Raw genomic sequence first — 144,179 nt, 5'->3', positions numbered from 1 at the left:
CGTAAGAGCACTGAAAACCCAACACTCACACAAATGCATACGTTGATGAATACAGGGTTCAATGTCTTACTCAAGGATTCTTGGACATATAGAGTAGAGAAGCCGGAGATCAAAGCACGGACAATATACATACTAATATTTAACACCTAGCAGAATTAGAGTGCACTGGAGTGTCGCAACGACGACCTGTTCTTTGCGGTTTGAGGCTACATCAAGCGATAGGGCAGTGATGCCGAGTGACCGACTGACATCACTCAATCTTCAATCATTGTTCAATCTTTGATAAGCCGTATGGAAACAAACACAGCAAGTGTAGTGGACCTGGCTCTCTGGAGATGCCTAACCTTAGCTCAGTTGGAACAACATTGGGCATAGCCAGCCTCAATCAATACATCTATAAATGGGTATGTAAATGAAGCACAGATACTTTATAACATTATGGATCACTGTGCCAGTTTAAAAATGGGTTTCATCTCTCTGCCATCTGCATTTCACCTCAGAATCAATGTACCCTGTGTGGTGGAAGCATTAGTTCTGCCAAACCACAGCTTCCATATTTTGAGGCAGACTTTAGGTCACCACGGTAAGTAAAGAGGCCAGAGGCAGGCCACAACTAATTTGCCCCCTGTTGCTTGCTCCATGTCTGCACTGAGGCTACCACACAGCACAGTGGGTGAGTTCTATTAAGATCAATCCACTGATAATGTCTAAAGAGATGCTGATGTAGCAGCAACTGATAGATGGGAGTCTTTTGGAGTGGCGAGTCAGCTTAGTGCACTAAATATACAGTATGCATTCATTCTGGAAACACATGCAGTAGAAAACTTCAGTTGTTTTCTCTCCCCCTTAGTGCAAAAGACATAGCATAGTCAGGGTTTTCCACAATGCACTGAGCATTTTTTTTTTCACTTCTCACTATCTTTATGTTATTACACCTTTCTGCACTTAATCATTGAGCAGCTGACCTCTCCCATCAGTCAAAACACTGTGGTTAAAGTAGCACTAATTCCTGCAGGGCTGCTTATTATTAAGCTGTGGGCTGAGTCCCAGGGGGCCATCCAGCATATGGCTGGAGACCAACAGCCATCTTTATCCCCGCCCCCATTATAATTAAATCTACATCACCGCACTGATGGAAACTGTGGCTGATTACTGACAGGCCACACTGGATAGCATCATATTAAATTGGTCTTTTCTTAGTGTTTGACAACCACTAACCACTCGACGACCCAAAGCCACTAAACTGTTAAATAACCAATAATGAGAAAGCTAAGGAGGACCTCGGGAAGCTGTAAGGAATGATGTCCCATTTCATGTGCTACATGTCGATAACTGAACCTCTGCAAAGTGATCTCCACACCCCTGGAGACTGAGAGGTTTCTGCCACAGAAGTTTCCTTTGTTGGATCAATGCTCGTCTTGCCTGGGTGGGTTAAGATTAGGCTATTTTGCAAACCAGAAATGTTTCCAGCCCCGCCAGTGTAAGGTTTCCAGCCCTGCCATGGACGACTGAAAGACTCTATTGTTGGCCTCCGTGAAGACAGGTCCATAATAAGCCCTTCGAAGTGTGAGGGAAGGAAGCCCTGTTAAATCCAGAGCGTCCCACAGTTTCAGCGACAATATACCTGTCACTGCTCTCAGTGGGCTGGGCAATAAGTCTAAAGCTTGTCAGCAAAGAGCTACAGCTGCTGTTGTTTAGGATGTGTGATTGCCCCACCCTGCTTATTTTTAAACTAGCCCTTAAAAAAAAAAATCAGTGTTCATCTTCTGGCCATATGGTGGCCTAGTCACTTAATCTGCATGCCTACAGACAAGGAGCTCTCCCAGTTCTCTTATTTCTGTGCTTATCCGCCACTACATGCAGTTGAGATTAACAAGAAAGAAAAAAGGGCGTGCTGACTACGTCATCACAAAAAATACCCGTCTAATTTCACAAGGAGATGCGGGAAATAGGTGCGAGACATAAATTATTTAACAGATCCAGGGCAAGTCATTAGCATGCTGCAGCAGATGTGCTTTTGGTGGGCTCTTTAGCAAATTGGCCAGTCAGTAAAGCAGGATGAGGTTATGCTGCTATACCATCTGCACAGTAGGCGCAGCAACACACTGCTGCCAACATGCATACAAGCTTTAAACTTTTCCAGTCAAACAAACACGACTCATCAGTTTAAGGAGACGCACTACAAATTTCAGCCTTCTGCTTGTGGCCCCCGCCCACATGCCTAACCTCGATCACAAGCTTGGCTATGGATAGATGAGGGGTTAAGTGATATCACTGAAATGTGTTTCCAACCGACACTGAGTTCCACTCAAGTGAATGAGGGGGTGAAGCATCAAAAGAACTTTCTGAGGAGGTCGAGATAAAAACCACTCAGAGCAGGTGGTCAATCATTCCACCTCTTCTATGGTTGTTTGATTTTCCACCTCCTCCTGCTTTGTTTGAAAAAAGAACAAAAAAGAAGAAACATTTCAGGGTAGGCAGATGAAGAATGGACCAGAATGCATAAAATTCTGTGCAGGCAGTTACTGGAAAGCAAACCTGTATTTTTGGTCTGTTTCACTGTTTGGGTGTACATCTCTCTCTCTCTCTCTCTATATATATATATATATTTATAACTCTTGATATTCCTGTTACATAGTTCTGTAACCGTACCGGGCAATGCTGCAGTAGCAATAAAATGCACCAGTTTTTCCACAGACCAGAATAAAACACATCATCCTTCCCCGACACGTAGTAAAAGCACCATGTGATCTCTGGGAAACGTAGGAAAGAGTCTTGAACAACAGAACAAATTATTTTCATAAGTAAGAAATGCAGTAAGTAAGAAACACACAGACTTTACTTGGCCAGTCCAACCAGGTATATCAATAAACAACAACACATATAGGGAGAGTCACATTATCTTTTTAATACATCTGGAATTGATTTACTGGGCTGGAGAAGTTCAATTCAGTGCCTGAAATTAGCCGACACCTGAAAGCCTAAGGTTGACAGTTTCGAGATGACTGCCAATCCACAGGGAACACACCTAACTCCAGGTGGATGAGTTGTAAAATAAGAAAAAAAAATACATTCATGTACAGCAGTTCTGAATTGGAAACTATCCATAGAGGCCCAAGCTAGCGAGACAGAAGCTAAGCTCGTTGCAACGTGGCAAATTGAACTTCCCCCACCCTCATTCAGATCTGGCGTTTGGAACTATTTTGGTCTTCATGTGACGTATGACCCTGAAGGTAAGCGCGTCATGGACAAAAGTAAAACAGTATGTTGGATGTGCCACGCAATGCTCAATTACATGGGTGGGAACTAGTGCGTTAGCGCAGTTTGCTCGTTAACGTGTTGACGTCGTCCAGCCCGACGCACGGGGCGATCCGCGGTAGCTCGTTAACAGAGATTTGCCATGTTGTGGCGTTAACGTCATTTCAGATTAACGCTGACAGCACTAGTGGGAACACAACGAATATGACTGCACATTTACACCGACATCATCCTAGTGCAAAGATAAGTGGAAGCAGACAAAAACAACAAGCACGCATGCTACAAACTTTAGCCGAGTCATTTAGACAGCCGTTAGCACATGATTCTCCTTATGGGGACCTGATATGTTTAACATGCTGCTGATAGTATAGCCCAGAAGAAGCTTATAGTATAGCTTTTATTTTGGAAAGAGACATTTCTCTGTAATAAACTCTCTCTGAGTGATTCCTCAATCAGATAGATGTATTATTTTATCCCTTTATTGTTACATTAAATTTAAAAACACACACACACACACACACACACACACACACACACACACACACACACACACACACACACACACACGTGTATTAAAAACAGGTCCAACGCAGTGAGACAACAGGTTTAAAGTTTGTGACATCAGGGCTACAGGCTGGAGTTTAGTCCAAAGGCATCAGATAATGTGGCTGCAGTAATGAGCTGTGTTTAGCTGAGTTTGACATCCACATCTTCACTTCTTACCCTTTTATTGAACAGTCTTGTATATGTAGGTTCCTTAGGCTTTCTTTAAAAAGTAACAAAATTACATCTCCCATTTAAATCAAATGAGTACAGTTATATTTGTTCATCGTCAGTCGTATGTTTACATTTTAAAAACAACAAAAAAATTCCCCACATCTTTTTAAAGAAAGAGTATTTAATCTAAATCATAAAAGTACATTTCCCCAATGCTAGAAATTTGGATAACATAGTAGCCAGGTTTTCAAATGTGGTCTAGTGACGGAATCCATGATTTGGCTATGCCGTATTTTGCCTGTAACAAGCATTAAATTGTGGTTTTTTGGTGAACTTTGCTCAATTGGCTTGCAGCTGTTTAAACTTGTGCCACACGGTCCTACATACATATTCCACCAACAGAATCTAAGTATGTGGCTAAATCTGGTCAGTCAAGAATGATACTGATACAAGCTGCTGATGTAATGTGAGAAATAAGAGTTACATTTCCATTAAAGCCCTAAGGTCTTCCTCAGATTGCTCATTTAGTTTGATCAAAACTGGAAAACCAGCAAACAGTCCTATTCTAAAACCAAAAAAGTGTTCTACATATCTGGAGAGTCCATAACAAGTTTGAAAAGGCAGCCACATTCCCCTGATGATAATTACATTAACTGATAAACACATGAGCAGAATTCTGCCAGCACGGTTTCTACAAAGCAGAAGCTAAGGCAGATCTCACTACCTGACTGGTACTGACTGATGAAGGGTCCGGCGCACTGAGCTGACGCCTCAGTGTGGTCGAACACTACTGCTGCTGCTGCTAATTCACTGACATCTCTTCAGACACAGCACCTGAGGAAAGTTCTTTCTGTATAATGGATAATTGACAGCCATTGAGTGGGCAAAAGAAGTCTGAGGCTGAATCTGCTACTGACGTATTATACTGAGGTTTCACAAAGTCACTTCAAGGCTGGTTAACAATCTCAGAGAGCTACTGTAGCGTGCTTCCTGTGTGTTCTACAGTGGGTATGCTTTACTTTGCAGCCCAGATCACTTAATTAGGCTGAAGACGGAAAGCAAGCGGATGAAAAATGCCACCAGATGTGTCAATATAATAGAGTGGAGCTTAATGCTGTTCATTAGCGGCACTACTTCCACCCCCAACTACATCTCCTTACCATCAGAAAAACTGGAAACCACAATGGAACCACAGACTGAGGGCAACACTGACATTTCAGTGAATAGCTGCCCAGCCCACACTGGCATGGCCATTATCGTGGAGGTAACAAGCTGGGAGGAGGAGCGGTTTAACAGTTAGCTCTTGAGATTTAAAGGCTCAAGGCACAAGTGTACATTTGTTCCATGGCTGCAAGTGATTGCTGAAATGCATATCAATGTCTGGGACGGGGACGACGTGACGATAATATGCTGTTGTAGCTCGCTTCTCTGTACAGTGCAGAAACTCTCTGAGAGACAGAGCAGAAGCTTGAAAACACGATTGGAATTGGTGACTCATTTGCTGTTTCTCACCAGCCTACAATCACACCCACTCAGCAAGAACGCTGAAGCACAGACACAGTCGCGAGCTCCATGCTCCCACTACGAGGATGCTCTTGATGTGCTACAGTTGCAGCTCTGCACAGCTTCTTCTGACGCTCGCTGCATCGCTCTTTCTCACATTTCAACCACCGCCTCACATCTATAGTAGAGGTTCTAAACAGAAAATGAAAAAAACAGAGACTGAGAAACATGCCAAACTGTGACTCCGCTCTCCGACAAGCCCAGGCTGTACTCTCCATCGAAACATGCCGAAGCGTCACAGGAAACTGGGGCACACATAATAAAGGAGCTATCAGAGTAAATATGACTGAACCTTGCATAATGAATACACTTGCTCAGCTGACTCCAGTTTCCTGGAAGAATGCCCTTGTTAAGCGTTTTTCCACTCAACCATTGATGAAATTTACCCCTAAAACCCTGCTCTCCATTTATAGCTACTCTTCTGCTGTTCTTCTGTTTTGTTTTGTTTTTTTGTTTTTGCCTTTTTATTACAATGTGTCTCCTTTGTGAAAGGCTGACTCTGGATTGGAAACTCCAACGAGGAAGAAATCACAAAGTCAAATGTTCTGGACGAGTCCAGGCATTGACATCTTTTCGGTACTAATAGTAGGTCAAGAACATCCTGTGACTTCACAGAAACTGCCCTGGAATATAATTTTTAGCATTTAGCACAGATAGGCCTTTGACACATTATCTCAACCTCCACAGAGGATGAAAAAATACCAGTGCAATCTGATTTTCCACTCATCCCATAACTAGCATCATCTATTTGGTACAAGCTTTTACACAAAAGCTAGAAACATCAACTAAATTCATTCACCATATCAGCCTACTGTTCTCATTTCTCATCTTTACACATTTGAAACAGCTTTTAATATAATAAAGTTATATAATAAAGTATTTCTGTAGTTCTGATTTGACACCAGAGCTTAATGTAACTGTGAGTTTGCGAAAAGACAATGATATCTCCCGTCCTCGACTTCTTTTTCCACCCGTTAAAAACTGGGTGTGAAACACTTGGCTTGTAAGTAGGGGACACAGTGAAATATTGAGACATTTTATATTAGCAAGTAAAGCTACAAGAAAAAGAAGAATACGTAAAAAAGTTCTCTGTGCATATATGAATAAAACTTCTGCAGGGTCAAACATCCACCAACGATGTCATTTAAATTAAACCAAGACACGGCGACTGGCAAAGTGAAGATCAAGCAGTGCAGCTGGCTAGCTGGGGAAATGCTGAAGTTCAAGAGTAATTCTAGTATTTCAGTCTGTGATTTCGTCATGTAAAGTTAAAGTTTGCATTAATTTAGCCTTAATTTTCGACTTGCTTTGTGGTTCATTTAGCTTTGCGAGGCTGCAGGTAAGTTTTCATTAAGATAAAATGACTTTCCGTTGTCTTCATAATGATCTACAGGGTCATCCACTGTTTTTACATACTGAATTTCTACAAAGCCAGTCACAAACAAATTTGTATGAGTATATGAATAGGACATGTTAAGGTCAACAGTGAAAAAAATCCTGTATGGAGATCCTCAATTAAGTTAAAACAGCTAAATATATAAACATATATTTCAATTCAATTCAATTCAATTCAATTTTATTTATATAGTGCCAATTCACAACAAAAGTCGCCTCAAGGCGCTTCATATATTCATATATGAAAAATTTCCAAGTCTATCTTAAGTGGACAGTGAAAAGTTAAAGGATAAAGCATTCATAAGAACCATTAATGGGAAATGCAGCAACCTGAATAATCATGTAAGGCACATCCATCTGAATGCTACAGAAATCCTTTGTTATACGCCAGTCCTTCCGTCTTTATGTTTTTATCCTATTTTCATGCTCCTCTCTGGTGGTGCTAACCACTACAAAGTTCTTATAAATACTAATAAAAAGGGTTTTTTAACCTCCGGACCTTCAGAACTACAGAGAGCTATTCAACTTCAAGACATAAACATGTGACATTCAACTTGACTTAAACTTTTGTGATCACAGTAGGAATCCCGATGAAGTACATGCTTTAAAAGTTAACTCCTTCTTTTGTCTCTGCAGATCCTGGACTCCTGAACATCAAGGTAGACATAGACGTATGTTTCTACGCAGTACAATGGTCTTTGCAATGTTTCTTCTAGATTTCAAGAACCAATATCAGGTTTACTGTTTACAAAGTTTTACTGTTTATTTAAAAGCATTAAATAAATGAAACAAGTTGAATTCTGTATCAGTCCAGTGCGGCCAGTTCGGTCCAAGTGTATGAACAAATAACGACAATGGTAACGATACTAGAGTACAACTTTTATTGCGCCATGCATCTCAGCTCAGTTACAGTAGTTGCTAGTCTCAGGCGACCACAGTACAACATCAAACAATGATCAAAGGCAGAGTCTAATGTCAGTTATGCTCTCTGTCATACATGATGGGGGCTCTCTTATCAGCACTTTCTACCATTCCTACATTGTTATTTATCAGATCCCTCCTTCACAAAACCCACACAAAAGAACAAAGTGCATTTTTTATGCAACATCGTGCTCACTTAAAAAACAAAAAAACAAAACGTATCACGTGCTTGTGCACTGTGGACTACAAGAAGGAGACAAAGAACACAGTGCTGCTGCTGGCTGTCGAAAACCAATCTAATATAAGTGCTGTCATGTTCCAGTCTAACCTAGCAGCCACACTCGGATTAGGAAATAATGGGAACATGTTTTTTTCCGCTGCAGTTTTATCCCCGGATATATGCAGCATGGGACTAAGAGAACAGACACACACACAGGACTGATGTGTCAGAGCTGAGGAGAGGTTGCAGTGGGCACCGGCTGACCTTACCTTTACTCCCGCAGGAATTTTTCAGGTTGACCTTAGTGCTGTACTGCGGATTAAAGATGGCAGCAGCAGAAATGGAGGTCAAGAAGGAATCCAACACTTTAGCTTTTAGCTGGTGGCATCTGTTGACCTGCAGGTCAGACTTGTAACAACATCAGTGGCGCACCACTATTATGCTGCACGCCCGAAGCTAACGCACCACAGGTATGAGCACCTACTTGGAACAGCAGGTTAGCTTGTGGCAACTATCTCCGCTTCATGTGTACGCATGTGCTTTAATTCATGTGTGTGCGCTTGCTCTAGTATCCTTATGACCCACATCCATTGAAGGAAAATCCTCCAGAATGAGCAGGTTTTGTGGGCCATCTGCTATGAGGTGTGTGTGTGTGTGAGCAAGAGAGTAAACACGGCCGAGTTCATCCACAAGTGTGTTTGTGTCAGCTTACAAATGTCCAGTGGAGTGTGAAGACTCATACCTCTGGTTTTCAGCGTATCAGGATCTTTATTTCCTCCACATTGCGTTGTGCTTCGCCAAAACAGAGGCCCTGCGGAGACACACAGAGGCTCAATTATTCATTGTTGCGATTCAATAAAACATGAACATGAACTGCGTATGTTCAGCCCTCGTCATTCACGGTAGTCTGCGAAAAATGGGTCTTATACACATACACACACAAAAGACACAAAACAAAACAAAGCAGCAGATGTGTCCAGCTGGAATGAATGACCTCGATCCAATTAGCAGAACAGAAACCACAATCCCCCCTTACACAGCAGCATGGCGGCACTGTATTTGTGACATTCAACTAGTCAACAACAGGTTAGTGCGAAGGGTGCAGGAACTGCTGGCTTTAATCACAGGCCTGTGTGGTGGCCCCATTTCTGACAGCCTTTCCAGCAGGTGCATTCTGGAAATCTATTCATTCACTCGTCCAGGTGCAAATGAGACGATGCTGCTAAATGTAGGACATCATCCCTCACTGCCATCTGCCACTGAACGAGGCTTGACTGCATTCTAAGCATGAATGATGCTGGAATAAGAAAATGTTGCTTATAATAATATAGTCTAATGCAACTTTACTAGTGTTTGTAGCTCTCACTGCATTTTTCAAGTTACAACTTGATTTCCACTTTTGTTCTGTGCTTCAAACTGCCTCAGAGGAGGAGGGATTTTTTTAATGGGGTAGCACAGGGTGGGGAGCACAGGAAATGAGGAAATAAATGCTATGTAGAAAACATAACATTTATAGTTTTCTACATGCCTATTTACGTCCACAGACTAATAAACCTTCACTCTTCATGGGAATCCAGCAAGATAGGAGGAGGATCTGACTTTTTGGGCATCGCCGTCCTGGGATTGGCTACGATTTTTCAGGCTCCTGTGCCCTGTTATTATGTAAAGAGTGCCACTGCTTAAGCTACTGAAATTATTTTCTATTGAACAGAAGCTTTTGCAACAAAACCAACTTAAAGTGCCTAAAGTAAAACACACATACAGTACTGCGCAGCCACCTCTCAATTTGGTAAATTTTATGCAGTTATTTTATATAGGTGCATTCCATGTTTTTGCATGTTTATTAAATCTAGCATGTATAATATAGGGCAAAATAAAGGTTGTACAGAAAAGAAAAAAAAAGTTGTACAGATCTAAAGAGCTTGAAAGTCCATATTTGATATATTTAAAGTCTGTATTATAACGGAATACTTCTCCTGGCTTCCCTAGTAGGAAATTCTGCTCCTTGTCATTTACAGATGGCTTTAGACTGAACATATGTACAATTTTCCCCTCTTAATAGCTATCAGGGAATCACTTTGTTGGTTCAAAAAATACAATTTCAGTGTCAAATTGCATTACTGTTTGCATTTTTCATAGATTCAACTTGCTAGATTTTCTGTTATGTGTTGACCAGACGCTGGTTCATTTATTGAGTTAGGTTCTGAAGCCTGGATAACTATTATTCATGACCACTTCTAAAAATTATAGGAAAATCTGGCGCATGGAAGCAAAATATAAGGGTGGTTGCTGGTAGGTAGAATAACAACAGCAGTGGCTGCTGTGACCGCAGACATGCTCGCAAAAGTATGGTTTGACCACTGTATGGACATATACTGTGCCTCTGGAGGATATATATATATATGTGTGTGTGTGTGTGTGTGTATTGTACTAAAGAGAGAGCTAAGTGTAAAATGGAAGCTCTTGGCTCTTGATTTACCGGTCGATCTACGTCCCTACCCTTAGCTATGGTCACGAGCTGTGGGTAGTGACAAAAAGAATGAGATCGCGGATACAAGCGGTGGAAAGAGGTGGCTAGCCTCTCCCTTAGAGATAGGGTGAGGATTTCAGCCATGCGCGAGGTGGTTCAGAGTAGAGCCGCTGCTCCTCCACATCAAAAGGAGCCAGTTGAGGTGGTTCGGGCATTTGACAAGGATGCCTCTTGGGTGCCTCCTGGGTGAGGGGCAGACCTGGGACACGCTGGAGAGATTAAATCTTTCGGCTGGCCTAGGTATGCCTTGGTGTTCCTCTGGACAAGCAGGAGGAGGTGGCTGGGGAGAGGGAGGTCTGGGCTTCTCTGCTTAGGCTGCTGCCCCCACAACCCAGCCCCGGATAAGTGAAAGAAGATGGATGGGTATAAAGGTTTTATCTACCACAGAATTAACACAGAATAATACAACGGATTCATTCATTGGAGTTGGGTACCGCATTTCAACTCTAGTACAATGTCATTGTTCAAAGAGGACCAGGAGGTTCAGTCCAAAATCCATTCTACAGCAGTTCGTGTTTTTAGTTTCTGTGCTGCATGTGGATCTGAACCTCATTCAACTGCACTCCAAAGACACTGAACTATCCCTAAGTGAGTGACTACAGTTTACTCAGTGATGATTATCCATCCAACCCTTTTCTTCCATTTATCCAATCCAGCGTCACAGAGGGGCTAAGTCAATCCCAGCCGGCACAAAGCAAGAGCCAGGGTACACCTTGGACAGGCCAAAACACAGAGACAGAAAACCGTTCACATTCATAGCTACAGCCAACTTTGCATCTTCAGTTAACCCAAGCTCAGGCATGTCTTTGGACTGTGTGAAGAAGCCAGAGCAGCCAGAGAGAGCACATGCAGCCAGGGAGAACACACAAACTACACATTAAGGGCCTGGCCAGATGGTGGATTCAAAACCCAGACCTTCTCTGCAGTGCCACTCGGTAATAAGTATTATAATATGGGTTTTGGTAAGTTTTGTGAAAACTCAACCTAAAAATATTTAAAATGAGTTTTTATCTTTTAAGTCAAATTTAAATGAAACACCCATCCATGGAAGCCATAAGTGGAAAGGTTTAACACGTGAAAAATGTAATACAACAGCTTTAGACTTTCTTGTCACCTCCAATCATTCAAATTCCCTTTATTCTGTTCTTCTGTCTGTTTGCAGCTCATTTTCTTTTTTCTTTGGTCTTAGCTACATATTGTCCCCAGGTATGATAAGGAGAGGAGCGTGACCATGTATGCCCACTCACACAGACTGGTCCGTATCCAATACTCAGATCTACCTTTGACTAGTCTTAATACATTAGATACTTTTGAGGTTGCTGAAGTTTATTTTAGTTCCACACAGCGTACTTTCCTACCACATGTAGTTAAAGAAAAACCCATGTATTTTGCTCACACACACTGGTTATAAAAGAAAACAGAGGCTCTCTTTTGTATCTACAATGCTAGCACCAAGCTCTTCTTGCATTCATTTGTTAACTCAAAAGTGCAGGGAGCAAAAGTGCGAGAAATAAAGCACACACAGACCATTTCTGCCCCCCTCATTTTTGTTTTTTTTCCCACAAGTTAATCTCCACGCGGGCGTGAATAAACTTCGCAGTGGTTGCCAGATCTCTGACTGACAGCGGAATTACACAGTGAAGTGATTGTGTGGAAGCACGGCCGGGGTTAACTGCATGGCGCTCCTCCTAACTGCCCTTTATTTACAAAAGACGCACTGTCGCTGCTGCCAAAATATGTTAGAAGCCATTAGCTGCTGATCTGACTTTAAAGCTCAGTCCTGCTAATCTAATTTAATCTGCCTCTGTGGTTTTGCTGATTGCTGGAGCGGATCAACGGTGACACTACAAGTGCAGGCGGCCTTTGCTGATGTGATGCAACTGTTTGTTCTGCAACAGCAGACACCCACGCTGAACGGTGCTGCTGCTGTTGTTGGTTTTTTGGGGGGTCTCTTACATGAACACTTCCTGTCGTCGGTTGAATTAGGCCTTCACGGAATGTCTGAGTGGTTTCTCTGGTGATAGTCAGCTGCTCAAGATCAATAAGCACGAAGCAAGGTATGATGGGAAATGACCTGAAAAAGATGCATTCCTTAATGCGCAGCTTTTGACTTTGTCTAGATAAAGTGCAAAAATGTATAAGGGTAGATATTTATTGAGGACAGCCTGGTGTCACATCTAAATGGTGTAGGTGTGGGTGAAGGTGGGTGCTTTGGCTACTCTGTTTCTCAGCCGATAAAAAAAGAGAAAAAGAAGTAGCTGAAGAGACAGGAAATGAGAGAAAACAAAGATACGAGGACAACAGGATGATGGTTTGACACTTTCTTTCCTGTGAAGTCTCAGGTTTTCACAGTCAACAGCAGCACGGTACACCTACGGACTACAAACCAGCAGGTCACAAACCTAACAGTAAATTCAACTTGTCCTAGAAACACAACTGTCTGCACTAATGTGTTTCCAATTACGGTGATCTCTACATGTGAGGGAGTCTCAAAATACTCATGATGACCTTAGCGTGTAATTGAAACCTGTGATTTAAGTCTTCTTTACCAGCACAAAATTGCAGTGTTCCCATGAGCGATATGCTTCACCATGTCGGGCCCCAGAGAAAGCGAGCTGATTCTCTCCCTTCAGCTGCAGCCCACCCGGCTGAGGGAGGGGGGTGGGGGGGTGTTAGTTATTCAGCCACACGAAAGCTGTCACATGACTGGCCGGGGCACAACAGCAGTCATTCTGCTCCTTCGCTGCCACTTGGCTAGTGGGACACATGAGTGGGCCGCTAAAGTGGCCGGACACGCAGCAGGATCCGGATTCAGTGTGCTGAGCTGCCACTCAGGGACAGGGGGCTGAAATACATGCGCTGCATGTACTGAGCACGAGAACAAAAATCAGGGTTTGTGCTGCTTTTGTTTTTGTACTTCATCCAAGTGAGCACAGTCAACAGCGGCTCCATATGCACATCTATTAATGGTCACAAGTCTTCTATTGTCCTTTAAAAACTTTTCAAATTCTTCCAGTCCTCGTCACCCGAACTCAGCAACCACACACAGCTACACACCCAAACACAACAGCTGCCTGTTTAGAAAGCATCCGAATACTGAAAGTGTTCTTATTCTGCTCATTTCCTGCTCCATGGTATATTCTGGAGTGGCGTTACGTGATTCACAGTTCAGCTGGACCTCAGTGCACCCCTTCACCTCTGACACACGCTGGTTTCACTTCCTTACCAAACTAACCCGACCCAACACGCGCCATGGTCGTTGCTTTCTGTTGTTAGCCCTTAGCATCTAGGTTTAGCAATGATACAAATAAGATAATAACCTAATTACAACCATGAACTCATGTTTATGCACTGTGCCACCTAGGGAATAAGCAGTGTAGTAACTGTACTATACTTAATTTAGTATACTTCTATTTTAGACAGATTTTTAAACAGATAGTAAGAATTGTAAAGAGGTGTAGCTAAACCTGACCCTTTAATCTTCATCTTCTTATTCTCTGATAACAGCACAATAACATTAATAATAGCTTCATAACTAATATAGTTGGTTCTACTATTTGTCAAATATTACCAAGCAATAAATGTTTCAGTCTTATTAAGAGCATGCCAACTATTCCTTAACTACCAACATTTCCTCTGAATTTATAACTAAGATATGAGCCACAGGCAGTGTTGGGGAGTAACGGAATACATGTACCGCCGTTACGTATTTAAAATACAAAATATGAGTAACTGTATTCCGTTACAGTTACCGTTTAAAAAGGTGGTATTTAGAATACAGTTACTTTGTTGAAATAAATGGATTACACAGCGGTACTTCCCTGTTTCATATTCTGGCGGGTCAGGGCTGTTTGGGTTTTGTTTGACAGCTACGTTCTGTTGTTCCAGGTGGCAGCGTTACGGTTGCCATGGTTACAGGGTGACGCTCTCTCTCTGCCTGTTTCCTGGGTGAGAGAGGCCTTTTTGTTGTTGTTGTGCTAAGCTAACAGGCAGAATGCTACAGGTATAGCTCTAAAGAATGTAGCATCATAGGCAGCGTAGTCCGTGCTGCAGGGAGACGTGCCATACACGTTATGTGTCTGTGAGCGAGGGAGGGAGAAGAAGGAAAAGTATGAGCTGTCATCGAGCAAAAACGGGAGCTGGAAGCATGTAAATTCCGTTTGGAATTTCCGTTTGGGCAGCCTTTCAATGCCTCTCTCTGTCTCTCGCAAGCAAAGTTGACCCAGATAACAAAGTAAAGCTAGTTTTCGGCTACGAGCCCGACACAGAACCCACCGTATTAGCCAGAGGTCCCTTTACTACGGTTCGGAGCCGCGGACCTTCAGTAACAGTAATAAATCACAGCAATAGTACATTCATGTAGTTGTAAACAGCATGATAATATATTAAGTAATCCAAAGTATTCAGAATACGTTACTCTCATTGAGTAACGTAACGGAATACGTTACAGATTACATTTTGGGGCATGTAATCTGTAATCTGTAATGGAATACATTTTAAAAGTAACCTTCCCAACACTGGCCACAGGGTTATTGTTCTGTATTGTTTCACACTGTCCGACTGTCTTCTCAGCAGAAGAACATCCACCATATAGCAGGAATTTCTTTCAATTATATAGTAACCTTTATATGCTACTATACAGAGTCTGGAATTGGTAAATGTATACGTTACAGTCGAGAAGTGAAGAGTTACAGCCCAGATGTCCAAGTTTTCTATCTAGCACTTGAATATAGCACACATTTGTGGATTTGTCTCACAACCTCCTTTACATGTGATATGATCTATGCACACGACTCATGCAATCAGTGAGTGAAAAGACATTTGTGCTGAAGTGAGGTTTTCAGATTCAGACATATGCATTTGTAAAATAGAGCAGATGCTCTTTACATCTGTATTTGTACACAAGTGATAGGCTTGAGGATCATACCATACATGTTTGTAACCTTTTGGAGACTCATTTCCTTCCATATTTCCTTGATTCCTCCAGCAAATTATAGCAGGAGACAAGTGCAAGGGGAGAGGGAGAGGAAACATAGAGGAAGCCACAATTCTTTGGGGACCCTCGCCAAGCTGGAGGGACCCCTGCTGGTAAGTGAACCCAAGAAGTTTCTGTGGTGGTGGGCGACTTTGTCTTTCTGACTTGTATAGTTGAACATAAAGCTCGCTGTCAGCCACCCACTTGTGGTTCATTCTAGGGCTAGTCTCTAAAGGGTAAGTAGGGCACTTTGCCATTTCAATAATAGCTGCATTGGCAAAGCTTAGAGCTGCAGGCTGTAGCCTTTACATGGATGTGGAGCAATCTTGCAGACAGTGTGGTAGTTCAACAGTGATTTTATATTCAGCTGTGTGTGTTTTGTCCTCCAACATTCTGATACAACTCATGGTAAAGACGTACCACGTTACAACATCCCGAATGTTTCCCTCAGAGATTTAATTTGATTGACTCACCAGCACCACCAGTGAGAGTCTGACTGGCATACGCTGTTGAAGAGTGGATTAAAATGAACCATTATCCTAACAGCACATTAGGCCTCCTCCACTGGGTTTCCGCATCCTTACATCAGAGAAGGATTTGCCAGGTGATTAAAGTGAGAAAAAAACTGAGGGTGTTCATAAGAAGAGAGAATTAACAACTGATCTTACTCCCACAGACCGCACTGACTACAGGGTGAGGGAAACTCCAGAATGACTGGTAGACAGAGAGTGGGTGATATGGAGGATGTTGTATTTTGTGTTATCATGACATACGCTATATGGCTAAAAGTCCTAAGGTGCCTAAACAGTATACCTAGAGGCGCTGCTCGGCCAGCTGTGTGCCATGACGCTTCATGTTGATGTTAATGCCAGGGGAGGTTTGGAATGCTGCAGTTCTAATTCCACTAAGTAAGAGAATGGCCTGAAAAGGCAAAACAAGAGCCAGTGTAAGATTATATTAAACTGAAAAGCTACTCTAGTACAGTATAGATAAAGTTGATATGGCATCTAAAACAAGCCAAAATGATCTCCTGTGACCTGGAGGATCGCTCTGACCGGAACTTATTCTCTTGCCGTGCTGAGCTCAACAAGGACCAACAGACTGCTGCTTGCTAACTGCAGTGCAAAAAGGCATCAACATATTATTATTTATTTATTTGAAATAGTTAGAGAGGAGATTTTTAATGGTTTTATTAAATATGTGAATGAAGCTGCGCAGACACACAGCAGCAGTGAAAGAGAAGTTTTACAAGAAGGTAGTGAGACCTGCTATGATGTATGGTTTGGAGAAAGAGGCACAGATAAAAAGACAGGAGGATAAGCTGGAGGTGACAGAGTCAAAGATGTTAAGTTTTTCAGTGCAAGTGAGCAGAATGGACTGAGAGGAACAAGTCAGGTTGATTAGAAAGGTAAAGCTGCGATGGTTTGGACATGTGCAGAGGAGAGAGAGTGGATATACAAAACATCCATGGATGTCTGATGTGTGATTGGAGGACGCAAATGGGACCTTATGTTTGGGTGACAAAACTGAATGTGAATTGAACATTTCATGTTTCAGCTCGAGTGCTGCTCAGTTTCACATCTCTTTCAGTCGGGGTCTTAGAGGAGCATCAGTGTATGGCAGCTTAGGGAAGATTCAGCTTTAGATTGAACTTTTCAACCCTGGCCGCAGCCTCTATAGACAAATCACTCATTTCTTAAGCTATGTGACTCATTACCATGCAAATCTCATTGCAAACGATTCAGATCCTTTCGATTGCAATATATTGCATTATTCCTACGGGAATCTGAGAAATGATAAAAATCCTATCAGATTCTGGACAACTGTATGGCATATGCTGATTCAAAGCTGTGGAACTCATTTAACATGTGCCAGGGTGTCCTAAAGATAAAGCTCTGTTGCTCTGCCAGCAGCTCTATCCCTTGGCAACATCACAGCCCTTTAATGGGGGCCTGGTGTAGGCCTTGGCCTGGTGTGCCAGTGCACTGCTGCTGCCAGGGTGAGCAATCATCTCCTTTGTCAGCATCTTGCAGCTGCATCAGCAATGCAGGGAAATGACGCTGCACAGTGAAACGTAGACCACAGCGTAATACGAACAGCACACGGATCAGGGGGCTCTATATAGTGGTGGAAACTGGCTATAATAAAAACCTCCATCCATGGAGGAGTTTGTCACAGTTGCTAAGACAAAGGTAAAGGCTCAGAAACAAAAGCTTCCACACAGAAACACTCATTTGTCCACCACAATCTGACAGAAAATCTGTGGGCACAAAGCAAAACCATAAAGTCTGCATTTAAAATTCATAGAAACCATAAAACATAATTGGCTATGCAGATTTCAACATGTGGCATAGTAAGGCTTTGTTCAGACAGAATCCAGCCTTTGTCCCACACGTGACATTAGACGTAGCAGGGAAAATTAACAGCAACTTAATAATGCATGAAAACTCTCAGTGCCGTTAGCATGTATACAGAAAGCACTTTTGTTTTAGTCAAAACACAAACACTCGTTATCAGTCTCACGCCACCACCATAAACATATCATTAATAAATAATAAAGCACAGCGAGATGTATCACGCGCCTCAATCGTCGCTTCGGCGGGGAAGATCAACGCCCACATGATTGCTACTTGTGTCTGGCGGAGAAAGAGCTCGGAGATGCTCATGCTAACGCTCTCTGGAGAAGCACCGTCCTTTTGAATTTACAGCAAGCCATTCCTTGACCCAATCACTACACATAATCGGCCTGACACATTGGATCATTTAGGCAGCCCCTGTGACGAAATATCTGCATACATGATGCTGACTACATCAAGAGTCTTTGCTTTACTTAATGTCTAACACATTTCATGCAAGAAAGATGCCCCTGTGCCCCTGAACCAGTAAAAACATATGCTGGGAAAGTTGATGGGCAGCTGATGGTTTTTCCACCAATCACAGCTCACCTGTCAGGCGCACTGGCTGAACAGAGCTCTAACATCTAGCTTTTTTCTTTCAGTCAGTATTATAGCAGTAAAAAACAGTATAAGAGGAAAGAGAGAAAAAAGATTCTGTGACGTGGAAAATACTGTACAAAAGTGACAGCGGTGTTGCAGCGCTCGGTTGTGTAGAACGTATGTTTATGACTAAAAATAGATACGTGCAGACTATAAAACATATTGAGAAGCACATATACAAATAAAAACAGAAGATTCAAATCAAATAACCTCACACACCCAACAACAGTGTGTAGTTTATGCTAGCTCTGCAGCCCTTTCTTCGCTGTCTGTCTTATTGTAGAGCTGACAGCAGCAGCACTAGTTGCTGTAATCAAATCCAATCCTTAGTAGGTGAAAAGCCAACAAGAGTCATATGAAACATCGTATTCAACAAGCTTAAGCATGAAGCAAAGCGATCCTCTCACAATCAGCACAGCTGACTTAAGAACAAGCTGTCTGCATGCAGACAACTCCTAGCTTAGTGTGATGTGTGTTTACAAAAAACTCTGCATTTAATCATGAGTTGTTATTAATCTGGCTCTCTTCCATCACCACCAAGTGGTGCAGCAGATAGCTGTCCCTCCCTGAGCCTGCTGCTGCTGGAGGTTTCTTCCTGTTAAAAAGTTTCACCAAGTGCTTTCTCATAGGGGGTCGTTGGATTGTTGGGGTTTTCTCTGTATTATTGTAGGGTCTTTACCTTACAATATCATGCACCTCAAGATGGCTTTTGTTGTCATTTGGTGCTGTACAAATAAATTCAATAAAAAAAATGCTCAAACTTTTGTGCAGGATGACAGCAACCATCCCAACTGACGGGTGGCAAAGCATTTACTCCACTAAATCTAATAACTACTGATGCTACATTATTACAGATTGAGTTTCTCTGCAGTATATGGTCTGCAATAATGAGCTTTATTTTGTCTGATTCTTTGCTTGTTTCTCGACACGCCTGTTAAAATATGTGTGGGGCCTGTAAAACTCTGCAGACTAGTGGTAGTAAAATGATGAACACCGCACAACCTGTTAAGAGTTTGAGCAAATCTGGAATTTTATTACATAAGAAATATGCTGAATATATGCAGTTTTCCCGTGTATGTAACTGTCTCTTGGTTACTGCAAAACTACACACACAGAAAAACGAATAGGTGTGATATTTTATAAAACATACAATTAATAGATTGTATGTTTTTGTATTTTTTTGGCTTGGAAAGGTTGATACGTGGGTTGGTGCTGGCTAATTAGCTAATATTAGACAAATTCTGTTTAATGACAGAAACAGCCCGCACTGCTTATAATTAAGTTTCTCCACTGATGTCAGAGGAAATGATGACATGTCTTGAATACAACTTTGGCTCTCTGACAAATAATTTCCGAGAAAATGAGCAAACAAGCAAACAAATTCCAATACAAATGTTAAGATCCCAAAATATAAACATATCTAATAATACGTTAAACCCAATATTATAGCTTCACTTGGTTACTTGAGTTCTCTCTAAGTTCTTTTTGTGCACAAACCTGCTTCGGCACTTCTTTTTACTGGCCTAAAACTGACTTTTATGTAACGACTGATCTGCTAATGCTGATACTAATATCCTTAATTGTTTTTTTGTTATTTCTTGAAACCAAGAGCTCTTTATAAACATAACTTATATGTCAGATATGAGATTAGCTACCATAAAATTGGCATGACAAACAGATAAATCTTGACTGCTGACATCTATAATAATTTTATACATAGTCAGCATCGACTGGCTTTTTAAAACAAAATATTTGAAAATAGTTACACAGTTACAAAGTCTGAGGAGAACTCATTCAGTCAATTGTATCTCTGTGTAACTGCCGAGAGGCTAGCGTATGGCTGAAGCCTGGTAAAGGAACCTATCTCTGTCTTTCCTCTGCTCCAGCTCCACTGTAAAAACTCTGGAGTGGGGAGATGGCTGGCAGAATTAAAAGATTTCTGCTCGATTTATTCAGAGGTGAGGTTTTTAAATATAGACCGAGGAGCTCCAGTGCACTGCTGAACTCATGAATAAAGGCTAAATGGACTTGAGAGCTAAATGGAATTGGAGAGATTAAAAGAAAAAAAGGGGGGGGGGGGATTAAAAATGGAAAATGTTGAGCAGGATATGAGAGGCAGCCATGCTTGCTCAAATTCTCTTGCTTTGCCTGCACTCCAGATGTAAACGAGCGAGTGTGAGGGGTTTTTTCAGAGGAAATGAAGCCACATTCAAGCACCGCCGACCGACTTTGTGCATTTTAAGTACGCTGTGAGCAAACACAAAGAGTGTGGCAGGTTGAAGTGGACTGTCATGATGCGATCGGCATGATAGGATCCCTGTATTCTCCGGGTCCTTGAAGCAAGACAAATAACTCCCACTAATTGAATTCCTTTGAAGAAACACCCCAAAGATGGACATCTCCACGGGCCCTGTTTTGACAAGCTTTTTCATGCCAGTGTATCACTTTCACACATCGTTTCCTCCCTTGACATGGCTACAACGATGACCCAGTGGCAATACGTTTGGCTCATAAACATGCCTAATTCATTAATGAAGCTGATGGATTGGGGAGACAACAAAAGCAGAATAGCCTCTGTTTTTAATTAGCTGAGAAAGAAATGTAGCTGTTGTGATGGATCATGGGGGACATCCTAGAGGGAGCGAAGGCATTCAGAGGCCATCGTGTGATCTACAGCTCGTCACCGTCACCGTATGTCCCCACTGGCTCAGTCAGAGCCTGCATTCATACACGGATCAACATTTACTCATGCGTGACAATAATTTCAGCCTGCAAGCACGTTTTTTTTATCCTAATCTTGTTTCATCCATGAATAAATTCGATTGTTGCATCCCAAATTCAAAACTCTACCGTCTTGAACAGCAGCAGTGGAAGTGGGCCTGGAGGATCACTATAACCAGAATCTCCAGCAGGTGGAAAACTGGTTCATGTGTCACTTGACTGAACTCACCAGAACAAGTATTAGCACTGCCAGCTGAACTTTAAGTCCATCTGTGGGATGAAAGACACTCATTGAAGAAGCAACTTTTTTTCTTTTTTTACTAAATAAATATTATCTGCAGGTCCATCCTGCAGAATTTAGCTACTAAGGGTAAAAGTCTTCCAGAATGTCTATTTTCTGTCAGAAAAGTGTATAATTGTGCGGTAAGAGATTAAAGATTACATAAGATTGCACAAAGATGAGGATTAGCATTAGCCTTGATGCTGTCAGCTCCCCAAATCTACTCAAAATGGATCTAGCCAAATACACTGTGCACAGACAGGAACCAAAAGGATAAGAGGGAATGACAACACCCGAACACCCTCCTCAAACAGGAACACTAAGCACAATGAGAGCGCATCTGGTCCTATGTGGGTCAAATCCCAGGCTAATTTCATACTATCAGCTTCATCTGCAATGACAGAGCAACTTACCATACAATACTCTCATGATACATTCACCAGAATTACTATGGTATCATGATTCAGTGATTCTGCTGTCCTTAGATATAACGAGCAGAGGCCAGTTCTGACTGACCAGCCTCATACCAATCTAGTCCTTATTCCAAGACCAATCCTAGGATAATCCCCTTTATAACTCTGATAACTATCATAACGCATAAAATAAACGTCATCTTTTATACAGTATGATATGAAAACAGTGACTGAGCCCATTAAATCTTTGAGAAAGTGTTTACTTATGTCTATTGAACTCCTCACAAGTGGAACAGAAAGGAGTCTCCCCCCACATGTTGTAAAAAATATGGGTTTAAGAACTTTTACTTTGGCTTCACTTTTTAGACCCTGAAGAAAATGAACAAAACTGATCAATAAATATTTGTGTTTTGTCTCCTGGTGTGTCTGTGGATATGCTTCAAGTGTGAAATGAGATCTTAAATTCATAGGTGTGTTTGATTCAGATCACCACAGGAGCAGTCCAATTAGGCTCTCGAGCTGTCTCACAGTTAATTAACCCTCCAGCAATTAAGTTAAATCAAGAGCTTAAAATTACCAACTGGGATCAGCTGTGTATATAGGAGTCCCTACAGTACGCGGGTCCTACAGTACGTTGTTTCCTTCAGAACAGATATTCTTAAATGTATAATGTAGTTCATTATGAATTTCAATCATATTTACGCCAAAAAGGCCAAGCCTACATTATACTCTGCTGTGGATACGGACAGCTGGAGACCCCATGGCCGGGTAGTCATTCTAGTTATACTTCTTTACTCAGCCCCACCCTGGGCTGCATTGTAATCTAAGTTCGCCACGGAATTCCACTTCCGAGCGGTCACATTTACTGTCTGTTGATGAAATTTACGTCACGCAGATCCCAGCACACTTACAGATGGAGAGAGTATAATGTGCACATTAGGGTTAGTCTAGAGACTGCTACAGCAGTGAATGCTTCTTGCGTCTCTCAGGCTGTTCAGTTCAGCCGTAGTTCAGTGCAAACTTTACAATGAAGAGCTGCAAAAATCAAAGCCTGTATTTTCACTCAGTTTCTGTAAGCACGCAAAATCAGTGTCCAAAATATTTCCTAAAATTGAAAAACTTCTAGATTATCATGAAATTTTCTATGAATTGTTGACTGGAAGATGTCAGACTGTGACCATTCTGCGCATTACTGTAGGTTAGTGACAACCATTAAAGAGACAAATAGTCACTTGCAGCACGTTCATCAAACATTAAACTTCTGATAAAAACTCCACCAGCTTTTCAAGACACTGTCATCTGATCACAATCATGCAGCATTATCACCACAGCATAAATACAGAAACATCAACACTATTGGGCCATGTTGCACCCCTAAGTGTGTGTGCCTTCACTGAGCCAGGTTTTTACCCAAACAGCCTCTGAGAAGTTTGCTGGACAGGAATTTGGTGCATGCATAAACAACTGTTTAATAAACTGCATTTTTCAGACATAGTTTGGAGAGTTGCTCAGTCTTTTTGCACAACCCACTGTCATTGTTGCATGTTTTTTGGCAATTTTTGCACACTTTGCGCTTTATGTAGTCCCGTGCTGACTGTATGTTACATGTAGCATCATGGTCTTGGAGAAATGCTGTCTTCTTTCACTGTGTACTGTACCACTGCACACAGCTGATATTAAAACATACTGATATTATAGATTATTTAATGTAGGCTGATGGGACAAACAATATGAATTGCTTGAATTGCCAAAGAAGCAGCCAAATACAGTGCAAAGACAACAACAGGGCTTTACCCTTTTTTTCATTTAACAAAATGCGGGTGTGTCTCCTTTTGCGCACATCCCTGTTCGCCGCAGACAGAATCGACTTGTGTGAAATTCTGCACTAGTTTGGATTTAATCTTCAATCTTTGGAAGCTTGAGGTGAAAGCACTAGTCTATGACTGCAGTTATCCACAGTTTATTATTGGTAAAATTCACTGCAAACACTCATCTTCTCCTGTTTTCCTGACCTGATCACCTCTGTGTGATAACCTGCCTGATCAGATCTCATGGCAAAACAAGCTGTTTAAAGCTGCCTCACTAAACATGAGTGACTTCCATCAGGGACGCCGTGCATGTCTCATCTGATTCGGTTAAGACAGAGTATTAAAAAAAGGAGCCCTGAACTCAGCAACGAGTCGGACGGCGACATGTGCAATCTAGAACTTTATTGCAAAGACTGGCATGTTAAACAATTTTTTAATTTAAAATTGGTAAAACTAATATTTATGCTGATTTACAGTAATGCTTTAGATCAGCAGAAAAAAACCTGAAAGCACTCTGGTTCCAACGCTCTGTTTCCAAGACTATTAGCTGTGAGCAGATATCTGATATCATCCTAGAAACACATCCGTCCTCAGATGCATATACTGTGCCTTTACACAGTATACCTGCAGAACCTAAACTCAGCAGACCACATCCCAGCTTGTTCCTCCTACTGCAGAAATCTTGCACTCAGTGCAGGCGGAGGAGCTGCACACCAGCTGCTGGCATGCTCAAAACCAGAGGAAGCTGCCTTTTTTGCAAACAGGCCATAATAGTACTTCTAAAAAAACGAAATAAAATCACACATTACAAGGCCCTCTAGTTTCTGCACTTTCCCTATAAGTGCCACCAAAAACACATTGATTACAACTCTGCAAATAGAGGGTCATTCATTAAGGATTGCTAATGACACATATATATACTACAACCATTTTGCTATGAAAACACAGGGAACGTATGGCTGCCGGTCAGAGGTATGCAGTTTTATGATCTGAAGTCAAAAGATGGAGGGATGCCCATCATTGTTTTAAACGGAAATAGAGGTGATGAGTGTTTAACCCCAATTACTGAAGTAAAGGAGGGAGAAATCAGCCTGAAATGCAAACAACATCATCGTCACAGAGCTTAAAAATCCACAGGTACAGTGAAAGTAGTCACCGATGGAAAGTAGGAAAAAAAAGACTTTCCAACCAACCGCTGAAAGAGACAGAGATTGCTTGGATCGGCATTAACAAGAAGCGAATACACTCGAACAGCTGCATGGCACTGCGTGTACGAATGCAGCCCGCTCCTCAAAGTAAACAGAGCAGCCAGGCTTCTCCCTGAAGCACACACAGGAAAGCATGGCAGAAAACAGAGCCACTGAATCATGTGAGGTTATGTCCTTCATCTGACTTCACTGAGCATCAATGGAGAGGAGAGGCTGCTGCTGCTGAGGATGGGAGAAAAAGGGGAGGGGGGAATGGTAAACAAGCGAGCTGGAGTGGATCAAAAACGAATGCGTCAAGATCCTTTGAAGCCCCCTGCATGTCAGAGGCTCGGTTTCCATCGGTGACTGTGGATAACCTACTTGTTTAATTAGCTTTGGGTGCTGTTTCTTCATCCCACTTGTACATACTGGATGTGTGTATATTTATTCTACCATATATAAACCGGTTATCACATTCAAACAGCCTCAGCCTTTCCATACAAACTGAGCGGTGGAGCTAGCGAACGGACTAAGCACGTTTACGTTCAAAAACGTCAATAATAATATCACCTGGGGAAAAGCAAAAAAAAAAAAAAGCAAAAAAATCAAAGTAATTCAATCGGTTTGAAAAGCAAGAGCGAGAATGATGATGCGAAACGAAAAAAAGGTGTCACTTACCAGTTCAGAGACGTCTAATAGTCCGCAGCGCTATATTCCATGGTCGTTATAATAAAATAATGTGACAGTAATAAAAGACTGCACTGCTATGGTGGCCCTGCTGTCGCCGTCCTGCTCGCCGTAGCTGCTCAGTGTGATGGCGTTGGCTCTGCAGGGCCACAATGAAACGGCTGATGCCTTCACGAGCCGTCGGATATTGTCGGCACAGACCAACTAGGGGAAAGAAGACTACATGGATCATTTGTATGGTAGAACGTGGGAAAAAGAAAGAAAGAAACTCCGTGACATTCTAAATATCTTCTGTTTAGTGCTACACTCACAGGACGTAAGACATAAAAAGTTACGGTGATGAATGTGTTTGCAAATTCATTTAATGTTGTTTCTGGAGTGGTAGATGATCGTTGGTTATTTTTCAAAGAAAAAAAAACACTGACTAAACGCTGGTCTTATTTGTGAAGCTTGTCACGTTTGTTTCGTACTTGTTTAATACCTTGGTGTTCTTATTGTGGCGTTTGAATAATCGATAGTTAAAAATCCGTATTTTTTCAGAAGCTTCGAAGGGCACATTCGGAACCCGGCGGTTTGACTGACAGGACGTCCTTCCAATCCGACGAGAGGAAAGGTTTTGGAGGCGGAACAGGGAACTGTCCGATTTCTTCGACGAACATTTCATCGTGACACACTTTTGACAAAATTTTGTTTACACCAAAGTTATTGAATTACAGTCTTTTATTAGCCTGTTAAAACTCAATAAGGCAAAAATAAAATACATCTGGGAATAGTTAGAGACAGTGAAATAATGTGGGGCTTTTGTTGTTAAAATTTAAAATAAAAATCGATTTTTATATCATAAAGTGCTAGGTGAATGACCTGCCATGAAGTGTTTGACTTTACAAAAGAAGAGACACACAGCTGTTTGGGATGCTGTGGAGGTTTGTTTGTTTTGTTATATTGTTGAGGCGCCATCTTTTGTCTGCACATGGAGCAGCACTTTGATGTAACAGCAGCAGCCACATGGCTAATTTAACATTTTTTCCCCTTTAGTTGCTTCTTCTTTTAAAAACAAAATAATATAAATATTTGCTAAAATGTAACAGTAGAAATATCTTCCATGGGTATAGCGACATTAAAAACAGTTATTCAGTTGTATTTACTTATATTTTGACTAAATTAGCATGAAAAGCTAATGAGATTAGTTCTTTATTCTGTGTAATATCCTTATCTTTATTTAACCTATATGCTATAATATCTGCTGATATTGTAGCTCACTGGGCTGACTTACTGGAACAACAAATAAAACGGACCCACTGCCATCCATGCTTCTTTGAAAATGTTGAAAGAGTAGCTCAGATACTCATAGATCCCATGAGTCAGTGATGTTATACATAGCCAGTTCTTAAAAACGCCTAATTTTTTGTCAGGTGGTAGAATCCTTCCAATTTTTACTACTTATTCTATGCCAAACCTCCTCTAGTGCTTATCAGCAGAGAAAGGAGTCTCCTCAAAGAGGCCATTTCATTTTTTTCCCTGCTGAGCACCGTGGCCTCACACATAGAGGTGCTAATGCTTGTCCCTGCTGCTTTGCACCTAGGTACAAACAGCCCCAGTCGCAGTTTCAGATGGAGGTCAGCGCTAAACAAAGCCAGCAGGGACCCGTCATCTGCAAAAAGCAAAGATGAGACCAATAGGCCACCAAACCAGAAATCTTCCACTTGCTTTGCACAGGTAATATGTTAATAGATTAATAATAGATAATTATTAATAGATAATTAATAGAACTGTGACAAAGAGCAAGCTCTGGCATAGTATAGTGCCGGTTAGGAACGTGTGTGGTTTATTGCCAGAAATTTAGATTATGCTCTTGATATGAATATATAGGGACCAAATTGCCTACAACAACAACCCTGATAATGCACAATCTCAGAGCACCCTTCTCCCAAACTGCACCAAGGGATACATAGCATATCTAGACTAGTCACAAACCTTTAGATGTCCTCAAGAGGATGAAAACTGCACTAAAAAAATACATTCTGTAGACCTTTCTACAAACAGGGTGGATAAAAATGGGAATGCAGTGACACAGGCTAACTGTGGAATCAGGACAGTGGTCTAGTCTTGCTCTATACCCTTTGCTTATTTAGGTTTCTTTTTTTTTTTTTTCGCCTGTCCCATTTGGTTCTTTAGCCGTCAGAATTGTTGTCTGAAGACCAACAAGGATACCCAATGGATTTATTTTGCCAAATGGATCATCATGGCATTGCCGTATTGGTCCATTTGATCGACCTTTGTTTTTATTATTTATTTTATTTTCAGTTGTTACAGACGGGACAGACATGAGTGAGGGATAGGAAAGGGAGAAAGAAAGAGGAAGGAAAAGAAAAACAGAAGGGGAGAGGGACAGTGAGAAAGGGGGGAAGAAAAAATATCTCCGGGATCACCTGTTGAGAGAAAAAGAATAGAAAACAAGCAAAAAAAACAAAACAAAGCAACATACTATACACAACACCATCGCATTAATCTAGCTAAGTGTAAACAGCAGTAAATACTAAATATTGAATGTTGTTGTGCAGCACGCAGGACAGACAGCGCACAATGTGCTTTGAAGTAGCAGCCAAGAAAGGTGTGATTTAAGTCTACGAATAGTGAACACCCATGTGCACACCTGTGTGGATCGGCGCGCTTGTATTCAAATGGTTTCCCCATGTAATGGTCTGCTAGAGGATGTAGAGAGCCATAGCCCCGTCCCCCAGGGCATGAAGCAGGCATGGAGGAGATCCAGGCCCCAGACATCCAGAGGCCCCAGAGTGCAAGAGCCCAAGGAGGACCACCGGAGGGGCATCCGTGCCACCTTCATGGGAAGGGCTGAGGATCCCCAGACGAGGGGTCACCCAGTAGCCACCGGGCAGAAGCTAGAGGGGGCTGCACCGGCGTGCCCGCCGGCTCCGCCGGCAGCCAGCTGTGCCAGAGTGAACCGAGCCGCAGGCACAGAGGCCGGAGGCCCGAGGGCCCCCCGCGCCCCGGAAGAGGCCTGACCGAGCAGCAGGCGCCAGGCCCCGCCAAGTAGCCACCGGGAGTGAGCTGGCACATGACCTGAGCGCCCAGCCCCGGACACCAAGAACCAACAATGCACCGACCCCTGAGGGCATCAGTCACCGGCAGGGAGTGTGGTGAGGGGAGATAGGCCTCCACACTTTGGAGGGCCTGGGAGTTCCCAGAGAGGTGGAGTCTAAGACCCGACCTGACATATAGACACAGACAAACAGGCACACACAGACACAGACATGCATTCCCACCCTCATGCACACATATACAAACACTCAGCACTCACCCAACGTAGGAATAAACGTAAATGGACATGTACACACAATCACACTCCCCAAACATACTCTATACCCCGGGTCCAGGTATCCTCACCCCCAGAGGTGGAAACAGTACCCAGACCCAAGAGATGTTACCCTTCCCTCCGGGGTGGAGGCAAGCAGACCGCCCCAGGCTCCGCAGCAGCAGGGAGGCCAATCGGACAGCCAGCATCTCTTCCCAGCCCCCCCGCCCCGATGGCTAGCAGAGAACGGGGGTGTGTTAAGACCCCATACCTCCCTCCTCCCGCTCAAGTGTAGTGTTGCTGCGTGTTGCTCTAAAGTGTATTTAAAACAAGGGAGAGCATGGTGCTGCTGCCAGAGAGCAGCAGGTGTTAGCACGGCCCCTCCCGAGAACCCTCAATGTCTACATGGATTCAAAATTGAGAGGTGGGCACCGGCGCCAGAGGTAGGTTTGAATACACAGACCGTCTACTGGACGCCGTTAACGTGCCCACCCTCAAGGCCCTATATATATATATATATATATATATATATATATATATATATATATATATATATATGTGTGTGTGTGTTATGAGAGTGTAAGTAATGTGGATGTCTAAGTTGTGAAATAAAATTGAGGCACAGGTGGCCAGAAGAGGACAGAGGGGGGGGGAATGTCTCCCCTGCACCCTGGTGACACACCCGCACCCCAAAGCCCTACCTGTGTGGGTGGGTGTGGTGGAGCGGGAAGAGGGAGGCAGCCGGGGATGGGGAGGAAAAGAAGGGAGGGGAGGGTGTCCCTCCCTAGGGCCAGCTCCCCCGCTGACCCCAATATGCACTCCCGTCCTCTGGTATCCACCAAGGCAAGGGAGCCCAGGCCCATCCAGACCGGGGCCTACGGCAGCAGCACCGCCAAGCCCCACAGGACCCGGGGCAGCCCACCCCACCCCACCGCAGAGGAAACTGTACCCACCCCAACATTCAATCATCTCCCAGACTACACAAGACACAGACACCCAGGTTAAGTTTATTCTCCACCTCTCCTATGTCTCTCCCCCACCTGCAGAGTGGACTCCTGCAAAGATGGAACAACCTCCCTGCCAGTTCAAGAGCCCCCCGGTTAGGCCGATGCACAAGAGGCCCCCTGCGCCAGGGCTGAGCCCCCGTGCACCCACCCGCCCACAACCTCGGCGACACACCGGCGAGGACCGAAGCCCCCAAGGCCCAGCCAGAGCCCCAGCACGGAGGCGAAGCACCCCCGAACCCCAAACCCCCACGCCCGCCCCGGATCCACTCAGGGGCAGCCAGGCCACCAGGCCAGTAACCTACGTCCGCCAGCACAGACCATCCTCCAGCCCCGCTGCACGCGGCCACGAGGAGAACAACCTCTGAGAGCGACCAGAGCCACTAACCAGGTTATGAACACAACCCCCGGGTTAAGCCCTCCAGGGATAACGTCTCTAGGGGTCCTCCAGGTGCCCTAAGCCCATCCCAACCTCCACGTCAACCACAATAGCCAAGGCGGGACCAAACCACGACCCCCCAACCCCGCTAGGTGATGGAGCCGATCAAAGGAGCCCAGAGGGATTGATCTAATGTGGTGGCAGAGGCTATATCGAGACTAATGTGATCTATTAGATAGTTTCTGTATTGGCTAGAATTAAGATTATTTTTATTTTTCCAGTTCATGAGGACCGTTTTCTTGGCGATGCATAGGGCAATAAAAACCATGTGGACTGTATTAATTTCTGTAGTGACATCATCCAAATTTCCCAACAAGCATACTAAAGGGGAGGTTGGAATTTTACATTTCAGACCCTTTGATAAGTCCTCACATATCTCGTGCCAAAACTTCTGCACTGGTGGACAGAACCAAAGAGCGTGGATGTAACTGTCTGGTGTATTGCCTTGACAGTGTGAGCAGTTGTTGGCGGATGTAAAGCCCATCTTAAACATTCGATGACCTGTATAGTGCACTCTATGCAGTATTTTGTATTGTATTAATTGCAGATTGGGATTTTTAATCAATTTAAAGGTTTTTAAGCAAATCTGAGACCAGACGTTTTGGTCTAAGCTGACTGATAAATCTGCTTCCCACTTTGCCATAGGAAGGGATATTGATTCATCTATTTTAGAAAGTGTTCTGTATATTTTAGATAATAGTTTGGGGGATTTAAGAGTAAGAAATTGAACCACACTTGGTGGTGTTTGTAATTCAACTTGACTGAGGATTGTCTTTTTTACTATGGATTTAATTTGTTGATATTCTAAAAATCTTTTCTTGTTGATCCCATATTGTGTAACTAGTCTGTCAAATGGAATAAATTCTGTTCCCTCTAATATATGTTCTAAGTATTTAATTCCTTTACAACTCCATTCTGGGAAATTAATCATATTTTTGTTTTGTAATATGTCAGGGTTATTCCAGATAGGTGTACGTTTGCATGGGATTAATGAAGACTCCGTTATTTTTAGAAACTCCCACCATGCTGTCAGAGAAAAGCTGATGTTGATGCTTTTAAAGCATTCATGTCTTTTGATGTTTGAGCTAATAAATGGTAGGTCTGAAATCTCTAGATCATTGCATAGTGCCTGTTCAACATCTAGCCAGGGCTCATCTAAGAGGGTACATTTTTCTTATTCATCTTATTTAGGTTTCTGCTTTCCAGTTGATGTCTGATGTCTTAAGGCTGATGTGTCAGTGATGACAGCCACTCTACCCTCTGCCAGCTCCTTTTAACTTATATCCTACAGCTGTTCATGTTTGGCAGGATGGAGTAACACACTGAGCATTACTTACATGCTTCTATGTAAGCAGCCCTGACATCGCATACACCAAGGAACCTTTGTCTGTCTGCTCGTCACCTATCTTAGCAAGGGGACTAGAGTAAATGGCATGTTGAGTTCAGTGTCTCATTTTTGGGGTCTTGGTAACATCATAAAAGTATGTCATGTCACAATTGTTTATGACTGCATTACAATGTCACTAGTTCAGATAATAAACCACACCTAACATGTTTGCGACACTACATTGACTATACATGATGTACAGTCACCAAAATCCAGTATGGTCGGGTCATACTACAACAACTTTATCTGTCAATACCCTTGCATTATAATGCTCCAGCTGCATCAGTTCATGCTAATATACACAAGTGTAGTATTGTAGACATTAGTACATACTAATCACCCCTAGTTCACCCTTCCCAGCATCATTGCAGATTAACCATGGCTAGATTCAGGCATCATAAATAAGTTACAGCTAGCTGGTTAGGCTTGGCCTGCTTGTTTGTTGATATTATTAATTGGGTGTTGTCCTGACCCAAACACTCCTAGAACCCTCATCTGCTCTGTCCTTATCTTTCACAAAGGCTCAGAAACATGAATGCTTTACTTATGGAATAGAGCACTTATGTGTCTAATAGAAACTGAGTAGTTATGGAATACTACTGGGGAAAAGAGGAGTTCTGCTACACTGGCACAGCTGCAGGCCTCACTATCTCAGCACTGGCACGGGATCCTGGTATAGACAATGGAGTGCTTCACGAGCTATAGCATGGAGGATGCTTTTGTGTTTTCTCTCTTACTGAATAGATGTCTTCTAGCCTTTAAATACAGTAGGAAACAACTTTTTTCACAACTTCTGCAACATCACTCATTGTGGATATGAAGCTCACCAAACACATGTAGTGACTGCAAGTCTCCCACAGAAAGAACATTTAATAATTTCAGATCAATTCAATTTCAATTCAATTTTATTCATATAGTGCCAAATCAATACAACAGTTGCCTAAAGATGCTTTATAGTGAAAGGTAAAGACCCCACAATAGTACAGAGAAAACTCTAGCAATCAGATGACCCCCTATGAGCAAGTTTTGTTTTCGATTTGAAGGAAAATCACCCTTTTAACAGGAAGAAACCTGCTGAACTGGGCTCAGTGAGAGGCAGCCATCTGCCTAACTGGCTGAGGGTGAGGGGCGAAAGACAGGACAAAGACATGTTGAGGACAAGTGAGAGAGGGAGATTAATAATAACTAATGTTTAAATGCAGAGTGATGTATGAACACATAGTAAAAAAAAAGGTGAGCGGACAATAAACAGCTAACATACTAAGGGTTGTGCACACGCTAAACTTGTTCATAATTCTATCATTCTATCAGTTAGTTCTGCACAGACTAAAGACAGCTGATGTATAACACAGTTTGAGCTTTATTCTTAAATAATTTGTTACATATGAGGCTGCTTTATCAGAGTGGTCAGAATATATTTTAATTATGAAAGTGTTTTCTGTACTAAAAACAAAAATAGATTTATTTTTCTGTATACTATGTACGAATCTGCAGTAGTGACTATGGTATTCTAATTATTGTACACATGTGTTTAGGCCAGGGATAATGTAACTATAACATCACTTACTGAGCCGTTAGTGGAACACTTTATGTAACAGACTCATGTAATTCTGCTCCTATAAGGATTGATACAGTTAATCCTTCACACCTCATACAATGATGCTGTACACTGCAACACATAACAATATGTGTTTTCTTTCATGTTAACAGGTTAATTAAACCTGTAGCTGTATCTTAGAAGGTAGAGCAGGTAAACTGCTAATCAGAGGGTTGGTCCAGGACACGCTGGAGAGATTATATCTCTTGGCTAGAATGGGAACGCCTTGGAGTTCCCCCAGACAAGCTGGAGGAGGTGGCTGGGGAGAGGGAGGTCTGGGCTTCTCACACACACAAAAAGCCTTAAGTAATTATTTAAAAAAATATTTATTGGTTTCAATCAATATTCTCCTTTAATATTGATGTATGTAATGTAAAAGAAACACCAGCTTAATTGACTGCATCACTGCGCCCTCTGGTGGTAGGTAATCTACAAGGCTTCTACTGTCAACTAGTTTTATTTTACTTCTTAATTACTTATTTGACTTCACAGCTCGTTATGGCCATGGTCTAAACCCCAGCTATTAGGTTTTGATTTGGATTTAGTTGATTATTTTTCTTATTTCTAGATTTTCACTTATTTCTTTAAAAAAAATAAATAAATAAAAAAAAAAAAAAAAAAAAAAAATATATATATATATATATATATATATATATATATAATATTAATACAATAATATATTTTTTAATTAGTTGCCAGGGGTAGAGTGTGTGCTACAATACAAATACAACTATTTCAGAAGGAACATGTTTCACAGTCTCAATACTGGTTGTGTTAAAAATACTTTTTTGTGTTTCTGGACTGAGTCTTTATTTGTTGTAGTAAGCATTCTCTGTTGTTGGGAGCTCATAGTTAAGTTATTAAAGGTGTGTTTAGCTCTTGTTACTTATGTTATCTGGCCTCTTAATGACTCTAGCCTATCCTACCAGCCACACAGCTGCACCTTTATTTTAGTTTGATCTAGTTTTTATTTTTATTTTAGTCATTTTTCCATTTTTTCTAATTTCCAATGGAAAAGCAGGCCTCTTTAAACAAGAAGTCAAATCTTTCTCCCAGTGATAAGAAAAAGGCCTAAAAACACTCTTATTTTCTGGACGTTCTTTATAGATCTCTATTTATGACTACTTCATAGATGGTTTTCACAGCAGATATTTGAAATTGTATAAAATACACATGTTGCATGAATGAACCCCATGTTCCTCCAAGTAATAGCATGAAAGAAGCAGAAGAAAATATTGATAGATTTTAAAGTCTTAGTCTCCCTTATTATCCCTTACCTTCAAAATAAATGCAGTGCAATGCAATTAACTAGAGTCATTAGTACATTAGTGCTAGTAATTAACTAGGATATTAACCTCTTAAGCCCCATGCCTACCTGATCTCCTGCCTTTTGCCCCCGTATCAGGGGGCGTTGGGGCTTAAGAGGTTAAGTGTCTGCGGCTCTTCTTATGTTCCTGCCACCATGCTCACTCAAAACTTAACCTTAAGAAGAATAAGTAGACTTTGGCAATGAATGAAAATGTATATTATGTAAATATTGATTACTGGTTTATTGTTTCTCATTCAAGAGTAGTCACTGAACCTGTTTGACAGGTTTCTATGTAGCATATTTTTTTGGCAAAAATTGTTGTTGTTGCTGTTGTTTTCAATCTTAATCATTCTTTGATGGCAGCTTCCAGCAACACTCTGAAAGTCTTATGTGTCAAACCATTAGCCAAGGGTTCATTTCTAACCTTTTCTGCTAGTTCTCCTACATGATTTGTTCCACTTCTTACTAATGACTGATGAGTTTTCACAGAATAAATTCCCCAAACAAACGTTTATTGTACAAACAAAGACAGTAAAAAACATAACAGCTTCATTCAGACTTCTCTTCTGCAAAGTCAAAACAATACAAAAATACACAAAAACAATGTAGCTGTATATAAATGCATGTAAGAGCCTTACAAAACATTTCAATGTTTGAATATTGTGTTTCAAGTATTTGTCACTAAGCTGTCAGAACCGATGTGACACTCACTGTTCACCAGTAAGTGTCAGCGTTTCCTCAAACACAGCTGCTGCTGCTGTTGCTTCTTACTGTAAACATGAGTGCAGTTTAACATCACCCATTCCCACATTTCCCACACCATTATTCTATGAAGACACTGACCATAGACTAGCACTACTTCTTCCTTAGCAAACTAGGATTTTTGTTTTTAAATGAAACTGGCTTTGTGCAAACTGCTTATAAAGGACTGTTAGAACACTGTTCAAAAAATTCACTGCATACTGTAGCATTCACTTCACCAAGACAAAACAATGTTAAAGTAAGCTTACGTACGTGCCTGTGTATGTACGCAGCAATAATTAAAACTGCAGACCAAACACCAGACCAGAAACAGACCACTTATAGAGATAAACCCATGAATTCATTGTATTTCATAGCCCATCCATGCTCTACAGTGTCTTTAAGTCTCTTTTTGGATATTGGGCATTCATCAAGCAGATGTAATTAATTGCTTATGTTAATGTGCTAACAATGCCAATATTACATTATATCAGCATAAACTAGCAACTGTTTGCTAACAGTTTTGGAGGTAATGCCATGTTAGCGTTGCATCCACACCTTGCTGAGCTGCCACAACGTAACCAAACAAAAAACCATAATACATTAATGCAGTTTTACTGTGCAGCCTGTGCATCCTGTTCTCCTGTGCTCCTCTTGTTCCACATTTGTAATTTTAAAGTTTTATTCCAAAATGGATCAAACTCGTTTTTCACCTCAGAATTCTACACACAATACCCTGTAATGACAAAATGAAACCTATGGAGACCTGAAAGACCTGTGCCACTCCAAATGACAGCCTACTTTGAGTCTGCTAAATCAGACCACCAGAAACAAAATTCTCTGGTCTGCTGAAACAAGGATTGAACTAAAAGCCAAACATTATGTCCGGAGGAAACCACCGTGCAGAGAAACTCTTCAGTTGACTAGATGGAGGTTCTGCATAGAAGAATTGGAGAAACTGCTCAAAAAAGCTGCGCCAAGCTTGTAGCATCATACTCAAAAAGACTTGAGGATGTAACTGCTGCCAAAGGTGCTTCAATAAAGTACCGAGCTGGATACCTATTGACATGTTTTATTTATTTATTTTTTACTTTTAATAAATTTGCAAGAATTTGAAGCAAACTTCAATTTGTCCCTTTGCTTTTGTGTGATTCTGAGGTGAAAAATTAATTTAATCCATTTTGGAATAAGGATGTGACATGACAAAATGTGGAACAAGTGAAGCAGTGTAAATAGTTTCTAGACTGTAAGTCCAAAGCCATATATCTCTCAATAGCATGTTCCAAGCAGTATGTGCTCACAGTCACACTCATGTAATATGAAAGTATGTTCAAAAAACTTTAGCAGAAATATTCAGGTATGCTTTAATGTAGCAAACAGGTGCTGTGACTGTTCAAATCTTTCATTGAGTGCATCTGCCATGGCACCAGTGTCTTGTTAAGGACTCCAAATGGATTTCAGAATAAACCTTTACAATGTATAACACTTGGTGAGACCAAATCAAAACAACAAAAAAATCTAATATAACACACTGACCTAGAAATGTATTTGAAAACAAATGAAATAAAAATTGTGATATAAATCTTCAGAGTTAGGGTGACTTACAGGACCTAAGTCTCATCATGACTTCCACTGGAAGCATAGACTAGACCAGTCATAGAAAACACACAGAATATCTGTGGTCTGTGGTTGTGTTTCAGTCCATACTGGTGTTGCAGATGTTGATGTTCTTCATAGAAGTATTGAACATGGATGGCTTAAGACAGCTGTCTTCCTCACTAATAAAGGAAAAAGAGGGCACTTTTTAGAAGGTCATAAAAAATCGCTGGTTTTCATGGAATTGTGGAGAAGATGCACTCAGATCTACAGGCACATATAGACCCTGCAAGAGGAAGAAAGTAATGAACTCCTTGATAGTGCTGGTGGTATTGATGCTTTAAAATTTTTATTTTTTTTTAACAGAATTACCTGACATTTCAGAATTAAACAAAAAGGGTGTTTTCAGGTAAAACAACATGGGTTAATAATTTAAAACTGTTCTGAAGCAATGGAGGTTGATTCTACTAATTCCTACAGGCGTTCCAACTTTCCTACAGAGAAATCGCAAAGAAAGTCAATGTGTCATTGAGTACAGTTTCCTTCAACATCTAAAGGCAAAAGCTCCCATGGCTCTGGTAGAAGACCTGAGCTTGGATAGGATAAAGAGACCGTCCACGGGGGCGAGAGGGAATATATATATAAAGCCACTTTTCTTTTCTAGTTTCCTGGAAGTAAAAGTTCTGGTGGCCGAGCAAATGTACGTACTGGTATGTACATTTACGCACAATTATTGATCAAAGAAAGATCTATACCGTCATATTTAGTTCTTTTTTTCTTCCCCATGATTTCATACCTGTTCCTTGACACTGCAGATAATAATTCTGATAAAACATGGAATTGCTCACAAAAAAGATGCAAGTGCTGCTTCTTGATTTGGCTCCAGGCAACACTGTAGCCTCCTTGGTGCAGCAAGTATTTGATTACATTTACTTACATTGCATTCTTATTTTGCATCTCTAACCAAAAGCAAGATGAAATTGTCTGAGACCAACCAATTTTCAGTTCTCTTTCATTTTGCTTGTGTTACTGGCTTCAGAGATGATCCTAACCTTACCCCTAGGCTATGTGAATATACATTTTCTCATCAAACTCTTCCGCTAAGTTTTGGCAATCAAAGTGACACAGATCAGCAATAATTTTCATTATTTAAAAATGAACATTTTGCCTTTCTTCAAAATATAGGGTTAGGATCAGCACCTATGATGATCTTGCTCAGGTTAAGTCAACAGTTAAGTCAAACCTGTGATTGGATCCCTCAACGTCTTCAATGCTATCAGGCAGCGGCCTGTTGGCCGTCTCAGGAAGTAGCATTGTGAGGGCTGAACCCAGCAGGGGGCAGAGGCCACACAGAACCATGGGAGCGTGAGGACTGATCCCCCTCAGAAGGTACATCATGGGAGCCAGGACGCCACCAGTGCGAGCACACATAGAGCCTATACCAATCCCATTTTGTCTGAAACATACAATGAATACAAAGGGCCCGGTTACAGGTGCTTATTATGGATATCAATGTGATCTCTGTCTACATGCCATAAAGTTTTGAATAAATTCTGATGAACTCTATTGGGTGTGGAGTTGGGTCATGTGAATAATCCATCAAGATGTGGTTTACATCCACTGACGTCTTCAAGGTCAAAAAAAAAAAAGGACTCATACCTTAGAAACTATGTATGTATGTATGTATTGTCAGCATATAGAAAGTACTGTATAAAGATTTAAAATATCATGTCACATTTGACCTCTTACCAGTCCTTCAAGGTCAATAGAGTGACCTGAAATTCAAAGTGATAATAGTGCTATTTAAAACTATGCTTCTTACCACCATTGTTTGCACTGACAACAGTTAAACATAAAGGGATGATATATACTAAATATTGCATTACTTTGGACCTCTGACCTCTTCTTCAAGGTCAAATTAGGTCAAACTTTGATAAAATATCTTTTATGTTAATGATTTCCTATCAGGCAATGTCTTTATGGCATTTGTCTTTTCTGTGGGGGGTCGTTTCTGCACTTAATTTCCATTACAGCTACTGCTTTCTCGCTCTCACTTTCACTCTGTATTTATAGATTGCAGTGTATACCTTATATTTTCACTTACACTATTCCACCTTTCTTATCTGTGAACACTCTTTATAACAAACATGTAATGTAAATCGTGCATGAATCCATCTTAGTAAATGGAACAAAGCTGGATTCTTGCAATTTAATATAGATATAGTGATTTCCTTATGCGTTAGATTGAACACATGTTTGTAATGCACGACAACAGCATTCTCAGGATTAAGATGCAGCCAGCAATAATCATAAAGACATTATTTTAATGATATCTCAATAATTCCAGTTGGTATTTATGGCAACAAGGTAAATCTATAAGTGCTTAAATTCACCAGATCACCAGACACCTATATAGGTTAGGGAGGTCAGTTTTGGGTTATAATAAGGTTCAGTCCTGTGGGATTTTCATATATCTAAAGTAGGGATGTTAAACTCTTTATTGGCCTTCTCTTCCAGCATCCTGTCAGCCAAATAGAAGTCTGTCCGGGGCTTACGTTTGATATGCCTGATGTAAAGGAAAGCTTTTAACAGGAAAGTTGCAGCGTTTTAACCACATTCTAAACTTCGTTAGCAAAACCAATTCTAACACTAACACTAGTTAGTCAGATGAGTGAGATACTTTAAGTATCATGGGATATTTTTTTTAAGTTTTCCTAAACCTTGCCGTATTAAATTTAATCTAGCACTTCCGAAAAATAAATGTAAACAATTTCAACATTAATCATAATGGGACAAGTCTCAAAACTGCTCTGCAGACAGTTCGACCAGTAATCCTGTGTGCCATACATCTAAAACCTGGTTTCCTGTAGGTAAGTATTTGGGCTAATGAAGCCTTTCTATAAGCCTGATAAGCCTTTTACCCAGGCTTTGATATAGTGATGTAGTTAATGAAAGAACTCTTCATGGGCCAAATAAGTGGATTTTTGGATGAGCTAACAAAGAAACACCAAAAGTCATGTTCCGATTTTTTAAACAAATATATATGTATATATGTATATATATATATATATATATACATTAACAATCACTGACTACCTCCAGTCAAACTGCTTTTGTGGCACCATTAGCAGCTGCCTTTAGAAGACTCCACAGTTCTGATAATAACACAGCCTGTTTAAGTGAAATTGCTAGCCAGAACATGTTTAGCTTTAGATAGTGAAGGAACTCTTTGTGTTGTAAGACTCCAGGGTGTTTGGAGGGTAACACTCACCTTATAACAGTGGGGAACACCTCAGCAGAATACACATAAATAATAGACAGAGAGGCTGTGATTCCAAACTTTCCAATCATGGCCAAGACCGTTCTGACGACAGACAAATCTAAAAGAAGATAAAAGGATGGCGAGAAAAGCTATAGACTACATTTTTAGAACAAGTAGGGCAAAGAGTTAATCATACACAGTCCAGCTAAGCTGTCCTGAGTGTGTGTTCTTACCATCAGGGATGAAGATGGTGAGCAGACAGGCAGTGCCTCCAACTGCTAAGAAAGCTAGCTGGGAGATCTTACGGGAGCGGTTCAGGGTGAACAGGGTGATTGTACGCGCAGGCATCTCAACCAGACCAAAAATCATCTGAGTCAGGTATATATTCATTCCAAAGTCAGAAATGTTGAGGGACAGGCCATAGTACACAAGGACATTGACAAACCTGAGAATGTAGGAGCAAAGAAAGAAAGAAATGCTTCTGCTTGTAGGGAAATGTCATGGCAAATGTCATTCCTTTGATACCTTTGAACGTATTACTTGTTGTTCATGGAAAAATGAGATAATTCCCACTGCTGTTAGTCTTTGAAGTTACTACCGGATGATGCCAAAATAAGTTACATAGTGTAAAACAAACCCAAATCAAAGCTGGTTCACTTGGTTTTCTAAGTAAGAGAGTTTAGCTTGTTCTGTTCATTAGTGTTTTTCCCCTTAGTGTGCGTTCCTGTTTTTTTTATTCTGATTCAACCCCCGTTTTTTTTTAATCTTGCGAGCATGTGAGTAAGTTCTTGAGCAAAATTGCCAACACAGCCAACTAAACCGCTTTATCTTTACTGACCATTCGAAAACTCAAGAAATATGAATCTAAAGCATAAACAAAGTGGAGCAACTCATGGAAATGTAAGCTGTAATAGCATTTTTCTTTTCATAACCTGCTGATATATTTAGAGTTTTAACAACAAGACTGATCTCTGAACATCACAACGCTGGAAGGAAAACCACTTCTCGTTAGGTTGTTGCTGCATGAAGAATGTAGAATTGCTCTTTAAAGATTATGAACTCTGTTAACTGATCAAAGTCTGTTTAAGGTTCTGTATAATTTGGTTTAAATTAGTAATGCACTTTGCTGTATTGCAGCCTTTAGGATAATCACAAGGGATAAGTGATGGTTCAGTTCATTTTTGCTGTGTTACTGAGGAGCACTAAGTGGGGTTCGCCTCCGAAGGGTTCTGATAACCTCTCCCTCCTAAAAACTCAACTCAACTCTCCTAGTTGCAGCTGTAACAAACACAACAAGCATAAGACATAAGTTGTTTTTTTTATTAGATTTTTTGGAATTTGCAGGGACAAATTTGCGTGACTCATTTAGTCACAAACTGAGACTGTGTTTCTTTTGTAAATCCAACTGCTTTTTAAAGTCAAAAGGAGGCTTTGTGCTACCTTATCTTTCATGCGTGGTTCTCATTTAAATGCCCCACATGAAACAATGGGGGTAGAACAGGTTGTGGTGAATTAAGTTGTGCATTTTGTAGTCCATCTTCTGCATATTGTAGTTTCTGCATCATTTTTACATTTGCTGGCTGTAAAAATCAGCCTGCTGGACTATTTTTACAACACACTGATTTACAGTAGATTTAAGGATAGTTGGAGTAACACTGCAAATCCACTTTGGTACAATTCACTGTTTGGTACAATTAAGCAATCACCATCCACGCCAGATATGTGGCCAGTATGAAAGAAATGCAGAGTAAGGTCAGCTGATTCTGATTATAGCATCAAAACAGCAAATGGAAAAAGCTTGAAGTGACAAAAATAAAGACTTTATTGCTCGGACACAGAAGACTATCTTGTGTTTCGACAGGAACGGGGACTAAAGCAACATCCGCATTTCAATTAATAGGAAATGCATCAATAAAAGCTATTTGATGACTGTGATGCTTGTGCGATAGGGCAATATGTATAAAAAAAACACAGGGTTAACTGTTCCTCATCTGACTGTCAGTATGAACTGTCTGTAAACATGGATATTTTAGCAGGGCTGCAGCAAATATTGCACTGATGGATTCACATTTGAGAATTCCGTGGTGCGAAAACCAAAGGCACTCATCCTTAGACATGAAAAATGTGATATGACAGGACATCCTTTATATTTTTAACAGGACATTTAGCCCTTAGGAACGATATAAGTCTTAATGCTTCACCTCAACTGTAAGTAGAATCAAACTAGTTTCCTTTTTTTCTTGAGTGACAAGGGTAACTGCAAATTCCTTTTTATATGTGGAGTATTTACTTTGATATATCAAGTTTAAGTTCTGAGTACTAATCCTTCAGGCTGGTTGATATTGTATTTTGTTGTTTTGTTAATAATGATATTTCCACTGTAGCTTTTCATAATCAGATTAGAGGCAGAAAAACAAACTGTCAAAAAGCAAAATTCTAGACTGCAGGGAATGTTGAAGAGCCACAAAACTCCAAAATGCTTCCTCTATCTTTTTAGGGCCAAAAGTAAAACTGTGCACACAGTGTGGTGTGGCTTTATTACTCGAGGGGTTTTTCCAGCTTTAATGTTGTTTTAACCCAGTGAGCTAATGAGTGTTTCACTGATTATAGATAAGCCCTCTGTGACTTGGTTCATGGCCTGCACATCCCAGCTAGTCGTGGCTTGCTGTTTTTCGCAACCTGTGTGACAACAGTTAGATGTGCCAGAGATGTTATCAAAGTGCATTACATATAGATTAGCAAGCCAACACTACTGTTAGCTGATAAGCTCACAGTTCAACCTTAAATATTTAGGTGCCTGACTGCTATTTCAGCTGTTCTCTTTCTACTGTAAGTCTATTTTAAGCCCAGTATTTTTTTTGCTAGCCAAAATTTCATTTTATGTCCCAGAAATAGATTTACCAAAATTAGCTAGCTGGCATTAGCATGAGCTAAGTGCTAATATTCAGACATGTTATGAAGTATATCAAATAAGTTTGATTTATTTGTTTGTTTTGAGTTCAAATTCAAATAGGTCTTACATGGAGATTTTGTTCAGATGTTACATTTTTCCTGGATAAATAAGGCTCGAGTATTTAGAAGCAAGACAAGCTTACTCATTTGTTTTTCCCATGGTCATTTTTTCTGTTGTTGTTTGAAATTTGATTGAGCTTATAGCACTAATTTGTCCTTATTGCTTTCCTAAATCCATGTTTCAGACAGACTCTTCAGCCCCTGTTGAGAGTTTAAAAGGTCCGCCTCAGACAAGACTGAAGGCCGACATGCAGAGGTGGGGATGTGGATGATAAGCATGAACCCTCAGGAGCAGTCTTGTGTTCAGTCTGACTCTGACTGAAAAAAACATGTGCTTATACTCACCACAGATAAAAGACAATCAGAGAGTGCTTCCTCATTCTTGGTGTTCGAACAAGGTCAAGGAACGAGTGTTTGTTCTTCGCCACAGTTTTCTCTTCGGTTTTACAGACCTGCTGTGAAACAAGCAAGACAATAGGTATCAGTGTCTGTGGTTGAGGGTGCAAAATATGTTCAGTAGTTCTGTTTGAATAGTTTGCATGTTTAAATGATACCCACTTAAGTAGTGGCTCCTGAATAACAGAGGAGGATAAAAATAGAATAGCAGTGTCATAGAGGGAATATTCTCACTGCTAATAAAAACTATGCTTGACATTCATTTGTAATGAAACATTATTTATCTTTGCTTCTAGTGCTTTAATGATATCTGCTCTAAGCTGTGTTTAATTACCTTCCTACCTACAACACTACAGCTGAGTGGAAAGCCACATCTGTATAAAGAGCGTAGCATGAGCAGCACGTTAGCAGAGCTGTGTGTGTGGAAACAGTTATATTTAGTAGCACTGAATAAAAAAAGAAATGCACGAGGTGTAAAAATACATTGAGATGAGCTTCTGTGCAAATCCAGTAGTTGATTTGTGTTTTATTTTTACTGAGCCTGTGCACTTTTCCAGTAATGGTGAAAGACGGCTGGCTCCTGCTGACAGATGACGCTGTATGTGTGCTTGTCTGAAATTGATTCACACAGACTTTTGACAAAACCTGTGAGTGTCTGAGACCATGAGCAGGGCTTCAAATTTTAGTCAGTGATTTCTTGCATTGTAACATGAAAAAAATGGGAAATGTGCGGTTATATGACCATCCCAGCAGCTGGTTCACATAAACCTTCGGGACACAAGGATTTACTGCACATTCAGAGATATTTCATGGAGCAGACACCTGTGGTTTTTGTAGTTTTCCATATGTTTTTTGCTAAAACTGCAGATGACAGTGAGCAAACAAAAAAGAGATTCTGTTTGCAAGTTTTCTTTTAAAACCTGTGAGGTGTAAGTAATGACTATATTTTGCATATTCTACAGGACAAATTCAGTTCTAACAAAAGATTAAGAAAAGCTCCACGAGATGCTTAGATGTTAAACTGGGTTACTTCAGTGGCAGACTTCTCTCTGCAAGCCAGATATTTCTAAAGTTCATATTAGTGTATATACGTTTATGGAAGCCCGTTTCTGCCACAAAAAACAAACAAAGGATTCATAACTCGAAATTTCGAGTTATGTTTCTCGAAATTTTGACTTATTAACTCAAAATTTTGAGAAACATAACTCAAAATTTCGAGTTATGGATAGTTGTTTTTGGGGGTATTTTTGGTGGCGGAAACGGGCTTCCATATTCGTTTGATCATACACATGCAAAATGGGGAATTTAAAAGCTCTTGAAATGCCCTGCATTATAGACACCCCATTAATCCCAGGGCCAAAGAGCACATTTACTAGCTAAACTGCATTTTTAGACTACCATTAAGGAAAAAAGATGAAAACAAAACACCTTCAAAATCTGTAGTTTTGTCTTTTTTTCTAATCTGACTCCAGGAAAATGTACACTTTCAAGAGCCTACTGCATCTTTAATAAATAACCTTAAGGGCATCATGTCTGTGCAGTGTACTATGCAGAACCAAAAAAACTCTTTTTTTTCTAGACTTGGAAGTATTATTAAGCTTCTTAGCACTAATTAATGCTGTAGAGTTTAACCAAACTGATAGCTGAGCACTTTACCCCCTTGTCAATTAATCCTCCAAAACAGCACTATTCAGGCTTCAAAAAACAAAGTGCAAAAAGCAGTGGGTGATGTTAAAGTGGCTACATCCACGTTCAGTGACAAGTTAGTGGGGACAACTTGGCACCTTCGTCCTTTTTTATCAGCATCAGAGGAGCACCATTTAAGTCTTGTTCACACAGGGAGTAACGAGATCACACAGAGTCAATGAGTTTCAGCAACTTCCAGTGAAGATGGGAAAATAACCACTTATTGACGCGAATTGGGCAGGTAGGCGAGATAACCTTTTTTAGCAATTGCTCCTTGCAGGATACTGGTGACTTACAAATGACAGAGTAGTAAATACATTACAGGGGCAAACAGCAACTGAACATCGGCTAGCAACCAACCACAAAGACTTTATCTCTTCCACCAGGTATTACCATGACTACAATGTAGCACTGTTGTACTTCATTTCTGTTGGATCAAATTTGGGAAGTGTTTTTTTTTTAAACTAAGTTAATGCCATGATCCCGGGTCATTTCATTCATTCATTTGATCTTTGAGCCTTCATTCATTCGTTGTCCGATCGTCTGCTGTCCTGCCACGTTATGCCATATTTCCAGGTCTTTGTAGATTCATGCCAAGTTGTCACGTTTAAGGTTTTTTGCATGTTTATTTTGTCCTCGCCAGGTTTTTTCATGTTTAGGATGCTTCATGTTTTCTTTCAAGTTTTCCCCAGTTTTAGGTTATTGCTTAGCTTCAAATTATTTTTGCCCTTTTATTTTTTGTACTGCTCAATAATGCCATAATAAACGGCAGGTTTTCTGTTAGAATCAAGTTTTGTTTTTGCGTGCCTGCATTTGGGCCCTCCTCTTCACTCCACACAGTCTGCATCCGCACACTGTGACAGTTAATAATACCATTTTTCTTTGTTGTCATAAGGATCATATAACTCACTCCAGAATAGTGAGAGAGAGACAGATTTAATTACATTTGGAAATTTTTCCACGTGTCTTTCATCTGTAAGGCCCAAGACCGTTCGCTTTGGCAAAACAGTTTTGCAGCTGTTGCTCACTGAATTTGGCAATTTTTGTTTTAGGTGTTTACTTAAAGCTGAAATGAATATCTGGAAATCTATAATGATCATCTAAGCACTCATGTAGGACAGCTACTTAATGAAGCTACTTAATTTGATGGGACTGTTAATAAGACCAGTGCTACATGTGTTACTAAGGATACTAAGAACTGCATAGTCAGCAACATGAAGCAAGTTCCATAATTTCAGCTCACGACAGGAAGAGAAACTTATTTTTTTCTATCACCAAAATGACAAAAACATGCTTACTCACTTCCTTTTGGTGGTTTCTAAATTTGCTATGTATTCGTTTTTTCAACATTTTCAAACTTTCAAGGTTTTAGTGATGCCTCCCTGATGGTACTGTTACACTTGATAGGATTCCAGACATCATCAGTTTATTTGCAGTACTGTGTGTCATGGTCGGACGGTCCTTCCCGGGGGCGACCTGCCTGTGTGTGTTTCTCTCTCTCTTTCTCTCTCTCTCTCTCTCTCTCTCTCCTCCTCCCCTACCCAGTGGCTGACACACCTGCACCTAATTTGCCACCCAGCTGTCACTGATCATCCTTCGTTGTGGGCTGAGGTATTTAACTGTGTGTCCAGATGGCAGTCGACGCTGGATTGTACTGGAAGCTTGGTAGTGAAGTGTTTTTTGACTTGTAGCTGAGCCTTAGCCGGCTAGCCCCCTCACTTGGTGTTTTTGCTCATTTGTAGGAAGAAAGGATACAGAGCTGGAGGTTGACGAGAAGGAGCCCGCGGGGTTAAGCTGTTGGAGGAGAACACACTTGGATGTCACTTTGGGAACTCACCTGCACACCACTGGGAGTTTGGAGAAGATCACCGTTGGACTTTGCACTTCACTTTGTGTTTTGAAACTGTTTTTTGGGCACTGTAAATAAACGCACTGTGTACGTTGCACCCAGAGCTCCGCGACTGAGTCTGCATCATTCCATTATCCGTGACAACTGTGCATGTTAGGGAGACCAAAAAGACAAATGCAGTGTCTAACCAATATGAAGAACGAAGAGTCCAGTAACAGAATCATCTCAGCTTTAGACGTATCTAAATATTTAGAATGTGACAAACTGTTTTTTGTTTTTTTTTTAAATCTTGAAATCTTCTGAGATCTATGTCATATAGGCTAATCCTAAAATTTGGTGGTAGGAAAAAAAAAGCTTTTTAAATCTTTGATGAACAAACTAATTTTTTATGGTCTCTGAAATTTTTCAATGAGTTAGTTTTTTAATGACATAGAGACCTTAGTGTGCAGTAAGACCATGAGTAGTAGTAGTAGACTAGTATTAGTAGGCTTAGTGGCCCACCATCAGACATCTGTCAGCATAACACTCAATGTCAGTTTCGAGTGTTTGCTGTTTGTTATTCTACAATGACAGCTGTAGAAAAAAAAGCTCATGTGTAAGAGACAGAATTAACCTGTACCTGACACATCTCCAGGTCTTTAATGAGGGGCTTCCCGTTTATCTGCGCTGCCTTCTGGATCAGTTTCCATGCTTCTTCTGTCCTGTCATTGGCCATTAACCAGCGAGCAGACTTTGGCAAAACCCTAAAAAATATATTACAGATAGTTGTTCTTTACACACATACTTGACTCTCGGTGCCTTAATTGGAAGCTATGACTTGTCACATCATCTAACTCTCAAACATCTTAGTAGAATTCAGCTATTATCGACTGTAGTATTAAAGTATTAAAGTAAGGGACAAACAGGAAGAATTCAAAAGTAGGTCAGCGTGTTTTTCTGTAAGACCACACTGGCTTGTGAGGAATTTCATATAAATCACAACAGTGAGCATTGGCTGTAGGTTTTATTTTCTGGACCACAGTGTTCAAAAACTCAGTCTGTTGTTGATTATTTCCCTTCTTTCTTTGCTTTCTGATACTTTTACCAAATCATTTTTGGAAACTAGTCAAAATTCTAGGCTGGGCTGCTCCGCACTCACCAGATGTAGAAAATAAAGAGGAAGCCAGGTGCGGATATAGCCAACTGCAGTTTACGCCAGTCTCTTATGAGATATGCCACACCGGCCAGAAAAATGTAGCCAAAGCCAAAGAAGTAGTCTGTGATTATACCCGCCAACATCCTCTGTTTTGATCCGGTCCATTCTGTGCCTGTGCAGTAAGAACATATTAATACACAAAGCTTGACACACAGTACAAAATACTGTATGAAAGATATACCAAAAATAAATAAATAAGCACTGCCCTCAAAACATCAGTCAAGTCTTTGATTAAAACTACTTTCTATTTTAGAAATGTCACTGTACACATACTCTAGTACTTTTTTACAAATTTAACCTGCATGTGCCAAAAAAAAAAGAAAGAGTGCCACCATTAAAACTGTGGTTGAGCCCAAGTGTTCATTCTTGTTAAATTAAAAGAGAAGAAACTATTTTCTCCCTTCATAACATCTAATGGTAATTATAAATGCAGGTTTTAGTTTAGGTTTATAATGCCATGCTTTGTAATCTTGTAAGCACTGTGCACCACATTCATTTATCTTCAAAGTAAAGAAGGAGAAGCAATCTGTACATAAAACCACACCAGTCTAGCCAGTATAGGTAATGTAACATGTTTTTGTAATGTGAGAAAACCTTTCTTTGAATTACTTCCTTTTAATTCCTTTGAACAACAACAATTCATATAAGTTGATGATCTTGGTCAAAGGATAATAAACATATCGTGCTGATCAGAATTTTTATCTGCACTATTGACACTTCAACAGTGAAGACATTTAGCATCTTGTTTAACTTCTGTTTTCATGTAACCACTGCAGGACACTGACCAAGGACAAAGGCATTCATGATAACACCAGAGATGGATGTTCCAACCATAAAGCGAAGGGCAGTGTAGATGTAGAAATTAGGTGCGAAAGCAGCAGCGACTCCAAAGATAGCCTGGCTAGCTAGGTTGACAAGGATAATTATCCTGCGACCGTATCTGCAACAAAAGATTTCAGAAGTTAGTCATTCCAGTAAATGACACTCAAAAAATTCTACCACTACAAAATCCTAAAAGAGTAAAGTACTTTGTATTCACATCAATGGTGCTCTGAAATGGGTATGGTATGTTTAACTTACTTATCAGCCAAGTGTCCAAACACAACCGCTCCAACAAGAAGGCCAAACATGTAGATAGATGAGCCCACATTGTTCAGGCTGGCATTATCGCACACCAGGTCCCACTAGGAGGAAGAAAAGCAAGATGTTTCATGAAAACTCTTAAACAGTGGAAAACAGGAAGGCAAAGTGGCACATTGGTACAAATGTTTTACTTTGCAAGTGATTGGAGACAATTCTGTGATTTTAAACAGCTAGAATACAAATTGATACCCACAGTCACCCTAGACAGACCCTTTACTCAAGGACATGATATCTCAGAAAAATTGGATGTGATCATCATGAAATTCGGCAAGATAGCAGGAGACGTTCATGTCCCTCACAGAATAAGGTCTAATGATAGTGGTGGCACTAACATGAATTTTTCACATTTTTTTAAGAACTCGGGAGTCATTTAAAACATTATGTTTTACTCTTGGACCTTGAGAGAGCTTGATCACATAGGGATATGTAAGGAAAACTGCACTTTGTTAAAGCCTTGTGTCACCTGACTATAATTTCAGTGGTCACCCAGAAATAAAAAGTTCATGTAGAGAATTCAAAAGTTTTAAAGTACGCCCCCACCCCCTACCTCCCAGAATTTATATTTTATCACTATCTTTGGTGTTTTGGTACTCTCCCATAAATTTGAATTCAGGAATCTTTAAGTTGGGCAGCACAGTGATGCAGAAAGGTCACAGCAAGAAGCCCTAGGTTCAAATCTGACATCTGGTTGAAGTGTTTCAGTGTGAAGTATGCATGTCGTCCTCGCGTTTGCATGGGTTGTCCACACAGAGTCCAAAGACATGCAGCTAGTGGGGTTAGCTTAATTCATGATTGTAAATTGGCAGTAGGTGTGAACGTAAGTGTGAGTGGTTGTTTGTTTCTCTGTGTTAGCCCTGCGACGAGCAGTTAACATGTCAAGGGTGTACCCCTCCGCTCCCTCTATGGCAGGTAGGATAGGCTCCAGGCCGACCGTGATTCTGAGTTGGGTAACAGAAAGAAATGGATGGGTGGATTCTTTAAGTTCTGTGTCTCTCTTGTTCAGTGTCTCCGACTGGATATCTGTGGTAGAGAGAACTCTGCAGCCTTTCATAAACTTCATTAACTTTGTCTCAACAAAAGGTGCTAGAACGTTTGTAGGACGCTCTAAAAAAGTACTCTTTGGTTTTAGAACTAACATTACAGACCAGTGAGGTCCTTTATAGCATAAAAAGCTAAAATGCTCCAGGCCGACATACATCTTCTAATCGAATGATGAGTCAATTGTCCTAAATCAACTGCACTTAACTCCATTTTCTGCTTAGTTACTGTATTTACTGGAGATGAATTGTGTCTTACATGTGACAGTGCCCTGTCCAGTTACATCATTTTGGTCATGTAACTGCTGCTGCTCCCCGCCCCTCACGTGTATGTTTCAAAAACATTATCCAAGTATGTAGGGATGCCTAGAGGGCCCTGCACTGCATGAGTCCAGCTCTCAACTGTAACCCCATTCACCCCTGTCTCAAATGTCACCAGAGGCCATTGTAATAAAAGTGTTAAGTCTCTCCACATTCCGTATCTGCATGCTGAACACATCTGGGTTTATCCAAGAGGCTGCTGGATTTCCACTCACCTCAGTTACTATAGTGTTTTGAAATGTCTCCGTGCTGTACTCCCAGCCCTCCGAGCAGCTCACGGTAGGATGTCCATTGCCAAGAGATTCAGCACTGCTGTGGTTTAAAGGGACGGTGCAGGACAGGTCAGGTTGTCCATCACGGGTGGTTAGAAGGCTGAAGTTTGAAGAGGCTGGAGTCCCCGCTGAGAGCCTGGGAAAGCGGCATAAATGAGGAGGGACTGCCCCGGTGAAGACTGAAACCAGCATGTGGAATGCCAGAAAGATCTGAGGTAGACAGATCCACACATATAAGATCTTCTGGAACTTCCCAAAGCCTCCGATAACAGAGAGGATTTCATCAAAATTCATTGTGCTGACTGTTGGTGAATGCACAGTTAAAATCTGCCTTATTATAACTAATCAGATCTAATTCAGAAAGTCCAAAAGAGCTCCTAAAATGAAGCTGGACTACATGCACAAGCAGACAAAGCTTCAGTCAAATGTCTATGAAAAAAAAGGCTGGAATTTATGCCTGTGCCAGGCTGATGATTAACAGGCAGAGTCACTCTCATTCATATGCAGTCACACCTGTGCTGCGCCGCACTCGAAACAGCAACCTGTGGCTATCTGTAGGAAAGTGTGCAGCTCTCTGAGGGCGATCTAACCTCCGAGTGATGGGAGTGAACCAAAACAGGAGGGAGGAGGTTCCTCACTGTGGGAGGAGCTGCTGTGTAGTGGGCTGCTTGCCTTTTGACTCTCCGCCCCTCCTCAAAAAGTTTCATAAGAATAAATTAGGTAACCCGTTCTGACTTCCTACCAGAAATTTGTGGCTGTCTCTCCAAGTTGACAAACAACTTGATTCAGCTGAATTATTTGCTCAGCATTTCTTGCAGCAATAAATGCGGATCAAAAAAAGTTCTGTTTGTTTATGAGAAAACCCAAAGGCATCACATGGCTCTGCAGTTTCCTGTATTTAAGTTGTCAGACTAGTTCAACTTGTTGTTAGTGTGACTCAAACGGTGTGTGTGTGTGTGTGTGTGTGTGTGTGTGGGGGGGGGTGTCTTTGGTGGTGAGGCAAAGAGGCATTACCCATTTCAGAGCACTATCAAGGAGGATTTAAAGCTGCTTTTTTATGCTATTCCATCACTAGTAGCTCACCACTTCCCAAACATATCCAGTCATCTCTTGGCTTGTGCTGCTGATAGTATAGTTTAAAGAACCGCGATTATTTCTCCGGGGAATCCTCATGCATAGTAACTTATATGAAAACTGGAACAGAGCTCCCAGGGGTAATCTGAGAAGACTGGCATTCTTTGATTAGGCGTGGGGCTCCCGACACTGTCAGTGGGAAGTACAAGAAATTACTTCAGGAAGAATAGAGGAGTAGTTTCATAAAATGATCAAAAAAGACCAGAGGCAACTCAGTACAAGACCTGCTACTGAATTCTAAGCAGGAAATACAACTCCGGCACTATTACATAAATGCTACTCGTCACTTTCACAGAAGGAAAAAGTGGCGTAAACAACTTTTACGCCAAATTTTTCAAGAGCTTCTAACAGTGTTCATTTCTGTGCCACCTGCACTGCCACTCATTCCACATTGCAGCACCATCTTGTGGTTACATGGAAACAAATGGAACTGTACAAAGCTGCAAAGAATCAATATATTTTCAATACTGGAGCTTTTCTGTTGTCAGTGTGGACAGTGTGTCTAATTAATTGTGTCTGCTTTGAATGGTCGACCCCAAATATTTAAACTCTACCAATTTCAGAATTCACCTTTTCATCTGTCTCGCTCTCATTCTTAAACATCTATCATACCCTCAACAGTTTCATTCCTCTTCTCGCCAGAGCATACCTCCATGTATCAGTACATGTCTTCTCCATTCCTGAGATATCCTCTCACTTTCCAATGTTGTGTTAGCCAGTTTCCATATCTCAACAGGTATATCTGGACTAACTGCCTTTTCATTCATCACCCTTTTCATAGCTGCCCCCACGTCCTTCTTACTAATCTGAACAATCTGAACTGCTCCCAACAAACATAGATGTTTACATCAACGCTGTAACTGCAATAAGTTAGTTAATTAACCAGTTCGCACTACAACCTGGTTTGCCTCTTACCTGTAATTATTTTTATTTAATTTAATAACTGTACAGTACTCTCTGTTTATAGTAACCATTGTCCTTAATGTAAATATGTAAGAAAAATTGTGCATGTTTCTGTTCCGTGTCCTGTGTTCTGTTTGTTTGTATATTTGTCTTTTTGGCTGCTGTTACAACCAAATTTCCCCCTTGTGGGACAATTAAAGGATTATTCTATTCTATTCTAATCCTCTGGACGTCTTGATTCTCTATCTTTCTTCCATCCGCATTCCCCTTTCTCTCATTTTCTCATTGTTTTCTATGTAAAATGTATGTAAAATCAGAAAGCATTGATGCTAATTATTTCTATATCTATAACAACATCTTTAACAAGAAGCAGTTCAGAGCTGATCCCCAGTGTAATTCCACCCCCATCTTAAACCCATCTGTAACTCCTACCATGCACCCCACAAAGAAGCCAAGGGATATTTGGATATTTTGTATAAAGCAGGTTTTTGTGTGTGTGGATGATGTGTTGTTGAAGTATGTTGATTGCCAATGAAAATATAATTTCACATTTTAGAGGTCAACACGCAAGTAGCAACCCACTTAAAATTAATTTACAGCTTTTTCATAGAATATCTGTTTATTTGAAGCCAAGTTGGAAAGCTCCTGAAAGGAAAAACTGTAATGCCAAACTGTGACAGAATTGAAATGCTTAGGTTTTGAAAATCAGCCTGTTTACCATGTGGCTTAAATAAAACTCAACACTAATGAAAGACAGATCATTCGTGACCAGGACGGAAAAAACACAACCAAAAAAGCCCTAAAAGAAAAACAAAAACAGCAAATGTTATGACTAAATATTTTTTATCTAAGCATATGTACAGTATATATGTTCTAATTACTGTAGGATTAACTATTCATCGTTGAATCATGATGGAAACTAACATGTTTTAGTGCTCTTATGGTGTATAAAAAACGCTGCCAGATCAAAAAGCTTTTCACACTTTTCCACTGTGAGAAGGTATTCCTTTGGTGTTGATAAGAATGCAACTACATTACTGTGGTAGATAATGACAACTTCCATCCATCCATCCATCTTCATCCGCTTTATCCGGGGCCGGGTCGCGGGGGCAGCAGCCTAAGCAAAGAGGCCCAGACCTCCCTCTCCCCAGCCACCTCCTCCAGCTCATCCGGGGGAACACCAAGGCGTTCCCAGGCCAGCCGAGAGATATAATCTCTCCAGCGTGTCCTGGGTCTGCCCCGGGGCCTCCTCCCGGTGGGACATGCCTGGAACACCTCACCCAGGAGGCGCCCAGGGGGCATCCTTATCAGATGCCCAAACCACCTCAGCTGGCTCCTTTCGATGTGGAGCAGCAGCGGCTCTACTCTGAGCCCCTCCCGGATGGCCAAACTTCTCACCCTATCTCTAAGGGAGATGCCAGCCAGCCTTCGGAGGAAGCTCATTTCCGCCGCTTGTATCCGCGATCTCGTCCTTTCGGTCACTACCCACAGCTCGTGGCCATAGGTGAGGGTAGGGACGTAGATCGACCGGTAAATTGAGAGCTTCGCTTTTACACTCAGCTCCCTCTTCACCACGACGGACCGGTGCAGCGTCTGCATTACTGCAGCTGCAGCCCCAATCCGTCTGTCGATCTCCGGCTCCCTTCTCCCATCACTCGCGAACAAGACCCCGAGATACTTGAACTCCTCCACTTGGGGCAGGACCTCATCCCCGACCCGGAGTGGGCACTCCGCCCTTTTCCGGCTGAGAACCATGGCCTCAGATTTGGAGGTGCTGATCCTCATTCCCACTGCTTCACACTCGGCTGCGAACCGCTCCAGTGCGAGCTGGAGGCCCTCACCCGATGAAGCCAACAGAACCACATCATCCGCAAAGATCAGAGATGAGATCCTGAGGCCACCAAAGCGAAAGCCCTCCGCCACTTGGCTGCGCTTAGAAATCCTGTCCATAATCCTGTCCATAATGACAACTTGAACATGTCTAAACTAAAGAAATGTGAATGAACGGCAATGCTGATCCAACACATTAACACCACAACAACAACAAAAATAAATCCACCAGACCCAAATACACCAACTAAATTTAAGATCCTCTAAAATTATTTTTTTAAGATATCAGAGGATTATACTCAGTTTTCAACATCATAATACCAGATATCCTGGCCACCATACTGGACCACCTTCAGATCCCCCCTGCCACCTGCTCCTGGATCAAAGATTTCCTCACCAACCAACCAACCTCAATCAGTCTGGTGGGATCTGTCTCCACCTTCAGGTTTCTGGGCATCTCAGGTGATTTCACCTGGACCCACAACACCATCACACTGGTAAAGAAGGCCTAGCAACAGCTGCACTTCCTCTGTGTCCTGAGGAAGAATAAACCTTGACCAGAAGCTGCTGCTGGCCTTTTACCACTGCCTGGGTGTTTGCAGGGGCCACAACTGTGAACAGGAAGGGTGCTCAGAGGGTAATTAGCTCAAAAACTCATTGGCTGACCTTTGCCAACCCTGAAAGCCATTGCCACTCATGCCACTCACACAGTGGCATGAGTGGCACTCTATACTCTCTATACCCAGACAAGTCCTTTTTCACTGCTTCCCAGCACTTTGTTCTCCAGTGTGTGCCTTCCTTGTTTTGCACATATTCCTCTACTCCTTCTGAGTGTTATGAACATGGGTGAATTACTAGGCCATGGGGGCACATCCCTTGGAACCAGTAGGGGCTGTTACCCTTCATATTTTCATTTATTTATTTATTTAATTTCAAAGTTAAAATACACTTAATACTGACCCGGGTTATATAATCACATGTATCTGGCTAACAACACGGTGAAAGCACAGACAGCATAGATTACATTTGGTCGGTTGGCAAATTGAATTGTATTAGTGGGTCCAAGTTCAAGGCAGGATGGTGGCTTAGCCAGCAGAGAGAGACACTTGCTGAACCCTCTGATGTCACCTGTGGTCCAGGGTTGAGGAATATTAAGACAATTTAAGGCCTCCTGTTAATGACTTTGCTTTAAAGAATACCAGAATGAACTCTGCTTTAGGTAGGTGATGTTAAAGCATGCACAGAATGTAAAAGAATAGCAGAAGAAGTATAATCTCAAAGTAATGTGCTACAAAACTTTGAATGCGTAGGTGTGTAGAACCTTTGCATCCAAAGTGTGTAGTCGTAATAATCCTCCCATGGTTGCAAGTACAATAGCCAGATACTCACAGAGTGCATGATATTGTAAAGAGGCTTATGTACTAAACATTAGCATATGGAAGTATGCAGTTGAATAAAGGCTCTAGCCATGGTTTTGGTCAGTAACCACAGTAATGCCAGTCCCACTATGGTGCTACACATAAACACTAGCGAATCACCATCACTATTAAGATTTATTCACTTCAGACTACTACAAAATCCAATTTAAAGCTGGAATAAAAATATCGAAGACATTTTGGCCTCTCACCGCTGGGTCCAGACCTCCTCCAAACTGAAGTTTATTTACCTACAAAGAAATGAGCAGTCTCCAATTGTTATGGCAGTTCCATTTAAATTAAGAGAGACAGAATATCTACCAATAATCCAGAAAAAATGAGATAAATGTTATAAATTGTTTTCAGACTAAAAATCCAACAGAGGAATGATTTCCCCCACGGTATCAGTAAAAGAGACCATTAATATCTCTACAAGATTTTATAGCAACACGTTGATTACTTGTAGTTATAGAATATATATATAGTTACATTGCGACTAGTTTTTAAAGTTGATAACCATCTGATGACATTCTGGCCTCTCATTGTTGGCAGTACTCATGGTAGTACAGCACGCAGTAGCAGCAATACGAGTATTATCAGTGTTTCCATATGAAATCTCAAAGGACTGCTGGTTTTACGAGAAATTAGGTGGAGAGCAGCTATGAGAGGAGCCTTTATACTCAGTGTAAATAATAATGGAATGTGAACTCAAATAGATGTCAGTCCACATTAGGTGAAGCACGCAGCTTCAGCACCGCATTAAATAAACAGCACAGAGTGAATGTGTTAACTGAGAAGACTTTTAAACATGAAATTAGGTTTGTTAAGATGTTATGTACAATTGTAGCTTATAACTTATAAAGATTTAACCTGTATTTTCATTCAGGTGTGAGTAAGGCTAAGGCTAAGACTATGGAAGTGGGCAGGTTCTGAAGGCTGTGGAGCGACCCAGCATCAAATACTTCCCCTCTGGATCAGTGAAATGGGGGGAAAGGTGTGTTTGAGGAGGGACAGAAGGGTGCTTTGTGGTCTTCCCCGAGCAGGTCAGCTCTCGCAATCTCTCCCCACCCCACCCCATTCCAATCCTCTCCCTCTTCCAGCACCCAGTCTCCCTCTCTCAATCCCACCTTCCTGCTCCCTCGTCACCCCATCTCTCTCCTGGATCTCACACAAACCTTGACCACTTGAGAGATGCTACTGCTTCTCTGCCATTCCCTCCTGCTCATCTTTGCTCAACAGGTAAGAAGACCACTACCCTTTCACCTTTTTTCCCCTCAGACTGCAGATAAGACAACACTCGATGCCACTCAGAAACTGCTATATATAAATCCAGAGGAAAGCACGTAGCTGTATGGGATACCTGACTGCAAGTGAATACCAAAACACCCCAGTTCAGACTTGACTGTTTGATAGTATTATTTGTATGCAGGCTTTAGTAGTTTACTGGCTTTGTGTGTGTAGGGTTTATTTTAGAAGTGTGTAGTGAGAAAAGATGACAAAATTGGGAAGTCTTTGCAGTTCAAGCTCCCGTGGACTCATTTTCACACCATGAAATGAGCTCATTCAGCAAACCTGGCAGACAGGCTTCAGATTTTTGCCATAACCCTCAGTAACCCTTGGAAGCTCTGAGAGACCAGGGGTATTTGGAGCACAAGTGGTGCCATGGCTGGATTTCATCACAGCAAATACCATCAGGTAAACATGGACATTCAAGGACTGGAATATATTGAAATATCTAAGACATTTTGGCCTCTCACTGCTCTGAGCTCTGTGCAGTGTGTCATTATGTTAGATGTTGAATTTTTTGGCTGTCATGCTTTGTTGAAAGGTTTCTTATATATTTTTGTTTCTATTTTGAATTTTTGTTTTGTTTTGTTTTGCACTTAGCAGTGAAAAATACAAAGCAAGAAAGACTGGGAGGAGCTGAGTTCCCCTTAACCAGACTGTCCCTGCACAGTTACAATGACAATGCTAAACTAGACGTATGATGGGGATTAGACATGTCTAAGCCTCAAACCTGAAAGTGTGTGTGTGTGAGAGAGAGAGAACAAATTTCAATCTTTTCTGATAATTATTAACGATTATCAGAAATTAAGTGGCTAAATGTGTTTTAGCTAAAGCTAACACATGGATCTGAGTACAGCCACTGCAGTTAGGATTTTACTCGTGGTTTTTAGACACAGACAGTAAAGATAGATGAGTTTAAATACCTGAAGTCAACCATTCAAAGCAATGGACACATGAGAGAGATGAAGAAGAGAAACCAGCAGGGTGGAGTGGGGTGGGTGGAGACGGGTGTTAAGTGTGATTTGTTACACACTTAACACTTAAAGATAGCAGTGAGAGAGAAAGGCAAGGGTTACAAGACAGCAGGGAGACCTGCTATGATATATGGTTTGGAGATGGTGGCACTGACCAAAAGACATGTGCACCACTCTAAATAAGGGGTACATGCACTCACTGCACCATAAAGTCATATCCTGTTAGCAGCTTTAGAGAAATTTAGAAAGCATGTACTTGTACTTTTTAGTACAAGTGCATGCTTGTATATTCAAATAACTCAAATAACTATTATCCAGCGTAAAACTGCCAAATCAAACATGTGGACCGACCTGCTGTGGTGTGTGTGTATAAGAGAGAGAACGAAAGAGTGAGATTTTATGTTTGCTCTAGTACAACGTGGCAGTAAGGGACCCCAGGAAAAAAAAAAAGCCCCAGGGCCTATCATGGAGTTGCTACTCCTGTGGCAATGAGATCATTTTTCCAGTCCAGGGGAAAAACTAAAAGCACCTTTGAGGCATCATCTGTCTCCTCACTTTCATCTCCCTCAAACTGGGCTAAGAAATATCTGACACAAAATATTGACCTTGGCTGGTAAAAAGCACTATAGTAAAATGCAAAGGCATCTTGTTCCTTTAGTCTCCCATTAGAGTGTCTGCACTGAACACTAAAGAGTTCTACTTTAACATTTTCCAGAGTAACTAAACCTGGTTGGACAAGGAGGGTCCAGAAAGATGGGTGTGAATGTAGACAGGAAGCAGATAGACGTTACTGGTACATGTAAACATTTTATTATCTGAACTGTCAATTTATTTAAAAAAAAAAAAGCTACTGGTTTGAGGAGCGGCGTTTTTTACTGTACATTTCCCGTATCATCTCCATCATAATAATAAAATAGAAATAGTACTGCCAATTCAAAAATTTGACTCCTTCTGGCTGTTTTCCCCTCAGTGCTTCAGCAGGGTGCAGAACAATGGGCAGCTGCAAGCTCCTCGGGGTGGACGGGCTACGACAGAGAGGCGCCAATTCTGCCAGTGGCCCTGCAAGTGTCGGGAGAGACCTTACTGTGCCCCTGGTGTCAGCTCTGTCCTGGATGGGTGTGGCTGCTGTAAGAGCTGCGCCCGACAAATTGGAGAGCCATGCAACGAGAGGGACGTGTGCGACCCACACAAGGGCATGTACTGTGACTTCTCCGCAGACAAGCCAAGATACGAGGTTGGAGTGTGTGCATGTGAGTGGACCTGGTCTTTTACTTTATTGCAGGCAGGGTTGCAATAAAGAGTCAAGAGGCCCAACACAGGTTTTAATCAGGCTTCCTTAGTTGCACTGCAGCAGTGACTCATGGTCAAAGCAGCCACTCATTTTACTCGGATTTACTCGGTCCCTCCATCTATTATCTTACCACGTTTATTTCATCTTCCTCGTGTCTTCCTCCCTTCTCCACAGCTGGTGCCCGCAGCAGCAGCCTCCTGTGACTGTGAGGCCTGTTACAACTTGTTGCTGGCTACTACTGTTTGCGGAGCCAATGTGTTGATTAATTTGACACAGATTTTCTTTTGGCTTTTCAGTTTCACCTTTTCACCACTAAACGATCGTGGGGCGATCGTGGCTCAAGAGTTGGTAGTTCGCCTTGTAATCGGAAGGTTGCTGGTTTGAGCCCAGCAATGCAATCCGTTATTATTATAAACCTTTACAAGCTCGTGAAAAGATTTTTAATGAATATGAATGAATGGGCTGCTGTCAGCGCTTGTATGACCAGTGTGCAGCAGCCTTTCAGATCGGCGCTCCGGCCCACCGGGAATAGGGTCGTTGTGCCAGATTACCAGTCCAGCTCTGATTACAGGGGTACATGCTGCTTTACTTCCTACAACTATGGCAGTGTGATGCTGGCTGTTGGCAGGTGGTCAAACATTGTAAAAGTTGGACATGGCTATAGTAACATATAGTAACACTGGTTTGCGTTTTAGTATTTTGAAGCCTTGACTTTAGCTTCATAGACGTGGCCATCTTCATTCTTTGCAGAGCAACCGTAATGGACGGATATACCTTTAGACCACAGGTTAAGTTATAAACTAATGCTAAACTGCATCCATAACCGTACAAGTGCAGACTGGATTATTTTTAACTAATGCAGCTGATAAATATAGCTGCACCGTAGCTGCTAATTGATGCTGCCAAACCAATAAAATATTTGAATTTTATTCTCCAAAAACTAAAGACTTCCTGAGAGAATGGTCTATAGCACACAACAGCCTATAATAATCATGATCAAACTGACCTCACCTCTCACTTTAAGCTTTAATACAGTTCAAAAGTTTAATTATTGGAAATTTATGAAGGGAAATATTAGCTACTGAGACCAAAACACCTTTCTGTACCAACTTATAAACATGTTTTTTTTTTTTGTTTTTTTTTAAACAGCAGTCTATGGGGCTCGCCTCACTTTTGGATTCAGCGTCAAGAGGATATTTGAGGATTCAGCCCCAGGGGCTGCTGTCGCAGGGTTACATGTGTTGCAACAGTAACAGAATTATGGATATATTGTGAATGTCATATTTTAAAGCAGTGTAAATCACAATTACTCTACCATGAGCCAAACAACATTTGGAAAGACCATAAAAGTTGTATGTTTAAATTAGTTTTATTAGTGTTTGCATAAAGCCACACAGTGGCTTCAGAGGAGGCCGCTCTAAACCAGTTCAACGGGAAAGCAATTTAAAAAAAATATGCAAGTGTGAAGAAGCCTGAAGGGACTTTTACAAACCTCAGTGGGAAACTTAAACTCCAATCAACAATTCCGCCTACGTGAGTCAAAAACTGCTGGTTTTTGTGTCCATCCCTGCAAAAACATGTTTTTACATTCCATGTCATCATTCCAAATGTTCAAATTGGGTGCTAGGCTGGGAATCAATGCCAGCATAAAGGAGTATGCCATTTTCAAAAAGCTAATTTGCACTCAAATCTCATATTTTGTATGCTTGTGGGGAAAAAGACACAGTAAAATTCTTGGTTTACAAAAAACCCCCAAACAAACAAAAAATATATTAATTTGCATTACAGTCTTAAGATCCACCATAATCAGAGTTTGAGATTTGCACTAGCATGTTTCTTCTCATTCCTTCAGACATGATGGCGGTAGGCTGTGACCTGAATGGGGTCCACTATGAGAATGGAGAATCCTTCCAGTCCAGCCCCCTCTACAAGTGTACATGCATCGCTGGAGCCATCGGCTGTACCCCTGCTTTCATCCAGAAGCCTGCTGGTCTCTTAGGCTCTGCACCACTGATCAGCAACACGCCAGCTGGCCTTCGCAGTGGCCAGAGCCCAAACAAGCACCAGCAGGACACTACCTACATGTCAGGTGTGTGTTTAGAGAATGAATTCATGGAGAAGGGCCAGGCTGTCTGGCCTGGAATGCTAATTGCTGTCAAAGTTAGGTAGCTGGAAGGGAAGGGGGAGCCTCATTACTCAGTACTGTCAGTGTGAGGTGTCACTGCCTGTGGTTAAACTGTCTGACACATATGATTCCAGTTAGAGGAGGAAAAGAAAGAGGGACAAGTTGGTTTTTATTAAAAGCCATAAAAATGCCACTTTGATTTACTGCAAAGCTTATTTAATTGGCGTGGCATGTAGCTGAACCAGATCTATCACATGATCTATATGAGTCACATACAGTGATTTGCCACTGTGAAAAAACAAACTTTCCCACCCAGCAAAAACTCATCGTCCTTGTCGTTGAGATTTGGCTGAAACATTTTGATTTTGATTAAAAATGTCAAGAAAAGACACGACAAGCTTACTAAGTGGTGCAAACGAGCATGACGCTATAGTCACAAAAATGCACTAACGAGATGGGAAAGTTCTGAGGGTGATCTAATAACAAAAGAAGCTTTTATTTTGGTGTTTGTGGGTCTGATCTGGTTGTGGTTCGATAAATGTTTGGTGCTAGTGGATGGCTCCGGTGCCAATAATCTGGGCTCTAGCGCTCCACAGAGTCCTAACCCTACATGTTTGCTCCTCAATAATGATAATAATAATAATAATAATAATAATAATAATAATAATAATATGTAAAGATAGGCATTCTTTTACATGTAGATGAGTTTGTATAGTGAGCTGGTATGTTTACAGTGTTTCAGATTCTTTTGTGTTACATTTCTATGCAGATCTTTTAATTTTTTTGTCCTTTTCTATGTAGCAGCAATTTCATATCATAATGAATTCTATCAAAATCGATTAATGGGATTGCTCCCATAAGGCTCTGTAGCACCTAATCACAACCAGTATTAGTCAAGTTACTTGAAAATAGTAATTTGTTACTAATTACTGATTACTTCTCCACAAAGTAATCCTGTTACTTTACTGATTACTTATTTTCAAAAGTAATTAGTTACTTTATTATTTACTTTTTAAAAACATGATACATACGTAATAATGCAATAATGCAATAATGCAGACCTTTCAGCCAATTCTAATTTTTTTCCGGCATAATCCATCATATAAAATTGAATCAAATCAAAAAGTCTCTTTTTCAAACTTGTTTTATTAGTTTTAATCTTTTAACTTTATACACATTGCATTAAGCAAAAATTAAATTATATGCAACATTCTCTAAGTTGAAGAAATTTGTTTAACATTTAAACCTATGTTCTGCATATTCCAGCATTTAAAATAAAATAATTTTTGTGTTTACTCTCACTCTTTCAAATAGATGCAAGAAAAACACAGCAAGAAGTTTAATTTTTCACTGTAGAAAGAAGTTTTCTTCCCACGTAGAGTGCACAGCGGACGCTAATGTTTATGTCACTTTTTACAGAATCAAACTCAAAGTAATGTCAGTAATTCCAAGCCTTAAACACTGCATGGTTGTACTCTCTGCTGCAGATCAACAGTGGATAATATCTCTATATTATCCACTATTGTCATGAGACATTAACAAACAAAATCAGTAATGCAGCATGCTTATGGTATAGTAACAGTAATCTAATTACATTTTTGGAATAGTAATCCCTTACTTTACTTGTTACTTGAAAAGTAATCAAATTACAGAAATGCATTACTTTTAATGCATTACTGCCCATCTCTGATGGAGACACAGCAGCTTGTTGGAATGATTCTGATCGGTGCTTTGCTTGACACAGTACCCTTTAACTGTAACACTGAAAGGTTACAGGGACCCTCCTTTAGCCTGGAAGAAGAACTGCCTAATCCAGACCACCCACTGGAGTCCCTGCTCCAAGACCTGCGGCCTGGGCATCTCTGTACGTGTCAACAACGATAACAGCAAGTGTGAGATGAGGAAAGACCGCCGCCTGTGCCTGCTGCAACCGTGTGAGAAAAGCGTGCTCAGGAGTGTTAAGGTGGCATCTTCAGCTTTAATCTGTCTGAATCTTTAATATTTTCATTTAATTTTAAAAAATTTTTTTCCTCAAACTCTTAAAAAGAAAGACACCAATTGCTATTCCCACTTCTAGGTGCCAAAGGGAAAGACGTGCCGACCCAAATTCCAGGCAAAGAAAGCAGAGAAGTTGACTCTCTCTGGCTGTACCAGCAACAAGAAGTTTAAGCTCACATACTGCGGTGTGTGTACAGACAAGCGCTGCTGTGTCCCCAACAAGTCACGCATGATCAAGGTCAACTTCACCTGCAAAGGAGGCTCCAACACACAGTGGAAGATGCAGTGGATAACGTCCTGTGTGTGTCAGAGGAAGTGCAACGATCCGGGCGACATGTTTTCTGACCTGCGTTTACTCTAAGGACCCTAAACGTCAGAGACACAGAGTGGTGCGAGCCCCGCTGTGAGAAACTCAGGACTGAAACACACATACACTTTAATTCTCCCTTAGTAACAGTTTTGCACCTCCAAAAGGACAAAAACAAAACTAATTCTGAGAAAGAAGAACGATAGATCATTAAAAAACAAAACAAAACAAGGTTTTATGGAGCACTCTTCAGGACAGGTATGTGCACTAACAACAAGGAATATGGCCAGTGTACTAGCTTTAACATTACCTCATAACAGAACAATCAGGGAGCTTGGAAAAGCAAATAGAAGCTTTAGAGTAGATTAAACTGATGTTCTCTTTAAGTGCTGTTTGGAACACTTTGACAATGCCATAAATTAGATAACGTTGATATGTAAAAGCTTCAGTTCTGTGAGTTTGATTCCCAGATTCACAGCACAGCAGACCTTCATCTGGCGATGGAGAGTCTGGGTGCATCAGGCGTGAGTCTGGCCTTGGTGGCATCCAGATGATGATATTCTTCAATCAGTGAGTTGAGAGAGGCAATGGCCTCTGAGAAGAAGCTCTGCTCCATCCCTTCTACATGCAGGTAGTGGTGTAAGTGAGCCTAAAATGAAAAAAACAAAACATTAAACTGAGTCTGACTCAGGCTGATGATGTGTTTGGCAGATTTAGAGGCTGATATGCATTTGCCAATAAGCTTGAAGAATAAACCTGAGATATCATTTCACCTGAAGACAAACTGCTTTGTTTTCTGTGGCTACAGTGGGGCAAAAAAGTATTTAGTCAGCCACCGACTGTGCAAGTTCCCCCACTTAAAATGATGACAGAGGTCAGTAATTTGCACCAGAGGTACACTTCAACTGTGAGAGACAGAATGTGAAAAAAAAAATCCATGAATTCACATGGTAGGATTTGTAAAGAATTTATTCGTAAATCAGGGTGGAAAATAAGTATTTGGTCAATAACAAAAATACAACTCAATACTTTGTAACATAACCTTTGTTGGCAATAACAGAGGTCAAACGTTTACTATAGGTCTTTACCAGGTTTGCACACACAGTAGCTGGTATTTTGGCCCATTCCTCCATGCAGATCTTCTCAAGAGCAGTGATGTTTTGGGGCTGTCGCCGAGCAACACGGACTTTCAACTCCCGCCACAGATTTTCTATGGGGTTGAGGTCTGGAGACTGGCTAGGCCACTCCAGGACTTTCAAATGCTTCTTACGGAGCCACTCCTTTGTTGCCCGGGCGGTGTGTTTTGGATCATTGTCATGTTGGAAGACCCAGCCTCGTTTCATCTTCAAAGTTCTCACTGATGGAAGGAGGTTTTGGCTCAAAATCTCACGATACTTGGCCCCATTCATTCTGTCCTTAACACGGATCAGTCGTCCTGTCCCCTTGGCAGAAAAACAGCCCCATAGCATGATGTTTCCACCCCATGCTTCACAGTAGGTATGGTGTTCTTGGGATGCAACTCAGTATTCTTCTTCCTCCAAACACGACGAGTTGAGTTTATACCAAAAAGTTCTACTTTGGTTTCATCTGACCACATGACATTCTCCCAATCCTCTGCTGTATCATCCATGTGCTCTCTGGCAAACTTCAGACGGGCCTGGACATGCACTGGCTTCAGCAGCGGAACACGTCTGGCACTGCGGGATTTGATTCCCTGCCGTTGTAGTGTGTTACTGATGGTGACCTTTGTTACTTTGGTCCCAGCTCTCTGCAGGTCATTCACCAGGTCCCCCCGTGTGGTTCTGGGATCTTTGCTCACCGTTCTCATGATCATTTTGACCCCACGGGATGAGATCTTGCGTGGAGCCCCAGATCGAGGGAGATTATCAGTGGTCTTGTATGTCTTCCATTTTCTGATGATTGCTCCCACAGTTGATTTTTTCACACCAAGCTGCTTGCCTATTGTAGATTCACTCTTCCCAGTCTGGTGCAGGTCTACAATTCTTTTCCTGGTGTCCTTCGAAAGCTCTTTGGTCTTGGCCATGGCGGAGTTTGGAGTCTGACTGGTTGAGGCTGTGGACAGGTGTCTTTTATACAGATGATGAGGTCAAACAGGTGCCATTCATACAGGTAACGAGTGGGGGACAGAAAAGCTTCTTACAGAAGACGTTACAGGTCTGTGAGAGCCAGGGATTTTCCTTGTTTGAGGTGACCAAATACTTATTTTCCACCCTGATTTACGAATAAATTCTTTACAAATCCTACCATGTGAATTCATGGTTTTTTTTTCACATTCTGTCTCTCACAGTTGAAGTGTACCTCTGGTGCAAATTACTGACCTCTGTCATCATTTTAAGTGGGGGAACTTGCACAATCGGTGGCTGACTAAATACTTTTTTGCCCCACTGTATATCTGCACCACATATTGAATTAAATAAAAGAAAATACACATTTTGAAATCCATGTATGCCTCTAAACTTAAACCAGTGAGAGACTATATGCCAAGTTATCTTTTGTAGCTACATTTTACAGATGGGTTAAAAGGTTTAGGGTTTAAGCTAGAATTAGTTTTAGGCTAAGAGTAGTCTATAGGTTTGTAATAGTAAATTTAAGTTATTAGATCTGGGAATGCATTACTATTAAAGAATGTCCTTACAAAGACAGCTTGAGACGCACCTTCTTCCTGTAGAGCTTGGTAAAGCGTTCCCTGAGCTCCATGAACGTGGGCTTCACGCAGGTGTTGTTGGCCAGAGCTAACAGGGAGTGGGAGTGTCCCACAGGAGGCACTGAACACAGACTCGTCTTCCAGCCTTCCTGGTTCCATGAGACAAAGGGCAGTGATGGTCTCAGTCTAAAGCCAGGAGAGAGGGGAAAATAACTGTATATGTAATGTTTAACATGTGAGCTTCACATGACAACCAAAAGACTTTGTTTAGTCTCAGTTTACTGTACTTTATCCTGAAATCAATATGTGAACAGTTCCTTAGCTAGGAGCTATGACTTTAAATCCAGAAACCAAGCATATTTACCTCACTAGTTTTAACAGCAATGAAACAATTGGGAATGACACAGTAAAAAAAAACAAAAAAAAAACAAACTTGTCTGCAGATTAGAGGACTACCAACATCTATAAGTATCCTTATAGTTAAGATACTTAGTCCTGTTTGTACATTAAGTATATGTGTATATGTGTGTGTGTGTGTGTGTGTGTGTGTATATATATATATATATATATATATATATATATATATATATATATATTTATTTATTAGTACTTCCTTCCTCCTCCTACCTCTTTTGCCAACAATTTTAACACAACAGTCACAGTACAAAATGTGTGTGCCAACTGAAAATGAGTTCTGTGAGGGCAGTGGTTAGAGGAGAATATAGTAAGAGCTTGTGGCTGAATGCAGTAATCATGACTCACTGCTAGTGCTCAATGGGTATACTATGGGAGAAGGTGAGCGTGTGGATCACTGGGTACGTTGGGATGGTTGCATGAAATCATTACATGTTTTGGTGTAGAATTATATACAGAAATAAAGGATTTTCCTCTGACCTCTCGATGTTCCTGCGGACATCAGAAACCTGCACGTTACCCCTGACCATGAGGGCACAAGCCAGGTACAGGCTGTGCTTCGGGTCAGCTTGTATTAGCTGGTGGTCTTTACTGAAGGCATCGCTGAACATCTGATCCAGTCTAGAGCGCACGGTTGGAAGACAGGAGAAGAAAAGAAATGCTTGTATCAGTTGATCAACTTTACAAGAAATTAATGTGCCTCAAATCATGTTAAATATTCCTTTCCTTTTATAGCTTTTTCTTCCAGCCTCAATGAACCCGATTTTAACTGAACATGCCTCAAGATTTTTATCAGAAGTTCAAAAAGACTGGGAACCAAGACGGCAGTGTTTGACATAGAAGAATGTTTGCACCTTTATTTATGTAGGGAAGTCCCAAAGAGCAGGCGAGATATTTTTAAGCAACACCATGCCCTGCATTCATGCAGTCACATATATTTACTGCTGGGAGTTATCCAGTAAAACCACCACTCTTTTTGACCAATAAGCATCTTCATAGGAGGAGAGAAGGTCTCTGTGGCTCACACAAGGCCACTTTTGTGGCAGCTGTTGCTGGGAGGAGGTAGGCAGATTGTTTTTATTTTTTTTATTTTTTAAATCCTACGTCTGGAAGGCTAAAATTGAACTTGCCGCTTTTTCACATAATAAAAAGAAAGCTGGGGCTTTGTGGTGTTTTAAACGCTTACGCTTCTGTTTAACTAGGAAGAAAAGTGCTGCTCTGAGTTTTTAGCACCTTGGTTATTCAGATCAGGTGAGTTCATTAAAAAAAACTAGTTTTATATTTAATACAAACTCAAGGTCGAATGTAAAGTGTTAAACCTATTTTAACTGGATCTTACTTGAATACTATTTTTCAGTAATGATCAGCAGAATTTCTCAACTATTAATCATTAAGTACTGTATTATTATTTAAACCATTCACAACTCTTAGCTACACCTCTATTTTCCAGCTGTTTTCCCCACTTCTGCATCACTGCTTATATTAACAGAAGTGTCAAAAGGTGTTTGCCCCCTTCCTGATTTCGTATTTCTTGTACGTTTGTCACAATTAAATATCCATCAAACAAATGTAAATATTAGACAATATATGTTTATTATTATTTGGCAGTTTAATTCTACATCTGATCTATTACTTTTACCTAACTGATAACCTTTCTGCTCAAACTTGAGGCATTCAGTTCTTTACTTTTCCAATTTTTTTTGTGACCAGACAAGCTAATCTGTCACTCTGCCACTTGGACACTAACCTGTGGGGTGTTTGTACTTTGGGTTGAAAATAATAGACTAACCAGGTCATTCATAGAATCATTTTAAAAAGAAAGCTGATAATTAATTGATCATGAGCAAGTTTCACTACCACTGTAAAAGCAGACATTTGGGCAGTTTGCCACTCTGAAGCATTTAGGAGTGTGCAAAGAGCACCACAATCCCCCACAATTCTTCCCAAGGTCACCCCATGCAATGCTCAGAGGAAATCCAAAAGAACCAAGAGCTACAACTGAGATTCTACAGGCCTCTGTTACCTGGTAAATGTTAAAGGTCATGACAGTACAATTACAAAAAAAAGACTGAACAAGTATGGCTTATTTGGATAAAACCACTGAAATGGAAATTGCATAGAAATTATGAAAACCAAAATGTTGAAATATATTCTATTTTTTGACTTTGCATAATATTGCAAACTCTGAGTAAAAAAAATCCATTATTTACTCAATTAAATACCCTGAATTCAAAAATTTAGTAGATCATAACATAATTTCAATTAAGTACAAAGAATATAATAGACAATTACCACCGAATATGCACAAGGTGTGGATATGAATGAAGGATAAACACAAAACCAATGATGTCATTGTGTATTTCTTACAGGAACTATTGTCCTGACAAAACTGAAATGTGCAGCACACTGAAACTATTAAAAAATGTCATGTTTAGTGTTCATCTGTAGCTGAATTTGGGGCAAACGGTCAATCATTTATTTCTGTTTTCATAGTGATTTTGTGTTTAAACAAGATGTTAAGGATGTGGTTGTGTTCCTTATGTCTAGAATGGTGTCAGGGACAGGAGTTATGTAAGCTGCAAGCTTCAGCCTATACTCTTTCACATGATTCATATCAGGAGAATATTTGAATCTAAATTATGCCACTAACCATATCAGCCACCCCATCTGTAGGAAATCGTGAGTCAGTCCTGCTTGACTGGTTCTGTTTCATCATCATGTTACAAATGACAGTTTAAGTTTCGGTGTAAACCAAACCGAAACCACTTCTAAATGGTCAAGTCATCAATCGAGGGGTTCATGTGAGGAGGAGCTCTGCAGGACACACAACAACTGTCAGGTAAAAATAACTGCACCGATGGGCACAAGACTTACCTCCTTGTGGGCACATTAATATCTGCTAATGTGTAGAGGGGTGTGAGACTGGGCACCAGGTAGTGTAAACGAGGAAAGGGCACCAGGTTCATAGCAATCTCATTCAGATCCATGTTGAGGGAGCCCTCAAAACGGGCTGAGCTGCAAATAAAAAAGTTATAATGACATGCTCAATTTGACAATAACGTTAAGTTCCACTAAATAGGCATAACTAAAAGAGCAAATCTAGAATATCTTCTTGATACATAACACTGTGCAAAAGATCAAAATACTTTTATTCATAAATAACTTCCTAAGTTGACTTGTGTGACAGTACCAAATCTCCAGGTTGACTCTCAAGCCCTTGCAGGACTCTGTCACAGAAGCTTTTAATGATAAGATAGCATCACGCGATAAACACCTGAAATGCTTTGACATGTCTGGTTAGTGTCTTATGCTCTAACTTTGGCTGACTCAAAGGGCCAAAGTTAAAACAGACAGGAGACCGCAGATGAAAGCCCAAACTGGCTTTACTGACTGTTATTATGAAGAGAATGGATACTAATGCATTTATTATGGCAATCTTATGGACTAGAAAAAATGGTCAAAAGGGTGTTAATGTTTTTCCTTAGCACACGGGCTTCTACTGCATATGAGCAAACAGTAATACTATACCTGGTAATATTGAGCAACAGGTTAGCCACAATGTTATTCATAGCATCAAAGGGTTTTTCTGCCCCACTGAGGCCTCCCTGTCCAGAGGTGACTGCGCTGTTTCTCTTGATATCTAAACCGGGCTTTGTACCATGAGACATAACTTTAATCTTGTTCACAATGTCAACCAATGACTGGAAGGGGAGAAATGAGGGAAAAGAAGAAATCACATTCAGTTTGACAGTTTTGATTTATGTGTGTTGCACAGACATTTGCAGGGAGAGAGGGGAGGCATTTTTGAATCCACAAACCTGGTTTTCCACTAGCAGGACACAATCAGCGTGCTCTGTGAGCTTGTTCATGGCAAGGACACTGTTGTATGGTGAGGTGATTACGTCATCTTCCCCAGATGGATAGATGGAGGTGACAATGCGACACACCTCAGGGAACTCCTCCTCCAGCAAGCTGAGCACTCTGGTTCCCAGGCCAGAGCCAGTACCTTAAATCCATAGTCAGTAACTAATTAATTATCAGCTGTCTACAGTAAAATCCTTAATTTACTGACATGACAATTTAAATCTTGTTTCTACACTGCTTGAAAAATTAAGGGAACACTTTGATGTATAACAGTAGAGCTGCAATCCCTGGTAATCCCTGAGTCAGATCGTGGACACTGAAGATGAAGGGACCGATCAAGCTGGAGGAGACCTATCGGGTTTGGTTAGCCTGTGAGACCTCAGAGGCAGCTGATTGGTACTGGCAGGCCAAGCAGAATATAGCTTGGGCGGTGGGTGAAGCAAAAGCTTAGGTTGCGGGAGGAGTCCAGTGAAGCCTTGGACAAAGACTTTCGGTCTGCCTCGAAGTGTTTCTGGAAAATTGTCAGGAAAGCAGTGCTCTACTCTGCGGGTGTAGTGCTGCGGACTTCAACTGAGTATATAGTCAGACAGTGGAAGGAATACTTTAAAGACCCACTTAACCCCACTGACATGCCTTCTATAGAGGAGGCAAGTCTGGGGACAAGGTCACTGAGGTAGTTAAACAACTATCGGTGGCAGAGTCCTTGGACTAGATGATGTTGATAAAATTCCTGAAGGCTCAGGAATGTCATCATCATCATGTTGCAGGGCTGCCTGCTTAACACACCTCTGCATGGAGATTGAGGTAATGCCACTGGACTGGCAGTCTGCAGTGGTGTTTCCCATATTCAAGAAGGGGGAGCAGAAGGTGTGCTCCAACTATAGGGGGATTACACTCCTCAGCCTCCCCAGGAGGGTCTAGGTTTTGAGCAAACGGCCTCAGAATTTGATCTCTGCATTTTGCAGAATGGTCCTGTTGCTTCATCAGGGAATGGCCTCCAGCTTAGAAATGTGGACGAGGCCCCTGGGGTAGACCCAGGAGACACTAGAGAGATTATATCTGTTGGCTGGTCTGAATAAGCTGGAGTAGGTGGCTGCAGAGGGGGAGGTCTGGGTTTGTCTGCTGCCCCCATAACCCAGTCACAGATAAGACAAAGAAAATGAATGGATGAATATTTGAATATATTATTTCAATAAGTTTTGTCTTTAAATTCTAGTTTCTATTTTATTTCAGCTAACTACTCTTACAGCCTTCACACAGATCTAAAAGTAAAGAAGAAGTTACGTGTGTGGCAACAAAGATACAAAAATTAAGTAAGTGAAATGAAATCATGCACAGATGTATTCTTATTGGCTTTATTCATTTGTTTTGTCACTACAAATCTAACATGAATTAATTGAAGTAAAGCTTGGAGTACTGGACTGTGAAGCATAATGCAAGGGTGTCCTTGAATCAGAGCCTTACCTCCTCCCATAGAGTGAATGAGAAAGAAGCACTGCAGACAGTCACATTGCTCTGCTGCCTTCCTGAGCTTATCCACTATCTTCTCCCTGTAGGCCGAGCCGTACGTCATGTTTCCAACTGCCCTGAATGACAAGCACAAAACGATACCTTGTTTTTTTCCCCCCCTAATCATAAGATAATGCCAAAAATTGAACATTAATGATAAGTATCCTTTTTAATGCTCAGGGCAGATTTCATATTACTTTCGTCTTTTATGATGATCACCATGTCAGATTAAGCAATTATATTGAGTGATCAACATGACAGACTGCCCGTTGCTCCCACAGAATGCATGATGTGTTAGGAAGTTGTCAGTAGCTAGTGTGTTCATGGAAAGGAAAGGTAACAGACAAAAGCAACTGAAGGGGCTGTCAGGATGTCCTGGAGCATCCCATGTTGCTCTTGTGTTTTTTTCATTACGACAAACTATGCAAGATAAAAGAGTCAAAGTTCAACTCTCCCTACGTTATACGTGTTGTAGGACATATGAAAGAGTTTAGTGCAAAAGTCATTCATGGTAAAAACAATATTAAACTCAATATAAGGATTTTTAAACATAGGGTATAATTATGTGGGCTAATAAAAAGATTGCCGTGCAGTGTAAAGGCTTTCTCGCCTCTAAGCAAGAAACTGTGGGAATCAGACTGACAGTCTCAAATTGTTGTGGCATGCCAAGTACAGGATTTACCACAGGCGTCATGGATTGACTACATAATCCATTGGTGATTCATTCACAGGCAATGCTACACTGTAAACAAGTTGCACTTTTTTTGTGCAGACAGAAAATAAGCCACGGCAGCTGAGAAAAATTTACAGAAGATAAAGATTATTTGAAGAAATTAAAAGCGTTTGCTAATATAACTCTGTGTCAAGAAGACTTCCTGTTAACATCCCATAACATTCCATAGTATCTGATATCACTGTGGGCCTTCTGCTTGACCATTTCCAATCTGTGAATCTGTGAAATCTTACAGTCATATATTAAATACTTTACAAGAGATATATACTTTTTGAAAAATATATTGGCTATTGGCTCATTAACATATGAAAAAAAATGTAAGAGGTCCTGTAAAGTCCCACATTGGAGCACACACTAGATAAAAAGATAGTACATAGTTGTATTTCACAATAATGGATGGAGATCTGGTCTACCTACAATTTCAGGTAGGTAGACCAGGTAAACCATACAGAGAAACTACTCACATCAGGCTGATCTTTTCCCTAAATTATACTCTGCACAATTGAGAATGTGAAAACTGAAAAAACAACAGTTAAGCCACCCGTGTTCCTCTTTCAGATTATACAAAATTCAACATATAGTGGATTATTAAGAAAACATGTTTAATTCTTTCAGATAATTACCAAAAAATACTTTCTTTGCAATCTCTTCAAAGACTTCTCCCTGAATACCACTAGAACTGCATATAGTGTAACAGCACGTGAGCAATTGTAACACAACTCCAGCAGGATTTAAATTATGGTGTGCAACAGTTGATAAAGTCCACGTGAGCTCGGTGGCATCCTGGGGCTTGTCTGTCTCTTACCAGTTGTTGCCTGAACCTGACACGTCTGTGAATAGTTGCGCGCTATCAAACACTTCTCTTAACGGGCCCTGCAGGATCTGGTTGACCACACCCTCTTCCATGTCCACCAGGACCGCCTGTGGATTCAAATATGTGAAAATGAGGCCCGGTCATACATTTCAATGCAGCTACTGAGCACATTCCTTTTACCCCAGTCATTTCATAATTCACCCAATGAGTGCTGAACCTTTCAGTAAGCTCGACTCCAAAATAAAATGCGAAAAGAATGCGCATATCACTCAGTCTTAAGCTTATTATTATCCATGTTAAAGCCGTTTATCATTTTTCTTTGGGCCAAAGTTAACCCCAAAGGGTGAAATTTGAGATGTGGCAGCCCTTTGCTTATTTCTACTAGAAGGCTTATTTAATGGAAACAGAAAGACGTGGCACCTCTGGCACAGCAAAAGCTACAGTCAAACTCAATGACTGAGAGAATCAGATATGGAATTAATTTGCATTTGATACAGTTGACCAGGAGATGTTCACAAAGAATTTACCTTCAGTATCAGTCCATACTAGCAACATTCAAAGCCTTATGCTTTGCATGTAAAAGACACTTGACTATGCCTGCACTGCTATTGTGAATGTTCCATAGGTTAAAATGTTTGCACGCATAGGCTAACATAACAAACTTTTTTTTTGTTTAACTGTGGTATAAAATAATGTAATTCTATTTTTATTAGTACCAACTCTGAAATTTCTGAAGTTCTAGCTTCTTATTTCCTTAATTTTTATCCAGTTTTGACACTGAAATTGAAAATTAGGGACTCGAGAGTCCTTCTAGAACTTACCCTGGCCTTCAGGTGTTGGATTCTCCCACCGACAGCAAATGCAGCCCCGTCACTTTTGCTGGAAAAGGACAGTCAGTGATTTAAAAATTTAAAAAAAAGGGGAAAAAAGCAATACATTTGGAACACTTATACGTGAATGAGCTACTGGAGGAAAGCAGGTTTAACATACCTGGAATCCACATTTCGGAAAAAGCTACTGAGGGCTTCATCGTACAATCCCCTCTGAGGATGAAGGGGAAAAAAAAAAAAAAAGAGTTTAGGAGCTGTGAGAGTCATGTCTGTTTCTTACAGGACACACAGGAAACAGACATCCCTTAGAACAAAAGTTTAGTGAGAAAACATAATGACTTCCCTGATTATCATAGATAAGATGTTAAAAAATTTACTGAAAGTTTTTCTTGGTCACTTAAATCTACAGTGCTGTGAACAAGTATTTGCACTCTTCCGGATTTTGTTTTGTTTTTGTTTATACCAGCTGCATCTACATTTTTCATTCACTTAAACATAAGATTATAGTAGATTAGGCCTGGGTATCTGGTGAAATGGTGAATCAGTAGTTTCTACATAGTTGACGCATTTTACCTAAACCGTGAGAATTACTGCACATATCACTGGAACACTTTCAGTTTTACCATGATAAAATTCATGTGAAATCAGGATTTCATTTTTGGAAATTAAATTAAATTGTTTCTAGTGCTTAAGACCAACATCCCTAAAGCTTATGAACTACAGAAGGCAGCTAACATTTAAACTGGAAACCAAAATGATTACAACTTGGATAAAGCCAAGGTAAATGTCTTCTGAGTCTCTGTCACACTAAAGAAATGAGTTATTAACTACCCAGCTGAAATACAGCGCTGACAAATGAGGTTTCCTAATCATTAAAAAAAAGAGAAAAATTCTCTGAATCACTTAGGGCATGTCTGCTGAGGCGTCAACTGACAGCTCTCACATCATCTCAAACAGACTGCACAAAGCAGACAAACAGAGCTGGAATTGATTTAACCCAACCACACAAGTCAGAGAAGAAAATTACAATGTGTATTATACAAGAGTGTTTGACACTTATCTGCTGTTTTTCTGTCACAGTCACTTTGGAATGCAATTTAAAAATGACATGACAATGTGGTTGGAAAGTCTGGAAATTATAAATTTACACCAAGATGAGAAAAAAATAACACACACACTAATTATTAAAGCAAAATACCCCACTATACATTATAATTCCTCAACATAGATACATTCAAGCACATAATCAACACTTACTGTGGACTAAGTTACCAACTAAAGATAAGCAAACACAAAATCTTTCACTCTGCAATGACAAGTATAACAGAAAATGCTGGCGAGACAGGAGGAGACAGTTGATTTGGGTCTGTTCACTACTAACAGCTGGTGAGTCCCAACTTATACAGTGTAAAATAATTAGAATAATGCTAATAAAAATGTACATTTGCTGATAATAGTCAGACATAACATTATGACCACCTGCCTAATATTGTCTCAGTCCCATTATTGCTGCCAAAACAAACCTTATCAAGGCATTGACTCCACTAGACCCCTGAAGGTGTGCTGTGGTATCGGCACCAAGATGTTAGCAACAGATCCTTTAAGTCCTGTAAGAGGTGGGGCCTCCAGTGGATTGGACTTATTTGTCCAGCATGTAATAATAATAATAATAATAATAATAATAATGGATTGGATTTATATAGCGCTTTTCAAGGCACCCAAAGCGCTTTACAATTCCACTATTCATTCACTCTCGCATTCACACACATCCCACAGATGATCGACTAGATTGATATCTGGAGAATTTGGAGGGGTAAAAAATGCCTCAAAGTCATTGTTGTGCTCCTCAAACCATTCCTGAAGTTTTGCTTTGTGACAGGGTGCATTATCCTGCTGACAGAGGCCACAACCATCATGCAGTACTGTTTCCATGAAAGGGTGTACATGGTCTGCAACAATGCTTGGGTAGGTGCTACATGTTAAAGTAACATCCATATGTATGGCAGGACTCAAGGTTTCCAAGCAGAACATTGCACAAAGCATCCCACCGCCTCCACCAGCTCATCTTCTCATAGTGCATCCTGGTGTTATGTCTGTGAAGGTTCTCAGTCATCCAGGTCATTGTAGTCAAAGGAGCTTGCAAAGAAAAGCGTCTGGACTTCTTTAAGTTGCTTGAAGACGTTTCACCTCTCATTTGAGAAGCTTCTTCAGTTCTAAGGTCAAATGGTGGGGAGTTTGACTATTTAACCTTAGAACTGAAGAAACTTCTCGGATGAGAGGTGAAACGTCTTCAAGCAACTTAAAGAAGTCCAGACGCTTTTCTTTGCAAGCTCCTTTGACCATCCTGGTGTTATGTGTTCCCCCACTAGGTGATGCACATGCACCCACACCTCACCCAGTTGTATAGCCATCACAATGTGGCCCTTTTCAACCTCTCTCAAATCCTTATTAAATTAAGGAAAGCCTCCAAGCCCCCCCTTAACACATGGACAAACATCACAGACTGAGGAAAGCAGACAGTTTTCCTGCCTTGGTTGTTGGAGGTGCATGTGACAGAGGTTAATGACACTTTTGCTGTAGTCTAAGAAATGCTAACAGTTGAAGGTGTGTTTGTTGCTCCCAGCTTTTTGAATGAGTTTCTCCTCTGAGTTGATTAAATATGCTCAACTTTAAAGGTTTTCCTACACTAACTAAAGTTACTTGTACTTGAATTACATTTTGCTATTTTGTACTTTTACTACAATGCCTTGACATGATCCCAAAGGTGATCTACTGGATTGAGGTATGATGGCTCTGGTAGCCATTTGAGTACAGTAACCCCCTTTTCATGTTCAAGAAACCAGCTTGAGATGATCTGAGCTCGGTAACATATTGTCTTATCCAGCTCAAAAGCACAGGTGTAATTATAAAAACGTTAAAAGCGGCTGTGTTTCACCCAGAGATGCTGTGTCTACGGATTTTTGGTTGTATAGTCTGGGTCACCAGAACATTAGAAAGACAAACATGTGCTTTTCCTGCCGTAACAAGTCAGACTTCATTATTATTCGTCGGATACCTTCGTTGTGCTGTGCTGTGTGTGTAATTGCACTTACTTTATTGACATGGGCATGCTCTCGCAAAGCAAGATCCCAAAACCTGCAGCCAACCTGGTTGCCGCACTGTCCAACTGCAGAACGGAATTTCAGTTTAACTTAAAAAACACAATTAGTGGTAATACAGATTTCATTTGTTAAAGGTATGCAGCTACGTCACATAAAACGGAACTACTTGACATAAACACCGACCTGGGGGCTAAGCTAGCTTCCTACCTGTCATTTACCGCGCTGAGTTTCACTCACCTTGGACCACAACGGACTGTGTCATGACAACAAGACCCCATACACGTTGTGAAAGTGCGGAACTAATCCATAATGACTTTTCCGTTTATGTTATCCATCAATAAGATCTTCACAAGACTTTTGAACACCTCTTCTTCCTCGCGCCTTAGCTATGTTTGGTCGAGCATTGATGACGTCATTTCCATGGAAACGGAACGTACGTTTCAGCCACTGACACCCCCCCCCCAAAATGACTAACAAAAGAAACAATAAAGACATTTTTAAAAAGAAAAACAAGAGGTTTGTAATAATATAATATAGCATTTTTATAGAAACCACACAGAAAATTGACATTTAATGATTAAAATCTCTTCTGTAGTTTAACTTCCATTAATAAAGTTAAAATAAAGGATGGTATGAGATACTGGTTTTTAAAAGCAGAATAAAAGCATTTAAGACTGTAAACTATATTTTGTCAGTGATGTTACATTATGGTTGAATTTTGTGTCTCAGCGTGGTTGCCAAATTAAGGTAGGTGGGATGTTTTTCCAAAATTAAAACAATTAGAAAACGAAGAGTTTTCAACCGGTTTTCCAGTGTTTTGCCTTGGTATTTATTGCTTGTCTGTGATAAGGCTTCCCAGTTATTTCACCTTCTGTCTTAACTGTCGTGAAATATTTCCCCCCTGAAAATGATGTTCTTCTGAGTAAAAACAAAATAAAAAACATTTTTGAAAGAAAAAAACAAACAAAAAACAGTTACACTTATTATGACTTTTCATCTTACATCACGAGCATGCTCTAATTTCCACGCCCAAATAGGACATATACTTATTGGCCGCTTTGATAGGTACACCATCCAACTGCTAACTAAACAGCCATTAGACTGCTGATCCGCTTGGATTGTTGTGTATGTGCGTGTGTCGCCATCTAGTGGCTGATTAAACTGACTGCAAACAAGTTATCTACCTTCGACAAGATTGTGACAGTTGTTTAATTTTCATCTGAGTCATTGGGTGGACACTTTGGATGTACATGTCACTGGACTGTGTGAAAAACCAAAAGAAAACACTCCTGTGTTCTGACCTTTTTTAATTTACTGAGTATATCTGTGCATTGTTGCATGCATATACGAGGTTGTTAAGTCAGTCTCAGCTGATTTTGGTGAAATGAACAAGTGCACTATAGGAGAACACACACGTAAAAAAGCTTCAGTGGAGGTAAAATGTTATTTATTATCAGAAATGAAACAGTACAAAAGGAAAGGTTTGACAATGAACTTATACAAAAAACATGTGCCATCAAGATTATGAAGTGGAGTAAAGGAACATACAGTAACACAGTAATGTTAGTGTGCGTGTGTGCTTCACACTGTGGACTGGAGGAATCAATCTGATTTGTTTATTTATAACGGGTGTTTGCTTTAATTGAATGGACGTTTTGGTCATACTCTTGGTGGGAGTGAAAAACAAAAACCGACAACTTCTACACAAAAAGCACACAAACGTGTCAGAAAGGAAAAAGACTGATGATATGGGGTTTCTACCATGCATTTGGTCATTGCTTTGCTGAGCTAGAGATCACAGAAATCTTATGCTGCTGGACAGGTTCCAACACTGACAGCTCCGCTGACCAGGACCGCTTTACTGAAGTTTACTTGGCTGTTGTTGATTGTCAGGTTTCTCATGCAGCCCACATAGGCCTTCCTGGTAGCAGCACTTTCTGGAAGGAAACCATCTGAGAGGAGGTAGAAGGCATTATTAACAGCTTTATACCGACAGGACAAAATCAGGAGGATCAATTGTCACCAGCTCACCTGGAGTGCCACCAATAAATACAGGCTTTCTGCTATCTGTGGAGCTGGGGCTCAGAGGTCCCACCACATGGTTGATCTCAGAATCCACATCCAGCTGGACAACATTGGCATCCCGTATCACTGAAATCAAACATTACAGAACACTTTCATTAAACATTAAACTTGACTAGCTTCTGTAAAAAAAATAAAAAAATAAAATTGATTTTTTTTTTCATTATGACACAAAAAGGCGGTTTTGCCTCCCGCCCCCCACAACCCTGAAAAGGATAAGCGGAAGCGAATGGATGGATGGACACAAAAAGAGTGACTGAGCCCATTAACTCATTCCTTGACACAGAAAGCTATTTTCAGTCAGTCTTTTTGAAAACACAGGCCTCGCCCCCTGGTGGTCTTTAAATAGAATGCTGGATTAAGGCATTTGTGTGTTTATTCCTTTTTCAGACGTGGAAGACGTAACATTGCACATACAATATACAATGTCAGATTATTTTTCAGAGAGTGATGTTAGTGTGACATTAACAGTGCTGCCACAGAACACATCAGTTCTGAATAATAAACCTACAGTGTGATCACAAAGGAATTCTTACCGGTAATTTTGTGCCAACTGCCTGAACACACTCCCTGTTTTGGTGACACCTTTGTGAAGAACTCACGAGTCCCATCATTTACAAGAACCACCACCTGCAAAAACACTAATGCTATAATCTGTCTAGAAGACGACAGTTCTTTTGAATGAAAAAAAACTTCATTTGAACCAACACGAATGTGTGTATTTTGTGTAAAAACGTACCGCTCCTTGATGAATGTACACAGTGAAATAGTCATCTGCTGAGTGCACATGTAGTAGCACCCCTGATGCCACACGAGGGCGCACCTCCATCACCAGCTCAAACCTCGGTCCCAGGTTGAAAGAATCGTCTGAATTAGGAGGAAGATGACGTGAGGTCTGACTTATTCTTATTTATTATGGCCCCATAACCCTTTAGCTACGTTCATCAGTTATTCTGAGGTGGGTGTGAGTGTGAAATCATTTGAGTCATTGAGTTTCTTAGGGCTTTCAGCTTTGCCTTTTCCTCTTTTGTGCTTCTTTAACACTCACACATTTTTACCACAGCTGCACTTAGGCTATCGAGTTCCCTCAGCCAGCCACACTCTCCTCGTGAACACGAGAGAGACTGTGGGCCTTGTGAGGCTAATGAACTGTGTAAGTTAACAGATGCTCAGTTTGCAAACAGTTGCAGATAGTGGAAAAATATATGTGGTGTTACTCACTGTGAGAAAGATTGCACAAAACTCTGCATACAACATATTTCTAGGTTACAGAAAAATAACACAGATATTAAATTGCTAGAAACACACCCAGGACAATGTATCCTCCTTCTTCTGAGAAGTATGTTCCTCCCTCAGAGACTCCATCAAAGCATGGAGTGACCCCAAATGTGTCTGCCACAGAGGAGAGCTGCTTTCTATCAAGCTGAAGGTTCTTTATACAGCCAGTAAAGCTGTATGCAGAGTTTCTCTGAAGATGAAAGATAACAAAAAGAATGATTAATTAAGATAATCCACACAGAAACAAACCTAAAAAGGCATCACAGAATATTTTAAAGAACTACTAAATAACACATCCACTTATCCACAGTAGTTCTCATATACTGATTTTTACTCTAATGTACTAAGTACCGAAAGTGCTTTCTACTACAAGCCTCAGTCACATACACATCAACACACTACTTTTACTCTAGGTGCTCTGTCTAACATTCATGCACACTTTCACACTCCAATGAATGCATTGGGTTCAGTTTCTTCTGTCTTGCTCAGGAATACTTCAACATGTAGGGTGGAGGAGCTGGGGACCGAGCCACTGACCTTTCAGTAGACAACCTATAATGGTAGAGTAGAGCTCTACTTACAAGCAACACAACAAACTCCTGATCACTACAGTATATTTGAGGACCCTGCAGCTATAGCCCTATTTGGTCTGGTATGAATAGTGGCTCTGTATGGCTAATGACGGCTAATGCTAAGCAAAGTTTAAGTGAATGTAGCTGTGCAACCTTAGTGGTCTGTTTGATAACTTTATGACTCTTCCCTTATAAGCTTATCTTATGTAATTTCAGCATTCAACAGTAATCCCCACATTTGACCATAGTAGTTGTCATATAAGCTGTCTTTAAGGCCGCATTAAGCAATATTTTCATAGTAAGACTGAGTCATTTGGTGACTTTATGCAATGTACAAGACATTGCTTTTAGGGTCACACCCCACAGAGAATTATCACCTCACACATTTTATCAGCTTACAGTGAACTGGAGCTAGTACATCAGAAGAATGCAGCAATTATTATTTTAAACTGTTTGCTAAAGTCATTCTTATTCATCAGGAACGATCTCTGAGTGCCTTGTGCTCCGCCCACATCTGAAAAGCAGCCAATTTTTGAACAGTGGGATTAATAGGAAGGAGAAGGGCTCCACTATATCAGCTCCAATACTCAAAACTGAGAGGAAACCTTCTTTCTTAGGGTCACAATAGTGGTTTCCTCTTGTCTGTGGGAACAGACAGGGCTGGATGTCCACACATTTTCCGGACAAACATAGGGCTATAAATAAAGTCCTTTATAAGATTCCAGTTGTCCCATTTTTTTTCTGTTGTTTAATGTTTTCCACATGGCAGATTTTGACTTGTACCTGAATATTCTTCTGGGCTCTCCCGGCAGGAACTCCTCCGACATAGAGGGGGCTGCTGATGTGCCAGGAGACGTTGTTTCCCTGAACGCTGTCTTCCAGCATTGTGAGCCCATCAACTATTAACCGCCCCACATTCCCGTAATGGCTAAAAATAACCTTTGGGATGAGAAAAGGTTGTCTCTTACATAAACAAACACTCATGCTGGAATAAATATAAAATTCAGTGATGGAACGAATTCATGAACTTACACTGTGCCAGGCACCATCATTGTATTTGTCTTCACTTTTGATTTTAACTTTTTGATCTCCTACACTAAAAGTGTACACAAGTTTCCCATGGGCCAGAAAGAGTGCCATGAAATTGTTCTCTTGGGCATCAGATACATAAAAGATGAGGCCAAAAGATGAGTGGGTCTTCATTGACAAGGAGAAGTGGGACCTGGAAGAACAAAGATGAATTTAATCACACATGGAGACACAAGAATATGTGCAGCTTTAAGCAGACATGACACTGAGGTTAAGGTTCTTGTCTTGATCTACCTCTGAGAAAGGGAGTCTGGGAAGTCTGTGTAGTGCTGCCTGCTGTTGGCAATGCTGCTGAACCGGAAGGCGTGGTGAATCGATTTGGGACTTGAGGAAAGAAAGCAGGACTTGATGTTTGGCTCTGCTGATTTCTGGTCATCACTTCCTAGCTCAGTCAGCACTGGGGGGAGGCTAGATTTATCTCTGGTGACCTATGAGAACATTTATTAAATATCAGGTTATCAGTCAGCCCAAAAATGTTTGTAGAACACATTCATATTTAACTAAGGTCTGCTGTATGTGCTATTTTCACTTCACCTTTTGTGACTGTTTGCTTCCAGAAGTGTTAGCCCTGTGCCTTAACAGCAGTGCAGCCGGGGGTCGCTGTACAGGACAGCCCTCCAGGGAAATCTGGACCTTCTCTGGGTATCTCTTAAAGTCCTCAGGCTCAATGTCCCGGTCTAGTCTACAGTGACATGGCAGAAGTGTCAAACACTCTCAACACATTATTCATTGAATAGACTGTATATAAAAGATGAAAACAATAACCATAATGTCACCTTTGGTTTCTGCAAGTGTTTTGGCTCCCAAAATATTGTGAGTTGTTTTTGGGGTTTTTTGTTATTATTTGGAATAGCCAGAAGTGAATATAATTTATATGGATGACAGGAGGAATTACTAAGTTGCCAGCTAATGCTATCAATTCTCCAATACACAATTCTCCAATTAGTGCCACGTAACAAACAAAACATCAGTTGTCACTCATGTCTTTATCCTGTCTTCCTTCTCTCACCTCAACTGGCTGCAGCAGATGGCCGCCCGTCCCTGAGCCTGGTTCTGCTGGAGATTTTTTCCTTTCCACTGTCGCTAAAGTGCTTGCACATATGGGGTCATATGATTGATGTTTTGCTGGGCCATATCATACCGTTCACGGTAATACCGGTATAATGTTGGGCAACGATAAGAAAGTGAAATATTGCGATAGAATTTGGGTAAAACGCGCATGTGCAGTGCCTTTGTTTTCATACGCACATGGTGGAAAAAGAATGGCGGCGGTGACGGAGAATGAGAAGGGCGAAAGCAGATCATTGAATGAAACGGATGAACCAGAAGTGGTTTGTAAAAATGCTGCAACTTCAGTGGTGTGGAACTGGTTTAGCTTTCGACCGTCAGACACACAACAAAGCACTATTTTTGGTAGAGCATGCTAGCGGGCCGTTGTCATTACCGTGTGGCACACTTAAAATCAATCCTTTGAGTTTTCTGAAAATCGACAGTGCCCCTTATAATCCCGTGTGCCTTTTGTATGAATTCTGGTTGTGGTACTGACCTCGAAACGATTTTATGTGGTACACAGCGCTCGAAAATTAAAAAAAGGTATACTGGTGATAAACTGAGCCGATTCTGCTATGCCTGGTACATGGGGAAAAACTATCATTATGCTTTTTGTGACATTTTTGTTTGGTGGTGTGTCGTGTGATTTTTCTAATGTGAAATACGTGTTGTGGCTCCAAAAGGTTGGGAAACACTGATTTATCTATCTAGGCATGAAATGGCTTTTTAAAATTTACTTCACTATGACAGTGGAAGACACACAATGAATGGTCTCAGGGCAGATTCAAACCAGGTGTCTGCATTAACCTCACAATATACTGTATTTGTCACTTACTCAACCGAGTGAGCTAAATGAACACTCTGCAACACTACTGCTTTCACCATAGATGGTAGAATTACCTACAGGGCCCACTATACGGTTTACTTAACCAAACTGTAAACATGTTTTTTAATGCTGCTCAATATGGTAACATGCATTTGTTTTGGCAATTTTATATTTGCTAAATTTTTCATCTTTTTAGCAGCAAGCTCCATCTCCTCACAGTTTAACTTGAAATAACATAACACCCCCTCTTCTACTGGAGAGAGGGGGTGACTTACCTGTTGATGTAGGCATAGCTGATGCAGCCCGTGAAGTTCTTGGAAGTGCTGCTTGGAGATCCTCCATAGTAGAAAGTCTTCACCTCAGAATCGTATGACGATCCCGCGGCTGATGTCGGCCGCTTCTTGAACTGCTTGTCTTCGTCATCCACCAGCAATGAGTACCTGAAGTAAGGAGTTGAAGCCCCTCAGAAGATTTTCTTTAGTTGTTGATGCGCCCCTTTGGGTGCAGGGGCGTTTGTGACCCATGTTTATAAAAGGATCACCAGATCTTATCAGAGATGCAGGGATCATGCACTGCACTAACGTGTTGTTTTATTCTCGTGCTGCTGTTCTTATTTGTTGTTGCATTGCCCAAAGTTGTTATTTTCCTGCAAGATATTGTCTATGCCACATGCAGTGTACCACATGCTGTAATTGTTGAAGATATATAAGGTCTGCTGAAATGTTACATATGTGTGCTTTCGGTCTTTTTAGCTCTAATATCCTCATATTTAACATTTTTGACTAACTAAATTGATATAATGTGATCATTAATAATGTTTACTAAATGACAAATGCATTTGCAACTTTACAGTAATCCAGATGATGTCCATTGATCATGTTTAGAATACTTATTTTAAAGCACATATTAGCTGGTGTATGTAGTGGCTGTGGTGTCATTCTTTTACTGGTTAGTTGTGTTTTTGCATTCACATTTGCTATGTGTTTGGAAAAAAATAGGGTTTGGATTAAACTGCAACAAGCTGTGACTAAGATATTTCTATTTACCAAAGCATTCTGACGTCTTTCAGAACCTAGCAATTTAAAATATTGAGATAAAATAATTTTTGTATGACAAAAACCATGATCTAAATGTAATTGTGTAATATTACTGAGTAGAAAAACAAACAAACAAAACCCACCGTTAACGTGGTTAAGTTCCTATATGAAGGTTCATCCATTCTTCTTTTGAGACTTTATTTAAATGTATATAATCGAGAGGAAACAGGATGTGGAGCCTCAAAGACTAACACAGATGTGCACCAGAAGCAGCTGCCAACAGTGAAGTTAAATACTTACTTCTGATTGTTCACTGAAGCCAGTAAGAAGTGTGACCTTCCATCATTGTATTGTTTCTTGTGTGATTTGACCTTTACGCCTCTGTTGTTTAGGACCACTGCGCCATTCTCCAGGGAGATACTGAACTCGTCAGACTGAAGCAAAATATTTTTTTTTTAAGCAAGACAACGCTGCTTTAACATTGCAAAAGCATTCGTTTTGCATTTGAAAATGCGCGTCCTGATACGCAGTAAACATGTATGTACATGTAGGTGTGTTTACCCCTTCATTGTGGTAGAACAAGAGTCCGCTGGGCTGCAGTGTTCTGAAGTTGAGTCCGCCCTCAAAGTTGTCAAACGGTGAAATCTTTGCTGTGGAACCGAGGTAACTCTTTCCAGAGAAATAAGCTTTGCGCGACATCTGTCAAGACGAAAACACATTTCAGTGACTTATATGGGCTAAAGCTGCTGGACTACACTGTATCTTGTCTGTGCAGATGTTTACTATATTTGGTATTGGTTTCAGAGGGACACATTGCATTATCACTTAAGATGTGACGTGGTAGATGCACAACTTACAAAGGACTCCTCTGGGCAGCCGCTGCTAATACCAATGGTGCCAGGTTCTTCCAGCAGGTTGAAGTCTTTTCTCTGGAACTGGAATCCTTTCACACAGCCCTTCAGGCCAACCACAGAGGACAGCTCTGGCCTGTGGGAACACATATATTTCAAATTTAAAGCTGCAAGAAACAAAGTCAGGAAGTTAAAAAAGAAAACTCTCTACTCCAAAAGTTCTGCTGTTAGAGAGGAAGGTGCAGTCTCCAGAAGCAACTGAGAAAAACTAACCACTTATTTAAAATGACATATTATGCAGTTATTGTTGGAGATGGAAAGCAACTTTCTGGCCATGTGATGAAATAAGTCAAATTTTAAATGATGTATTAGCTTTACATATTCTACAAAAAGCTGTTAACAATAAGAATATAGATTATAAAGAATAGAGCTATTTCCATTTGGAGTAATTTATAGTTAGCTGGATGGCTATATCTTGGGACTTAAATGATAAATACTATTATTCTTTGTTTGCATGTATGTTTAGCTCACCTGGATTTCAGGATGCTGGAGGGAGCTCCACCTATGTAAATATCTGCGAAGGGAAGGGTGGTTTTTGGGTTCTCCATGGACTTAACATGACTCTTATCCACCAACAGTATAACCTTTTTTGACTGATGGTAGATCACTGACACCTGAGGAAATGTCCCATCACAGACAGTTATTGTAAGACATTCGCATTTTTAACTTGGGATTATTTAAGAGTTTTAATAAAGACACAAAAAGCTACCTCGTGGTATTTTGCATCATTTATTTGCAGCTTTGCTAAGTTGTTCTCTAAAAGCTTTGGCCCATTGCTGAAGCCAAAGTCATACATTAGACGCAGGAGGCCGTTCTTTAATTCCAAAAGAAAGAATTTATCCTGAAAAAACAGAAATGAAACATATTTATATTGGCCTTATACAATTGTCATAAACCAGTTACTGATGATCATTATTACAGGGTTTTTTATGAGAATAGAAATGTTGGCATTTGACCTGCTTTACAGACGGGTAGCACATGGGTAAGAAGAACTAAAAGCTTTCGAGATGTGAGACTCTTGTTAGTTTTCCAGATGACTTACCTCATTGGCCATGAGGAAAAGTACACCATCACTTGCGATAGTTCTTACTGAAATATCAAATCTTGTGACAGCACTAAACGTCCCCCTCCTCTCAATATTACTGATGAGTGCGTAGCCTTTTCCATCAAATAGGTAGCTTGCAATGCGACTCTGTGAAAATGCCAACTTGTACCTGAGAGCAGAGTTGGAAACATGATTTGGTACCTTAGACAATTTCAAACCATCTATGTGACAAATTAAGTTAAGATACATCCCTTGAAAATCAGACAGGCTAAATATGAACTTAATGTTTGAGATGTCAAAAAAAATGTCAGATTTCTGTAGCAATGTTCAGGTAAGTTGTGTTTAAATTATACAATGGGTGTCAATGCTTGTTGAACTTGCATATTTTTGCCCTTGAGACCCTTTGACACATACATTTAGCCATGCAAAAGTTTACCTGGGACACGGTGGAGATGTGGTTACATTTATTTTGTGAGTCTGTTTGAAATTGTAAAGACTGATGACATCGTTGTTCATCGATGACAATTCAATACAGCCCACGAAAGGTGCAAGGATCAAAGGAGGTGGAAGCTGGTTTGTAACAAAGAAACAGTCACATGTCAGATTTCTAAAAGAAAGAAAGATTTCTTTATATTGAAGAAATGTTGTCATTTACATTACCTTGACATCTGGTGGGACACCCCCAACAAAAAACACTAGATCTTGGGGGTCAATGTCAAACAAGGATTCAGTGCCTGGAGCTTCACCTTTCTGGATAAACTTCTGTTCATCAGTGGAGCTCTGACTTGGGATTGTTAGGAAGACTTTTCCATGTCTGCCCAGTCTGCAAGCAAAGATCTGCAAGTTACCACTGTGACCTCCTCCTAGCTTGAACTTCATGAATGCTACCTGCTTAGCTTTCTCAAAATTTGCTAATGCACAACAAAAGTTAGCCACACTAACTGTGATGTGTGTTAGCAGGATTTCCCTTGTGTTTTGAGGAGAAAGGAAACCACTGGGACCAAGAACAAATTTTCAGTTCCTTGTCAAGATCGGTGCATTAGTAACTTATATAGCAAAGATTTTAAATATAGCCCAACAATATGTATCATTCTATGACTCTATCACGCTCACCTTCTTGAGTGAGTGTGAAGCCAGAAGGTGCTCTAGCATATGGGACATTTTTCCTGGACTTTAAATATTTGGATATAAATGGCCCCATAGTGCTGCTACTGTTCAGAAACTTCACGTGATATATGTATATAAATTTTAGTTAGTTTAGTTTCAGGTGTTGAATCTAGCCCCAACTGGATCCTAACCCTATATTTTATTACATACTTCAGTTGCCTAGGATTATAATCAGGGTTAGTACTGGGGTTGGGGTCACCTCTGATGACGATTTAGGCTTTAGAAGTTTCAGTCACTTTTGTGTGCTACAACAAATCTGTATGTATGATTTTCAAATAATGCCTAGCACAATTAAAATGGCAACCACTTTTGGTTAAAGATTAGGGTTGCTTTTTTTCTTTTAGCCACATAAATTTGAGTGTTTCAAAGACATAAAAAGTAAAAAAAAAAGGGGGCAAATGATAACCCAAAACCCAGCCTACCCCAACCGTAACTACAGATATGCTGCCACTGATCATGTGGATGTTAAGAGGTTCATTTACCTCTCTATTTTGACGTAGTTGAAGACTGCCGGCCATTGGCTGACAGGCTTTGAACTCAATGGGATCTCAATGTCTTCACCTCCAAGTTTATAGACAAACACCAGGATGTCATTCTTGGTGGCCAAGCCCATGTAGTCTTTTACACCCTGAAAGCAGGAGCAGCAGAAAACAGAGTGTTCATTTTACTTTCACTGTTTCATTTTAAAACACTTCAGCATGTTATAATGGTGGTACGAGTTTCGAACTGTGTGGTGTTGCTTTATTTCAGTGTACAGTGGTTTCAAAAGCATAACTATGCATCATTTGTGACCAACTACTGCTGGGCCTATTATTCCACAGTGAAAAACATCACTGCATAGATTACAGTGATGGTAAAATCACCAAGGTGAAGCGCTGTTAAAGAGAACAAAGAGGCCTCACATTGGGTATGTTGTACTGTTTCTATACCCTGGCAGACAGGGGAAAACAGTATTTATGTAAATGAACTTTGAAGGCACACAGATGCACCATTGTCTCAGGCGTCTCTTGGACATCTTTTGAAGGGGGCAAATGGGTGCTTTCAAAGCCATTCAAAGCCATTTCTGTTCTCATGATCACAACATGCTATTCATGCACACAAGCTCCTTTTCATCTTTGAAAGTTGGCATTTATTTTATCATAACTGATGACCCAGAAAGAGAAAGGAACAAAATGTATTCTGCCTGGATTCCTCACATTTCTGTCTCCCAAGTACAGGATGATTCGGTCCTCTATGGGATCCTTGTCAGGGTCCACCCTCATGAATAAACTGATGGATGTCATAGTCTTCAGTTCTTCCAAATTGCTGTGAGGATGAACCTCCACTGAGGACTGTCCGTTAAATTTCATGGAGACCTGGACCTGGGGCAGAAAATAAAGGAAACTGAGTTCTCTTTGTTTAGCAATTATCATCTTGATATCTGACAGCAGAACGTGAATTTAAAAAGGTTTACAGCTTCATAATGACTGGTGTGAAAATTTTAACTGGAGTAGTGGAATGGAGTAGAAGAGTTTTATTAACTAGAAAAATTATAGGGAAGAATTTTGATAGTCAAGAGGGGATGCTGAAATACTACTTCAGAATTTAAAATGAGAACAAAGCTAACACGTCAAGTGTGTGGACAGTTTTTACTTTTCTTTTCTTTTTGTAGTGGTCACCTGTGTAGACATGGTAAGAAGAAATTTCATTTCTAAAATTTTAAAGAAAAACAAAAAATAAGCAGAAATACAGAAACCATGTGTGAAAACTATGTATACCCAATGATTCAATAGATTATTATCGCATAGAATTTAAGCCCACTCTTTTTTTTCTTTTTACAATGTTCCCTCAGTTGACCGATGTTTGCATCTATATACAGTTCACTTAAGGTCTGACCACAGCATTTCAATTGGGTTGAGGTCTGGACTTTGAGTCATTGCAATACTGATTCTTTTCTTTTTTTAGCTGTTGTAGATTTGTTGTGTGATGCAATTATTGTCCTGTTTCATGACCGAGTCTCTGCCAAGTTTTAGCTATTGGACAGGCAGCCTCACATCTGACTCCAGAATACGGTGGCATACAGAAAAGTTCATGGTCAACTGGATGTCAACTCGTGGTCAACTCGTGGTCATCTCGATGACTAAGGTGCCCTGCTCCTCTGGCTGTACAACAACCCCAAATAATTTCTCATGGGAAGTCTACAGAGTCAAATATTTGCCAGTTTTGTCAATGTTTTAATTTATGCACACACAAATGTTTAAGGTGCAAGGAACTTGGGTTGTTCTTATTAACTAATATCAATTCCTCTAAATATTGTGGTATAACAACATTTTGTTTGATTGGGCCTTAGTTACAGGCTAGCTAAAGCTAACCTCAATGCTCCTTAATTATCATGATCATATATCATCATCTTTTATATTCTCTTATTAATATTTTGTTAGCTTTATTTAGTCTGCAACTACAGTTTGTGGTTCTGCTTTCTGTTTTTGTGTTGTATTGCTATATTTACTATTTTACTATTTTAATTTAATAACTTCACTCCCCCCCTTCTTTTAGTCCAGCAAAACAATTTTTTAATTGAAAGTGTTTAAAATTTTTTCAGATAAATTTTTACAATTAACTGCACCATATGGCATGATTTTAAGCAACTTTATACTAGCCACAGCTGCTGCAAGCCACTTTAAAATCCACTTCCAGTCCAGCTGATCCTTATGTAATTTGCCTAACTGAATCAATGTGATGTTGCTATTCTCCCTCTTTTGTCTTTTCTCCTATGGCTCAACATGAAAGGGTAGGAGGGGTGCAACAACAGAGCCATGTCATCAAATATAAAATGATTGCACATGGAAGTCAGTCATCCTTTGCTATAGTGGTAATGACTAAATTGGGATATCATTACTAAGTGTGTCAAAAGGAATGAACGAACTTTCTTGGCCACACTCCGGGCCTGGGCTATGAGCTCTCTGATCCTCATGATGTTGGTGGTCACGTTGTTGACAGGCTTCTTATCCTCAACAACCTTCAGCTTGTCCAGCAGGGTAGGAACAAGCAAATGCAGGTTCTCCACTGCCAAAAAAATAATGAAGAAAAATCAACTTTAAATGTGGTGTGGAAAGGAACTGTAAGTCAAAAAAGCCGATAGGAATAACAATAGCTAACATGAAAACCAGTATAGTGTGTTCTACTCATTAAATACAAATCATAAAATGTAGTAATTTTGATATATACCTGCTTCCCCTGCAGAGGCAACAGCCTGTTCATAGGCAGCTGTGGAATATTCGTTATTTTTCATGTTGTTGTTCCACTCCTCTACTTTGCTGCTAATGGGGGTGATAGATTGAAGAACTTCCACTGAGCGATTCAGAGTCTCTGAAGCCACTTCTGAGGTAAACTCCAGACGTTGTGGTGTTCTGTCTGAAAATTAGTGCACATTTATAACAAACTGCAAATTCGCATGTTTAGCAACTAAAGCATTCAGTTGATGGAGATTTCTGCCAATGTCCTCCTTAGTCCTGATAATGCAGACACTTTAAGGTAAAGGACTAATTTGGGTCCGTATTGCCAAACTATGGGAAAAAAAATTGCTATGGCCAAAACAGAGAAGACATATCTGTGACGTGAGGCTGTCCGTACGTATTTTTAAAATAGGGGAACAGAAATTGTGGGTGCATGTAGCTAAATGAGTTACTAAACCATGCACACAGACTAGGAAACTGCACAAACCTAAATGCGGAATTTTTGGATGGAAGAAGAAAAGATTATCCTTTGGACAAAGTGGGCCATATGCTAGGTTTTTTATGCTAGCTGACAACAGATCACGATGTTGTCATAGTTTATTTGAGAAGGCTGTAGTTAAAGTAGTTTAATATCAAAATCTGAACATATTGTTCCTAGTATGCATTCCTGACAGAGGTATAGTATTTGTTTAAGTAGCAGAGCGTATCGGTCAAGCCCGCACCCATGTGTATATGCAAGCTTGAGTTTCACCATTTCACAGTTTTATCAAAGTGGCAACTTTATTCAAGTCAGACTGGATTATAGAATAAAAGGTCTGACCATTTTAGCTGAATTTCAACAGATCAAGTTAACTGTGAATATCCTCTACTGCTCCTGTAGTTCTGTAAGGCCTACATCTCTGATTTTCAAAGAAAGCTACTTTTTAAATTTTAGCTATATAAAACCCCTGGGGGATTCATACATCGGCTGACTTTAGGACCAAACCACTCAAGTAAAAGAACTTTTTTTTTGTGTGTGTGTGTTATTTATTTATTTATTCGATCACATATTCAATTGGAAAACCTAGCAAGGCCTGCCCTGTTAGCTATTCCAACTGTTCCAGGCCTCCTGAAACGTATAAGAAAAGTATATTCTTACCTGTTTGGAGTTCACTGATGTCCTGCACAATTTCTGAGAGTTTTTTCACGTTGTTTTCCATGGTCTCTTTGGTCTCCTCAATGTATTTTAGCTTGTCAGTCACCTCATGTTTTAGCTCTGTTACAGAAAAATGTATTAGACAACAAAAATACTATGAACAGTATACAGCTGAAATATGACTAATATGTCCGCAATATATAATTCTGTTGAGATCCATACCAATTTGCTCTGAATGCAGTGTGACAGATTCCTTGAAAACATTGTCACTCTGTGTTATGAGGTATTCAAGCTGCGCATTGATCCCACTGGTGGCCTAAAAGACAGATGTATGAAGAAAAATAACAAGGACTGATAGAAAGTTGAATGCAGTAAATGAATGCCTTAAAACTGCATGATCTGACATACATCTTCAGCTCTTTCGGATAAGTTGAAGGTGGTGAGTGAGGTGATGTTGGCATCGTCAACGTATTTCACTATGTTGTTGTAGACGTTGGCAGCAGTTATAGCCCTCTGTACAAAGCCATTGGCGTCACTCTTTCGCAGGTCCCTGGGGGAGACAGTGTGATTCACAGTCTGCTACCTCAAGCTCAGTGAAACTGCAGAGCAGAACACGGACTGCTGTCACTAGTTGCACTGCAAGACAGCAGCGTCAGAATCTGTCCACTCTCTGGAGAGCCAGCTGATTCCTCCTCCACAATGCATATATGACATCACTTAACAACTAAGTGTGTATTCCATATGTTTATCATTGTTACCAAAAAACATGCAAAGAAACTGTATTATTCTAACATTTTATATATGATAGAAATTAGGAAAAACTTCATAGGTCACAAATAAATACTATATGAAGCATGAAATGTTTAATAAATGGTTCCTATCCGGGCAAAAGTCTACTAAAAGCTACTATGTGCAACTGTGTGCTACATAGGTTTATTTCAGATGGATGTCTCACTCTTCCAGCTCATTGGCTTGTCTCTCCAGCCCCTCGGCGTGTCTGTCAGCCTTCTGAACCAGATCTCTGTCAACCAGTGAGAGGTGCTCCGTCTTCTCTGTCAGCTTTTGGCTGGCGCCATCAATTGCTGCATGGTACTCAGTCACGTTCTACACACACACACACACACACACACACACACACACACACACACACACACACACACACACCTCAATTACCTCGAGACGTGCTTTCATGTTCCAGCCTGTAACATTCAGTAATCTCTGTTTAGCTGGTAACTACTGTAGGTAACAATATCAGAAAAGATTTTTTAGCTTGAGATTATTTCAAGTCCAAAAAGCTACAATATACACACACACACACACACACACACACACACACACACACACACACACACACACACACACACACACACACACACACACACACACACACATTTGCTAACATTGTTACTTTCAGATTATTGTAATTCCCTCCAGAGTAACTTAATACAGAGCTACTTGACTAAAACAGGAAAGCACTTTGAAAATGCTGCTTATTCAATTTTCTTTCCAGCAATCCATAAATTGCTTCAAAATCAAATTGCCCAGCAGTGCAATGTAACACAGACCAGGTCAAGCCTTAGGAATCATTTCTAGAATGAATTCAATTTAATCCTTGGGATATTGGGATATTACAACCCCATTTGGCACCGTATTAGATTATGCTACCTTGGTATGATACATAGCCTTTGTTCAGTAGGCCATAAAGAAACCTGACCATCATTAAAAAAGTAGGGCCTGAGATATTTTTAGTCTCATCAGACCGTAATTTGCCTCACCTTTCCCAAAGCGTCCACCTCAGCCACAGTTCTCTCTGATTGGGCGATAAAGTCTCTGGCTGCTTCCAAAGTGTCGTTGACGGTGTCATGGTTCTCCATTAGCCTCTGCAACTTCACCTAGGATGCAGGGAAAGAAAGAGAGCACCATTTGTTTTTTTTGGGTTTTTTTTTTTTTTTTTACCAGAGTCCAGTACTTCTTGGAGGGTTTGTTTGTTAGATATTCTTAACATGTTAAAATTCTAGGCTTTCCTGCAGATTCTGAAGAAAATACTGCTAATAAGTGCCAATATGTGATTATCATTGAATAGGTTTACAAAAATACATATAAAATTCACAAGAAGATTCTAAAGATTTTCCTGTTTAGTCCTGTTTAAAGACTAAACAAATGTTAAAGTGGTTATAGAGGTCAAAAATCAATGATATTCCCAAAGACTTTACGTCAAGTTTTGAGTCGGATGCATTTTTGAAATAACTGCTTTAAAAAGACTAAAGGGCTAAGACACTTCATCACTGGCTTTACTTTGGAAGCAATGTTAATCTTTCATATGCAGCGTAGAAGTATTTGTGTTTGCATATATTTTTGTTGCAAGTAATTTTAAATGTCACATAGTTAATAGCTATACTATTTAATAAATAGTCTTATTTATTGGAATCATAATATTTATGCTGTTCCATTCAAGCAGTATGTTAGGCATGTATGTTACAGATAATAGATTCAGCATCCACACCCCACTTTTAATTTGACTGCATGACTGAGTATTGCACAGGGATGAGATCATCTGATTGGCTGTGGTCAGCCAGCAGCATACAGCAGCATACTGGTGTCGACCAGTCTGCTGAGGCTAGGTAGAGCCCTGGATTAGGAGAGGCTCTGTGTTTGGCTAGGAAGCTATTCATGGCAGACACCCTGATCATGGAGATCCCCACTCCTGATAACACGCATGCTCACAAGTAACCAAATGCAGAGTCCAACAGGAGCTGCTCTGCTACATCCCTGGATTTTGATTATGACCACATGTTTTTATGTCGACTAATTAAAATTTAGTCGACATAGCTTGATAAAAAAATGGTTAAAGGTTATGTCCTTTGTTCTGACCAATTAAACTTTAAAATTAATTTTAGGACTCATAGAAATCCCTCAGTATCTGGTCTGAAGAGGAGAGATATTGGGCTATTCCATCTCAAGTCAGCAAATGTTTACATTTTCTGCTCAACCGTCTCTAAATTGCCTAGAAGTTTTATGGAGTATTCACTAGTTAAAAAAAATATTTGAGCACACACTTGCTAACTAACTTCACATTGCAAAAAGCAACTAGTGACAATGTCTGAATACATATGGTTATATTTCATAAAAATGCAAAAGAAAACTTTGAATATTTTTTTAACATGAAATTCTTAGTCACAAAAGGAAGGAAATTATATTTTAAATCAACTTTCATGCTGGATTGAACAAACACAACAAGTTGTATTGTGGAAATATCTCTAGATAGTGTGATCTGAATGGAACAAAATTCTGGAATTTCCAAAGGGTATTTTAACTATAACTTAGAACATAGTTTTGTTAATTACGGACACATTTTTTATTTTTATGACCTTTTCCTCTCCTCTTATCCAACCTCTCAGGGCAGATGGCTGGCCTTCCCTGAGCCTGCTGGAGGTTTCTTCCTGTTAAAAGGGAGTTTTTACTTCCTGCTGTCGCCAAGTGCAACAGTAGGTGTCATCTGATTTGAACTGAACCTACTCTACGACTCTGAGACCTACTGCCCTTGAGGTCTCTGATAATTCAAGTAAAGTGTGAAATATACTAGTTGGCATTACAATGTCATGACAAAAGGGATCGTTTATGCAAGTAGTCTTGCAATGCCAAGCTGTTATGACAAACAAAAAGATCCATTCATTCCAACTGAAATTATTTTAAACATTTGCTCTTTCATACAATTGTGTGATAGGAACTTTATAGCAGTGGGAGATATTGCAGATGCGTCAAGATTATAATGAGGAAGCTATAGAGTAAATGCTTCCCAGATGTTAAAAAAAAAACAGCCCCGCTCTCGGTCTATTCAACATGTACATTATGTGCATCTTAGCGTTTTTGCAGAGAAGTGTTTTGTTTTTTTTTTCCTCTTGGGAAAAGACTTGGCTGGGTGCATCATGAGAAAGTCAGTCATGTTTGTGTGGGTAGGCTGTGGATATTATCGTGGGAAAAACACTTGCATTGCAATGTTGCTTTTTCCCCTGTGCAGGCCCCCTTCTAATGTAACTCCCACAGATGGTTTTAAGTTTCTGTTCTCATCACCTAAATACCACAGTAATAGAGTTCTCTGACATGACCGGCAAAGTACAACCAGATCTCCTTCTCTCACTGCTCTTTTGCAACTGTGCATTTCGGACTAAGGACACGCTGTACTTCTGTCTTTAAATGCCAGGTACTAGTGTGAAAAATCACAACTCAACACTGTTTGAAGTATTCTGAGTTGAAAAAAGGAAGAAATAAGCCATTCTATAGAACAAAATACTAACAGAGAATCAAACATAGCGTAGATGGGAGAGGGAAGTAGGGCACTGTATGAGCTGAGGGGGGTCACGGGAAATTACCTCATGCCTTTGGAATTTGAGGACACTAGCTCGGTTCTTATTCTCCGTCTCGTGCACATTGCTGTCTGCTTTCGCAAGAAAGCCTTGAGCTTCTGACAGTCTGCCGGAAAAGCGGGACAAGACCTCTCGGACAGATGGGAGGCGGCTGTTTGTGATCATCAGCTTCTTTTCCAACTGCCGAATGCGGCCCAGCACTGCAAACACGACCAGAAACATTAGCTGACATTTCATCACCACTGCTAACACATTGGAGTGACTCAGGGTGCTGTTTCTGTAGAACTTGTGAGTCTTTTCATCCACAGCAGTTATATTGTAAATGGTAAATGGACTGATTCTTATCTAGCTAATTTTTACTCTATCTGAGCACTCAAAGCGACCTGCTACATACATTTGTATGCATTATGTGATGCAGCAAATGTATTCTTTTAACCTTTTAACATCTACCAGGTCATGACTGAACCACTGAACCAGTCTCTTACATACATGTTTGGCCTTACAGTTCTCCTGTCGTATGATTCCATTGGGCTATAGGGGGTAGGTATGAACCCAACCCGATACCTTAAAAGGTTGCCACCATTCAACTCGATGCTAAACAGTTAAGGCCACCAGCCTGTTTTGCACATGTGCATGTTTACAAAAAATGTGCATGCTTTGAATATCAAAATAATGTTCATATAATGTCGCATCTCCAACCCTTGCTCACTACAGTGTAATAGGTATATAGTGAGGTAATCATGTGCAGGTGTTTGCTGTGTAACTGTTGCGTGTCTTACAGTCATGGGCCTCTGTGGACTCGCCAGTGGCGATTGGTTCTCCTGGAGAAAGGTCTATTTTCCTCATCAAAGCCACTATTTCCTCAGCGTCCGCTGAGCTCTTTCTCACCACCTCAGGATCCACTTCCTGCTGGATACTGTACACCTCCCAATCGTGGATCATCTCTGTATGAACGTGTAACATCAAAACCCAGTTAAGCTAGGTAAAATACATTTAGACATAGCACACAATTTCACTATTTAATTCACCGGACACAGCAACAAAACAGGCTTTTGCGTTTGAGAGTTGTTCGATACCTTCAATGCGTATGTTTAGATCAGTCAGATTTATGCTGAGCTGTTCAGCGAGTGTGAAGGTCTCCAGTGTGTCATTATCCAACATGTTCCACAGAATGTTCACCACACTTTCCTGAAAAGCCACAAATAAAGAGATAAGTCAAAGCCTAAAATCAAACATTTTAATAAATGTAAATAAATGTAGCATCTTAAATGCTGTGACAGGTTATTATTTATGAAAGCATAAAAATATGCGTTGGGAAAGTATGACCTGCAAGTTGAGTAATATAATTTCTACATTATTGTAAGTGAAAAAATAGCTAGACTGCAGACACACAAACACTAGCTTTAAACATCTAAAGGTTTGATGGTGCTCACCGATTTCCCTAGCTCTCTGATGTCTAGTACCACAACATCTGTGGCCTCTTTCAGCTCCTCAGTCTGGGCCTGCACTACAGACGACTTGTTTCTCCAAACTCGATACCCAGTCTGAAAGGAAGACAGGAGTGAAGTAGAAATAATGAAAACTCACTGCAGGAATTCATGCATCAGAATTTAAATAGCAGCATTTCTGTCTGTCTCTGTAGAAATTTCTTACATTCCACACATTTAAAGCTAAAAATGTAAAGGAAGCTACAACTATCATAGACCTAACATTGTAATATGTTTGTGCAAAAATAAAGCCGAACTATCAAAATTAATTTGAAGGTAAACTATGAACAGAAACTGAATGTTGTGGGTGTAGTTGCTAATTCTTGCTAATTTGGTGCTATGCAAATTGTATTATTGTAGGGTCTTTACCTTACAATATTGTTGTGATGTGGCGATATATAAATGAAATTGAAATTGAAAAATCAAATCAAAGTTGTGAGGTCGAAAACCAAAACAATGAGCTTAAACAGTGATGCTACTGAAGCTAAAATGCTTCATACATTTTTGCGGCAACTGTCAAGCTGCATGACAATTCTTAGATTCATCAGTATGAGCAATGTACTTCCCAGCACACAAACACTTTTGCACATTATATGTATAAAAAGTTTTATTTTATCTTTATAGCAGTAATACATGTAAATGTGCATGTACCTGCAGTTGATGAGCAGTATAGTTGTAGTATTTCACTCTATCGTTAGCAGCAGCACCTGTGGTAATGTTCAACACTCCAACTTTTAGCTGGTCCAGTGTCTTATTAGAGTGCTCCATGTCTTTAATCAGATGCCAGATACACTGATCACAAGCTAAAGTCAGGAAAAAGAACGAAAAACCCAACATGGATCACAGCTGTTCACATAATTTTCCTTTAGTTAGTGAATTTCTGCTGCTGTTGTTTGTTGCACTTACTGATGTTGCACAGGTTGACCGTTGAAGACTCTGCCAGGCATCCTCCTGTATGCATATCACAGAAGCCACTCTCACAGTCACACTCTATTAAAAAACCCCAACAAAAACAGACACTTCATTCAGTTTCAATTTTTCACCAGCTGGAAACAAGACATTAAAATCGGCAGATGTTCACTTGGCTTGAGGCCTGCACATCTGTCTTGTGGTTTCTTTAGTGTGTGACTCCTTATTTAAGCAGCTGTGTATGTATATAAATTTGGAATTGGGCGGTGATGTCATCCAACTCTCACAGTGATAGTCACTGGCCACAGAGACTATCAAAGCTTCCAGCAGATGTTCCTCTGACATCATTAACACCCGAGGTCGAAAGTAAGAAAGTAAAACACTTACTGTTACTGTCCCTACATTGAATCTTGGACGTCTGTGCTTTACTTTACTTTGGATTCCTTACTTTTTCCGAAAAGCCTAATTACTATTAGGTTTAAGACATTTGAGGGGAATACATAAAATACATTTCTATTATTATGTCCAGCACCTACACAACAGATTAAAAAGGCATAAAAAACACATCTAATTAATGATGTCAGTCCCCTCTCCCATGGGATCAGGTCCCAGCGTGGACTTTTAATTAGACTTTTAAAATTTAAACCGGCCACAGCAGATGGGTCTGTTTCTATCGAAGGTTTTTTGTTAAAAGGGAGTTTTTCCTTGAGCGTCGAGGTGGCTGTTGAAAAGTAAAACTGAAAAACGCAACACTCTTAACAGCTCAGCAATATCAAAAAATGTGAAAAATTTATATTCAGTTAAATTGGTATTTTTTAAAAATATTATTATATTTCAATTTTTTACCAGAGTGTTTTTAAAAACAATTTTTATTTCTACTTAAGTGAAGAATTTGTACTTTTACCACATCCAATGAACATTAAAGCAACAGTGGGTGTGGGAACATGAGCATTCAGTGCAGTCTTTTCCTCTGGGAATCTACACTGAATGTTTTTAACAAATGCTGATTATGTCAAGTTATCTGCCCTACTGTGTACAGGCAGATAACTTACTCTGGCAGCCAGAAGGGCTATAATTCCAGTATCCTGGGAGACAGCGCTCGCAGTAACGACCTCCAGCCCCCGGGCGACATGGACAGCTGTGGGTGAGAGGATGGCAGGTGGACCGGAGGGAAGCTGGCCCACAGTCGCACCTCCGGCAGCCCTGACAGCTGGAGAAACCCGAGTAGCCTTCCTAGATTACAAGAGTGAAAAACAGTGTTAGACTCCAGTTATTGGGCTCTTCCAGTTCATTTTGAAGCATGCTCTGTGCATAATATAAGAGATAAATGCTGTGCTCAATGTTATTGTAAGGGTCAAAATACAGTAACTTCTGTAGATCTTAAAAAAAAATGTAGGCAAATCATTCAGCTGTAACTGCTTCCATCTTTTTTATGTTCTCACTTGAGAGTTCAGCTGCTTTCATCTGCAGCTTTCATGCTTCATGTAACAGTTGCCCTGTTTTCAGTACTTTTCCCTTAACCTCACAATGACCCTTGCAGACATTTCGTAACTGCAGCTTTTTGTGCTCATGTATCGACTTCTTTCATCTTTTCATCGACACACGCATACATACACTCACAAAAAACAAACTAGACCTATTTTGGCTTTTATGTTGGCCTTTTCTTCTAAAGAATCTTAGCTTATTTATTATATGTTTGAACTGCCTTCTTGAGTCTGCTCCTCGTATGTTCTATGATGTTTAATCCTGGGCAGTGGCTGAGTGATGTAAGGGTGGTCCTGCCCTGTAGCCACTCCATCCCAGTCTCATAACAGAATATGAAATAGTTGGAAAAAGGCTTTCTGTTTGTCTGGGAGGATCAATTTATAACTTGTCTATTTTGACACATTTGTTTGATGTCAGAGAAAGTTGGAAGGTGTTACCATGGTAGCCAAGAAAACAAAGTGCATTTTAACCCAAACCACGATCTTTTATTATTATTCTTACCTAACCGAGGAACTTGCCTAAGCCTAGTTGTCAGTGCTTAATTGTACACGAAGGGACATATTTTTTATTAATAAAGAAGAAATAAGAGTTGCAATAAAGAAGCTCACATGCTGTGTCTCACCTCACACTGGTCGCACAGCCGTCCAGTGACTCCCGGCTTGCAGTGACACACTCCTGTCCTGTCGTCGCATGAAGAGGTGCCACATTTGTCACACTCGCACTCTAGAAAAGACACGGGATGTATGGAGTGATGAGAACACCAGAGGTCAAATTATGTCACAAGTATGGTGGAAAGGGTTATTTTTGGACTTGCAGGGCCTCTAAAGGCATACGATAATCCTTGATATGGAATTGAGACCATGTGTCTTTGCCACAGAGCAACTTCAAGGTTGTGTGAGGCTAAAAACTGCACTTTTGTCACCTTTTGTCATCTTTTAAGCAGCTAAGGTTAAACTGAATAAATAAGTTGTAAAAAATATTCCTCCTGTGAAGTGCTTTATGGCGACTTCAGGACAGTGTGACACAATAGTGCAGCTTAGTGTGTGCAGTCTGCAATGAGCTGTTGGAATGCCTGACTACTGTCACTGAGTTAATGACAAGAATGTTGAACAGCGAGCCAGAACAACTGCATCAACAAACGTCATTAATCTCCCATGATTACATTTCACACCCATCTATGCGACTGGCTTAAGATACACAAATTACATTGTCGGGGTATCGTGTGAGAGCTGCCATAAAACATTGAGGAACAATGCTTTCATGCGTCAAACATTAGCTATCCCATAGGAAATACCCCCAAAGTATGGGTATTCACCCATTATCCCCACCTCTGCAGTCCTTGGCACTGATGGCATCGCCATAGAACCCTGGGGCGCACCTCTCACAGTTGGCACCGGCAGTGTTTCCCCAGCAGTGCTGGCAGTGGCCCGTCACATTGTGACACTCGTTGAAAATCAGGTTGGGGTCAGTGTTACCATTGCAGTCGCACCTCTTACAGGCACTACCAGTCGTCATCGGGCTGCCATAGTAACCTGGAGCACACCTGGATGGAAGAAACTGCAGATGACTGAGAGCCTCACGGTCTAACACAGTAAAGTAAAATCTACTTTTGGATAGTCTTTTTGACCTTTGTTACAAGACAAGCAAAGCTAATGATTGTTGTAGCTTTATGCCTAAATTGGACATTATTCAGTTTTAAATGTTAACACATCACAAAAAGCTCATGACTTTCTTTGTCGTTGTTTAAAAAACAAAACAAACAAAGCTAAGGCTGCTCTCATGAACCAGCGATCCGTGAGCTTTAGCAAATTACTAGCAAAATCTATTCATCTTGGGTGTGAGCATAAGTCCGATGCATATAAATGACAGTGTATGTGATGTTGCACTTTACAGAGATCTCATGTTTTCATGAATGTTGTGGTGTTTAAAAGTTTTGGACTATATATGGCAGTTGGAGTTAGATGCTGTATAGATATTTTGGCCATTGCAATATTAAGTAAGTAAGATAAAATAAGTGTGAATGTTGTGAACCTAAATATATTTTATGTGTTTCATTGACATTGACTCTGCTCAGTCTGTAACGTGTACCTTTTTATTGAATGCGCAGGTAATGCAGTTGTGTTATAATTGATTTACATAATTTACTGATTGCTTGTTCAAGGCCTTCTCAGCACAGACCTCTCACAGTAATTTCCAGAGTAGCCCTCTTGGCACTTGCACCGTAGACTGGCAACTCCTTTGTCACAGTGCACTGCAAAGCTGGAAAGACAGAAGACAGAAGAAAATATTTTTGAGATGTCTGTCAGTCTTATGGCAACACAAGCAACAGCAGAGCAGCTTACTTATTGGATGGGATGGGGAGGGGGCAGGCACATGGTTGGCAGGTGTGGCGTCCACGCAGGCCAGGAGTCAGAATGTAGCCATCTTCACACATTTCACAGAAATCACCCATGCTGTGGTATTTGCAGTTCTGCGAGAAGAAATATTATGTTTACGACAACATTTGTGTACCTGGGCACCTTACTGAGTGAAAGGCAGTCAACTTACTATACAGATGCCAGTGATGTCTTCACAGTAGTCAGCATGCCCCTTGCAGTTACATGGCAGGCATTCACTTTGCTCACTGAGGAAAAATCCCCTGCCACACACCTGCAGTGGGAACAGAAATGTCAGTTTTATGTAAAGTAAAAATTTGTAGAAAACTCTAGTTGGGTTAAGTAGACACACTAACTGCAGGTAAGAGTTGAGGAACTCTCAAAGTTAAGTTGATTTGTTGTTTAAACTGTGTTTAAACAACATCCTCAGGGCATGAAAAGTGGAATAACAATGCTAAAACTGTGGTTCCTTTACTGGAAGTTTAAGACTTTGACTGGTGGATCTTGGCAAAGGCAAATGTGGCTGTGGCCCTTTAGGCTTCTCCTTGAGTCACTGAACTTGGAGCATTTATAATGAAATTATCTGACAAACAGTTTGTGGTACAGCAGCTACAGGAAGTTTGTGCTTCAGTTTTGATGAGTAAAATTTGAATATATATATATATAGTTGCCTCCAGCTCCAAAAAAACAAACGAAAATATAACATGACAGAAAATAAAATACTAACATTGAAGCCAAGTGTGTGAAACATCAGCGGTTAAGTCCATCTGTTATATATAGTCTATTGTCAGGGTAAAGCAAAACTTAATACGAGTGAATCTGCCACATAACTAAGTTTTATACCGGGACTCAGTTATATGGTAAACTGATGTATATGTCATGTGCCACGTGCAATATTCATTCATTAATTCATTGCAAAATGTTTACTGATAGTGGTGATAGAGCGAGAATGTTCGGGTGCATTTTCTTCAGGGACTGAGCTACTGACCTTAGCATTTAGCGTTGGTGCTAGGGCTGATGTCATCACTAATGATCAGTGTTGGGAAGGTTACTTTTAAAATGTATTCCATTACAGATTACAGAATACATGCCCCAAAATGTATTCTGTAACGTATTTCGTTACATTACTCAATGAGAGTAACGTATTCTGAATACTTTGGATTACTTAATATATTATCATGCTGTTTACTATACTACTATTATTATTAATATACTATTGTGATTTATTACTGTTACTGATGGTCCGCGGCTCTGAACCGTAGTAAAGGGACCTCTGGCTAATAAGTCCGGTTCTGTGTCTTGCTCGTAGCCAAAAATAGCTTTACTTTGTTGTCTGGGTCAACTTTGCTAGCGAGAGACAGAGAGAGGCGTTGAAAGGCTGCTCCAACGGAACTTATTGTTTTTGGAGGAAAACACGAACACGGTGTACAGTCGAGTCTTAATAGCTTACTTACAGCTGGGCTCGTCAGGCACTCTTCTTGGCTGCAGTGGTTATTATTGTGGTTATTATTATATTTACATGCTTCCAGCTCCTGTTTTTGCTCGATGACAGCTCGTACTTTTCCTTTTTCTCCCTCCCTCGCTCACAGACACATAACGTTTATGGCAGTCCATTCTTCCTGCAGCACGGACGGTACATGTATTCCGTTACTCCCCAACACTGCTAATGATGACTGCACAGAGTTAATCTCTTAAAGCTGATTAGGGTTAGAGTTAAGTTTACAAATAGACCACAATAAGAGACTTGATTTGAAATGTAACATCTCTCAGTTTCTTAAACTATGCTGCTTTAGCACGTGGCTAAAATGCAGCTTAATTTTAATCACCGAGAAGCTGCTTGATGTTCAGTTCCATTAAAATATTATAGAACCAAATACAGATAAATACCGCTAACATATCCTGTGCTATCTATCAACAGTGTTGGGGAGTAACGGACTACATGTACCGCCATTACATATTTAAAATACAAAATATGAGTAACTGTATTCCTACGGAAGCGTAGAGCTGCCACCCAGGCAAAAGAAAAATACAAGTGTATCACGTTATAACGTGAAAAGTTTATTGTTCTAACAAGATACTTTTCCTGTTTGTACAATATACTATCACGTTTGTACAATATACTTTTCACGTTTGAACAACATAATATCACGTTATTACAATATACATAATTATCACGTTCGTACAATATATTTATATTGTACGAACGTGATAATTATATTGTACGAACATGATAATTATATTGTACGAACGTGATAATTATATTGTACGAACATGATAATTATGTATATTGTAATAACGTGATATTATGTTGTTCAAACATGAAAGGTATATTGTACAAACATGATAGTATATTGTACAAGTATCTTGTTAGAACAATAAACTTTTCACGTTATAACGTGATACACTTGTATTTTTCTTTTGCCTGGGTGGCAGCTCTACGCTTCCGTAGTATTCCGTTACAGTTACCGTTTAAAAAGGTGGTATTTAGAATACAGTTACTTTGTTGAAATAAATGGATTAGTACTTTCCTGTTTCATATTGTGGCGGGTCAGGACTGTTTGGGTTTTGTTTGACAGCTATGTTCTGTTGTTCCAGGCGGCAGCGTTACGGTTGCCATGGTTACAGGGTGACGCTCTCTCTCTTCGTGTTTTCTGGGTGAGAGAGGCCTTTTTGTTGTTGTTGTGCTAAGCTAATAGGCAGAATGCTACCGGTATAGCTCTAAAGAATGTAGCATCATAGGCAGTGTAGTCCGTGCTGCAGGGAGAATGGACTGCCATACACGTTATGTGTCTGTGAGCGAGGGAGGGAGAAAAAGGAAAAGTACGAGCTGTCATCGAGCAGAAACGGGAGCTGGAAGCATGTAAATATAATAATAACCACTGCAGCCAAGAAGAGTGCCTGACGAGCCCAGTTGTAAGTAAGCTATTAAGACTCGACTGTACACTGTGTTCATGTTTTCCTCCGAAACAATACGTTGCAGCAACCTTTCAACGCCTCTCTCTGTCCCTCGCTGGCAGAGTTGACCCAGACAACAAAGTAAAGCTAGTTTTTGGCTACGAGCCGACACAGAACCCACCGTATTAGCCAGAGGTCCCTTTACTACGGTTCGGAGCCGCGGACCTTCAGTAACAGTAATAAATCACAGCAATAGTACATTCATGTAGTTGTAAACAGCATGATAATATATTAAGTAATCCAAAGTATTCAGAATACGTTACTCTCGTCAAGTAACGTAACGGAATACGCTACAGAATACGCTACAGAATACGTTTTGGGGCATGTATTTTGTAATCTGTAATAGAATACATTTTAAAAGTAACCTTCCCAACACTGTCTATCAACATACTGTATAAGAATGCTATTGACCCAGGGTTCTCAGTCATGGCTCTCACTTTCTGGGCATTTTAATCGATGGTTGATAATTTAGCAGTTTCAACACACAACACGATGAAAGTGCAGCATCCTGACATTTTACAGAACATCAGTCCAAACACTACATCCTGTCTGATGTTTGTTCACCAGGCTTTCTGACGACAATGTGATGCAAGAGTTCAGAGGCGTCACGCACACACTCGGCCTTCTGAATATCTTTGATTTTCTGAAGCAGCACCATTCAGTGAGGTGTACAGTAGCACTTTGTTTGCAGTAGTCTGCAAGACCACCATAGTTTGATCTCCTTGTTCCACTCACTCTGCTGGACTTTGATGCTTTGCATTCAGAATAACCAGACGATGGAACATTCCAAAGACATACAGTAGTGTATACCCACATGTGATTCATACTCTCCTTTGATTTATTCACAGATGGGCTGCGACACAAAGACGTTATTATGTTGCAAGCTGATGTGAAACATCCTGCAAAACAGGAGCTCTTATTATTCTTGCTGATCCATTTCCTGTAGGCTTCCCTTAGTCTACAGGAAAAGCATCCACAGAGACATCTATTATTATCACGTAAACACTTATGCGTAAACCTTCCATGTATACACATACTCCTATTAAATGTGGCAATGGGATCAGTGCTCAAAGGAAAAAAATATATAAAATAGCCCCAAATGTTAGTTTAAGCTATTAGAACTAATGAGCCTAAAGTTTATGGGAAAACCACAAAGATCCCAATTATCTATCATTTGTAAAAGCACATTAAAGTCTTCTTAAATAGTTCAGACCTATTAACTGTGTGACAGTCTGTGATGGGTCAAACAGCTGCAGTTCATATACACAGGGGAATAGAAGAAGGGGGCTGAGGGCCGAAGAGCAGATGGTATACTGCTAGGACTTGGACATCTTTAGACTTGAATGTTAGGGACTATGTCTTTTTACAAGAGAGCCTAAACAGAAGAACAAACAGTTACATTATACATTATGTTTATCTGGCCATAAACAGAAAGACAGAAGAGAAATGCAAATCACATTCATACTTAAAACCGATTTCTTACAGTTGATATGAATACAAATCATCAATATCATATGACCGTATTTGTCAAGTGATTTTTGTCACTTTGCCATGATAATCTGACATTTCCCCAAGAAGTACAAAACAGTGGTAACCAGATAGCTTAGGTCAGCATGAAGACTGAAGTAGATTAAACTGATAACCAAACTTCCCTCTCCGCACAACCTCATGCAGCTTGTCTGGGGAAATGCTGAGGCATTCCCAGGGCAGCTGATCTCTCCAGTGTGCCATGGGTCTGCTCTTCCTTTTGGTAGGACATGCCTGGAATACCTCACTCAGGAGGCATCCTAATCAGATGCCTGAACCACCTCATCTGACTCTTGTCAGTCTATCTTGAGAATCACCAAACTCAGCCAATTTCTAAGGCGGAGACCAGCCAAGCTTCAGAGAAAGCTAATTTCTATTGTGTCTGCAACCTTATTCTTCCAGTCACTGGGGAAGTAAATCGACCGGTAAATCGACAGCTTTGCTTTTGCAGCTCAGCTCTCTTTTCACTATTACTGACTTGTGCTGCATCTGCATCACTGCTGACATGGCCAAATCTCCCCTTGTTCATGAATAAGACTGCAAGGCACTCTTTGAATAGCCACTTCTCCCTGACCAGGGTGGGCCCTCCACCGTTTTGCGTCCTGCTGCTTCACACTCAGCACCACCTGATGAAGCTAATAGGACAACATCATCTGCAAAAAGCCAAGATGAAGCCACCGAGGGATGAAACGTTTCTCCCTTTGAAAACGCTACGTCCAGATGAACAGAATAAACTTTTTGGGATTTCTGCCACTTGGTTAAGTGTAGAAATTCGGACCATAACAATTACGAACAGAATTGGTGACAAACAGTTTGGATCAATCTTACAACTTTACTCTCAGCAAAATATTTAGATGTATTTTAGGTGAATATTGCTTTTGACTACAGTTTCAACATACTTTGATTTGTAAGAATGCTTATGTTGCTGAAACAAACTTAAAAAAAATCTATTGCCTCTCAGGCACTTCTTTAAAAAAATAAAAATAAAAAATAAAAAAAATGAAAAAGGGTAAACGAGCCACATTTAAAACAAGCATAATTTCAGAAACTGCATCTTTCAAATGAAGTCTGCGGCCTCACAGTGTTTGTGTTATTAGATTTCCCCTTGATTATGCCAAATAGAAATAGATTTGATAGCCTTGATAGAAACTTAAACCTGAAAAAAAAAAACCTTAAACCTGAAAGCATCAATAACATTCACAAACATCTGAAGCTCTCTGCCAGCTGTGAGCACGCTTAGTAATGTGAACAATCTCTGTGGCCCTCCTACACTGGGAGGGCAGGACAAAGCTTACATTCAGTATATTATATAACCTCGATTTGTTTTTTAACTGAAGATAACTTTTCCAATGATTCACTCTCTCTGACATTTAGGTATTTATCAGTATCTGTGTGTTGACCTAGGCTCTAAGGATGGACCTTAAGGCAGGTATCACACACAAAAAACAATTTATGGCTCCACAGATTAGCTCACCTAAAATCAACACCCTGTCCCATAATATAGGTTGAAATTTGTACAGCCATGTATGTACATGGAGCTCTTATCGTGGATGTGTTGCTTATAATATATGTACTTCTGCCTGCTTTTTGAGATTTTCCTAGCACAAGGGCACTATAAGTGGATTAAATGTTAATGCTTGAGGGTTGAATGTCATTTCCGCTTTGCCTCCCAAATGGAGTTATCTGCTGTACTTAGACTGACCTTGAAGGGATGGTCAGACGGTGGATTTAGTCATTGTAACTCTTCTGAACATCCGGATATACCCTGGGTCATGAGAATCTCGTCAAATATCTCAAATATCCCTATTTTCTTAAAGTACTAGATTTATCTCTAACTATAAATTTATATTATGTTAAGAATGTGTTGCAAGCACTACCAAGGCACCACAAAAACTTAATTTTGCAGTGATTTGCAGTATTATACAATACTTGAACCACCCACCGATCATTTTTTTATACTTGTGATTTTTTAAAAACATGCATATATTTTTTGGAATTACAGTATAGAATGTAAAAACAGTGTTTGTCCAATTCCAACGAGCTTGAAAATCAGTATTTGGTATAATCAGTTTTTTTCTTTAATAAAGTCTGAACCCTCTTAGACAGGTTTCCTTGTAATTTATTTTACCAGTCTTTTCTGATTTCATAATTCCATCAATTTTGACAAGTCTTCCAACACCACTGGCTGAAATACAGCCCCAAACTATGATAGGGCCTTGAACGTGTTTTAAAGATGGCTGAAGACACACATCTTCTGTACATACTGATGATGATATGGGCATAACATTTTACATTTGTAAAAGTACTCTTTCACTGAGACCATCTCTGATGAGGCTCCAGCAAAGTCCAGTTTCCTCTCTACTGTCCTGTGTCAGACCTTTGCTATATTTTTTTCTGTTGTTTAGACAAGAAAAGCAAAGCTCAGCAAGGTCTGTACACACTGCCCTTAACCATAACCACTTTCGAGGTCTAGTAACTGCACAAGACAATGCAGTCATTGTACTTACATCAGGCACTGGGTCGTCATAAACAGAACAGCCTATAATGAAGATGTATAAATGGACTTTTAGAAGTCCGTCAAAGATTTGAGTACTTGTGGGTTTGGAGCAAACTTTGATTTCGGGATCTAATAGCAAGTTTTTCTTTGAACACTGAAGGAAAGAAACACATCTTTGACTGCTTTGCCAGAAGACCAGCTGTTGTCTGCACTCACAAATAAACACCGGCCTGAGTCGTATTATAACATAAAGAAGAAGAAAGAAGACCAGTGTTGTGCTGTATGATCATGCCAGGGTTTTTATATTATGTGAAAATGCACATGCAACAACCTCAGACTTTCACATTATCACATTATTTATCTCCATGCATCTTTCCCCACAGTCTAAGTTTATTATGATCATAAATTCAATACTTTTAAGTTAAGCGTGTGAGCTTACAAGTATTAAAGCTATTGCCAATGGAACTCTAGAGTGTGTGCCAGTAGTCATTAATGGCTTCCATGCCCTTACTGCATGTTGTGCTCCCTCCCCGTGTTGTTGCTCAACATTTTGTAGCTGCTTTCCATTAGAGAACTGTCAGGGAGGGGCAGGAGGAGCAGCCTGTGCCTGAATCACATACAGCAACTCAAAGCCTATCCGAGTTGTTGCCTTGGGGTACCTCTGATGGTATAAACACACATGCAAACCCACTGCAAGACCACTGTGAAGTTTCTGTGTCCTCAGAGAACTTTGCAAAGAATCCAAACTCCCAAGACATAATTTCCAGCTTTCCAAAAGCCTGTGTCAATCATAACTCATAGAAAGTCAGAAACTGACAACATTCACAGTATACAAGCCAAAAAGAAGGAAAACCAAATGTGTCTTACTTTGAGAACTGACTGCTGTTGTTCCCCAAAAGTTATTCTTGCAATCGATAAGAAGATGCAGAGAAAGCAGAAGGGCAGAGATTTTGCTGCCATATTTGTATTTGCCCACTGATCCTCCGTTTAAGTCTCAATCAGTGTCCTCCGGCTGTAGGGAAGTCCCTGGGCAGCTCCTTATGATCGGCTGCACCCTCTGGCTTCGCTTTTCCACAGCTTGCGACGTCCAGATCCACCACTGCCCCTTATCCCGGCCCTAGCTGGGTCCTGTAAAAAAAAACTTGTGTTGACTGCTTCCCTTCCTCTCTCTCTCTCTCCCTCCCTGCCCCGATTCCTCTCCCCTAGTGGACCTGCCTCTCCCCTGAGCCTGTGCCTAAATCACATACAGATGGGAAGACTGGAAACCGAGACAAACAGTGAGAGAGACAGAACAGCAGAGGGAGTGGGAAATGAGCCACAGAGGGTTTGTGTCTGCTGAGCACGCTAGGACAGTGCAGCCATCCAAACTGTTCAACCCTCAACTCAACTGTCAAGAGTCAGACTGAGTGTTAAACCATCGTCTCCATTTGCAGGACTTTGGCACCCTTTTCACCTTGAGCTCAACACGGGATCCCTCCTTCTGTTGTTTCCCCCTCCCCTTCCCCTTCCCCTCTGGTCAGCCAGGGTGGGCAGAGGGTCTAAAGCTTCAACACTCACTCTGCGCTCAGCAGGCCGAAAAGAAAAAGCTGCTCTGATTTTCTGGCCCATCTTCTCTTCACAGTCCCAGACATGAGCCTTCTCTATGTTTTGCAAGGTTAGATCATCAAAAGCTGCAAAGTTTGCAGACACAGTGTGAGTCTGTTAACAGGAAGAGACTTAGCATGACACTTCCAGCACAAAGAAGGCATTGTCAGAGTCTGAGGAAGGTATTTTTAGATTCAGATTCAAACCGATGGGTAGGTATAACTCATGACTCTGCGAGTCACACTGGTCCTAAGACAGACTTTTTTTTAACACCACAAAGATCGTGTTGTAGGCAGTTCCAAATATGTCCCATTATGTACCATGTCTCAAGTAACCAATAAACACTAGTTATGTTTGGCAGTGATGCATTAAAACAACAGCATTAAGAGGCTTGTTAGGCCAGGCTAGGTTTACCCCTCTGAACAGAAAATTGACATAAAATCTGAATTCTTCTCACTCCTACAGTATTTTAAGTATTACAGCTATTTCACATGATCCATATCCAGTCTGTCTTTGTCTCTGTGTTCTGTCTTCAGCGTCTCTCCTTAGTGTCTGTGTGCTTTCCCTGTCTTGTCCTGGTCCATGTGTTGTTTCCTTCCTGTTCCCACATTCATCCCTCTGTGTGTTTTCCCTTTATTGCCACAGTCCCAGTGTCAAGTTCACATGTCTTAGGTCTGAGTGTATGTTACTTCCTGTTTTATTTTGACATTCCCTTGTCTCCCATGCGTCATGTTCCATCAGTTAGATTATGTTCAGCCATATTCCCTGGATGTGTCCTCTGCTCTGATTACCTCTTGTGTATATGTTGTCTGAGTCTTTTGCTGTTCTATGTCATGTTGTCATGTCTTCCCTCTCGCTATGTGGTCTAGTTCTTAGTTCTAGTCATGCCTTGGTTTTGTGTTGCATTGTTGCATCTTGTTCTAGAGTTGTGTAGTTCAGCAATAAAGCTGTTTCTCTAATTCATGCCTGTCTTTAGAATCCTGCACTTGGGTTCTTCATTTAAAAGGTTGTTTTTGAATTTGACCATATTTAAACACATAAGCTACTAATCTAAACTATTTTCTATGTTTCTGCATACATATTCTCGAATAAGCTAGGCATAGATTTTTTGTTTGAATTCTTCTTTTTTCAAAACTGTGAAATTAGGACATTAAAAATCTGAGTTATTTTTTTCTGAGGAAAAAGCATTCACACCATTTAAGCTCCAGCTTTCTTTTTTTTTGTTTAATAGCACTAAAATGGGCAAATCTGAGTAAAAATTAAAATATAAAGTATCAGTCCTGACTCTGAATCACTTTTTTTTTGCCTAGCATTGTGTTACCTGCCTGAAAAAGCAGTAATGCCATATCAGAGTTAATTGCTGCCTTAAGAATAACTGTGTACTTAAGTGAGGACTTTCTGAATGCAATTTCAGCCTTCATAAAACTTCTATGAAAAGTAAATAGCCTTGAACTGCACTAACAACCAGGAGGCTGAAGTTAATGTTACTTCATCCACATTCTGTTTATTTCACCAGCTCACTAAGAGGGTGGAGGCTTCTCTCCATGTTTGGTCGGCTTCACATTGGTATTCTCAGCACAGCCACAGTATAAACACCAACGATCAGTCATGGGCCAGGGTCATAGGCAGTGATAGGGGAGGTTTTCACAGCAGCAGCACTGCATTCTTAACTTCTCCACAAAGCAACGAGGTTGTCCCTTTGGGTGGTCTTCTCTGCCAACCTATTCAGCCAAGGCTATTCATGTAATCAAAGGCCACTGCTGGGTCTGGCAGCCAAGGGATACAGTGTGCGTGGCACAGTGTATAACACAGAGTAACACCGCCCTCTGAGCCAAAACCAACAGGGAGAAATCCATCTGCACTGCTTTGACTTAATATAATCGGTAAAGCTTTGCCACAACCACAGGGAGTTACTGACAGCAAACACATGTATTTCTGATGTCTGTACTGCAGTACAGCAAATTCTAATAATTACAAATTAGATCTTGTGAACTATTTTGGCTGTACATGAAACCATTGCAAATGCTTTACAAACAAACCCTTATGTTTGAGCAGTCTGAGCATTCATCACAATTTCTCTAACTGACATCCTGCAAAGTTACATTTGAGTAACAAAGAATGAATTATTAATTTGCAGTGATTCTGAAAGCAGCCTGCTACATGCTTCTCCACACTGCTTTTAGTTTCAGACACCTAAGAGTCCAAAAGGTCCAAGGGGTCAGACCTGCGTCTCCTGCCTGTGGTGTTTCCTTACTCTATGAACACAGAGAAAACTGTAACCTCTATCAGAGCAAAGACCTCCGATCTCAGTTGTAATACAAAAACACACCATGCTTGACAGAGTGTTGAAGACTCAGTATGATCCTGTGAATAAGATGGTGGGATGGTACAAAAGCGCTGCAGTTACACTGGAGTGAAAAACCTGTTACTGATTTTCACTGGCTAAGTACTTTGACTTCTACCAACTGATTAGGTTTAGGTACTAAAAACTAATTGACTATGTTTAGGCAAGACTGTGTAACAGCAACTCTAGACATTCAAAAATCATGTGCTGGGAGGGACAGCTCCATTTTACTAAAGTCATGACCAGGCATGTCGCACACCTCTGCCAGCTGACCCCTCGAGTGTAACTGAGAAGCACTGGTGGCTTTGACAAAAGTACATTATTTTACACACCAGGAACTCAAACGGTGTGAGAAAGACTTAGTGTTGTGAGCATTTTGCTGAATTGATTCAACTAAACTGGAATTATGCTTGAATGATGTAACTGCTGATAGCAGAAACAGGATGAAGTCTGAAGTGCACATGGCTAACTCTCTGCACAGATTCAAAACTGACTGGATTGATCATCACAGTGCAAATGACCCAAAAAATACTCCAGAAGCAAATCAAGAGTTTCTCAAAGAAGATCTTCTTTAATGGCCAAGTTGGTCACTTGCATTCACCCCAATCTTATCTTTATTAAATACAAAATACATGCAAACAGACCAACCAGCTAGGACTAACTGCATTTGGCTGCAGTAAAGGCCTGGCAGTGCATCTCAAGAGTTCAAGACTTCAGGCAGTCATTGGGGTTTTCATCCAAGTATTAAAAACAATCCTTGTATTTAAAATTATCTTATGTTATGTTTTCCCCAGTTAATTTTGAGTATCTGAAAATGGGCTTCTATGCATGTGTGAAATCTGAATCAAAGCTGCAAGTTTGTACAAAAAGCAACGTGGCGGTATACAGAGGAAAACCTATAGATGTGTCTCCGTCCAACGAATTTTGGACCTAATTGTACTTAATGTCACTGTCCTTGATCAAACTGGACACATTTCAAGCACAACTACAACCAATGACTGAATTCTTTAGTTATGTATTTGTCAGTGCCAAACAGCCTGACATTATTCCCTCGAACACCCAGTTGAAACACAACCACAGATAATTTCTCTGAAATTCTGGACCTAGGTGTTGATATACTATGACAAAGAATACTCCTGTGGGATCCTGCAGTCAAGGTCCAGCTTGCAGACTGCTTTCATGACTTTCCTGTGTGTGAGTTGCCTCTTCAGGGAAGTGTATCTTGGTTTTGGCAGAGAGCCTTGATTAGAAACAGATGGAAGGAGGAGGGGGTGTGAGAGAGTGATTTCAAAAATGTAGAGCAGAGGTCTGACTTGATGGGAAAACTGAATGATTTAATCTTCACTCATGTAAAACTGAAACTACCCGACAGATAAGATTGCTGCAAACCACATGTGAAAATGCTGGCAGTGCCATAGTGATTTGCTGAGTGGAGCTCAGGCCAGTATAATATAATATCTTAACTGTTAGTTAAATCTTAACTCTTAGCATGTAAAATTCCACTGCAAGTTAAAAGATACCTAAACCAGAACCACAGGTGCCTCCACTATCCTGAAGACACTTTTGTGAAGTGGAAAACTGTGGACTCACCAATCCAAATTAGAAATTCTTTTTGGAAATCATGAATGTAATATTAGTGCTTGTTATCCTTTAAAATCTTTTATCCATGACTGAACAAAAGTCTTTATTTTATATAAATACACTTGGGCAACTAATTAAGAACATAATTTGACATAATTTTGAACACATTTTGGACAGAGAGGACAGATGGTTTGAAAGAGGAGTGAAAGAAGCCATCTATGTCCACTGTGAGCGACCATCTTTGAACAGAGGCGGTGGTTTACGACACCAACTGTCTGCCATCTATAATCCAGTTTTGAGTTCCCTCCCCAGACGCCTTAACGCCCACTCACATCCTGGGCCATCTGACCTCATCAATTTGCATGATAAGGGGGGGCAGGTTTCACAATGAGCTCACCCGAAAGCTCACCTGATTGGGACCCACACCCAGTTTCACACCTTGGCTCAGGCGATTAGAGGATCATCAGGGGGTCCTTTTGTCCCTCTGTTGGGGGGACACTCCCACTAGGTTTAAATCTGGGACTCCCCACCATTTGACCTTAGAACTGAAGAAGCTTCCCGGATGAGAGGTGAAACGTCTTCAAGTAACTTAAAGAAGTCCAGACGCTTTTCTTTGCAAGCTCCATTGACTACGATGACCTGGATGACTGAGAACCTTCACAGACATTTTGAACACAATTATTTTGTATTTATGTGGAAATGGTACATGTGAAGCATTCATTTTACTGTTTAGTAAATTTATTTAAATGTTAGTTTTATGATCAGAAGGGTTTTTCTTTTGTTTACAAAAAAATCTGAAAAATTGTACATGTATTAAAATAGTTATATATTTAAACAATTATAATCTGTTGCTCTAATGTACATAACAGTCAGAAAGTTACAATATCTATATATATATTTAGAATCCCTATTTACCACTTCCTATATGCTTATATGTTGTCAGTACTAACAATGGCAGTAGGAAACATAGTATCAAAAAGCTCTACACAAAATTAGGATATATGTTAAAAATCAAATGTGTCATATTTTGAATATTTATACAGTAGATGGTTCATCTTATAATATAAAGTGCCTTGAGGCAACTGCTATTGTGATTCGGTGCTATATAAAAATACAATTGAACTGAATTTAACTGAATATGGCTTTCTGTCAATTTTCAACTGATAAATCATTAAGTTAACCTTGGATTCCTTAGTGGATGCAAGCCAAATTGTAGTCGATTTCTAACATGTCCCCACTCTCCACCCCTACGAAGTTTTATGAGAATTCATTCAAAACTTTTCAAGTAATCCGGTCTTTAAGTAACTGGCCAAACTCCGCTTTTGGTCCCAAAAGTCAGAGTCAAACGAACACTGCGGCATCACAGAGAGTTACAAACTGTCTAAATTCTTTCAACTTTAATAAAATGAACAGTGTGGCTGCTCTACACGTGTAACAATAAAGTTTAACATGCAGGCATCCATAAAAACAGAATTTATGAAGTTTAACAGAGTTACACAGCTATGGTTAGCATAATATAAAAACAGTGAAGCTAGAGGATGAACGCTAACTTTTTTCCACTCGATAAAAGTTAATGTGAGGGTTCCCAAAAGTTAGGGACAAATGCAATCGCATGGCACGATGCTGTAAATGGACCAAACTTCAGTCAAGAGAACAACTAAGATCATCCATCCACAATATGAGGTTAGTCATCAATATACTGCTGCATGGGCTGGGCTGTAGTTACATCTTAAGGTTTTAAAAACTGAGCTTTAAAATGAATAGTGATAATAAAAACTGAGACAGGTTGACAGTGATCACTGACTTTTTTAGGGGCTTGTTCAGATTAAATAGAACAAGATACAAAACATGTTAAAAACATAACAGCCTTAATAAACTCAGAGTAGTTTGGACCCGGAAGCAGGAATCATACATCCTCACTTAACAACCGGATCACGTTTACTGTCAGAAGGATGACATGCATGTATGCACACATCCAAAAACTGCCAAAAACACAACCTGATGAGATGGCAAAGGACATTATCATCAGACTACCAAAAGTACTGTTTCTTTAAACCATTACATTTTAATCATTTTAACTGACAAATTAATTATTAAAGCTATGAAGACTATAGTTGTTTGTTTTAACCACAAATCTGATCTTTTATTAAACACGGGACTTTTAAAGAAGAGTTTTAAGCCCCTTAGTTTCAAGCCCAAAGATGCTCAGGTCTACTTATTCTAAAAACAGCCACCTGGTCAAATAAACTCAATAAAACAATAAAAGTTTGAATTGCACAGGGCCACATTTCATTATTTTCTTTAAAAACTGTGCGCCCAGCTAACAATCAGGTGACTTTGAAATTTGTACTGAAAAAAATTGTACTACTCATCAACAATTTATTTGCTCTTTAATATTTTTCTAATGACCTGTGCATACTGATTTTCCCATCACATAGTAGAATGTGTTTGGCTTACTCTATATGCATTCAGATAAGACTGGCCCATTCACAGCTGGTTCCACTAACCTCTTTATCTTAACCTCTCCACCTAGCCTTAAGCGAGTCACATATACATATGGTCAAAGTTAGATTGCATAGCCACTATAGACTCACTGACCCCACACATCAAAGAGCTGCAGACTCCACTGCAGTCTATCTACGTACTGTCCACTGCTCTGCTGCTGTGAACACAACACAGTCTCTGAGTGGGTCCAGCATCACACATTGCCCTAAAAGACAAACCAATCTCCACCTAAGACAGACCAAGCTCTCCATCAACCTGTCAGCCACTGCACAAACTCAAATTGACTTCATTTTATTTCCATCTTCCTGCTCCGTATCTGCACCACAAACTTCATCCATCTCTCCCATCATGAAAAACCAGGCCTGCAGAAATTCTGGGTCACCAAATTCATTTTTATCTAAATGGTTTCACACACTGACCAGATGCTGTCAGTGTCTAGTCTGGCAGGAGTAACAAATTGCTTTTCATTTATCTTTAGAAGGGAGCCTCACAGTGAGTCCAGCGGGCTGCTCGATCTGCCAAGTGAAAACACCTGCAGTCTGAGCTGAGTCTCTCTGACATCTTCATTACTGTTTGACACAGTCTGACTTCACTTAAGCTGATTTTAGTTATCTGAAATGTGTGTAAGAGTTATAACCAAGAATACAGTAAGCCCAATAACAATACTAAATAATACGCTATATGTTTTAACATTCATAAATAACAGACCCAAGGCTTGTTGGTTGTTCTCTTTGTACCTCTGCTCTGGATATGGTCAAGTAAAAAAGAAAGTGGCTGATGTTGTGAAGAAGACTTATTTGATCAGTCATGCATTCAAGTGTTATGCATGTTTGCACAGCCTGCTTTGAGGTGCCTTAGACTTTCCTTAACATAGCGCAGAGATGCTGACTCTCAGCTGATTCTCACCTGACTAACATCTCTCAACTTCAGTCAAATCACATGAGCATCACCAAATCAATACATTAATTACAATAACTAAGCCTTTAGTGCCGGGGTCACCAACATTTTACAAACTGAGAGCAACTTTAAGGGTACTGAGTAATATAGTAATATGGGGGGCTCCTATTTTGATACAAACTTCCTGAATTAAATCCTTCCTGAACTTATGTCTTACCTTTACCTTGGAACCTATGTTTTCCATTGCTTTCCATAATATATACAGTATACTCATGAATTAATGTAAGAATTGTCAGGTGGGGAAGCCCTGTGATCAGATGTAGGAGTATAGCATGGGGAAAACACTTAGAAAAAAAGGCACATAATTCCTTTGGTGTTTGTGGATTTAATCAATCAATCAATCAATCAAGGCTTTATTCGCCACGTGCAGGTTGCCCTGCAGTGAAATAATACACCACCCCTCCCCCCCGACCTTACACACACAACACAGACATCACATGGGGATACAGGTCGGAGATCGGTAGCGTTACAGAAAAAAAAAAGCACTGAAATATACACTACAATGGGAAAGTACACGAGGAAAAAAAGAGACCTCTACTCATGCTGGGCTCCTGGGAGGACAGCATGAGAACAGGAAACAACAAAACTCCTCTGCACAAAAGGCACATAAATGTCCACAGCACAACAGTATGGAACACGTGACAAGCCACAGGGTCGGGTGGGGGGTGAGGAGTAATCCGAAGCAAACACAGCAGCCATCCTGCCCAGCGCTACCATTCCAGCACGGGCTCAGACCCGCCGTGTTCCCAGGAGGGAACAAGCATCGAAGGCGTTTGGAAAGGGAGGGGGGATGAGTGTGTGCATATCAGTGTATATGTATGTGTGTGCATGTCCAGAGTTCAGCTGAGACAGTGTCCTTCGCCCTGCCAGGCTAAGTAAACTGTCTTCCAGCCAACCCAGGTGGCCTTGCATGGAATGGGAAGGAACAGACTAAACACAGTCGTTATCAGGGTGTTTTTGTTCAGCTCCAGCCTTACGACCGCACCTGTTACCGAAAGGGTATCCGTATGAAGTGATGGTGCTTTTTACTTTAGTGCGAACAGCTCATATGAATTTCAAAGCTGTTCTACAGTCCAACACTGGTCTCGCAATCTCCCGTTGGAGAGCCGTGGGCTTCGCCATACTTGTGCTCTGTGATGTTGTCATTCTTGTGCTCAAAGAGCTGATTCTGAGAACTCTGTGCCTCCCCGAGATGTCATCCAATTTGCGTTCAGGGATGTTATTCCGAGCAAGCCCTTCCAAGATTTAATCCAGTCTGCACTCAGAGATCTTATTCTGAGTATTCACGGCAGCTGTAAGCCTTTCCAAGATCTTATCCGTGCTGCACTCAATGAGCCCATTTTGAGAAACTCACGCCTCTTCCCATCGTTTCAATCCCAGCGGGCAGCCTTGTGGGAACAGCCGGTTCCGCTTTCTTTATTCTTTGATAAGTCAGGGCCAAGCCAGCTCCGATCAGCCAGAATTTAGCCAACGATTTAGCTGGATTTAACCATTAATGTAACCTAATACAAAAACCTACCTGTTCTGTAGCAGTCCAAAGAAGCGTATCAGTGTAATCTTTGTCATAATACTACACACTACTGTAGTTATAGTATGTGTGGAAGGTAAAAACCAGTGTGTGAATGTGTGTGAGGATGGGTGGATGACTGGATGTGTAAAGCGCTTTGGGGTCCTTAGGGACTAGTAAAGCGCTATACAAATACAGGCCATTTACCATTTACCATAAAATGGAGTGTTTTTTATATGCACTTTTCTTCTTGGGGATGGGTGTAGCTCAGCAGGTCATCTACCAAGGTTGGTTGTTTGATCCCCAAGTCCAGTCCTCATGCCAAATATCCTTGTGCACACCCTGCATCCTCATGTTTTTATCTACGTCATGTTTATTTTTCTTCATTTTTTTTTTCGTAGGTTCTCAATCATCTTGGAAAGGAAGCACAGAAGTGATGTTTCACATAAACTCTATTCCATGGGAACAAATGTAGACTCCATCGCATGAAACTTTTTAAACTTTCCCGTTTCATTCGCTCTCAAATGCTCAGATTTCAGCTGCTTTGGTTTGTCGAGCCTGTTCCACGTTTGCAGAATGCAGCAGAATCATCAAACACTTCACTTACACACTCATCTGTGACACTGAGACAGCTTCTGAATATTTGCTATATAGTTTTTCTCAAACTGCTGCACTCAATAAGTTTCCAAAGAACCTGGTGTATGAGACGATAAACATCCATCATCCTGGAGCTTCTGAAAGAAACTCAGGTGAGTCAGCTGCTTTTCATCAACTGCAAACACATTTGTACACTTTGTCTGTTTATTGTGCTTTTCTTAACACAACTTAAAAATCTGACAGTGCTTTAAATATTTCAAACTTTTTCAAATGAAAATGATAACTATACATTTTCAAGTGATTTATATGTGTTGATGCATGTTCAATTATCCAGTTCAGCAAATCCCAAAAAGTTGATTCTGTTCATCTGGACGTAGTGTTTTCAGTGGGAGAAACGTTTTGTCACTCATCCAAGTGACTTCTTCAGTCTCAGCTGACTGCAGGTATCTCCAACCTTAGAAACAGTACATTTGCATAATGACTGAAACTAGTCCACTGAATGAACAATGGGTTGGTCGTCACTTTGTGAACAAGGATCGGGTCCCCGGCACAAACAGAGTAATATAGCGTACACCGTTATGTGCTGGGAGGATTGCCATGATTTATACATCGGGAAAACCAAAGAACCTCTAAGCAGATGGCACAACACCGAAGATCTACCTTGTCAGGCCAGGACTCTACAGTCTATTTACACCTACAGGCCAGTGGACACTCTTTCAATGATGAGGATGTATACATCCTGAACAGGGAGGAACGCTGGTTTGAGTGGGGAGTCAAAGAGGCTTTTTACGTGAAAAGAGAAAGAACATCTCTGAATTGGGAAGGGAGCCTAAGGGTACATCTTTCGCCATCTTACAATCCTGTGATAGCAGCCATACCCCAACTCTGTGAATGGTACTAATAGTACCAGCTAATAGTACTAATAGATAGTTTTAGTCATTATGCAAATGTACTATTTCTAAGACTGGGGAAACCTGTAGTCAGCTGAGACTGAAGCAGTCACTTTTTTTGTTTTCCCATTGTCTAGTTTGTATTTCCTCATCTTTTTACCCAGGTCATTATGGTTTGTCTCTGTATGTATCCTGCCTCTTTAGTTTTTGTTTGTTTTATGCTTTACTTTTTGTCTTTTGACCTCTATTCGTGGCGCTACTGAAGTTTTCTTCTTTTCTTCTTTTTTCATGTTGTTCTTGTTTTTTGTTTTCATGTCTTATTATTTCTCCCGTTTGTGCTGTTTCCTCATTGTCTAATCCATAATTCCATAAGTTCCCCCAGTTTTTAAAAAAGGTTAGTCTCTGCTAGTTTTTACTTTTTGTCATTTGTTTGTTTATTGTTATTGTGATTTTATTGTTATTATTTTTATTTACCTTTTTTTACCTTTTACTTTTTTCTGTTGTTTTATTTCCACTTATATCCTGTTACCTGAATCTTGCTTTGTCCTGTCTTCTGTCCTGTTTCCCTCTATTTGTTATCCATGTTATGTCATTGTTCATGTTACCAAGTTGTTTCTTCTCTCTGTTTAGTGTTGTTCTAAAAAAAGTAGACCAATTGCTTTCACTCTTTGTAGTTTTATCCTTTTCAGTGTTTTTCTCTCTGTTATTGATTTGTAGCCTTGTGCTTGATATCACACCTATTATAATGTTGTACAAATGACTGCTGTAACATTTCTTAGAACATCATTAAATCTTTTGTGCACTTTTGTACTTTATTACATTTGTAGGACAAACAATTGAATGGCACGATAGGTTACATGTAGGGTTAAAGAAAGATGCTGGTTTCATTTTAACTCACAAGCATATTCTGTGTTTGCTCTTGATCAAGTGTATGTCAGAAAAGGATGATACACAGAGGTAGGTTGAACCAAAACACGTAGGCAACATTCATAGCTGCTGTGCATACACCTTTGTTCATTCTGTGTCCATAAGGCAACAAAAGTGTGGTGCACCGTGATGGGCTTTGAGGTGGAGGTCATTTTGCAACATTAGGATTTTAATCTGTCCAGCATGCAAATTGCTGGACAGATTCTCACCAACTCTCACCAACGCTGTCATGTCCACTTGCATGCGGTGATTTGATTTCAGTATCCTCGAGCAGCCCCACCAACTTTTTGTCCACAAAGAACTTCTTTACCATGTGATTTCAACTCCCTTCATTGTTGTAGGGGCGATCGTGGCTCAAGAGTTGGGAGTTCGCTTTGTAATCGGAAGGTTGCCGGTTCGAGCCCCGGCTTGGACAGTCTCGGTCGTTGTGTCCTTGGGCAAGACACTTCACCTGTTGCCTACTGGTGGTGGTCAGAGGGCCCGGTGGCGCCAGTGTCCGGCAGCCTCGCCTCTGTCAGTGCGCCCCAGTACTGGGGGCGCCAGTACTGTGTGTGAATGGGTGGATGACTGGTTGTGTAAAGCGCTTTGGGGTCCTTAGGGACTAGTAAAAGCGCTATACAAATACAGGCCATTTGTATACATGGGCAGTAGTGTCAGGAGCTTTTATTTTGTGGACAAAATCATCAAAACGCTACCTGGATAAACAGTGTCAGCTGTGATGTATGGCTGTTGTACACAGTTACAATTTTTCGAGGGATCGCCATGGTGACTAGTGGTATTTTTAGAAGATATCTTGTTGGGCTACCGCGTGCTCGCAGGCACAATGTACCTGATACCAATATCACTTATATAGTGTATAGAAAACATGGACATTAAGCCAGTGTAGAAATGGCAGCAGAGGTCTGAATCCATTCCCTCAGTAAACAGTGTCCTCATTAGTTTATGAGATCTATTAATGGTTTCAACTCTTATTGAATAGAATATGAAAGGTATTAAGTGGTCTCAATTAGAGTTGGAAAGAACAATAAAGCATGTACGGTGAGCCAGCTCTGTTTTTGAACAAATGCTAACATGTGAGACTGAAGTGCAGCTTTCATATTCATATTCACCAAGTAATCCTGGTCACACCAGACTTCAAAAAAGTAAAGCATTTGCAGTAAGTTAGAAATACTGAAAAAGCTTTACTCATTAGGAGAGCTGAAGCTAAACTCCAACTGAACTCTGTACTAGCTTGTTGTGCAACCTGTCAACTATTTGCTAGCAGGTTCACCACAGCAACTTTTATAAAGTAATGTGTGTTCACAATAAACATATACTCTGTTTCATAAACATCTGTTTAAACTCAAATTGTTAAGTCTGTTTTTCTAATGGAAGACGACTGATGCTCTGATCAAACATATGCCTGCATAAGTCAGAATGATTTCTGAGATGTTTTTTTCCCTTTGCATCATATACAGCTACTTCTGAGTTGAATCTACTGCTATCAGCATGGATACTGTGCTACAATATGATTAGACTTTTTTTTGAATGAGAATACTGCTTGGAGTTAACCCCTATTACTTTGGAGAAAGGAACACATACAAAAAAAGACATGAGAAAATTATTACATTTAAAAACTAGTAAGGTAATTTTAATAATGGCAAATATCAGAAGGGCAAGAAGAGAAATAAGAGTTGTCATTAAGACAAAAGAGAAGTTCTGCCTGGATACAGCATGCAGGTTTCAGGACACATGATGCCCACATACTTGCTGTGTACTGGCCGTACAGTTACCTGGCAGTGCTGGACATTATGCAGACTTAAGAGCACTTGTGTTGAAGAGAACTGAATATCTGATCCATCTGGACTGGGTTATGCATTTTCACATTCACAACTCACACAAGACAACACTGTGGGCCACAGTATATGTGTGGATTAGGGCGAAGGATTTAGTATATATATACTGGATTTTGGTCTTTGTCCACATGAAAATGCAGCTTTTGGTTACTGAAAACAAAACCTTTGTCTTATTCAGAATGTTGGTTCTGACTGGTCAACATGGCTTTCTTATTTCTTATTTCTTACATCTATGAAAAAATACCTCAGTGCTCTAGGTCCATGTCAAAACCAGAAAACAAGAGTGCTCTGAAAGTCATCTTTCTGCTCTGAAAACAGCAACCCATTACTCAAGAACCAGACATAAAACCTTAAATGTCATATGGCAAGAACATGGGCAGCATTGCGGTGCGGTGGTACTCTTGCAGGTGGTGGAGTTAGGTTAATTGGTGATTCTATATTTTCCATAGGTTATGAAAGGTTATGTGTATCTCTCTGTGTTAGCCCTGTAAAAGGCTGGGAACTTGTCCAGGGTATACCCTGCCTCCTACCCTATGACAGCTGGGATAAACAAGATGAAGCAAGAATACACATGTAGAGCAGGAAGAAGACTGGGTTTCAATCAGTTTAATGAGTCAATGACTGTTACCCAGTCTGAGATAATCAGCTAAAGAGCTGAGCTTGAAACCCTGAACTGTGTTTGAAATGATTTCCCTGGGTGTCATCATTAACCTCAGAGCACTAAGATCTATGCTAATGATTTTGGCCAGACATGCAAACACATACACATGCCCTCTACGCCCAGAGAGAGACACAAAGATGCAGTTGCTTGACAGCATGGGAAATGGGATGATGGGATGGGAAAACAAAGCACTGACTCAGACCCTGGTTGAGATAAACAGTCTAATTTGTCATCAGGCCCACCGCTCTCATCGCCCAACACTATCACCAAACTCACAACACAGAGCAAGCCCCTTGTTTACCACTGTGTCTCCCGAACTTCTCTGTTAAGCTGCCGGTTCAGCAGCAGACACTCTAGAGGGCAGTGTTGCTCTCAGATTTAAGCACAGGAACCAGCTGCTGCGTGTCCTCAGGGCACTCCTGGAATGTAGGAAGGAGGCTGTCTTCCTCTTTTGTTTCCCAGTTGCTCTCGGATAGGACTCCTGCCAACATCCCCTTGAAAAAATTAAGACAGAAGAAAGACCTGTGTGGCAGAGCTGGCAGATCACAAATCAGTAGCACTGGCCGAGCTCCCTTATTGAGTGTTATAGCTGTAGCTATACAGCAATTATGGCCCAGGTCAGTCAATAGAGAAGCACTGTATTTTCCCCCAGGGTTTCGAACAGGGTAAATAGATGTTTAAACAAAAAAGAAAACCTTCCTCAAAGGAAGGAAAACTTTAAGTGTCAGCTGAAAGTGATGAACTATGTATTGTGTTTGCTTTCAAATGTCTGATCCCTACAAGACACCTGATTTTGTTAAAGCACAAAGATGGATAACCTTATCTATGTCGGTTCACAACAAATGTATTCCTCCTCACTTTCATCTGGGCCTTCGACTCTGGATATGTGGAGGAGGGTTCTTTACAATTCAAGAAAGGGGGAAAGGTTGGAAAGATGGTGTGCTACAGAGAAAGAGAAACTATCAGTGTTTAGATGAGATTTTGGATGATTCAGCAATACAAAAATCCTGCATGCTGCATGTGATCAAATCACAAGTGAATTTTTCTTAATCCTTGAAAAAATGTAAGCAGATTGATTCAGATATTAATCTCCTTTTTTCTATCTGTAATACTGTATATTAATTTATCTGGGTGCTCTGTCTAGTATCATGAAATGCCAGTAACATTGGAAACCATCAGGACCATCAAGATTCAGTTTTTTCTCATCAGAGAACAAAACTTTCTTAAACCTTTCAATGTCCCATGTTTGGTGCTCTTTTGCAAAGTCCAAATGGTCAGTTCTGTGCCGTTCAAGGAGACAAGAGCTTTGCAGACATTTTTTGTTTTTGAAGCCTTTCAGTCTCTGATGCCGTCTGATGCTGCAGTCGGCACCAGTAACGGTCTTAATTTGATTCAAGGATCATCCAGTGTCTTGACGGACAGCCAATTGGATGGTGAAATTTTTTTTGGTCTTCCACTTGACTTTTTTGTTCCATAATCCTCAGGATCATTTAAGAAATTCCAAATGACCGTCTTACTGCGTCCCACCTCAGCAGCGATGGCGCATTGCGTGACACCCTGCTTATGCAAAAAGGGGAACGTTTTTTTTCCTTTGCCATCAGAACGTCAATGTTAGTGTGACTACCTGACAGAAAATGACAATGAATCCACATTTTTGCATAGATTTGGCCTTTTAAAGGCACATGATGCTAAACTTTTGATCAGCTTTAAAACAGCCTGTTTCAGTTTAAGCATTGTCTTCAATAAATTTCATGCTCATTTCTTCTTGTTGCATGTGGAAGCTCTACTTGGTAACTTGTTAAGTTCCAACCATGCAAAATAGGATTTTTTGCCATTTCTCAAGTGGCCTTAAACTGTTCATCGGGACTGTATATTAGAGTAATTAGAGTGCTGAATAAAAGTCTATTCAAACTAAAATTATTTGTGTCCAAGACAGTCTGCATCTGACAGCAGGCCATATGGTGTTTCAGATAATTGTATTAAAAGAAATTAAAATGGCAACAACACTACAATCACAATGGAGGAGGTGTAGCCAACTGTGCTGGCAAACATATCATGTGCCTTTTTTTATTCCTGTACAGCTGTCGAGAAGAATGAAATAGTCCACAGTGACAGTTTTCATACCGTTTTTGCTGTAAACTTTGGCATTTTAATATAGGGAAGAGTTGCTTTTGGATCCAGTCTCAAGTGGGAACTGCAACTTTGGCAGTAGCTTGCTTCATCCTCACTTGCTTGGATATTGACAGAGTATAAAAGGAATCATGGATGCATTTAATACAAATTTAGACTGTTGAAACCAGATGGACTATCTTCAAGTACAATTCTGTATGTGATTCATCACAGTGCATTCCAACATTCCTTGTGTTGTAAATTAATATCCACCCACTTAAACTGAACCCACACAGGAGAAAGTGTCCATTTCAAAGTTCTGAGCGAATGATTTAACCTGCTTGTCTTAAACGGAGTGCTCACTCAGAGAGATGGACATTTCCATTTGCAGTGTTCAGCTCCCGTCAAGCTCTTGTCTGAGATTAATGACAAATACATCCCTCAATGCCACTCCTGCCTAATCTGTATTCAAATGCACTGCTTGTAGAATGAAAATAGGTCAGGACCTTAGCAAAGTAATGCATATCTCACAAGCTGATGTTAGAGGCACCATGTTCCAGCCACAGTAAGCGCCATCTTTTTTTTTTACAGTCAGTTCAGATTGAGATTTTCAGCAGGGTCAATAACATCAGAGCAGCACAAATTGGAGGTCGAAATCATGCCAGGTACCACTATATTAGTGATCCTGTTTTCTTTGGCTGTATATGCTGGTAAAAGCATTTGAACCCTAAAGTTTCTAGGGCGGGATTGCCAGTCATGACCAGCAGGAAGCAGAGAGCAGAGACAGCATTACTGTGCAATGGAGTCCTGATGGCAGACAGACCCACACTACATCAGGGTCTTGGTTGAGATTCTCTATGATGCTCTTTCTGGGCCATCTTACCAGCACTGCTGGGGCTTGGCTTACATTGTCCCTTTGCCAGAAGACAGGGACCCTCAAGCATATTCTGAGCTGTTGCTCTGGGAGAAGGCTGCTATCAGTGGTTTAAGACCATCGCCGAGAGCATCTGTAATATGATCACCAACTGCCAAAGGTCAAACACAAAAAGAAAGCCACCAGCTTCATCAGAGAAGGAGAGAAGCCAATAATAACATCTCAGTCACCTTTGGGGCTTCTCAACACTGCACAGGACTGCCAGCTGTCAGTGGACCTTGGCAGACGATTCCCAAGTACCCTAGCATGCCATCAAGACCACCCTCACACTTGACATGATGACGGTGTTAGAGGCAACAAAGAATGTTTTCACTGTGCTATGGGAAGAGTGAATGGAGAAGACCTTTGAGCAGAATAGGGAGAGGTACCAAGAACTAGTCAGTGACTGCTACAGAGAAGGCTGGAAGGCAAGGTGCTGCTGCAGAGGCTGTTACTGCACTTGGCTCCACAGGTGAAATGCAAAGAAGGGCCAGCTCTAATAGCATAAAGGCAGCTCCTCCGAGAGGAGGTGGACGCACTTTTTCTCCTCTCTCTTATCTTCCCTGCTTATGTTCTTGTCTAGTCTCGTGTTTTTTTGTATTTTCCTTGGAACATTCTCTCACAGTCTGTTCTCTAAAACCTAAAAGAGGAATTATGGATTGGATCAACTGGTCCCTAAATGCAATTGACACCCCTTTCTCAACGAGAAGTTTGGGCTTGGGTGAGCCTTAGTGCTGAAGATATCTACCTATTCGGAACCATGGTAACAGGGTTCTGGCTGATCGGAGCTGGCTTGGCCCTGACTTATCAAAGAATTAAGAAAGCGGAACCGGCTGTTCAAACCCCCACAAGGCTGCCCACTGGGATTGGAACGATGGGAGAGGCGTGAGTTTCTCAAAATGGGCTCACTGAGTCAGCACAGATAAGATCGTGGAGAGGCTATGGCTGCTGTGAATACTCAGAATAAGATCTCTGACTGCAGACTGGATACATCTCGGAAGGGCTAGTCCGGAATAACATCTCTGGGCGCAAAATTGGATGACATCTCGGGGAGGCACACTGTTGTGAGTTCTCTGAAATTGGCTCCTTGAGCACAAGAATGACAATATCACAGAACGCAAGAATGGCGAAGCTTGCGGCTCTCCAACGGGAGATTGAGAACCAGTGTTGGACTGTAGAACTGCTTTGAAATTCATATGAGTTGTTCGCACTAAAGTAAAAAATACCATCACTTCATGCGGATACCCTCTCGGCGCCAGCTGCAAGGCCGGAGCTGAACAAAACACCAATAACGACTGTGTTTAGTCTGTTCCTTCCCATTCCATGCAAGGCCACCAAGGTTGGCTGGAAGACTGTTTACTTACCCTGGCAGGGCGAAGGACACTGTCTCAGCTGAACTATGGACACGCACACACATACATATACTGATACTGATAAGCACTCACCGACACATCACCTTCCCTACCCCGGATCCAACGCCACCTCCAACGCTTACCTCCCCTCTGATGTGGACATCGGGTCAGTTGGAGGCGCAGTCGAAAGATTGCAGCGGTCCCAGATCAGATGTACACACTGGAACTCTTTCCCATGTTGCTTGTCTGTGTTTATTGTGCTATGGTGTGTTGATATCTGTGCATTCCTGTATTATCCCTTTGTCTTACACATTTCAATGTTTTTTTCCCTCGCTACCTAGCCTGACCTGTCTCCCCAATGTGATGTTTGTGTATTGTATGTGCGGTCGGCAAGGTCTGTTATCTCGGTTGTGGGCAAAAGACCTGCAACTGACAAATAAAGGCTATCTCTCAGGTAGCTCTGTATAAAGAGAACAGATCTGTGGGAGTGTGCTACCAGTGCACAAGCTCAGCTTTGATCAACCTACTCTGGGTCGTCTGAAAGAGGTGTTACAATACAGCTCATAGGCTGCAACAAAACATAGGGAGACTGGATGAGGTATAGTAACGAGTAAAGAATGATTTATTTTGCAGGATATAATTAAAGTGAATGTTTGTCAGCAAATCAATAGTGCAAAGCATGCATGGGTGTGTGGCAAAGTCTTTAGAAAGCAGAAAGGCTCAAAAGCACATATTATAGCTGAGTTGGTGTAGTCTGGGAAACTGGTGTCCAAATAAGGATGGAGAGCAAATTAGAGAACCGGAGAGAAGTCAGAGGCCCACTGCAGAAAAGAGGGACATTTTATAGCCAGGCTCACTGGGCTAAGGTGAAGCTCACACAGCCCATTACCACAATCAGCTCCTGAAGAACAAAGCACAGTACAAACCACCACACCCAATCCAAAACAGAGAAACCTTGTGCCTGGAGGTCATCACAGAGTGATGTTCAAAAGACCCAAAAACATCATGATGATGAGCCCCAGCTTTGCAACTAAAGATGTGTCAATATAACTGCACACATGTGAATACAGCATAAGTCATGCAAAATAAAGACCATGGGCGCAAAAAGCAACAAACTGATAAACTGCTGATGTTTATGTTTCCTGCATTTCATATAGGAGAGGGGGGCTGATTGTTACAGGCATTCCTAGATCAGAACAGAATAATAGCTATCCAGCTCTCATTCTCCACATTCAGAGTTTAAGAAACATATTACAAATTTGTGTAAAAACTGCAAAACACAGGCCCTGAAACTGCGCCTGAAGCAGCACCATATTTCAATATTTGCTATAAAAACTACCAGAGAAACAGTTTTACTCTCTGGAGGTAAAATAATAACTGTCATACTGCCACTATGCCACTCAACTGTTAGTGCTTCTTAATGTGACAATATATATATATATATATATATATATATATATATATATATATATATATATATATATATATACTACTCAGTTCCTACAGGAGTAGAAGAAACACTGGAGATGATGCAGCAATAATTATATTTTTCTTAGATGATTTGCTTATTCACATTTTGGGTCATTTATTTCAAAAACTGTAATTTACTGCATTCATATGTACATCCAGGCTTCTTGATCCTGGTAAGATAGCTATTTTTTGTGATGCACATGTAAACATCTCTTATGTTAAACAGCTTGGTTGTGCCTGGTAAAAGAGGCTCAATCTTGAGATAACTGGGGGTTAAAAATGCACCTTAATGTTGCATAAAATAGTGCTGATCACATCTTGTGGACGTCTCTTTCAGCGGATAGTGCTGGTTGCTCTGTTCACCTGACTCGATGAGCAAAAAACAAATGCAAAGGTGACAGTACCAGATTTCAGCATATTGGTCCGGTGAACCACCTCCTCCACAGAGTCTTCATTTATAAAGTGCTACAGACCCTAACATTTCAGCTAACACGTGAATTTTCTTTCACACGGTTAACTAACATTGAAGAACCACTTACTGCTAAAGACAAAGAGAATGAAAATGCACAGTATAGCCTCAGTTTTTTTTTAACATAAAACTCATTTCTACAGTCAGGGGCAATACAAAAGTGACCCCTTAGATTGCTTTTCAGTATTAGGTTTCTTGTTTTCCAATGAGTTATTGCTTCTTTCAATAGTTAGCTAGGATCAACTAATGTAAGTCTAGTAGCACTAACCAACTAACCAACCCAGTGATGTCACATTCTACACTTGTGCAAGATGGCACTGAACATGCTCTAAAGACCTGCACTACAAGCTGTTATCGTTTAAATCCAGCTTCACAGTTGTCAGAGTTAAATCTGTGACAGTTTTTTTTTCAAAGCAGGGCTTTATTGTGTAAGTTATCCTTAATACATGCAGTGTTTCGTGTCTACTAAACAAATCTCCAAATAAAAGGTTCCATATTGTCTCACTGACTTTTTTTTTGTAGAAATAAAATCCAGCTGAAAAAAAAGTTGTATATTCCACTTTATCTACAACTTTTTCAGTGCTTGGCCTTCCCTGAAAGCTAGATATTACTATACTGTGTTGAGCTTTTTCAGTACTTGAATCAGTGCTAGTAACAATACTAGCAAATGGAACATTTGCAGTTCATTCAGTTTGAACACACCAGTAGATTAAACTGTGACATAACAAACTTTGCTTTTGTGTTTAGCAATATGTTCTACCTGTGCTTATACAACTAAGTGGAACTCAGTGTGGCATATGTACAGTTGGTGTGAGGTAATTCAGATATTTGGTTAGGGCCGGGTGTCAGCAATGAAGGCATCTGCTTATGATACATCAAAACATATCCTTTCGCAAAGGAGCTTTGGTTGTTATGCTCTCTGCTTTCAACACTTAAATACTGCTAAAATGTACCATTGTTGTTAGATAACAATCACTTCACTTGTCTGTGGTTAAATCATGGCACTTAACAAAGAAAACGGAGTCCTGTGTGAAACTGGTAACCAATCCATGTATTTGCTGTATTTGTATTTAACAAAATTACACCAGTTTCAGTGGGTGCCTACAGTACCTGCAACAAAATTACATATCTGCCATATATTATATTAGGAAAAAATTTCACTACTCATACTAACTGAATAAAACAGTTTACTTCACTGTGCTGATATCAAGAGCAAACATGCTGTAACATGCTTTTCAGAATTTCTCACAGAAAAGGGATTTATGGAATTATTATTCGATGAAGTATTAAAAACAAGCTTGCTGGATTAGACAAACTATGTAATGCTGGTTTTGAACCAGAGTACAACAATAGTACTGCAATAACAGTATAATTCAACAGAAACTGGACATATTTTTCCATTTTCTGCTGGCCCAATTGGAAAATCCATACACATCAATCCCTCCATCACATATTTAATTTATATTCATGTAATAAGCCATTTGACAGAAAAGGTCATGTGTGATAAATTCCAATGTGGGTTAACATTTTAATGATTAAGTGAACCAGGTACATTTTGTACTCCTGCATTTTTTTCAATGTTAAAAAATGGAGTTAAGAAAGAGCCTCAACAGTGAAACAGTCCAGCAAACTCAAAGGTAAAAGGTTTGATCATGGAGCAGATCTTTAAGGCACAAAAAAGTTTATTAAAGTTTATTTGCTATTATTAATGATGTGATTCATCCAACACATTTTTGGTGCCTTCCTAATGTTTCTCTTTGTACGCCTTGGAAAACAATGTGCTGTAAAAGTATAGCTGATGTACAGGCTGTTTTCTACCCACTGGGACATGATCAGCATGTACACAGGTGTTTCTGGTTATAACCCCTCAGTCTCTGAACAAATATTAAATCTGCACTGTAATGTGACTCATACTAAGGAAGCAAAGAGTTTCATTCCAAAGTAAGGCACCCTTCCTTTGAAAACACTACCACCTGCATTCACACAATAACAAGTTATGTTTTTAGTTCAGCTGAGGTCGCTGCTGAACTAAATCCTTAAGTGACCACATCTATTGATAACACATTGCATCATTATTTAATGTTAAAAGAAAAGTTCTCCCTTCACGGATTGACTGAAAGATTAATTCTGCCCTAGAAATGAACTCCATCCCAGGCTATTCTGTTATTTTGAAGCACAAGAATATTAACCTACAGTGGTGTGAAAAAGTGTTTGCCCCCTTCCTGACTTCATATTTTTTTAGTATGTTTGTCACACTTAAAAGTTCCAGATTATCAAACAAATTAAAATATTAGACAAAGATAACACAAGTAAACACAAAATGCAGTTTTTAAATGAACGTGTTTATTAAACATCTTCAAGGTAAAAAAAAAGAAAAAAGTAAAAAATCCAAACCTACATTGTGCTTTGTGAAAACACGATTGCCCCTTACACCTAATAACTGGTTGGACCACCCTTAGCAGCAACAACTGCAATCGAATGTTTTCAACAACTGGCAATGCGTCTTTCACAGCTCCGTGGAAGAATTCTGGTCTACTCATCTTTGCAGAATTGTAGTAATTTAGCCACAATGGAGGGTTTTTGAACATGAACCATCTTTTTAAGGTCATGCCACAGCATCTAAATTGGATTTAGGTCAGGACTTTGACTGGACGACTCCAAAGTCTTCATTTTGTTCTTCTTAAGCAAATCAGAAGTGGACTGGCTCATTGTCTTGCTGCAGAACCTAAGTGGGCTTCAGCTTGAGGTCATGAACAGATGGCCAGACATTCTCCTTCAGGATATCTTGGTAGACAGCAGAATTCATGGTTCCATTTACCACAGCAAATCTTCCAGGTGCTCAGGCAGCAAAGTAACCCCGGACCATCACACTGCCAACACCATATTTTAATGTTGGTATGATGTTTTCTGAAATGCTTCCAAAAACTCAGAGTTTTATCTCTTCAGTTCACAGAGAATTTTGCCAAAAGTCTTGGAGATCATCAAGATGTTTTCTAGGAATCTGAGATGAGCCTTTATGTTCCATTTGCTCAGCAGTAGTTTTCATCTAGAAACTCGCTCATGCAAGACATTTTTGTCCAATTTCTTTCTTATGGTGGACTTATTAAAATGACCTTAGTGAGACAAGTGAGACCTGCCGTTCTTTTAATGTTTTTCTGGGTTTTGTTTTTGTGACCTCTTGAATGAGTTGCCGCTGCGCCCTTGGGGTAATTTTGGTCGGCCAGCCACTCCTGGGAAGGTTCACCACTGTTCTGTGTTTTTGCCATTTGTGGATAATGGCTTTCAATGTGGTTCGTTGGAGTCCCACAGCTTTAGAAATTGCTTTATAACCTTTCAGACTGAGAGATCTGAAACTGCGTTTTGTCTTTACTTGTGTTATCTTTGTCTAACATTTAAACTCATTTTATGATCTAAAACATTTAAGTGTGACAAGCAGACAAAAAATAAAGAAAGTCAGGAAGAGGGCAACACGTATTCACACCACTGTATCTTTTGAGGTACTGGACATCATGTTCAAACGTTGGGGTGAAAAAATGAGGCTCCTCTTTTGACCACTTTATGCTGGTTCCTCTGCCTGAGTTTGTTAAGGATGCCAAATCAGGCATGTTGACAATGGGATTATTGCTGGTAGTTGTCCAGCAGAACTTACTTCTGCTAATTTGAGTTGTGAAATCAACCTCTCAGACAATTGTAGGGACTTTTCAAGCATTTAATAGAACTCTCTGACAAATAACATGACTAGCTTCATCTTACATACTGTCAAAGAAGTTTGTGCTACAAACTTAGATCAAAGTTTGTAGTACCCCAACCTGGTTATGCTGGAGGTTTCTTCCTGTTAAAAGGGAGTTTTTCTTTCCCACTGTGAACAAAGTGCTCATAGGGGGTCATATAATTGTTGGGTTTTTCTATGTATATATTATTGTAGGGTCTACCTTACAATATAAAGTACCTTGAGGCGACTGTTGTTGTGAATCGAATTTAACTTTGTGTCTACACGTTTACGGATGCAGGTTGCCATTCAAAGTTGTGAGCTACAGATGATCATTTAGAACTCCTCTCCTCCAAATATGATAGCAGTCTATGGATGAAACGCAGAAGATCATCATCACACTGCACTTAAGATTAGATGCGAGATTTTTGGTCGAGCGGTTCTTGTAGTTAGTGGTCTTGTAATAACAATATTTTAGAACTGTACTCTGGTAAACTGCACCCCCACATAACTAGTGCAAGGAAGGAGGTTATTACCCTGAGAGGAGGGCAGGGGAAATAGACAGTGATGACTAGCCCAGATCTAATGCCATATGCTCACTGTCCACATTTGAATGGTACTTTCTCATTAAAAGAAAGGCAAAGACAGGACAAGCTTTTCAACCAAATGAAGCTTAAGTGTCCTGGTGCTCCACAAAAAGGAAGTGTAGGAGGCAACAACTGTAATCAGAGTGTCTGTGGAATATATAATGATGCAGCTGGGTCTGTGCTTTGTGATCTGCACTGTTGTGTATCAGGGGCAATACAGAAATATGCCTTACTTTACAAATCAATGGAATTATACCTAGAAACAAATAGGTTATAGAATGTTGGTTATGTCCCTGCCAAAGTGTAAATCAGTAAAACAGCTACCTGATGCCGTAAGTCAAGAAGATCATTGCTCTTTTGATTGTTCATTGACAAAATTAAGTAGAAAGTAACTGTGAGAGTATGTGTGCACTGGAGTGACTGACAAGGAGAAACTAAAATCCGTGGTAATTGCTTTATGTCCTGGGTTAGGGCAAGGACTTATATTGTCTGAAATGCAGTGAATAGCTGCGCTGGTATTTATACTTGGGACATGGATCTAATTTCATGCTTTTCATTAATATAGCTCCCGACAATAGAAAACGTTAAAAGTCTGAAAATATAAAAGAGCTGATCCTCTGATAAAGACAAAAGACCTTCAAATTCACAAAAGATGAAAAATATAGGTGTTACAGGATTATCAAACAACATCCACAGCTAGGGCCAGGATTGCTATGGACACTTAGTCAATGACATTTCTTGCGTTGGATGAAATTGTTAAGATGGTGATGTCGTAATTGATGAAGCTCCTGCACATAGCTACAAAATTTTACAGCCAGTTTCCATACTGAATGCCATGATATGAAAAGTATCTGTTGTGTCAGATCTATACTCAGAGTTGCTGTTGTCTTTCAGGATTCCCAGCATGAAACCTGCCTATCCACTCTGCATACCCTCTTCATTGCTGTGTCCTTGACAGACAACTGCTTCTTAGTACAGTAAGAAGCAGTTGGTGCAGCACACACAGGGCAGTTCTGTGTAGGATTGCGAGTCAGGTTCTCACATGAATAATGGGAACGCTGTGCAGCAGCCCAGCTGCTCCAGTCAGGCCCCGGTGTAGCCAAAACCAAACAGCAGGCCCCTCACTCGCTGTCCTCCTAACACAATCTCATCATCCCAGCCACACAGGAATGTGGCCAATCACAACTAACCACAGCACGTGGTGATATCTCAGTCTGCTGCCCATCTGCTTCCTGGCCAGTCTGACCTTGGAGGTTACCCAGACAACGGATGGAAGGTCAAAATGCCTTGAGTGCAAGACTTCTGAGTGAATGATGGACTTCTGCTGAGCCTTATCTGAACTGCACTCAGATAAAGGCAAAATAAATGCAAAACGTGCATGGAGCAAACTAAATACGCATAAGCTGGAAAACAAGGCCATATCACCGATAACAACAACAATATACAGAATTGATACAAAACAGAGGAAGCACTTCACCTCATCTAACATCTATTTCTATCTACCATTCAGACTCGAGTGAACACATGAAGCAACTCAGTGTTAAATATCTTATAGCATGCAGACTCGAGCAACCGTCGGTGATCATGGCTCAAGAGTTGGCCGTTCGTCTTGTAATCGGAAGGTTGCTGGTTCGAGCCCCGGCTCCGACAGTCTCGGTTGTTGTGTCCTTGGGCAAGACACTTCACCCGTTGCCTACTGGTGTGGTCAGAGGGCCCAGTGGCGCCAGTGTCCGGCAGCCTCGCCTCTGTCAGTGCGCCCCAGGGCACCTGTGACTGCAATGTAACTTGCCATCACCAGTGTGTGAGTGGGTGGCTGACTGAATGTAGTGTAAAGCGCTTTGGGGTCTATATGGACCAAGTAAAGCGCTATAGAAATACAGGCCATTTACCATTTACAACCAGGGATCAAACCACCAACCTTCTGATTAGTGGATGACCTGCTGTACCTCCGGAGCCACAGACTCACCGATGAAATGCAATGCAGGCACAGGAAGAAAAATGAATACTCCAAACTGTTGAAAGCATTTGTTAATTGTGGAAAGTTTTAAACTATTTTTAACTCAGGAATTTACATTAAGTATCATAAATATCATCATACTATCTGAAAGAGCAGAGTTTGGCATTGAGTCGTTTTTCAAGCTGCAGCTTGAAATAAGATTGATCTTGGAGTTTGTGGAAATCAAAACGTTCCATAGAACAAAAGGGAAGAGTTGGGTTGCCTCACTTTTTATGGGAACTTTTTTTCACAAAACAGTTCATCAGTTCAACTTAGTTAAAAGTTAAAATTGAACTCACTGAACTAGGAAACTTTTCTTCTTCTCCTACAGGTCAAAGAGGTCTTCGTTTTCATCGCTTATACTGTGGTCCAGCTGGTTTAAACTGCTGTTCAGTACAGTATTATTACACACAGAAAACTATGTTTGTAAATGAGTATAAGGATGATAGGACACCTGTGGGGTTGGATGGTCGTGAAACTACTATGAGAAGCTGTTGGCAGCAACTGTGTATGCACTGGGGGGCTAGGAGAGTCTACCACTCTGTAGCTTTACTGACAGGAAGTGGGCCCCCTTTCTGTCCTCACATTCCTCCAACAGATGTTTGACAGGGAAAATATTTTCACAGCTGGAGAGGGAAGGGAGGGAAAATATGTTTTATAATATATCACACTGGAGGTGGCAGAAACTGAGGGAAAATGATTTTGGTTTTTTTGACAGTATGTCTTTAGTGGCTAGATATGGATGTTCAGTTGCTGTCTACCCTTCCACAAACTTCCCCAAATTCCATGGTTTTGTGTCCTTGTGTTGGTGATAACAACTCCAATAAATCATTCAGCCAAAAGAATGTGAGCTTTTAATGATTAATACATCTCGACAAAAGCTGTTATCCATCAGCAACACACTATTCGAAAGAGAAGTGAGTGATAATGATGATGTTGTGGATGATAATAGCTGTACCTGTGAACCTACCAAAGTGTATTACAACAAGCTGCTTGGTTATGCATTAAAAACACAAAAAACAAAACAAAAGAGAAAAAAGACTAAATATCTAGTAAGTATAGTACAATTCGAAGCCAAAGTCTGACCACAAATGCAAACAGCAGAGCCTAAAAAACAACCCCAAAAAACAGAACAAAAATCAGAACTGCTAACAGTGCCCAAAGTGTTAAAGACAAGAAGCAGGGCACTTTCACTTCTCAGTTTTTCAGGGGGTCAATCTGGCAAAGTGAGAAGTGGCACAACTCAAATTCACTTTATGAGCTGACACATTTCAAGACAGACAAACAGTATTGTGCAGTCACCAGAGGCTGCTTCATGATTCTTCTCTCCTTGCAAAGAACAAACCAGAGTTTGTTTTCATAAAACACTTGAAATATTTCAATAAATGTTTGATGATTGCTTCCCGTGTGATGGCAGTCTCCCTTTGCTCTGTGATGCCCTTGACTTCAGCTTACACTGTCTCTACCTCAGCCTGGACTCTCTTCTTGATTGTTTTTGTGTTGCCACAGTACTGAGGTCATTGTTTGAAGATTGTCTTAGTGGAAGGAAAACATGAAATGGGAGAGGATCAATATCCCTCCTGTTAGTACAGCTGGTCTAGCCCAGCAAGGGCTTGCAGGTCCCTGTCAGTCACAGGCCACCTGAAAGAGAACTTCAGGTGAGATCAAAATGAGCTAAAAATCAATATACTGTTATTGATGAATTGCCAAGATTCATTACACATGTTGGAAGAATGTAAAGGCAGAAACTCAAAGACTGTAAGAAGTAATTGAATATGCTGACAAAGGTTTTGCTTTTTTCCAAAGTCAAGAATGAACAGTAAGTATGGATGAAACCTCTAAAACTGCATAAATTTTTATCTTGTTAGAAAGACTAATAAGGTTATTTTCAAAACACTTACTGCATCCCTTAAGCTTTATTAGATTTAACCTAATTAAAGCAGTGATAAAATGATGTTTTTAAAAAACAAAAGTAAATGAAATGTGAAATCTCATCAGTTCATCAAACCTCTCTGTCCAGTCTTTGTTTACAATATTACTGCTTGTCCATGGACAACAAAATTATTCATGTGTGTCATTACAATGACTTTGAACAGACTACTTGTCAGGTAACAAGGGATCTTTGCCCACTTTAGATGTGAGTCAAAAGGTGTGAATGAGCTTCCTGCTGCATCCAAGCCCACGTTGTTTGGCTTAGGTCCCGGCTACCACGGTTGCTCTTCTGGCTTGGTTCCCACTCAGTCTGTCCACACTGACTAGAGGAGCAGCACAGTGTTCTGACCCTGTGAACACAAGCCTGTCACCCCTCAGGTCAGAAAACAAAGGTCAGAACTATGGCCAATAACATCTATATCTATATAATATCTATATATCTATGTTGCAGTTTCATTCTAACACATTTTAATGCTGCTACATACATTAGTACTGTAATAGTAGCATTGTGCCTTTCAAATACAAGCATGTCCTCATTTATTATGGTAGAAGGCATTCTGCAAAGGCCACACTAAGCAATACTGTGTATTTTTCTTCTTGCCAAGATTTGGCTTAAAACAAACTCCAGTGACCCCACAGTCAAGCCTGAGCTTGTTTAACATCTTGCTCAAGGTTGTTGATTTCTGTGGGCGACAGCTACTGTGTTGTTAGAAAGAGAAGTTTATAATGTACTTCCAGTTCCACTAAGGAGATTACAACATAAACAAAACAATCCAGGAAGCTCAAAATGACACCAGCGTGCATGTTTACACATGCAGGTTATTGCATGTCTAACATTTCATGAAAACCATTTGTGTGACTTTCCCACACTTTTCATTTGAGACATCAGTGTACCTGTTGAACCAGATCCAAGCTGTTTACAGACCTTTGTCCCGAGTACAGCTTTATGGTATAAAGAGAGCATTAATAACTTAATTTTGTGCTTCCTGTCTATTGGTCCTGACTTACAGACCAACATGCGCTATGATAGCTTTAGAGTACAATAATTAGTGGTATAATAATGTTTACTTATGCATTTGCTTAAGGAGAATCTTCACCTGACCCAAGGCCAAACTGTCACAGTGCCAAGGAAATTAAATTTTATTAAAGCATTCCTCTAGAGATAGGAAGAATCTGCTTTACGGTATATTTGAAGAAGAGCAGATAAGATGAAATTCAGGTTAGCTCACTGTCAAAACACAAATACATAAAAGTTGCTGCCATGATGGCCTGACTCGAGTGGGGGGAAGTTTCTTGCCAGCTTTTGTCAGATGTTTTTTTTTTTTTGTAACTGTTCTATGGGCCAAGTCTGAACCAGAGTGCCCCTATGAAAACGTAGGGATTAAGACAGTTGGAGATAAAGCCAAAGAGCACACATTGCCTCTCTTCCAATGAGAGCGCCCACCCATCCACACAATGATAGTATACAATAGGATGATGTGTTCTTTTGGCCCACGCCGGATATGTCATCTTGCACTACTGTGCAGAACTTCCATGCATTGTGTGCTGGGCCCTGCCATTGTGGCTGAGCAATACTAATACCTTGCAGATCTTTCACAGTTCATGACTACTTTCTTTTAGACAAGGAAGCCCAGAGTTCCCTGGCTTCCAGGGTCAGGAAGCAGGGAGGCCCTGAGACTGACTAGCCTACAGAAGCTCAGCTACAGCTGTGGGGGAGGAGGAAGGCAATGACCTGTGTTCCTTGGTCACCATTTGTGTCTCTACCATGTTTGGAGAAGTCTTTAAGGAGATTGTAAACACTCATTTCCTTTCTGTCTGAGAAATAAAAAGACATCTGTGAAATCTTTGTTGTAGAGTTTCTTGACAAAAAGAACTTCCTCCCGCTAAACCCTAATGTTACTTTAATTGTATAACAGCATAATCTTTTCTTATAGTTCATTAATCTTGAAAGTTTCAGATATTCAACATTATTTAAATTAACATCCGCCAGGTAGAGAACAAAATATTTACTTTGGTCATTTATCTGTATTCCTTGAGGAGTGTGCCTGCTTGAATTGCAGCACTTTTCTGTACAATGGGATTCATAGGAATTGGTGTATCTTCCCTAGCGTGGCTCTGGTGTGACCAACATATTTGAATATTTGATAAATACATGTAATGTCTGAAGAAGGCAAGGCACATGTTTGATGTTGCTCTATGAAACAAATGTACACCAACTTGCTCTAAATGTATAATGCTCGGTGAGAGTCATAGACTGACACATGTGCAGATCAGTATTATGTCACTGATATGGCCTGGCACAGCCCGCCTTCCACCTCCTTTGTTTCTTGCTCTCTCTCAATCTGTCTTTTGACAGGTAAGGGCTTTCCAGTCAGCTGTTGGCCACTCCACCTGGACGCATTTGCTTATCATTCCCTCATCAAGCTCCTGTGTATTTAAGGAATAGTTCAGTTTTCTACACTTCAGCTCATCGTAGCTACTACAAATGTCACTGTATTGGGTCTCTGATCTCTTTGACTGGACTGGACCATTTCCACCAGTTTGGAGTTCTTCCTCAGATTCCTGTTTTTGAAAGAAAATATTCATCCATCCATCTGCTTCCGCTTCTCCTTTTCAGGGTCGCGTGGGGTGCTGCAGCCTATCCCAGCTGTTATAGGGTGAGAGGCGGGGTACACCCTGGACAGGTCTTAAGTCTGTCGCAGGGCTAACATATAGAGACAGACAACCATTCGCACTCACATTCACACCTATGGGCAATTTAGATTGACCAGTTAGCTATCCCCACTAACTGCATGTCTTTGGACTGTGGGAGGAGGCGGAGTAC

General features: G+C 40.5%; 5 protein-coding genes across 12 annotated transcripts in view; 1 reads left to right on the top strand and 4 right to left on the bottom strand.

Annotated features, from left to right (window-relative positions):
- The window catches only part of fynb (FYN proto-oncogene, Src family tyrosine kinase b), an 84,725-nt gene extending 58,897 nt beyond the window's left edge, over window positions 1–25,828 (bottom strand). Inside the window, exons 1-3 of one of the 7 annotated variants that reach the window (XM_085134208.1) lie at window positions 25,663–25,827; window positions 6,106–8,885; window positions 4,700–6,049 (exon numbers count right to left, since the gene is read on the bottom strand). The gene's annotated coding sequence lies outside the window, so the exon portion shown is untranslated. Of the gene's footprint in view, window positions 1–4,699; window positions 8,886–12,560; window positions 14,403–25,662 lie in introns of those variants that run through there. The other 6 variants (XM_085134212.1, XM_085134207.1, XM_085134210.1 and 3 more) reach the window with 6 other exon arrangements.
- A 9,008-nt stretch (window positions 25,829–34,836) lies between these two features.
- LOC146502731 (solute carrier family 22 member 6) lies at window positions 34,837–52,169 on the bottom strand. 2 transcript variants are annotated; one of them, XM_085132932.1, is made up of 10 exons: window positions 51,174–52,169; window positions 49,538–49,641; window positions 49,243–49,397; window positions 48,401–48,569; window positions 47,882–48,005; window positions 43,677–43,783; window positions 40,553–40,764; window positions 40,329–40,437; window positions 38,301–38,513; window positions 34,837–37,239 (listed from the first exon to the last, which is right to left on the bottom strand). In XM_085132932.1, exons 1-10 carry the CDS (start codon window positions 51,522–51,524, stop codon window positions 37,158–37,160), a joined length of 1,626 nt encoding a protein of 541 aa, XP_084989058.1. In that variant the 5' UTR covers window positions 51,525–52,169; the 3' UTR covers window positions 34,837–37,157. The 2 variants fall into 2 exon arrangements, with proteins under 2 accessions (XP_084989058.1, XP_084989057.1); XM_085132931.1 differs by having other exon boundaries at window positions 43,677–43,786; window positions 51,174–52,167.
- A 3,097-nt stretch (window positions 52,170–55,266) lies between these two features.
- Window positions 55,267–64,548, top strand: ccn6 (cellular communication network factor 6). Its single transcript, XM_085132935.1, has 5 exons — window positions 55,267–57,751; window positions 59,744–60,023; window positions 61,917–62,153; window positions 63,959–64,152; window positions 64,267–64,548. The coding sequence occupies exons 1-5, from the start codon at window positions 57,704–57,706 to the stop codon at window positions 64,546–64,548; spliced, it is 1,041 nt and encodes a 346-aa protein (XP_084989061.1). The 5' UTR covers window positions 55,267–57,703.
- A 156-nt stretch (window positions 64,549–64,704) lies between these two features.
- Window positions 64,705–78,854, bottom strand: tube1 (tubulin, epsilon 1). The gene is made up of 12 exons (XM_085132933.1): window positions 78,662–78,854; window positions 78,416–78,489; window positions 75,484–75,536; window positions 75,315–75,372; window positions 74,485–74,600; window positions 72,902–73,023; window positions 71,392–71,579; window positions 71,102–71,274; window positions 70,448–70,588; window positions 68,054–68,194; window positions 67,171–67,345; window positions 64,705–65,143 (listed from the first exon to the last, which is right to left on the bottom strand). Exons 1-12 carry the CDS (start codon window positions 78,684–78,686, stop codon window positions 64,985–64,987), a joined length of 1,425 nt encoding a protein of 474 aa, XP_084989059.1. The 5' UTR covers window positions 78,687–78,854; the 3' UTR covers window positions 64,705–64,984.
- A 999-nt stretch (window positions 78,855–79,853) lies between these two features.
- Window positions 79,854–112,861, bottom strand: lama4 (laminin, alpha 4). The gene is made up of 40 exons (XM_085132930.1): window positions 112,298–112,861; window positions 104,624–104,725; window positions 104,419–104,546; window positions 104,255–104,335; window positions 103,405–103,619; window positions 102,699–102,799; window positions 101,644–101,824; window positions 100,589–100,672; window positions 100,334–100,485; window positions 99,629–99,739; window positions 99,272–99,383; window positions 98,975–99,139; window positions 98,202–98,395; window positions 95,607–95,723; window positions 94,787–94,935; window positions 94,240–94,381; window positions 94,054–94,147; window positions 93,835–93,951; window positions 92,689–92,874; window positions 92,387–92,526; window positions 90,678–90,842; window positions 89,964–90,109; window positions 88,975–89,137; window positions 88,751–88,884; window positions 88,312–88,483; window positions 87,979–88,110; window positions 87,741–87,883; window positions 87,216–87,345; window positions 86,920–87,057; window positions 86,659–86,792; window positions 85,597–85,761; window positions 83,980–84,127; window positions 83,680–83,873; window positions 83,389–83,578; window positions 83,140–83,295; window positions 81,815–81,974; window positions 81,246–81,373; window positions 81,043–81,136; window positions 80,456–80,575; window positions 79,854–80,376 (listed from the first exon to the last, which is right to left on the bottom strand). Exons 1-40 carry the CDS (start codon window positions 112,388–112,390, stop codon window positions 80,231–80,233), a joined length of 5,622 nt encoding a protein of 1,873 aa, XP_084989056.1. The 5' UTR covers window positions 112,391–112,861; the 3' UTR covers window positions 79,854–80,230.
- Window positions 112,862–144,179: the final 31,318 nt, after the last annotated feature.

This window comes from Neolamprologus multifasciatus, chromosome 15 (assembly GCF_963576455.1).
Source record: "Neolamprologus multifasciatus chromosome 15, fNeoMul1.2, whole genome shotgun sequence".
In the NCBI taxonomy this organism is placed as follows: domain Eukaryota; kingdom Metazoa; phylum Chordata; class Actinopteri; order Cichliformes; family Cichlidae; genus Neolamprologus; species Neolamprologus multifasciatus.
This window is presented reverse-complemented; position numbering and strand designations above follow the sequence as displayed.

What these genes read in the sequence shown, in the direction of transcription:
- LOC146502731 (XM_085132931.1), bottom strand. Translation starts at nt 51,524, where the DNA reads ATGAATTTTGATGAAATCCTCTCTGTTATCGGAGGCTTTGGGAAGTTC. An exon ending in CATGAATGCCTTTGTCCTTG is followed by an intron (nt 48,570 to 49,242) that starts GTCAGTGTCCTG and finishes CTTACTGCACAG; the next exon opens with GCACAGAATGGACCGGATCA. An exon ending in GTGTTCCCCACTGTTATAAG is followed by an intron (nt 38,514 to 40,328) that starts GTGAGTGTTACC and finishes TGTATGTTTCAG; the next exon opens with ACAAAATGGGATTGGTATAG.
- ccn6 (XM_085132935.1), top strand. Translation starts at nt 57,704, where the DNA reads ATGCTACTGCTTCTCTGCCATTCCCTCCTGCTCATCTTTGCTCAACAG. An exon ending in CGAGGTTGGAGTGTGTGCAT is followed by an intron (nt 60,024 to 61,916) that starts GTGAGTGGACCT and finishes TCATTCCTTCAG; the next exon opens with ACATGATGGCGGTAGGCTGT. An exon ending in GGACACTACCTACATGTCAG is followed by an intron (nt 62,154 to 63,958) that starts GTGTGTGTTTAG and finishes TAACACTGAAAG; the next exon opens with GTTACAGGGACCCTCCTTTA.
- tube1 (XM_085132933.1), bottom strand. Translation starts at nt 78,686, where the DNA reads ATGACACAGTCCGTTGTGGTCCAAG. An exon ending in TCAGGTTCAGGCAACAACTG is followed by an intron (nt 73,024 to 74,484) that starts GTAAGAGACAGA and finishes CTTGTCATTCAG; the next exon opens with GGCAGTTGGAAACATGACGT. An exon ending in TCCTGCTAGTGGAAAACCAG is followed by an intron (nt 71,275 to 71,391) that starts GTTTGTGGATTC and finishes CTCCCCTTCCAG; the next exon opens with TCATTGGTTGACATTGTGAA.
- lama4 (XM_085132930.1), bottom strand. Translation starts at nt 112,390, where the DNA reads ATGGCAGCAAAATCTCTGCCCTTCTGCTTTCTCTGCATCTTCTTATCG. An exon ending in TCTGGAAATTACTGTGAGAG is followed by an intron (nt 103,620 to 104,254) that starts GTCTGTGCTGAG and finishes TCTTCCATCCAG; the next exon opens with GTGTGCTCCAGGTTACTATG. An exon ending in TATCCGAAAGAGCTGAAGAT is followed by an intron (nt 94,148 to 94,239) that starts GTATGTCAGATC and finishes TCTGTCTTTTAG; the next exon opens with GCCACCAGTGGGATCAATGC.